Raw genomic sequence first — 144179 nt, 5'->3', positions numbered from 1 at the left:
TGGAAGGGGGAAAGGGACCCACGTGTACAAAAATATTTATAGCTGCTCTTTACGTGGTGGCAAAGAATTGGAAGTTGAGGGGGTGCCCATCAATTGGGGAATGGCTGGACAAGTTGTGGTATATGAATACAATGGAATACTATTGTGCTATAAGAAACGATGAGCAGGAGGAGTTCAGAGAAACCTGGAGGGTCTTGCGTGGGCTGATGATGAGTGAGATGAGCAGAACTAGAAGAACATTGTACACAGTAACATCAACATTGAGTGTTGATCTACTGTGATGGACTATATTCTTCTCACCAATGCAATGGCACAGAAGAGTTCCAGGGAATTCGTGATGGAAGAGGATCTCCAAATCCAGGAAAAAAAAAAAAAAAGAACTGCGGAGTATAGATGCTAAATGAACCATACTATTTCTTTTGTTTTTGATGCTGTTGTTTTTTTTTTCTATTTTGAGGTTTTCCATCATTGCTCTGATTTTTTTCTCTTATAACATGACTAATGCAGAAATAGGATTAATGTTATTATGTGTATATATATATAACCTATATCAGATTGCCTGCTGTCTAGGGGAGGGGGGAGGGAGGGGAGGGAGGGAGAAAAATCTGAAATTGCAAAGCTTGTATAAACAAAGGTTGAGAACTATCTTTACATGTAATGGGAAAAAAAATACTTTATTAATTAAAAAAAACAATAAACAGTTCAACAGTTACATTCATCTTATAATAGAGGTAACAATCCAACCAGAAGTCTTTTAGCAGACATCTTTTTTTGAGCTCTGGACCTATATCATTTGCCCATACTTAACCCAAACTAGACTACTTACCCTCCTTTCTACATGCCTTGTACTTGTGCTAGTCAGGTCCTAGATTTCAAGAAACAGAAAACCTTACCTCACTAAATAACCTAACCATAGGGTTTATTGAATGATATACAAACCAAATAGACTGACTCACTTTACACGAGTAAAGTACATGAATGGAACAAAGGAACATACGCATTCTGCCTCACTACTATGTTCTAGATGTTGGCCTTTGTTTTTTTTTTCAGTTCCCAAGAAATTGGTTTTATCCAGCATGGCCTGATCACTGGATGGACCAGAGATGTTAGTGGTTCTAAAATTTTATACCAATGTAGATAAAGGGATATGGTTCTTCTTACAAATGCACCAATCAAAAATTAAATTAAATTGTTAAAAACAAAAAACAAATGCACCAATCATGAGCAAGTCAGATAAGGCTAAACAGAGGGTTGGAGACAAATCTACACTATTCGATATTTATCACTATCTGCATTTGTCACTATCTGCAATTTGGCCTTTATCTTCTAGAAGAAGGGGCCTAGCATAACTCTCCTTCACCAATGTCTTTGCTCATATTATTTCCCCTGCCTGAAATGACCTTCTTCCTGACTGCCGAATTCCTAATAATTCTTTAAATACCAACTCAAATACCAACACCTCTATAAAACCTTCACTGACCCTTTCCCCAGTCAGTAATGAAATTTTCTTCCATCAGATTTCACATAGTTTTGTGCTTTCACCTTTTATATGCACTTATCATATATTATTTGTATTACACTTATTATCATATTTCTCAGCTAGACAAACTCCATAGGGACAAGGACTATCATTTATTTAATCTTTTATCTTTCCCAGGGCCAAACACAGAACTCTGTACACAGTAAGTATGTTCTTAATATGTATTTTTTGAATTATAAACAAATCACTCTGAATTGAAATGATAAAAAGTCTCTCAGTACCTTATATTGCTTCAGTATTGATGACTTAGTTTGGCAATTTACTTTAAATCCTAGTTTCTTTTCCATATCTTTGTACTTGACATTTGCTCTTATCTCTACCCCAAAAGTATTTCCTCAAGTTTTCCAACATCTTGTGATTATTGAAAGACCATGTAGGGGCTGTGGTTTTTGCTTGGTAATGTGGTGTATCTACTTCCTATCCTGGCTGAGCAGGAGAGGGAATTCAAAGCAGTATGTGAAACATCCAAAGGCAAACAAACAAACAAACAATTTTACTGAACCCTCAAGAAACTTGGAAAAGCATTTTGGTTCAGTTCAAGGTTTGAACAAAGTCTCTGCCAGCTTTTAATGTAGTGGAACGGGCTTCCTCCACCCTTATCCAGCTATTCTCATGGGTACAAAGAAAATGGCTGAGGTTAGAAGAATGAAATCTCATCTCCCCAAAAGAAGAGCCAGGTTTGGGGCTAACCTCCACTGACAAGAAGTAGAAAGTCTTCCTGCTGACTTGAGACTTCTGTTTTTTCTTCATTGAAAGCATCTTGACTTTGATAGAATGCCTCAACCTTAAAATATTGCCAATGTATAATTATTTATGACATAAGGGAATTTACAGAATATTATATGAAAGGGGTATGTGTATATGTGTATGTAAATGATAGGCATGTATATAAAGCATATGTGTGTATAGAGATAATATTTACATGCACATATTCAGAGGGGTAGTGTGATCCTGTACTGGGTAGAGAGACAGAGAGAGGATCCTGGAGTCAGAGCTGGGTACAGGTCTTATTTCTGACACATACATATGTTAGTCATGAGGAAGTCATTTAACTCTTCAATGCCCTCAGGTAATTATCTAAGACTTTGAATGATAAAGATGGAGATCTACTTTAGTGGAGAGAGTTTTCAACTTTAGGAGCTCCCTTAATTAATGAAATCAAATTGGAGGTCTGGACTAATGATACTAACTATGGATGATACTACCATTAATGCTACTACTAATAAAAAATAATGATAACCATAATAATAACAAAATCCATCTAAATCCTCCCGAAATGCTAAGCATTAATTATGCTTAGCACTAGAAATACAAATGCAAAAAAGGAAGACAGATTCTACCCTCATAGAGCTTATATTCCAATAGAGGAAGAAACACATATAGGGAGTGGTGGCCAGGAAGGCTAGGGATGGTGAATGGAATCAAATGGAATCATAGGGCAATAGACTGGCATATAGTTTCTAGGAACCATAGTGTTGGTTTGATTACTGGTTTTGGAGCTAGAGGTGGGAAGGGAAGAGGGTAAAGGGTACAAACTCAGAGGTATGGCATAAAGATGGTTAATTAGCAGCATTTTGATAGGTGTAGGTAAGGTCTATATATGGGGAGCAATCAGAAGCCTAGGCTTCTGGGAGCAGAGATAGAGTACCAGGTGGGGGGTTGGAAGTGGAGAATAAAAGCATGGTGACATGAAAACAATGATAGAGAATGAAAAATTTCAGATGGGGCAGATTAAGAAAGGTTTATCTCCTTGCCTTCCAGCAGGACCACAATTGTGATTAAAGGCAGTTGACCAGTGAGAGGAAAAGAATAATTGAACCACGAGAGTGCATCAATATAAAAAATCCAGGAAGCTAAATAGGAATTGTACATTTGAGATCAGAGCAGTAACTGAAGGTCAGCAGTGTGGAGGAATCAGCTTGAAGCTTGTTGGGTTACACTACAAAGGGAATAGTATCAGGTAGTAGTGAATACGTTTGCCTTTAAGAAGTCTCCATTTGAGACAACTTCCCCTTATTTGGAGAGTGCTAACCATACCCCACCCCTTTCTCAGATATATCAATGACACTATGGACATGGACACCAAGCACCTAAACCAGACATGACTTAGGGTCACATATTTGTCATGCCTTTAATGGAAATAATCCCTATTGACCTACAAATGTGTGTGGCCAATTCCTGGCTAAAGTCAACGCATCACTCAGGAGTAATAGAGTTCTCCTGGCAGGTTCATGAGCTTGAAAAAATGTGTTTGCCACTCTTAAAACTCGGGTTTGGCATTCATGGGCAGGCAACAGACTTTGTGTATATAACTGATTTGTTACAGATTACTCCAAAGTTATTCTATTGTGCAAGTGTTGTGGAATGACATAAGTAAAACCATCCCTCTGGATGCTCTACTCTCACGAATTTGAAAAGCCCAAATCCTGAAAACCTCCATTCTGGCTGGGAGAGGATGAAGGAAATCAATTCTCCTTTCCAAATGAACTACTCTTGCATCTAAAGGTCAGAATGTCTCCATCTGACACGGACCTGGCACCATCCTATTCTAGATGGCTGTATCTCTTTTAATGGAGTGTCAGGGAAAGAGACTTCAGTTCTGTTCTTCACCCTGAGGGTTGGAGTTCAGGCTATTGAAGATCTTTGTCCTAAACTCCATGGGTTTGTTGTTAGAAAGCTTGTTTGTTTTTTTCCAATTTGTTTTTCAATTTCCCAAACTCAACTGAAGCAGAATCTTATTGCTAAGTGAGCCAGTTCTTGCCCAGTGGATTAACCATTGTTCTATTGAACTACTTTGTGAAAATCACTTTCTCTTCTTTGAACCTTGGTTTATTCATCTGTAAAATGAGGGGGGTGATCTAGACTCTAGATGCTTACATAGACCTTGCTCACTATAAAATCCCATGATATTTTGTATATCTGATGTATTATGGAGACAATAGCCATCACCCTAAATATGAACATTCATATTTTCTTATTTAGCTAATATAAAGTGCTATGCATGCTGAACTCCTTTCTTCATCAACAAGTGTATAATAATCAAAAAAGAAAAACAAGTGTTTTTTAAAATTTAAAGTATTATTGTTACAAATGAAAAATATATCAAAGGTTGCCATTCTTAGTAAACTCTTTTAGCCAAGTCAATGCAAAATATTTAAATTAGGAGTTAAAATTAATCCTTTTTATTAATAATCTAGAAAGGAAAGGGAGGGAAGGAAGGAAGGAAAGAGGAGGTGGCTAGGAGTAAGGAAAACTAATTTCTAGATGTCAGTTCCACTGCCAACTAACTCATAGAATGACCTTGAGCAAGACATTTCCCTTCCCTGGACCTCAGTTTGCTCATCTGGATTGATGTTTTCAGGAGAATAAGCCTTTCCTCCCCCTCACTCCCCACCTCTACCAAAGTAAAATGTAAGCTTCTTGAGGGCAGGGAATGGTTTTGTTTTGCTTTGTTTTGTTTTGCTTTGTTTTGTTTTGCTTTGTTTTGTTTTGTAAACTTCCCCCACCCATAATACCTAACATGGTGTCTAATATAGAATATATGTTTAATAAGTGCTTTTTAAAATTGAATCAAATGAAATTGAGTGATTAGACAATAATATCTCTATGTTACCTTCCAACTGGATATCCTACAACTCTGCATACATGCATCTTTTTTCAACAATAATTATTGAATGAGATATTGAGTTCTGAGATCTAGATCTAGCTCTGGATATAGATATAGATATAGATATAGATATAGATATAGATATAGATATAGATATAGATATAGATATCTATATATAGATATCTATCTATCTATCTATCTATCTATCTATCTATCTATATAGCCCATCCCCAGAGACCTTAGAAATAGTGGTTATTCCATTAGTTTTTTCATACTGTAAAATAATTTGGCATCATCTATGTCTATTTACAAATTTTCAGATGGTTCTTCCCAACATTCAGGAATTTCAGTTAAAAAAGAAACCCCAACTAATTTCCCAGCAGTTGTTTGTAAGGGCTTAGGAAAGTCAGCACATGTTCTGTATTTCTCTTTGGTCCAACACTGAGGAGCCTGGCTGTGTTGGTCCTTTCTCTTTGGTCACCATTTTGTTTGCACATCACAATTGGATCAGCCCATGTCTCCCTGCAGCCTTCAAACGCATCCCACTCCCGCGTTCCATTGACCATCTCAAGGGAGAATTAGTTTGTTTCTTCCTGCTTTTCTTAGAACAGCTGTTACAAAGTGGGTGTTATGGAATTTTTTCTTTTGCGATTTCTTTCTGGGGCCCTGAAGCCTGTGGCACCAGGTGCACAAAATGAAGCCAGCAACTGTGTGTTCTTTAGGGCCTTCTCCTATATTTCTTCTCACGCATTGATTCATTGAGTTGTTTATTCACTCAAAATTTGAATTCAACAAACATTTACCAAGCACATTTTTTGAGAGATGCTGTATCAGGCACAGGGAGAAGGATGAATTTTAGATTAGACATAACACCTGCCCCATGGAGCTTACATTTTAATAAAATACAGACTGACACAAATACAGATAATCATAATGTGCTATTCCTTAGAGTGTAGAAAAAACAAAATGCCAGGTAAAATGTTAACAGTTGTTTACTTAACAAATATTTGCTCAATTCCTATTATTCAATCCAATCAACATTTATTAAGCCCCTACTGGTGCCAGGTACTGTGCTAAGTACTAAGAATACAATAAAAATAAATAAATAAATAAATAAATAAATAAATAAATAAATAAACAAATAAACAAATAAACAAATAAACAAATAAATAAATAAATAAATAAATAAATAAATAAATAAATAAATAAATAAATAAATAAATAAATAAATAAATAAATAAGAGCACTCCCTGTCCTCAAGGAGCTTATAACCTAAAGGGGGAGATAAATAAAAGGAGACAGGAAAAGGGGGAAGGGGTAGTGGGGCAGGGATATCTTGTTCTATGGATTTGGAACCAGGCAGAGAGCAGATGCAAAGTGGAGTGAATGTGCCTTACTTATGTGTAGATGATTTCTTTGCTGATTTTGGTTCTAACCTCTGAATTCATTGGTGTGAGGGAAATCCTGGTATGAAAACTCTTTTCACCAAAGAAAGTCAGTATTTTGTCTGGATATTAGTCTTAGAGAATTGTCTAGGGACACTGAGAGGTCATAAGCTCATAAATTTTGAGCTGGACAGAAATGTAGGAGTAATTTCATCCAATATCCTCACTTCACAGATGAGGAAATTGAGGCCCAGCAAAGTGAAGTGATTTGAAGCCACTCAGATAATAGGTGACAGAGCAGGGATTTGAACCTAGGTATTCTGACTGTCCAGTAAGTTTTCTACTACAAAAGAGAGTAAGACCCAACCTCTGCCTGCCTGGATTTATAACTGCCCAAGGCACAGTTAGATTTTGAAATTGAATAGTTGTTCAAATTAAAATTTGAATTTTTCACATTTTTTTAACCTTTTATTACTGCCTTTTATTAATTGCACATTTTGATGGATGCTCAGTCCAGAACTCACTTCCCTCTTATGTTCTCAGCAAGCACAATGTTTACCTCTGGGCTTATTACACTCTGTTTTTAAGTTCTTTTCCATTCACTTTATTGTGCAATTCACCTATGATAAGCTGCTTTGCTCGATGAACAGTGTCCTGGCTATCCCAAAGAATAATGGCTCCCATTTATATAGAGAATACTTTCTGCCATGACAACCTTATTGGGCGATTAGTGCACATATTATTTATCCCTGTTCTATAAATGAGGAAGCTAAGACTCAGAAAAGTTAAATGTGTGACCTCTTCACATAGGGGTCATGCCAGACTGACTTCATTTCCTTTTTTTGACAGGCTGGCAAATCAGGAAGAAGTTTTAGACATAGTATACTTGGATTTCAGCAAAGTATTTGACAAAGCCTCTTATGTAGGAAAGAGAGAGAGATGGAGACTAATGGCTACTAGAGTTCTTTTGCATTTGGAACTGAAGGAATGCCCAAATGGAAACATGGTAGAGGTGACTAGACACAATGCCATATGAAGAAATTGTGGATGTTCAATCTGTAGATTGTTTAGGGGACATATGATGGTTCTCTTCAAATACTGGGAGGTCCATGGTATAGAAGAGATATTGACCTTATTCTGCTTGGTGCCAGAGGAATTTGTACCAGAAAAGGAAATTGAGACTGGTGTAAGGAAAAACTTTTTAACTATTAGAATTCTTTTAAAGTAGAATAGTGTGCCTCGAGTCTTAAGAGGTCCCATTGGTGGAAGTCTTCAAGTACAGGCTGGATGACCTCATTATTTATTTCTTTTTATCATTATTAATTTATGGAATAAAATGAGCATTTCCTTAACATGGTATAATAACAAGAAAAAGATGATTGCACATGAAACTGAACTTCTATTGTATACAATTTGCTATTCATTTACCTCATTATTTATTATTCATTTTTCCCTTCCATGCACTCAATGGTCCAATCCAATGGATCTTCTTGATGTTCCTAACACAAAACAATCCATCTCTCATCTCTGTGTCTCTGTATTAGCTGTCCCCCATGCCAGGAATGTATTCCCTCCTCATCTTTGCCTCTTAGAATCCCTGGTTTTCTGCAGGACTAAGCTCAAGCATCAACTTCTACAGAAGACTTAAGGATTCTCCTAGCTTCCAGTAAACCCTATGTATGTACTATGTACTATGTACTATGTATGTATGTATGTATGTATGTAGATATAGAAATATGTGCACATACACATGAGTACATGCATGTATGTATACGCGTGTTTGTTTCTGCATGTTGTTTCCACCTTATCTATTTTCTATATTTTCTATATACTTATATGTATGTGTTATCTTAACCTTTAGAATATAACCTCCTTGGTGGCCCAGCATCTAGCACAGTGCCTAGCATAAAATAATTACTTACAAAATGTTAATGGAGTGTTTCCTACAGAGGAGATTCCTCTTGAACTAGACAACCTCTGACAACCCTTCCAAATCTGAGATTCTGTGGAGGTTTTTTGTGACTAGTCATGGTCATGTGGCTAATAAGTGTCATAGCCTTTGGATCCCTGGATCCTGATTCTAAATCTAGTGCTTTCTCCAATATCCAATGTCACTTTTCATAATGAATTAACTTTGTCAATGAAGTGCATGTTCTCAAACATGTGGAAAGAATTTGTTTCATCATCAAATGTCATTTTTGTATTGTGGGTTTTTAATCATTTTCTTCTTACTGCAATCCTCTAATTAGTATTACAAACCTATCAGGGGCCTTTTCTAGAAGATAGTGTCCTTTTATTCCAGGATATTATAACTGACACATGTTGCCCTCCACTGAGGGCTCCCAAACCTCATAATATGATGGGAGTGACCCTGAAGACCCAGAAGGCTATGCCAACAGAACATCAGCTCTGGCCAGTCCTACCAAAGGATGGGTCAGGTGATGACTGGTGCATGTGTTAGCTTAAAATTAGCATGGTAGGGACAGCTAGGTGGCACAGTGGATAGAGCACTGGCCCTGGATTCAAGAGGACCTGAGTTCAAATCCAGCCTCAGACACTTAACACTTATATCTGTGTGACCCTGGGAAAGTCACTTAACCCCAATTGCCTCACCAAAAAAAAAAATAGCATGGTTAAGTTTGGAGAGTTTCACTTACAGGTTGGTCCCAAAATAGTACCATTGTGCAAACATAACTGCTCTCAAAGACCAACTACTGAAGTTGTAGAGGAGCTGTGTTGGGGGAAGGAGCCTCTAGTTAGAAAAAAAGTAAACTCATATACAATTATAGCTTTTATATAAATTAATGCAGATTCATTAGTCAATGATGGGAATAGAAAATTAGAATCCAGTTTGTTGAAGCTAATTCCTCCTGGACAACAGAAGTAAATACAGGTAGCAGCCCTGTTCATTTGACATCTCTTGTTATATGTAGTTAGGCAGTTCTGAAGCTTCAGAACTATCTTCATTCTGCCTCTTTTAAATAGGATATTCTTATGTCAAGAAACAAAAATGGCATGTGTGTGATGGGGATGAGGGGGGCAGGAACAATGAACCAAATAAATGTCAGAAACTCTGAGCAAGAGTCCCACATCTACCACATATTACCCACATGACATTGGGTAAGTCACTTAATCTCTCTCTGGGCCTCAGTTTTCTAAGGCTTAGCTTCACATTGGTCTACTTGCTATTCCTCACATAATAACCTCCATCTCCCACCTCCATGCCTTTGTACTAGCTTTCTGTCTCTCATACCTGGAATACTCTGATCCCTTACCTTCACATCTTAAAAGCCTTGGATTCCTTTAAGACAGCTCAAAAGCTACTTTCTGCAGGCATCCTTTTCCCAACACCCCAGATACTAGCTGGTTAGTCAGTCAGTCAACAAGCATTTATTTAGCACTTACTATATGCCAGGCACAGTTCTAAGCCCTGGGGATACAAATACTAGCAGAAAGGTAGACAGTCCCTATCCTCAAGGAGCTTATATTCTAGTGTAGGAAGACACATAAAAAACATCTGAAAAGAGGTACAGTACAGGGAGCATGGAGTCAGAAGTGCATTGAATGAAGATGTAGTTAGCCTAGGCCTCCTCCTTAAAATGAAGGTTTGTTCAGGAACCAGTCAATCAGAAGAAGAGTCCATGGGAGCAAAAGGCACTTGCAATGTTCAATGTTGAATTCCCAGGATGAAGAGATTTCTATGGCATGGTTAAAAAAAAAAAAAAGTTCAGCTAGTACCTCCTCTTCAAGAATTGTTGTTTTTGGTGAGTTGTGTCTGACGGTTTGTGACCCCATTTGGGGTTTTCTTGGCAAAGATACTGTGGTAGTTTGTCATTTCCTTCTTCAGTTCATTTTACAGATGAGGAAACTGAGGCAAACAGGGTTAAGTGACTTGCCCAGGGTCACACAGCTAGTAAGTGTCAAGTGTCTGAGGCTGGATTTGAACTCAGGTCCTCCTGAATCCAGGGCCTTTGCTTTATCCACTGTGCCACCTAGCTGCCCCCTAACTGTTTTTTTTTTTTTGTTTTTAGTGAGGCAATTGGGATTAAGTGACTTGCCCAGGGCCACACAGCTAGTAAGTGTGTGTTAAGTGTCTGAGGCCGGATTTGAACTCAGGTACTCCTGACTCCAGGGCTGGTGCTCTATCCACTGCGCCACCTAGCTGCCCCCCCTAACTGTTTTTAATATAACTTCAATATATATTTTAATCTAAGTACCTTGATCGCATTCAAAGCGTGGTAGGAGGCCCACAAATAGATATGACACAGATCCTGCTTTTATAAGCTTATAATCTAATGAAGGAGCAGACAACTAGCAATACTAGAGATAATAAATTATCTCTCCCCTGCCTATCTCACAGGAATATTGGAAGGATCTTAAGACTTAATGCATGTGAAAGTGCCTTGTAACTGAGTTCAATCCGGCCTCAAACACTTGACATTTAATAGTTGTGTGACCCTGGGCAAGTCATTGCCCTGCATAAAAATAAATAAACACACACACACACACACACACACACACACATATATATATATATATAATTTTTAAAAAATTTAAAAGTGCCTTGTAAACTGTGAAGTACTGTGCATGTATAAGGTCATAATAGCACTCAGCCTGGATCATACATCATAGATGCACTTGGGCCACGGTGTAGCCCCTATATATTTTTTTCCTGCCCAGACATTTTAATGAGAGTTTAAACCCTCACAGAAATCCCTTCCAAAAGTTACAGTGGGAAAAGCTAAGCTAACATTCCGGAGGAGGTCGAAAATTAGAAAGTTTGGTGAGCTAGAGATCCTGCCCATTCAGACATGCTCCATTCATCATCTTCAAAGCAGCGTCCTCCTGAGCAGAAGCACTTCCCATGCTGGTGTTTCATTTGAGCAGTCAGGCCTTCCATTTGCGTTGCTTTGATGTAGTGTTTGCATTTTGCACATGACCACCTGTCTTACCCTCAGGTAGTTGAACTTCATTAAAATATTCCTCAACAGGAGCTCTTTAATGGAGATTTCCTTCTCCCAGACCATTCCCTCCTCATTAGGAGTGAGGACTTTGGGAATGCAAACTTTTCTTTTTCCTCTATCTTTAGAGCTATCTCCTCCTGTATTTTCCTCACCCAGGCCTACAGTACTCTGTTCTCAGAATCACAGTATTGGAATTGACCTTAGGAGTCATTTAATTCAACCCACCTGGACAAAACAACAAACCAACTAATCAGCATACATTTATTAAGAGCCTACTATATACCAAACACTGTGCTAGGGGTTCGGGATACAAAAAGAGACAAAAGACTGTCCCTTGAGCTTTACAATCTGATGACACTCTAATCAAACAGCCATCCAGACACATGGTCAGACAGCCCATAATATTTTGAGATAGCACCAGTTAGAATGTTTCCTTCTATTTACCCATTAGATTGTAAACTCCTTGAGGGCAGGGACTGACTATCTTTTGCCTCTTTTTGTATCCCTAACCCTTAGCTCAGTGCCTGGCATATAGTAGGTGTTTAATAATGTTTCTTAATTGATTGATCCTTGAAAATGTGTAATTTTATAGAAAGGTTAAAAGCTCATCTCAGGATTACAATCCATAGGCTAGAGCAGGAATTCTTAACCTCTCTCTTGTGTGTGCTGGACCTTTTTGGTAGTGTTTTGAAAACTATGGACCATTTCTCAAAATAATGCCTTTAAATGACTAAGACTAAATGCATAGGATTATAAAAGAAACCAATTATATTGTAATATGCTTTCCAAATTATTAAATACATAAATTCAGGAGCCCCAAGTTAGCCTCAAGACAAGAAGGCCTGATAACGACCATTATTTTTTCTTTACATATATTGTTGGCAAGCATATAATCTTTGAAGTAAAAAGCTTACAGTACGAGCACTGGAAATAGCTACAAAGTCTTTTGGATGCTTAGTGGTATCTTCTAGATTGACTGAACACTAATTCTTTTTTTTTTTTAAGTGAGGCGATTGGGGTTAAGTGACTTGCCCAGGGTCACACAGCTAGTAAGTGTTGTCTGAGGCCGGATTTGAACTCAGGTACTCCTGATTCCAGGGCCGGTGCTCTATCCACTGCATCACCTAGCTGCCCCTAGATTGACTGAACACTAATTCTTAATGAGTGGATGATGAATTTGTAATATTATTGAAACATCTTTGGATTCAGGTGACTTGAGCTTGACTCCTGGCTCTCTACTGCCTTACCTATGCAATCTTAAGCAATTGACTTAACCTCTCTGAGCCTCAGTCTCCTCATCTTTAAAATAAATGGGTTGGACTATATGACTTTGAAGTTCCCTTCAGATCTGAATCTATAAGCCAATGGTCAGTAAGGAAAGTCTCTGAAGGTAGATACCATGTTACTGAGGCCCTGGAATATGCTGTCAGAGAACTGGATTGAGTATTGTTTACATTGTTTTGTATAAGCTGATTCAGGAATATGCTAAACATTAAATTTTGTTTCCTAAGCTGATTTTTTTTAGACTTGGTCCCCCTATTTTGCCCAGGCTGGAAGTGTAGTGGCCAAATCTTACTAAAACACAGAAACTTTGGCCGACTCCATTTCCAAAATGGACTAGTTCTCTCCTCCTTAGGCAGCATGGTACATGCCCCTCCCCACCCACTCCCAGAAGAAGCTCACCAAAGTGGTGCCAGAGCTAATGTAGATACTCAATTAACTTTAGCCCTACTATAGTTCACAACTTTCAAATCTAATCCATCTACCAGCTTCAGTCGCCCCTGGGAACATAGTCACAGATCACCACACTGGCCCTAACCTGATGCTGTCATCTAACCTTCAGAGATATAATGAAACAACATATCTAAAGAGGACCTCATCTACCTCTCTCAGAATCCGTATCTTCCTCAAAGGCTCAGTTCAGGTGTAGTTTCCTCCATGAAACCTTCCCTAAGCCCCTACCTAATAATGCTTTCTCCCTCCTCAAATCACCTAACTTATCTGCACACGCAAGTATTCACTGCTATTCAGGATCAATTCAGGTGCCACCTGAATTTCTTGATGTTTAAGTTGTCAATGGCATCCTATTCCACAAATTTAGGGATAGGAACAAGATTTGTGACTTCACTGATACAAGGAACTCCCAGATGAGTAAACTCCCTCTATTAATATACCTTCTCTGCCACTTATAATCTTAGAGAATTGCTAAGAGCCCTGAGAGGTTAAGAGACTAGCCCAGAGTCACACAGTCAGCATGTGTCAGGGACAGGATTTAAATGCAGAGTCACATAATATAGTGGCAAGAATAGTCTCTGGAGTCAGAGGAGCTAGGCTCAACTCCATGCCTGAGTCTTACTTACTACCTGTGTGACCTTGGAAAAACTCAATTAACTTCCTCAGACCTCAGTTTCCTCATCTATAAAATGAAGAGGGTCTCCATCATCCCTTCCAGCTCTAAATCTGTGATTCTAATATCTTCCTGTCCTCAAAGCTAGCTATCTACTAATCCGTGCTGCCTCTCCAAATTTACTTATCTTTTTTACAGCTGTGTCCTCCCAGCCTCTTGAGGGAAAGGGTGTCTTTCATTTTGTCTTTGTATCCTGGGGGCCTAGAATGGTAGGCCATGGGACTGAATACAGCCCGATTGTTTCAACCATTGCTTAAGCTCTCATTTCTCTGGGTTGCCAGACGGGTTGGACCTTGTTTGATGGATGGGCATTTTGTGGTTTACTTGAAGCAGACTGGCTTTTCTGTTCTAGGTTTCTTTGGTGATGTTTCTGAAGCATCTGTGCTTATCTCCCTTCTCTGGGTTTTTTTGTTGGAGAGCTAAAACTCCCCATCAATGTGGTGGGTTTGAAAGAACCAGTGAACCATTTCCTCAAGTTGATCCCTTCATTTGTTATTGTGCCAGCAAGCTCCAAACAATGGACTCAATGTTTATGGTTTGATTGCATAAGAAGCATTTCTCAAAGTCTTTAAATCCTTTTGGAGGGTAGCCACCTTATACTTAGTGCTTAGGAAGGCTGGAATCTGTCTGAGGCCAAAAAAGAAGAAAAAAAAAACAACCCCAAAAACAAAAAACTCACCAGCACACGAATTTGCCATGAGAGAGTGGGAGGTAGGCTTTGGAGGGAGTAGAAGTTCTTATATAAATACACATGAAAGAAACTAGGAGGGAAGGAGTGGCAGAGGGAGTATGAGTGTGAAGGAGGAAAAAGGAATAGGAGTGTGACTGAAGAAGTAGGAGGAGCAGTTGGATAAGGTTTATGAGTGAGAAGGGAGCCTGAGTGTGATAGAAAGGGTGTGAGTGAAGAAGGGAGAAGACTAAAACTAGAAGGGGAGGAGAGGAATGTAAAAGAGTGAGTGTAATGGGAAGGAGGGAGGGATAGAAGTACCAAGAGGTACCAAGATGGGTGCAAAGAGAAGATGGGGTTCAGCTCTTTCTTATGTGAAATGGATAATATTTTTAAAAAGCAGAGTCAGAGGATAGCAAGAGGATTTACATTAGGGTAGGGCATAATTTGCCATTAATCCCTTCACACATACAGCTTCCCCCCAACCCCTACCCCATGAAGATCTGCATGTCCTGTTCTGAAGGGTTAGTCCAAATCTGCTGTTTTAAAATACTAGAAATTATCCATAAAGGAAGAGTTTCATTTTGATTTCAGGCTGGGCAAATATTTCAAAGAGCTATGGAAAGGATCACATACTTAACAAGGTTATTGGCAGCAAAGGGATCATGAAATAGTAGAGCTGTAATAGGCCTTTGGGATCATCCAGTCCAATCCCCTCATTTTACAGGTGATGAGAATGGGGCCCAGAAAGGTTAAGTGCCTTGGACCAAGGTCATACAGCTAGTTAGTAAAACATCTGGCCCTAAGAGTAAGCTCAGTTCTCTTTACTGTCCAATGATAAAGCAACCTAGAGATGTTTGCTATAATGTACTCATGCCAATGGTCTTTCTCTACTGTACTCCCATGCTTTCTCCCATGATGGCTCTTAAATGAAGAAGGTAAGATTTTAGGGAATAAAAGGATCGTGTGTGTGTGTGTGTGTGAACACATACAAAAAACATACCATAATTTTCAACCATGAAACAAACCAATGGGAGGCTGAGAAGCCAGAAACAACTGAGTGAGGAAGTAAACTTATCCAAGTGTTGAAAAGATAATTTGTCTAAAAATAGAACCCTGGTAGAGCTTCATTTTATTATTTATTAGCTAAGAGTATTAACATGTAGAAAGGAAAAGTTGCTGGGATCTTTAGTATGAGGTTTTGAGGCCATTACTGACTAAAATATAAAAAATGAGGTGTTTTTTTCAACTTTCTAAAGAATTTCCAGCTCTTTAGGGGTAGGTTTTCCCATGTATAAATTAGCCAAACATGACAGAAAGTTCCTGCATCAACTCTGTCTGCATTTTTACTATAAGATGCTACAAAGGACTCTAAGGGGAAATGAAATGAGGTGACACAGGTGGCAAAAGATATCTCCACCAAGGGACTGAAAAAACCATAGCATACCCCCTCTTACAACCCCATCCCAACATTCTAGGGATATTTGAAATCGTTCATTAATTCATTCAGTCAAGAATTCCAACAATTATGTGGGTTTTTTGAATGAATGAATAAATGTATGATTTCAACATACATGTATATATAGAGAGACTATACATAATGTGTATATATGGACATTATATAATATATGTGATATAAATGCAAAATCTATCAATAAAGCATACACATATATGTTTTACACACATATTTTATGTTTGTTTATATTGCCCACATGTATGTTTATATATACATGTACAAGTATATATTTTATATAACCATAGATATATTTTATCTACAGATTTTGCATTTATATCACAGTCATTTCCAAATATACCCCTCTTTGCCTCGCCTATTCAGCAAGGAATAAGAGATTAGAACACTAGGGTTTTTTTAAGCATAAAAATATTTTATTATTTTCCAGTTACCTGTAAAGATAGTTTTCAACATTTGTTTTCAAAAGATTTGTAGTTTCAAATTTTTTTCTCCCTCCCCCCTGCCCAAGAAGAAAGCAATCTGACATAGGTTACATATGTAAAATCACATTAAACATATTTCTGCATTAGTCGTGTTGTGAAAGAAGAATCAGAACAAAAGGGAAAAACCTCATAAAAGAAAAAAAGAGTAGAAACAGTATGTTTCAATCTGCATTCAGAATCCACAGTTCTTTTTTCTGGATGTGGAGAACATTTTCCATCATGAGTTCTTTGGAATTGTCTTGGATCATTGTATTGCTGAGAAGAACTAAGACTCACAGTTGATCATCCACAATGTTGTTACTATGCAAAAAGTTCTTCTGGTGCTGCTCACTTCACTCAGCATCAGTCCACTTAAATCTTTTCAGGTTTTTCTGAAATCTGCCTTCTCATCATTTCTTATATCACAATAGTATTCCATTACATTCATATACCACAACTTGTTCAGCCATTCCCCAATTGATGGGCATTTCCTCGATTTCCAATTCTTTGCCACCACAAACAGAGCTGGTTGTTGTACATGTGGGTCCTTTTCCCTTTTTTATTATCTCTTTGGGATACAGACCTAATAGTGGTATTACTGGGTCAAAGGGTATGCACAGTCCCATAGGCCTTTGGATCAGAATGGTTGGATCAGTTCAAAATTCCATCAAGAATGAACTAGTGTTGGGGGGCAGCTAGGTTACGCAGTGGATAAAGCACTGGCCCTGCGTTCAGGAGTACCTGAGTTCAAATCCAGCCTCAGACACTTGACACTTACTAGCTGTGTGACCCTGGGCAAGTTACTTAACCCAAATTGTCCCCCCCCCCCCACAAAAAAAAGAATGTACTAGTGTTCCAATTTTCCACAGCTCCTCCAACATTTATTATTTTCCTTTTTTGTCATATTAGCCAATGTGATAGGTGTGAGGTGATACCTCAGAGTTGTTTTAATTTGCATTTCTCTAATCAATAGTGATTTAGAACATTTTTTCATATAGCAATGGATAGCTTTGATTTTTCATCTGAAAACTGCCTGTTCATATCCTTTGACCATTTCTTGATTGGGGAATGACTTGCAATCTTATCAATTTGATTTGGTTCTGTATAAATATTAGAAATGAGGCCTTTATCAGAAACACTGGCTGTAAAAATTGTTTCCCAGGGGGGCAGCTAGGTGGCACACTGGATAGAGTACTGGCCCTGGATTCAGGAGTTCCTGAGTTCAAATCCGGCCTTAGACACTTGACACTTACTAGCTGTGTGACTTTGGGCAAGTCACTTAACCCTCATTGCCCTCCCCCCCAAAAAATTGTTTCCCAGCTTTCTGCTTCCCTTATAATTTTGGCTGCATTGTTTCTGTTTGTACAAAATCTTTTTAATTTAATGTAATCAAAATCATCCATTTTGCTTTTCATAATATTCTCTATCTCTCTTTTTGTCATAAGTTGTAGAATGCTAGTTTAAATCACAACCTGTATACTTTGGACAAATCACCCAATTCTTCTAGACCCATGCTTTCTCATCTGTAAAATGAGGGGGTTGGAATTGATTACCAGTAAGACTCCCTTTCTAAGTCTAGGATCCAGTGATTTTTATGGCCACTCTGCTTTTCCAAGGAAAACACTACAATGCTCTGTATAAAACTTCTATTAAGTATCCTATTTATATCATACTCTTAAATTATGTGATCTTGAGCTGGTATGAAGCCTTTTTTGAAAACACTTTCTAATATCACCTCAGATTTTTGTCACTCCAAAATCTTAATGAGAAGTAAGCCTGAATTGAATCCTTAACTAGACTGATAGATTAAGAGAACTATTGGATGGGAATTTCAATATACCATAGACCTAGGTAATTAGATTGGAGAAGGTTAGTTTGAAGCCATTTGAAAAGGGAAACAAAAAATAAAGATGAAGAGGGAGCCAGGTGGGGAGGGGGAATCTAGGATCAAAGAGAGTAATTATAGAAAGCTGGACTTCAACACAGAGATGCCCTACATGGCATGGTTATAATCTTACTTTCTTCCTTCCTGTTTTTGCCATTAAAAAAAATGGCATAGTGGAAGGAGGACTTACTATCACAAGGAAGGAAGGAATACCCATTTGTATAGGATCTGCTCCTTTCCAGGCTGTGCTAAGCACTTTTAAAATAGTATCTCTTTTGAGCCTCACAACAACCCTGCAAGGTAGGTGCTGTGATTAACCCTATTTTACAGCTGAGAAAACTGAGGAAGCAAACAGAAGTTAAGTGGCTTCGTCAGGACCACACATAAGTGTCGGAGGCCAAATTTGAACTCAGGTCTAGCACTCTATCTACTGTACCACCAGCTGCCTAAATTACAAGACTGGAAAGAAATGCTGGTTCTGGACTCAGAGGATTCAAATCTCACCTCTAACACTACCTGTGTGAACTTAGAAAGACACTTTCTCTCCTCTGACCTCGGTTTCATCATCTGTAAAATGAGGGGGTTGCATTCCATGACCTCTAAGGATCATAAGAGCTCTCAATCACTGATCCTCTGAACTAATATGTTTCCCCTTACTAGTTAGCTGCAAGATCTTGGGAAGCCCATTTAAACTTTCTGAGCCTCAGTTCCCTCATCTGTAACATGACTATGTTAATACAGTTCATTATCTCACAGGGTTTTTATAAAGACAATGCTTTATTTACTGGAAAGCACAATGTCAGTTATGATTAAATAAAAGAAAGGCAGGATACATATATGCTATTTGTACCAGGCTGCAGAATTCTTGGAATTAGTCATTAAAATCTCCATGGTTCTAAATTTTTCCTAGGAAAATATGAATAATTTCCCTTATCCTGGGCTTTCAAAGGACTATTCCAATTCTCAGAAGCCAGGGCCAAATATCAGGTTCCTGTACATTAAATAATAAGCATTTTGATAAAGAACATTAAGCTTAAGCCAGTGAGACCTTTAAAGAACAGCAGAGCTAGAAAATACCCTTTCAGGGGCTTCTTAATCCCATTCAACATATGTTACCTGGAGCTACTACTTTCTAACAGGCCCCACTATTTTATCTGTTAAGAAAGAGAATCTCCAATTCTCTCCAATCCTATTTCTATTTAGGATTGAATTTGGGAATCTGTCTGATCAGAATGGATTATGAATAGATTTCAGTCAGTCAGTATTCAGAATCATTATAGTGTCTGGTTCCAGGCACTGACAAGGGGCTATTGAGGAGACTATAGACACCAGGTTTCTGTCCTCATGGAGTTCTCAATCTAACATTCCATTTGATGAGAGAGACCAGACACACAAACACCCAGATTATGTATTATTTTTTCAGGCCCTTCTGAAAAAGATGTTGAGACAGACATATAAATTCTGGGTAGTTGTAGTATGTATGTACATATGCATACATTGTATTTTATGGATGTGTGTATATGGATGTAGATGTGTATGAGTAAAAGCTCCTTGAGATCAGGGACAGGATCTGTCACTATTTCAATGACTTGTCAGTCTAATGTAGTGCCTTGCACACTATAGGAGTATGGCGATTATTTGTGGAGTGCCTTTGGTTATGATCATATAAACTTAAAAGTAAGTTAATAGGGGCAGCTAGGTGGAGAAGTGGATAGAGCACTGGCCCTGGAGTCAGGAGGACCTGAGTTCAAATCCAGCCTCAAACACTTAACACTTATTAGCTGTGTGACCCTGGGCAAGTCACTTAACCCCAATTGCCTCACCAAAAAAAAAAAAAAACAACCAAATAAGTTAATACCCAGTTTTATAAAAAAAATAGAAAACATAAATTACCTAGGGGAAAATTCTCTGATAAAAACAGCCGGGAAAACTGGAAATCAGTCTGGCAGAAATTAGATTTAAACCAACATTTCATACCATACTCCACAATAAATTCTAAATGGATACATAATCTTAATATTAGCGAGCATACTATTTAAAAAATAGAAGAGAAACAGATCATATACCCCTCACAGCTATAGACAAGAGATGTATTCTTAATCAAACAAGAATTAGAGGCAATAACAAAAGATAAAATAGATAATTTTGATTACTTAAAACTAAAAAAACTTCTTCACAGCCCAAATTAATACATCTTGGATAAGAAGGCCAAATGGGGAAAAAAATTTTCATATCAAATTTCTCTGATAAGGGTTGGATATCTAAGATATATCATTGTAAAAGCCCATGGTGTTGGGAAAGATCAAAGGCAAAAGGAAAAGGGGATAGCAAAGGATGAGATGGGTAGATAGTGTCATGGAAACAATGAACATAAATTTGGACAGACTTTGAGAGATGGTGAAGGACAGAAGGGCCTGTCATGCTATGATCAGTGGGGTCACAAAGAGTCAACATGATTGAAAGACTGAAAAACATCTAATATGTATAACAATTAACATATACATATTCAGATGTATAAATGTGTACATACATATGTATATACATATGACTATAAGCATTCTCCAATAGATAATGGTCAAAGGATATAAACAGTCCTCAAAAAACCTGCAAAGTATTTACAACCACATGAAAAAAATGTTTTATATCACGAATAATAAAAGAAATGTACATCAAAACAACCTTGTGGTTTTACCTCATACCTGCAAAGTGGCAAAAATGACCAAAAAATGGCAACAATCAATATTGGAAGGGTTGTAGTAAGATAGGCACACAAATCCATTGTTGGTAGAGCTGTGACATAGTACAACCATTTTGAAATTGTGTAAATAAAGTTACTAAAATGTTCATACCCAAAAAAAAAAAAAAAAAAAAAAAAATGTTCATACCCTTTGGACCAGAGACTCCATTACTGGACTTAGCCCCCAAGGAAACTATTAATTTTTTTGAGTCCCCATTTACTCCAAAATAATTATAGCAGAACTTTTTGTGTTAAGAATTGTAAACATTAATTGGGGAATGACTAAAAAAATGTGGTATGTGAATGTAATGGAATACTACTATGTTGTAAGAAATATTGTGTGTAATATAGATAGAAAAGTATGGAATGATCTATATGAACTGATACAAAGTGAAGAAAGCAAGTTAAGAAAACAATATACAAGGTAACCACAATAATCCAAGTGGAAAGAACAACACACCAAAAAATTAAAGTAAATATAACAAAATCACAAAAATCAAGTGGGTTTCAGATGGAGAGATATGAGAGAACACCCCCAACCTACCCCTTCATGGAAATGGGAGGTTCACAGGTGTCAAACACTGCACTTTTTCCCCAGACTTTTTCAATATATCCATAAGTTGTGCTGACTTTTTTGTTCCTCTCTAAAAAAAAAAATCATCATTTGGAATGGATCTTAGAAAGGGAGAGGGAGAAGGATACATGGGATACTATGGCAATGTAAGAAATAGAAAATATCGATCAAAAAAAAATTTTTAATGTTAAAGGAAATTGACATCACTGAATATCTGTGTACACTGTGAAATAGGAAGATTTATAGCTTATCATTTAATCCTTAGAATAACCCTGGGAGGTAGGTGCTATTATTATTCTCACTTTATAATTGAGGAAACTGAGGTCAACAGAGGTAAAGCGACTTTCCAAGGGTCACAGAACTAGTAATTGTCTGATGCCAGATTTGAACTCTGGTCTTCCCTATTCTAGGCCCAGCTCTCTAGCCACTGTAAAACCTGGCTGCCTCTAGAAAAGAAAAGACATGGCTCCCTACTCATGAGGAATTTAAATAAAATGAAAATGATATTATGCCGGGAGTAAGTTCATAGGGCAGGGTTGGTCTTCTGTGAAGGATGAATACAAGGGCATGAATAAAAATTGGAAAGAATGGGCTGTGAAATGATGCAGTAAAGCAAGCACCAACATGTGTGTGATTCTGAATGCATCCATTAAAGTGGACCTGGGTTCTACTACTTTTCAACTGTGTAACCATGTGTCCTTCCCCTTTCTGGACCTCAATTTTCTCATCTGTAAAATGAGCAGGTAGGATTAAATGATCTTTAAGGTCCCATCCAGTTCTAAATCTAAGATGATCCTATGAAATGGAGAAACCCAGAAATAAGTGTCGTAAGTGAATGTGTTGTAGAAATTGGGCAGTGACAACTCTCTATTATGACCCTGTGGCTCCTCTTCTCTAGGGAGAAGCCCACTCACTCTAGAAAATAGTACTGTATACTTACTGTAAAAGCCCCTTGACTTTTTCTTGAATCAAGTTAGGAATCCGGGTGAATTCCCTTAGTCCTTTGGCTGAAGTACCCTCTCTAATATAACACAGAAAAGAGATGGCTTCTCCCCAGAAGTAGGTGATATTTTTCACTGTGATCAGTAGTTGGGCACTCAGAGTAGATAGTGAACCAAGGTCTTGATTGTTGTTTCAGAATTTCTCCCTGTCCTCTGGAAGGCAGGGAACCATTTCCAGAGAAAGGAGACCTGATCATGTATTAACTGTTGCATCGGTTGAGAGTATACTTGGGAAGAAAGCTGAGAATCACACGGGAAAAACCATTAGACCTCTCTAGGCCTCACTTTTCTCATTTGTTAAATGAAGAGGCAGAATTATACCATCTCTAAAGTCCCCTCTAATTCTAAATCCATAGAACTGAAGAAAGATGAGAACAGGTCTAGAGGAAGTGTGGAGAAGAGACTGTTATTCCTCTCCCCTATGGATGTCCCTGTACTAGCAGAGACCGAAAGAGATTTAGGAGTTATTTTGAAAGTGATGACCACTATTGGCTCATTAAGATGGACCATGAGAGTCAGAGGACTCTTACAAGGGTAATCACAGTTAATACTTCAAAAGTTACAATGATTAAAACAAGCTGTGGTAACTGATGTGATAGAATATTATTGTGCTATAAGAAATGACAAGCAGGATGATTTCAGAAAGTCCTGGAAAGACTCATATGAACTGATGTATAGTGAAGTGAGCAGAACCAAGAGAACATTGTGTACAAAGACAGAAATATTGTTTGATAAAGAATTGTGAATGGCTTAACTATTCTCAACAAGAATTGACAATCCAAGACAATCCCAAAGTACTAATGATGAAACATACTATCCACCTCCAAAGAAAGAACTGACATTGATGGAACACAGACTGAAGCATGCTATTTTTCACTTTCTTTCATTTTTTTCCCTTTGATTCAAGTTTTCTTATACAAAATGACTAATATGGTAAAGTTTTACATAATCGTACATGTATAATGTATATCTGATTGGTACTGCCTCAGGGATGAAGGGAAGGAGGGATGATAATTGGAACTCAAAACTATAAATAAAAATGTTTATTACTTTATAAAAATCAACAGACCTGGAGACTGCAAGACCAAGTAGAATTTATGAGTAAATATAAGAAAAATTATTATAACCAAGTCTGATGAGAAAACTAGAGTTATAATTAAACAACAATTGATAATAGTTAAAAAACAAAGATGGGGGCAGCTAGATGGTGCAGTGGTAAAGCACCGGCCCTGGATTCAGGAGTACCTGAGTTCAAATCCGGCCTCAGACACTTGATACTTACTAGCTATGTGACCCTGGGCAAGTCACTTAACCCTCATTGCCCTGAAAAACAAAACAAAAAAACAAAACAAAACAAAACAAAATAAAGATGTTAAATTTTACCTATGTGTACATTTCTAGGTGTTGTCAAAAGCTATTGGTGTAGTTGACATTTAGTGTGTAAGCACAGTTGTGTCATTTAAACTTTTTGAACTTCAGTTTGCTTATAAGTAAAGTAGATACATATAATAATAGCATCTTCTTCCCAAGGTTGTTGTGAAGAACAAATGAGATCATAATTGTTAAGTACTTCGCACATTGCCTGACTCATGGTAAATGCTGTAGAAATGTTAGCTATTATTATCATATTATTACAGAATATAATTATTGTTATAAAATTACATTTATTATATAAATTACATAATTGTATAAATTATTTTCTATATAAATTATATTTATTATCTAAATTATCTAATTATATAGTTATAGAAAACAGAATTATATAAACTATGTATTATATAAGTTCTATAAATTATAATTATTAATAATTATTAATAATATTATTATTACACAGTTCTCATGAGGTATGGGTATATGGATACAATGCTATACAGGTGTACTCAGAGACAACTATACCAGTCCCTACCTCTCTCTACTACTGGCTTATCTCCTTATTAATTATCTCTCTCTGGGTTTAAAAGCCATCTAGTGGGTATGCCACAGAATATGAACAGAAATTATTAAAATTGCAGAAACTTTCTCTAATAAGCTCAGCCTTAACCCTAAAATAATCCAGGGAAATCTCTTCTCCCATGAGCCTACTTCCCCTCTTCAATTTCAAACCACAAACTTATAGGCTTAGACAAAATCATGGCTAATGGCCACAAAATTTATTAGCAGTATCAAGTAACAAAAACAAAGATAAATATTCAAAGAAGATATAAAGGCTGTGATGGGGTTCACAGCCAGGGTCATTCATTTTCCCCTCCTCCATGCTTTTCCCAGTGGATCTGAGTTGGGTAGTGGAAGAAAGGGAATGTGATTTAAACTTTCAGTGGAAGTTTTCTCAGAACTGTGCTGTGGAGAAAGGAAGGGGTGGAAGAAGAAGCAATTGACTGGACTTCACTCTCACTAATTACCATAACTATTCATTTGGCCTAATCTTAGCTGTGGTCCACAACTGCCATAACTACTAATGCTGTCTACTCTTGGCTACAGGCCACTTCTACCACACATTTGTCTTCTCTCCTCCTTCCTTCCCATCTGTCCACTCATCTGTTCAGGTCTCATTCTTGTTTTTCCTTTATTAGTACCTGAAACTTAGGCACAAGACCTTTTCTCAAGGCTGCTTGAACCCCAAACAAAATAAGCTCTCTTGAATACCCACAGTCTAGTTCCAAGCAGCATAGGGTTACATAGGTATAATCATACTCTAAGTAGCTACCAAATTATTGTGAGGCTCACATGGATACATCAGGCATTGTATCAACTATTCTATTATTAAAAATATATCATTTGAAAATGAATGCTATTTAGTGTTGTTCTGTTTAGCTATTTTAGTTGGCATATCTATATCTATCTATATATGACATATATACACATATAAACACAAATATTAGTGAGGAAGCGTGCAAATATCACTTTCCTACTGCTGAAGTCTAAGAGTTCAGAAGTAATAATTCACGTTATAATTATGGTACACCAGCTTGTTGACAATAAACCCTAATTGCAAGTGAAGTCACTAAGAGGAAACGATCACTTGAGAGCTGAGCTGAAATATATATATTTATTTAAATGATAGAGTTGAAGAATAATTACAGATTTATGTTTAAGTCCAACTTTCCTCATTCTATTTTTCCTTCTCTGGCTACCCTCCTGTCCCCATTAGCAACTCAGGCACCTGTTTCCTAAGAACATTCTTGCCTCTCCTATTCTCCTCTCCTCAGTGCTAATTTGGTGAGTAGCAACTTATTAGTATTTTTTTTTAAAAGATACATTCTGTGACTATTGGCTGATACATGGAATTTGTAAAATTAGAAATTCATTCTTCTGGTACAAACTTTTCCCTTATTTAAATAAACATTCATTATCAATCTTTTATCTCTCAGTATGAATAAATTTATCAAATTCCTTCCCCTAACATAGGTTCAGATAAGAAAGACATGGTCAGAGATGGGAGATGTGGGCCAAATAAACTTTCCAATTTCCTGATTTTTTTTTTCTGTTATGATGCCAAGTTCCCACCCCAGAATCTCTAATTCTAACATAAAAGCTATTAGTTCCATTCAGCTAAGCCCTGTCTACTGATGAGCTAGTCATTGATGGTTCCATAATGAGCAGTCAATGGTTACCATGGTTGTATATTATAGCTAAATATATATATATATATATGTATACGTATACATATGTACATAAACATATACATGCATATACATGTGTATATAGCTTATATGTGTATATCTATCTATCTATTTAGATAGGTAGATACATAGATATCCTTCCTTTACTATATCATAAGTTCCATGAAGGCAAGGACTTTGTGTTCTCTAAATTTTATAACTGCCCTAAACAAAAAACAATGTTATTCACACAGTAGGCATTTAATAAATGTTTGTCTAATAGAATTTAGTTTAGGGGCAGCTAGGTGGCGCAGTGGATAAAGCACTAGCCCTGGATTCAGGAGAATCTGAGTTCAAATCCGTCCTCAGACACTTGACACTTACCAGCTGTGTGACCGTAGGCAAGTCACTTAACCCACATTGTCCCACCTCCCAAAAATTGAGTTTAAAAAATATCTTACCCAATTAGAATTATGCTAAGACAGTGACTAAAAAAATGTCAACCCCGGTGACAAAAGTTTCTTTGATGCAGAGTTCCTACCTTTCACTCTATGTCCTAAAGAAGTCAACAAAGGAAAGAAAGGACCCATATACATCAAGCCACTGATAGTGACAATTTTCACAGTAGCAAAAAATGGAAGCAAAGTAGATATCCATCTATTGGAAACATCTAAACATACTATGCAGTATGAAAATAAAAGTGATATCTTGCCATCAGAAACAATTAATTATGCACAACTTATCTGAGTGAATACAAAGTAAAGAGAACCAAGAAAACATAGACATGGTGATTATAACAATGTAAATAGAGAGAACAATAACCAAACCAAAACTGAATGCTACCATGGTAGGAGTGGCACCTATATTATGTCAATTGGGCTGGTTTAACTTTAAGGGAATGTGAGGTCATTCTCATGATCATGTCTGGTTTGGCTTTCTTGCTTCCTAAAGTGTAAAAGGTACCCTTTGGGTGATACGATTTTTGCTGTCGTTTGCAACTCTTTGTGATCCCATTTGGGGTTTTCTTGGCAAAGATACTGAAGTGGTTTGCCATGTCCTTCTCCAGCTCATTTGACGGACAAGAAAACTGAGGCAGAGTTGTGACTTGCCCAGGGTCACACAGCTAGTAAGTGTCTGAGACCATATTTGAACACAGGAAGATGAGTCTTTCTGACTCCAAGTCCAGCACTCTGTCCTCACTGCAAGTCATGACATCACCCTGATGTCATGGTCCTCTTCAAGAATGAAGGACAAACAACAAAAACTCTCAGGCTTCATTACTGTGGTAATTAGTTTTGTTGAACTGCTTCCCTTCCCACTTAATGTCTCTTTTTATTTTTTATTATAAAGGATATAAAGGATGGCTTCAGATATAGAAAAAGGAGGAGAGAAATATTTGGAAATGAAGGTGATATAAAAACAAAATATATTAATAATTTAAAAAAAATACACTTTAGGGGCAGCTAGGTGGCACCGGCCCTGGATTCAGGAGTACCTGAGTTCAAATCCGGCCTTAGACACTTGACACTTACTAGCTGTGTGACCCTGGGCAAGTCACTTAACCCCCATTGCCCCACAAAAAAAAATACACTTTATCCTTTGTGTTGCTAACTCTGATTTTCTTTCAAAAGAAAGTCCCTTCAGAGATCAGCAGAACAGAGCCCAACAGAGCAGAGCCCAGACCAATTTCTGTCAGTTTGTTTCTGAGATTTCAGTGTAGAAAAGACCTTAGGGATTGTCTAGTTCAACTCCATCATTTTAAAGATGAGGAAACTGAAGCCCAGTGGAGGTGAAGTGACTTACCCAAGGTCACACAACTAGTAAATATCTAAGTCAGAATCTGAACTCAGGTCATCCTGACTCTAAGCCTTCCTTCTTGGCTTTTATGATCCCTCTATTCTTCCAAGTCCCAGATCAAATGTCACTTTTTAAATGGAAGTATTTTTTAATGCCCCCAGTTGTTACCACTGACCCCCCCCAAATTACCTTATATTCATTTGTATTTTCACATTTTGTATTTTTCTAGTAGAGTGTAAGCTCTTTGGGGAAGCTAGGTGGGTGGCTCAGTGGATAAAGCACCAGCCCTGGATTCAGGAGGATTTGAGTTCAAACCCAGCCTCCCTGGGCAAGTCACTTAACCCTCATTGCCTTACCAAAAACCAAAACCAAAACCAAAAACAAGAATGCAAATTCTTTGAGGGAAGACACTAATTCATTGCCTTTGTCTTCGTATCTTTGGTGCCTAGCACCATGCTAATGCATAAAGGAACTTAGTAAATAAACACTGGAATGGACTTCAATTTGTTTCTCCCCTAGAACCTACCAAGCCCTCTGCTTTGCACATAGCCAGTTCTTCCTTATTGTGGCATTTCTATTTCCTGAATTACTGTACCTCCCTTCCCAGCAGGGGGCCTAGTCCTATGATTCAAACCCACGTAAACTAATCTATCTTCCAAAGCCTTAATGACCTTCCAAATAGGAAAGAACTGAATTGGGTATGGGAATCTCTCCTTTGGACAGGCTTTTTAAAGGTTACCAAAACATTTCTGAACAATGTGTTGAATATAGAGGACCAAAATCATGGCTTAGTTTCCTGAAAAGAATTCCTGACATGTTTATTTGTTACAGAGCCCTTGATATCAACTAGGACCAGTGGAAAATATGACAGGGATTTCCAATATGCTGCTTTGTGAATTCATTTATTTGTTATCTTTAAAAAAAAAAAAGAGTTGAATCAGAATCTAGGGTCATTCATTGCTCACTCAAGCTGAGCCCTCAGGACTGAAAAGATCCATTACGGCTGTTTATTTTTCTGGACTTCTTAAAGTGATCAAATCATTGTGTGGACCAACTTACCAACTTTAGTTTTCAAATAAAACAGGTTCTACTAAAAGGAAACTGAACTCTGAGTAATTGTAAAAGTCAATACTTGTCCCAGATAACAGATAATGAAATATTCTCCCTTTCTTATACAGCTGAGGTAGGGACTACAGAGAAAGAATATCTCATATTTTGTCAAATATGGACACCTTGTTGTGCAGTCCTTTCAGTCATGTTCGACTATCTGTGACTTCATTTGGAGTTTTCTTGGCAGAGATATTGGAGTGGTTTGCTATTTCCTTCTCCAGCTCAAACAGGGTTGCATGACTTGCCTAGGGTCACACAGCTAGTAAGTGTCTGATGTCTGATTTGAACTCATGAAGATGAGTCTTTCTGATTCTCACCAAAACCCCCTGGGCTTTCGATAAACCTATTGCCCCATCCACTGTACCACCTAGCTGCCCATTGATCTCACCAATTGTTTTTCCTTAACTGTTTTTTCTTGTGAAAAGGAGCATTCAATTCTAATGCATGAGAGTCACTGTAGAACAGAGTATATCCAGAAATAATGTGATATAAACCAAAAGGTATCAATAAAATTTCTTTTAAAAAACAAATGAAGATAAGCTTCCATGGGAAGTTAATAAAGAGGGAAATTAAATAAAATGTTAGAGTAGCTACCTTTTTTTTTTTAGTCTCACTATCTAAAGTATTTCAGTTCTAAATCCTATGATTCCATAATACCCTTTACATCGAGCTTTATTTTTCTTTAGGTTCATCTTGTGAGAATATAAACATACTTTTAGCCATCAAATTCATACTGCTATTACATGTTCCACTTTATAACTCTTGGTAAAATAAATGTCTTTTGAGCATTTAACTTTGTCAAGCACATTCCCTGGAACCTTCCATAGGATGATAGTCTTTATTAATTTCTATTTATTCTCTTAAAAATTTAATTTCATTCTATTTTCAGATCCACCTTCTCTCCTTCTCACTTGATCCCCCTGAATCTCCCACAAATTGAGAAAGCAAGAAAAATAAAACCCTTTTTATATATGTGTATAATCAAGAAAACAAATTCCTACATTGGTCTTGTAAAAAAAAAAAGTCTCAGTCTGGACCCTGAGTCTAATACCTCTCTATCAGGAAGTGAATAACGATGTTTGTTTTTTTTTTAAACTTGAGTCTTCTGGAATTGGAGCTGGTCATGGGGTTGATCAGAGTTCCTAAGTCTTTCAAAATTGTGTAAATTGTTCTCCTGGTTCAACTCACTTCCCTCTGTATCAGTTCATACAAGTCTTCCTAAATTTCTCTAAAACCATACCCTGCACCATTTGTTACAGCACAATAGTATTCTCTCACATATTGTATACTACACTTCTAATCAAAGGGAAGATACCACCATATTAAGAAAAAAAATGCTATCCTCAGAACATACTTAGATGTAATTTTACTTAGAAATAAAAATGTTCATCCTACTATTTTTATTTTCTTTGCCTAATGGATATATATCTGTACATATACATATGTGTATATATACACATATATGTAGTACATGTGTGTGTGTGTGTGTGTGTACTGCATCAATTGATACATCTTGGTCCATTGAGGTATTTTAAAATTCTGGTCCTTCTATTGTTATAGGAGCTTTCTTTCTATCTTAAAAAATGGTAATAAATGAGTAAAATAGATTTTAAACATTTTTAAATTTTATTTAATAATTTATTGGCTTAGAGAGTTGCCATTGAGGAATTTCCTTTACCAGTGCTGATGGATACCTGTACTGTACCTCTGATCTTATAAATTTGCCTGGGAGTACTGAGAAGTTAAATGATATTTTTGGAATCACACAATCAGTAAATGTCAGGGGTGAGATTTGAAGCCAATCTTCCCGACTCCTTATGGAATACAGACTCTGGACAGATAAAGACAGAAATAAACAAATAAATAAGGTGTCCTCGAAGTCTTTCTTAAATTGGAGTTTTAGGGTCTGAACTGAGGGTTTCATCCAGAAGACCTTAGAACTCAGGGGGGTAGATCCTGGCACCTCTTGCTTGGCAGTCCTGAGCCCCTCCTTCCCCCACCCTCAGGCTCAGGATGTAATAGAGCACACAGAGTCCAGGGTGGACATGGCCCTGGGCTCCTGGGAGAGTTGGTAAGCATTACACCTACCCCAGGGCCACCAGGGAGAATGAGCTAATTGTGTTTAACAAGTGGCATCTGGATTTTATTCAACTTTACACGAATGCAGTGTTGTTTATGAACAAACCTGAGTTGTCAATGGGAGAAAGGAACCTCGACTGTTTAACAAATAGACCTTCCCCTTGCCCCAGCAGCACTCTTGGCAAGATCAGGACTTGCTGAGGGCTCTCAAGCAGAGTTCAGAAAGAAAAAGGTCCTCCTATTGTCCCAGGGTTGGTGTGTGTGTGTGTGTGTGTGTGTGTGTGTGTGTGTGTGTATGTGAGATGGGGTTGGGATAGTTGGAGAGTGGTCTATGTTCTGTCTCTCCCCCCATTCCCATACTCTCCCCAAAGACCTTTTGGGTCTCTATGTTTTCCATGCTACTCATAAGCAAGTTTCTATTTTGATGTGGGTATGAAATAAGAAACTTGCTGTATATCTTTGCAAACCAACCGAGGAAACCTTGTAAAAAATGAGTTGACATAAGCCCACTTGATAAATAACCCCTCATTCCCTGAGAAAGGAGGAGGACAGTGACTAAACTTTGCCCTTGAAAAAAAAATCACAAGGCCAGGCCACAAGTCCCAGCTAAGACCTTGAATGCATTAAGAAGGGTTCACTCTTTCATATGAGAAAGCTAGGCTGCCCTGGTTTTAGGTTCCTTCTTGCTACATAGATAAATGGCCAAAGGAAACATTATCCATGCAGTTTCACTTCAAAGGCCAAATGGCAACCTTGCGTGCCTTTCAATCTGGCCAATAACCAAGTGAAAAGTCTAAAATGTACGTGTTTAGGAAGGAGGCTTCACGCCGTTCCAGGCAGGCCTTTCCCAGGATCTCATACCAGCCCTGTTCCATTTGATGTGCAAATGTTGTGTATATGGGAGCCTGCGTGGCACAGACTGCCTGCCAGCAGCCTGCAATTTTCTCATACAATCCCCCCAGAGGGTCTCTAGGGAGGGCCTGGGCAAAGTCTGGATACTGAACCCAGGGAAGGGGGGAGTCAAGGCCTTTGAAGATGAACATCAATTCACTAACTTGGGACCCTGGGATGGTATGGCTAGCTGAGAAGATACACAGTCCCAAGACAATGGCAGCAGGGAACTTGGGGAACCCAGGGGTAGGATGGACAAGCATAGGTTCATATGATTTAAGAAATGGAAGCGACCTGAGAGATCACTTTGCCCAACTTACTCACAAGGAAAAGAAGATCCAGAGAGACCCCTTAACCAATCACACCCATTCAGTCATTCTGAGGCCTTATCCCTTTGGTTGTTTTCTCATGATGAACTATTATATACATCTTCCCTTTGACTTTTATTGGTTACCTCAACTTGAAAATGTCACAGGAAGGAAACAGATTAGCTACAAAACAGTGTTTTTTGAGAGAACACAGCAGCAGGGTACTCAGAGGGACCTAACAACATCCTTTTGTACCTAATACACATATGTAATGTGCACAGATATCTGGCTATGTCATATATATCTCACCTTCCTATGGGACTATAAGTTCTATGGGGATTGGAATTATTTCTTATCTAAATTTTGTATTTCCCTCTACTTAACACAGTCTTCTGCACAAAACAGGTGCCATTAACATGTTTATTGAATGAATGGTTAAAGTCTCCCTGGGCATCTTCAAGAGGATTTTAAATGCTTTCTGTCACTGAAGGACTTCAAATGAAGACTGCATGACCATTTATTAGGGTGCCATAGTTGGTATTCCTGTTCTGCTTTGGGTTGGACTACATGTCCTCTGGGGAATCCTTCAGTTTAGAGAGTCTGTAGCTGACATCTGTGTCTATAGTTGATTGGAAAGTAAACATTTCAGGCAATATCATCAATGCAACATCAAACCATCAGCTTATTGGTATTGGGTAGCATCACCACCTAGCTCATTCCCTTTTGTCTCTAATGTCTATGATGGGAAAGGGGATGTTGTCTGGGAACCAGAGTAATGCTTTCTTGACTCTTCTACTCCACGAGTAAGACATAAATAGAACAAAAGAATTACAGAATCTCATAGAAAGAAGAGATGTCCAAGGCCATTGAATGCAATCCATACCTGGACAGGAGGCCCCTCTATGGCCTCCCTGACAAGTGGTCATCCAGTCTTCACCTCCACAGTAAGGAAATCACTGTTTTCCAAGTTAGCCCCTGCTACTTTTGGACTACTTTTTAATCATCAGTGCATTTCTCCCCCCACCCCCATTTTTTATACAAAAGAAATGTACCTCACTGTAACTTGTATCCATTGGTTGCAATTTTGTAACCTGAGAACAAGAAGACCAAGTGTAACCCTTTTATCCAGCCAGCCCTTCAAGTACTTTAAGGCTATTATTATGTAATCTCTAAATTTCCTCTTCTCTAAGGTAAACAGCCCTAATACCTTCCATTGATCCTTATATGGCATACTCTTTGGTTAACTCACTAACCTGTTCATTTTTTTCCAGACACATTCCAGCTTGTCAATGTCCTTACAAAGGGGCATCCAGAACTGGACACAATGCTCCAGTTATGGCCTGACAAAAGCAGGGTACAACAGGACTTTCTCTCCCTCCTTTAATGAGATAGAGTCACAAAATGAGAACAGCCAGTTCTTTTGCTCTGTTTTGGCACTTCCTAGCATACTTGAACCAGCAGAGTCGAGCAATGCTTTGATTCTCAGCTCACTCAATAGCACTGTCCCACTGAGGACAGATTGATAAATTAGTAGTTAGAGGTACAAAGACATCACCATTTTCAATTGGTATGTCTGACCTAGGATGGCATAGGTGACTACAGATAGAGCCCAAACAAACTGCTCCCTGGAAACTCTCCCCTTCCCCTCAACCCTGCAGGAATGGCCTGGTCCTTGTTTTCCATTTATTCAGATTTCAATCATCATTCAAGGTTTTAGTTAAAGTCCTACTTCCTTCATGAAATCTTCCCTGATCATGCCAGCTCCTACTGATCTCTCATTTTCTGCTCACCTATCTGAAGTATTGTTGTTCAGTTGATCAGTTGTGTCTGACTCTTCATGACCCCATAGACCATACTTTCCATGGAAATTTCTTGGCAGAGATATTGAAATAGTTTTCCATTTCCTTCTCCAGTGGATTAAGGCAAACTGAGGTTAAGCAACTTGCCCAGGGCTACACAGCTAGTGTCTGAGGTCAGGTTTGAACTCAGGTCTTTCTGACTCTAGGCCAAGCCCTCTATCCACTGAGCCATTTAACTGTCATATGAAGCATTTTGTTGTTAATTCAGTCATTTCAGTCATGTCTGACTCTTCATGATCCCATGTTGGATTTTGTTGGCAAAGATCCTAGAGTGGTTTGACATTTCCTTCTCCAGTTTATCTTATAGATGAGGAAACTGAAGCAAATGGAGTTAAGTGATTTGACCAGGGTCACACAACTAGGAATTGTCTGAGGTCAGATTTGAACTCATATCTTCCTGACTCTAGACCCAGAGCTGTCTCCATTGCATACATCTCAACTGTTTGATGTGTGTCAGTCTACACTCCAAATTAAATTGAAGCCCTCTGAAGGCAAGGACCATGTCTTCTGTTTTTCTTTATTTCTCTGAGTGTTTTCACAGCACTAAGCACAGACTAGGAGCTCAGTAAATGTTTGTCACTTGAGTCTTTGATGTCTTTGTGTTTATTCCCTTGAGGTAACCTTCCTAATCCCAGGGGTACCCTGGTAGCTAGAGCAGCAGTTAAGAAAGATTCATTAAAGAGCATATTACAAATATGTGCAGTATAGGAGAAATTGATATCGCTGATATTGGGAAGCATGGTTACTGCAGCTTGCCCTCATTAGCCAGGGGTCTAGATTTAAATTCTGAGCCCTCAAAATTTAATTTCAGAATACAACAAACATCTCGAAAGAATGATCTTTTCTGCTTATAGCCCCTTACAATGAGGTGTGTAGACTGTGGCACAATGGATAGAATGCTCAAATTGGAGCCAGGAAGGCCTGGGCTCACATGCTACTCCTGATACTTACAAGCTGAGCAAGTCACTTAAGCATTCTGAGCCTGAATTGGCTCATCTATAAAATGATGGTGGTTGACTATATGATCTGTGTCTGAGAACAGATTTGAACTCAGGGGGATGTCTTCCTGCCTCTAGGCCTGGCACTCTATCCACTGCTAATTCTAATATAGCTCTACATTTTCCTAACATAACACTGAGTCACGTTCTATTTTTTAAAAGATAAGCAACAGAAAATTAAACATTCAATGAACAGTTTAACTCCTTTTTGATAACACTAAACTTTGTATTTTTTTGCTTGGTTTTCTACTGTTCAGAATGCATGACATAGCTGTCTGTTTGTGACTTTAAAAATATTAAAAAGAACGTTTGTGACAACACCTGCTCCTAACCCCCTCCTCCCATTCCCCACCATCCTGGGACTGAGTATCATTTACAAGTGGTCTTTGCAGCTGACCAGTTTGGACTCTGACTAGCTGTAGGATCTGATAATGTGCTTTCATTCCCTTCAATTGCCCTGGAGTTTGTCCATGAAAGAATAACTAGTATTTGCTCTCCTCCTTCCCAAGGGAAACCAAGCCCACACTCACTAATCACAAAGATCAGAGGCTGGGGAATATGGAGTGCCAACTTTAAATTCAAAGAACTTAGACTCAAAGACAGTATTGCCTGATGGTTAGAACATTGGGAGAGTATTAATTCGAATCTTGGTTCTGTCACCACCTTGCAATATCATTTCTGATCAGTGAACTTCCCTGTTCTATTCTTTCTACGAGGCTAAAGTTTGGGGGATAATTATCTCTTTCTCCCACAACTTTCCAGAGAGGTGTGAATACTATGTGAATAGAAGTGAAGCACCTTCAACATGACAACATGCTGGGACTCTCAGAGAAGAGATGCAGGTATAGATATTTTGGGGGTAAAGAGCAAGTCTGAGATGGTAGGATGTAGTGATGATAGCAGACATGTGTTAGCCATTAGTGACTTCTGCAATGTTTCCATCATTAGTTTTATGTCAAGTGACAGCCCAGTATCTCAGATCTGATGTGTATCTTGGGTGGGCTCAAGGAAAAAAAGATACATCTTTGATTGATTTGAAGAACTAAGAGGGTCTGGTGGAATATTTTTAAAAAGGAATCAGCAAACTCCATTTTCTCTTCATATATCCCATTGTCTAGATGGTACCTATGAAACATTTTTAATTTGCTATTTTCCAAAGAGCTTCAAAATAGCAGCTATCTGTCCCCTCTTTTGGAAGGCTTAGTGTTCTGAATACAGGCAGACTGAAGGGTAACCCCAATTTGTGTAGGCCCTGACTTGCCTTTCTTTGGGATATAGTTTATTCATCTTAGTACTGTCTCAAGTCTTATACTCACGCACAAACAACTTAGCCCCTTACTGCCTCAAGGACAGAAATCAGGCAGAAGAATCCCAATAGAAAGCCCTGAGAGTCTATCCTATGGTGTCATTCACTGAGAGGGCAAGTCATCAGACGTTTTTATCACTTGACCAGAACTTGAAGTGGGATGGAGCAGGTTGAAAGGACATGCCTTGCAGGACCAAAAGGCAGGAATGCCTCCCTAACAACTAGACCACAGAGTGAGAAGATGGGTTCTGACTGAGAAGCCCGGTCACATTTCTTCATACAGCTGCAATAATATTACAACACATCTCTGGCCGTTTTCTCCATTCACTTTTTTTTTTAAATCAAACTACTGCAAAAGATCCCATAGGTACGACTGTGCTCTTTCTGTATAGCCCATATTTACTGGATCTTGGCAGTGCTGGAGCTTGACCCACTGACTATTTTGTTGCCATTTACAGCTCTTTTGAGTTGAGGCTGAGTTTTGATAGAAAATTTCATAGGAAATATGTCACACACTGCTATATTGGTTTGCCACATATAGCCATGCACACAGGAACATTTACACATACATACAAACACATAGAGGTAATACCCATATGCACATATGCAAATATACATAAACCACACACAAACATACAAAAGTATATACACAAAAGTGTATATACATATACACACAAACACACAAGTTCATATGTACAAACATACAAAGATATGTACACCCAAGGTACACACACACATATACACACATACATATCTCTAATAGATATATGTATTGTATAGATATACAAAGTTATATACATATAATACATATGTATTGTACAGATATATATCTATGTATAATCTATGTGTATTATACAGATACACACACATAGATGTATATATACACATATACATGCATAACTTTAAATGAAGTCAGGAAAGAAAGGATCTTGGCAACACTCATACAGTTCTGTAAAAAACAATATATTCCCAAACTTAGGTAATGTTGATTGCAAAGACAGCTGCTGAGCTGAGAAACCAAGCACTGACCCAAACCAACTCGGAACAACACACAGGCACACGAACACAGCCAAATAATCCCGAGGAGTACACAATATAAATGTTTTATTGCTAGCACAGAAGTTTTCTTTTTAAGTAAATTAAAAGAAATAAATCTCCCTTTTCACATTCTCTATTGCAGTTCAAAGACAAGAAGTCGGCTAGTGGACGTTTTTGCTCAGACATACGCTACAGTAGTAGGAGAGCATGACATTCAATTGAAGAATTCAGAAATAGGGTGTTTTGTCTTGGGACCAGGGTCTGTGAATGCACTGTCACCTGCAAATAACAGCAAATGCAGATGGCTTGAAAACATCCACGAAGAGATGATAGTTATAAATAGAAGACTGGTATGGTTAGGAAGCAGAAAACTGTTACATAGAAGGCTATATATATTCTGCCCATTATTCCACATACTCTAGGCTAGGCTTGGCACTTTTAAATAAATGTTGTTCTTCATCAAGATGAAAGATGGGAATGGATGTTGCAGCTGGTAATGAAGAAGGGGAAAAGAAGGGGGCGGGGGGAAAGGCAGCTAACACTGTCCACCTAGAACCTGCTGTTCCGTTGGGAAGCAGGAGGGTAATGGGTGTTTAGGAGGGGACAGGAGCAGGGCCTTTTTCATGCTTTCCACATTGCAGACCCAGCCTTACTGGAAAGCAAGGTCAAGGGGAGAATGTCAGGGCACAAACCCATTGGGAGTGGTGTTGGCAACAACAAACTGCTGAGGGTGGTCACTATGGCATGCTGGAGTGTTCAGAAATGAAACTTCAGGGCTTAGCCATAAAACTTGCCAGGTTTGTCTGCCTCCAGGGAATCCGGATCATGGCAGGCTTCAATGGACCAAAGTCATACTTGTTACACATAAGGGCAGCAGGTTGGACGGGCACAGGAGCTGAGGAGCCCATAGACTCCAAATTTATAGATCATTTGTTTTTAAAAACCATTGACACAAAGTGAGAACTGAATCCTTTCTGCTAAGGATTTGATAACATCTTTTTCTTGTCCCCCCAAACCTGCTCTTTATTATTATTTTTTGGCCTGGCTTTAAAAAAAAGGGGAAACATCTCAGCCATCTATGGAAAATAATGTCCCTCTCCTCTCCTCTTTCTAGAAGGTAACATAGAAGGCATTTTGAAAAGCAAACAAATTCAACAACAGCAAAAACAAAAAACAAAACAAAACAAAAAAGAAGAAAAAGAAGACCAGAAGCTCAGAAGCTTGTGAACTACCCATACTGCCTGCCCGATTGGCATCTCCCTGATTTCTATCTCCTATTGCATGATGGTTAGGAAGAAAACCAGGAAAAGTCAGGAATATCATGATTTCTGGCTTCTTAATACATCTGCAGTGTACCAGCTCTTGGCATTTCTAGTCTGGTCTGGCTCTAACTAAAACCATTTCATGTTTCGCTTTGAAGAAATGGATAACATGAAACGGTAATTTGGCTGCAAAACCTTGGAAAATTGTTCCCGGCCCAAACATCTGCCCCAAATGAGCTCAGCTAAGGAGCTCTTCTTGGGGGAGGGGAAGAGACTGGGGGGGGGAGAGGGGGAAGAGAAGAAAAAAGAATGAAGGAAATGAAAAAGGTCACCATTCCTCAAGAAGAAAGCCCTTTGGACATCAAATGAAATAGCTCCCCTACTTGACCCCAGGTTCTAGGAAGGGAAGCTGAATGTGTTCAATGGCCTCAGGTCTTAACCCTTGTTCTATTTCCCCTCATTATTTGGTAATACTAAAGTGGTTTCTCACAGAGTGCCAGTCAACCTGGCACAGTTGGTTTGCTTTACGTATGCAATGAATTGCCTGGCATATAGGTTATCATTTAAATTCTTAAATAAAGACTGTGTAACACTTTGTATTCCTGAGTGCTGGGCCCCACAGAGAACATTGAGGGGGCTTGACACAAGCTGGTCTGCCCCCCTTTCTTCCTTGCCCTTCTTAGGAGTTCTTTTGGGGAATCTTTATTGTCACTGTCTTGATTTCCGAGTACTCTCGCAAACCGCATTCTCCCCTGGGAAAGAGAAAAGAAAAGAGAGAAGTCAGAGACTGATGGTCTAGCCATTCCAGCAGATCTGGCTCCCTGCAAGTCAAGGCCTTAATCCTCCCTAGAACCCTTATGTCATTAACCTTGATGTTTCTATATGATGGTTCCTTAGATATCACCATCACCCCCTTCCTTTCAGTCAACCATTCTTTTTTTTGTTTTCTTTTCTTTTTTGTTTTGTTTTTTGGTGAGGCAGTTGGGGTTAAGTGACTTGCCCAGGGTCACACAGCTAGTCAGTCAACCATTCTTAATCCGAGGTCCATGAACTCCGCCAGGGGTGCTTGTGAACTCAGACAGGGAGAAAAAGTACATCTTTATTTTCACTAACCTCTAATTAGAATTTAGCATTTCCTTCCATTATGGGTTAAAAAAATATTATCCTGAAAAGGGGTCAGTAAGTTTCATTAGATTCCCAAAGGTACCTATGACATCAAAAAAATGTTAAACCTCCACCCCAAGGCAACTACAAAGATATGATTTCATTGATCTTCACAGGTTTTCAGTTTATGTTTCTGTCCTTAATTTTTTTTAAGGGGGAGAGGCAGCTAGGTGGCACAGTGGAAAGAGCACTGGTCTTGGATTCAGGAGAACCAGAGTTCAAATCTTGCCTCAGACACTTAACACTAGCTGTGTGACCCTGGGAAAGTCACTTAACCCCGATTGCCTCACCCCCAAAAAAAGGGAGGGGGGAAACTTTACAGAATCATTTATAGCTTAGCATTTCACTAAAGTAACGAGGGACAGGACTCCTCTGACCTAGAAACTAAAGCCCAGGGAAATGACATAGATGACATGAATAGCTGAATGTCACATCAGTCAGCACAAGACCTCCAGATGCCCAGTTCAGTGTTCTAACCAATACTTCTTTGTACTTTTTACATCTAAGACACAGTTCTTCTTACCACACTCTATTGCTCTGTCCCCTGAGAAACATATCTTTGACGGTGAATTGCTTTATTGCTTGTCAAGTATTATATAAAGCGGTTTTGATAAATAGGGATGAGGTTCCCAAGGCAAGATTGACAAAGCAGAAGCAGTTCTCCATTCCTTTTCTTGTTTTTTGTTTTGTTTTTGTTTTTGTTTTTTTTAGTGAGGCAATTGGGGTTAAGTGACTTGCCCAGGGTCACACAGCTAGTAAGTGTTAAGTGTCTGAGGCCGGATTTGAACTCAGGTACTCCTGACTCCAGGGCCGGTGCTCTATCCACTGCACCACCTAGCTGCCCCCATTCCTTTTCTTGATACATAGTAAGCACTTCATAAATGCCTGTTAATTGTTTGATCAATGCGATGCTTGGAGAAATCTGACTTCATCACTGTATGTGCTTCTACCAACTGAAGAAGAGGAGGACTCCACTGCATTTTGTTAGTTGGTGGGCTCAAACAAACTGAAAAAAAAAAATAATCAATGGATGGCTCACTTGAGGAGGAGTCTTTCTGCCCTGTGCTCTCTTGGTTCTTGCATGAGTGATCCACTGGATCTCACCAGGCTGGAACCTCTCCATCTTGGTATGACCAAGAAAAGCTTGTGCTTTATTGGCATAGCCCTCAAGGACCCAGGAATAACCTCCATATCACAACAAGGCACGTGAGCAGGACTTCAGTTGTTACCCAGATTGAATGAAGAGGAATGAATACTGGAAGGCACAGCTTGCAAGAGTACAAACTTGGGGCCCATGTCATCTGAAAGATGGGTCTATTGGGCAGTAGATAGTGACCTTTAATTAATTCCTGAATCTACACTACCCATGAGAAGGACAAATACTGAAGCTGAAGCTTAAATACTTGGCTGCATAATGAAAAGACAGGACTCGTTTGAAAAAACAAACAAACAAGCAAAACCCTGATGTTGGGAAAGTCTGAAGGCAAAAGGAGAAGGGCATGGCAGAGGATGAAATAGATAATGTTGTGGAAGCAATAATCATAAGCTTAGACAGACCTCGAGAGATAGTGGAGGACAGCAGGGCCTGGTGTGCTATGGTGTCCATGGGGTCACAAAGACTTGGACATGACTGAACGGATGAACAACAACAAAGCCTCACGAAGCTCTTGAAGAGTCAAAGAAAAGAGTGAGCAAATAAAAGAAGGTAACATTTTAACCCTCCCTCAGAGAGCATGTGGATTTCCTTTTCTTTCTCTCTGCTGTCCAATTCATATAGATCTCTAATCTCAATCAACAAGTGTTTATTAAGTTCCTACTATGTGCCAGCTAGGTGGTACACTGAAGAGTGCTGGGCCTGGAGCCAGGAAGACTTATCTTCATTGAGTTCAAATCAGGAAGACCCATCTTCAGGGAGTTCAAATCTAGCCTCAGATACTTACTAGCTATGTGACCCTGGGCAAGTCATTTAACCCTGTTTGCCTCAGTTTCCTCATCTGTAAAACGAGCTGGAGAAGGAAATGGAAAACCACTCCAAGATCTTTGCCAAAAAAAACTCCAAAAGGGGTCACAAAGAGTTGGACATGATTGAAATAACTGAACAGCAACAACATATGCCAGGAACCATGCTAGATGCTGGGAATACAAATACAAAGAATGAAACAATCTCTACTCACAAATTAGATAGATAGATAGATAAATGGGGCATTTACTTTAAGTAACTTATGCTGAATGAGCAGCCATGCTACCTACACCCTTTCTAGTGGAAACCATTGCCTATCCAAAATCAAGTGTCTGGTGCTCTGGATTCTTTGCCAAGAACAACTTGGACACTGAGAATAACCAAGTCGAGTGAACCTCCTTGGGGCATTAGACCATGAGCAGCTACCTGGGCCTCTGTTTCCTTAATGGAAAATGAGGGTCTTGAGCGGGATGATTTCCAAGGTCTCCTCAACTTCATTTGCTTATATGTATCTCTAGTCCTTAGAAAAATAAGTGCTTAATAAATGCTTTTTAATTGATTGGCATTCTAGGATTCTATGAATTGTTCTGAAGAAAGCAGCAGGAAGAGACTTGAGTCAGAATGGTATTGCTTATCCAAGACATTGTCTATTGTCCTAGAAGTGGACAGTGAAAATTTAGGGCAAACTTATTCATTTAAAACGCTCACTCATTAGTGCTGTCCAGGCTTTGAGACAGATTATTATGAGCTCTGCTCTGGCTCCCTTTGGACTTTTTCCTGCCCTCGGGCCATTGTGAATATGCCTCACCATCATGGACATCATGTGCCTGTTTAGAGCTAGGTCACTCCCTTCTTATTTCCTGACTTTTGCACGCACTTGGGGCAGATCCCTGCCCTGTGCACTCCTCATCCTGTAAGCATCCTAACCCAGTCGCCATCAAGCATAAGGGAGGCTAATAAGGTCCTCTGTCCTGCTAGAAATTTGGTTTTGAGTTTGGCCATTACATTCCCATCACATGTGAATTATATCAAAACAAACCCAACCAAACAAAAACATTCACCTCAGAGAACAGCCCTGTCGTTCTTCAAAGATCCTAGGGCTATTATCTCTGGCATGGTTTAGATACAGTCTTGTTTAGAGAAAGGGGGATGAAGTAACCCGTAACATTAAAATAATCACTGGCCCAAGTATTTGGATATAAGAGGAATCACACAGTGGGTCTAAATCAGGGTTTCTTGACCTAGGGTCTGTGAACTCTTTAAAATGTATTTTGGGGACTGTATTTCAATAGAATTGGTTTCCTTTTTATTTATGTATTTAAAAACCAACATTCTAAGACTTTGCCAGACTATTAAAAAGATCTATGTCACAAAGAAATTCAAGCATCCCTGACCCACATACATTAACAACAATTATAATAGCATATTATTATTGTAGCTAGAGAGCTAGAATTTATGTAATGTTTTAAGTTTTGCAAAGCTTAAAGCTTTACATAGGTTAATTTCATTTGCTCTTTTTTGAAATAAAAAAACCTGATTAGCATAGTGGAAAGAGCACTGGGTTAAGAATCAGGAGACCTAATGGATAAAGCACCAGCCCTGGATTCAGGAGGACCTGAGTTCAAATCTAGGCCCAGACACTTGACACTTACTAGCTGTGTGACCCTGGGCAAACCACTTAACCCTAATTGCTTCACCAAAAAAAAAAAAAAAAGAATCAGGAGACCTGGGTGAAATGTAGTTCTTTCTCTAACTGTGTGACTTTACTCAAGTTACTAAACTTTTCTGGGCATGTGTTTCATTATCCTTAAAATGCAGGGATTGGAACAGAGCTTCTCTGAGGTCCCTTACAGTTCTAGGATTCGATGATTATTTGGACCAATTTATGATGTGGTTTCCTCATTTTGTTCTAAGCTTTGCATCTTCCAAATCCACTTCAATATTCTAATATTTCAAGAATCTGTGACTTCAGTAGGGTGGGTGCTCCCTCCAGCATCACACATTGCAACTCTCCCAAACCTCAACAGACGGTTTTCAAGATTTATTGGGAAGGGGAAATAAAATCATCTCTTTGTGGCCAGCTTTCTGTTAATTTACTAGGCAGGTCTTTGACTATCAGACACAGAGTCTGTCAACAGACAAGTCAATACTCAGAGCCTTTCCAACTGAGGAGAAATGGATTCCTGTTAGACTTGTATTGCCACAAAATTTAACCAGACAATGGATTTCTCCAGAGGAATTCTGATTTTCTTTTAAGAACAAAGTTTTGGCCAGGAGTGGTGGCCTGTGCCTATAGTTCCCGCAACTGGGATTAACCGTGAAAGGCTGCAGCACTTGTGTACCATAAGCATAACTTTTTAGAACCTAGGGTCATCTTCACAACATGAATGAAACACTGGAAGAAGACTTCAGAGGAGTAACTCCCTGATCCAAGGAAGGTAGGGGGAGTAAAGGAAAAAGTTCAAAGTGACCAGTGGGTTGACACTGAGGCTTTGATATCATGGTACAATAATATAAAAACTCACATTTCTATAGTGTTTTATGGTTTACAAAACATTGTCCTTTCAAGAAAAGTTATTAAAGTAAGAAGTATATTACTTTATTATATTTTGCACATGAGGAAATTAAGGCAAAGAGAGGTTATATGACTTGCCCAGGGTCACAAAACCAGCAAGTGTCTGTGGCCATATTTGAACTCAGATTTTCCTGACTTCAGGTACAGTGCTCTATACAGTGTGCCACCTGGCTACCTCCTAGAATGTAGGTAGTACTAATTTTATTGTTTTATTTCATAGAAGAGAAAACAGAATTTTAGCAAAGTTAAGTCACCTGACCAAGGTCACATAGCTATAATGTGATAGAGCCAGGATTCAAACTCAGTTCTCTTGACTCCAAGCCGGCACTTGTTCCACTATAGTCTAGGGATTCTTAGCCTGGAGTCTGTGATCTTTTATTAAAAAATTGATAATTGTATTTCAATATAATTGGCTTCCTTTTCAACTCTACATTTTATTTTTTTAATAAAAGTATTTTATTCTTTTCTAGTTGCATGTAGAGATAGTTCTCAACATTTGTTTATATAAGATTTCCAATTTCAAATTTTTCTCCCTCCCTTCCCCCCTACCCTAGACAGCAGGTAATATGATATAGGTTTATATATATATAACATTAAACATATTTCTGCATTAGTTCTACATTTTATTTTATACATTTAAAAACATCATTTTGAGGAGTCCACAGGTTTCATTAGACTGTCAAAGGGTTCCAGGACGCAAAAAGTTAAGAACTCTTAGACTATGAGTCCACAATAGCCAAATGAAGTGGAGGGCTGAGGCAGTTAATCAGATTATCCAATTTTAAAATCCCCAAATACATACACACATTCTCTCCTGTGTTTCTCTCTGTCTGTTTCTTTCTTTCTGTCCCTCTGTCTCTGTCTGTCTGTCTCTCAGTCTGTCTGTCTATCTGTCTCTCTGTCTCCTTGTCTTTGTTTCTTGGTCTCTCTTTCTCTGTGTCTGCCAGCCTGTCTCTCTTCCCCCGACCCCCTTTCTCTCCTGACTCTATCTCACCCAGGCTGGAAATGCAATGGCTACTCATGGCCAATCCCAATACTAATCAGCAGAGAAGCTTTAACATGCTCTGTCTTTCCAACCTGGGCTGGTTTGGACCTCCTTAGTCAACCTGGTGGCCCTCAGGTCCTGGAGGCTCACCATATTGGTACCAAATTTAATGTAGACACCCTATCAACTTTAGCCTTATTATGACTAAAAATTCCTACTTTCAAGTAGTCCCTCAGTTCCGCTCCCCAGTATTAGGTACTACAGGCATGAGCTACCCTTCCTGGCAAAAATCTTGCTCTTAAGGGAAAGTTTTCTTAGGGAAAAATTCACTCTCTGACTAGATACTGTGACAATACAAGTCTAGCAAGAGTCCATCACTATAAGAAGGCAGATATATGGCTAGTGACCTTCCCCCAAAGGGAATCCTTCATCGGGAGGCCTTCATGGTTACTCAAAGGACGAATCTATACTTAGAGCTCAAGTGTCCTGCTTCTCACCCCAGACTTGATTGCACTCGTTATGATGAGTGAATCTTGGCATTAGTTACCAGAGACTTAGGTAGATAAAGCCCCTTAAATCTGTGATGTGCTGTGCTTTAGAAGCTCTTCAGAAACCAGTTCAGGCTTTTGTCAGACAAAGCCATTTTCACAACCATAGACTTGACACAAATGTCCAATTCACTTCTGTGTATATTTGCACTCTATTTTATCTCCATTAAATACACTTTTGTAACACATCTCAATTTCAAACTGTGCCTCATCAGTGTTTAAAATGTCAAGACATACTTCCAGCATGGCATGGAGGGTTTAAAAAAAACATCAGAGCTGGAATCACAAAATATTATTTTAAAGCCTGATCCTGTTACTTATGTGACTTTCCTCAAGTTACTCTACCCCAGTGGGCCTCAGTTTCCTCATCTGTAAAATAAGGGGTTTAGACTAGATCAGAGGGGTCAAACATGCAGCCTGTAGCCCATGTGACCTGAATCAGATTAAAATGTGAACCATATTGGGAAATACTTTTTAAAATACAATGAAACAGGGGCAGCTAGGTGGCGCAGTGGATAGAGCACTGGCCCTGGATTCAGGAGGACCTGAGTTCAAATTTGACCTCAGACACTTGACACTTACTAGCTGTGTGACCCTGGGCAAGTCACTTAACCCTCATTACCCTGCCAAAAAAAGAAAGAAAGAAAAGAAGGAAGGAAGGAAGGAAGGAAGGAAGGAAGGAAGGAAGGAAGGAAGGAAGAAAGAAAGAAAGAAAGAAAGAAAGAAAGAAAGAAAGAAAGAAAGAAAGAAAGAAAGAAAGAAAGAAAGAAAGAAAGAAAGAAAGAAAGAAAGAAAGAATACATATTATAAATAAATAAATAAACAAACAAATAAATAAATGAAGATTTAGGAAAAAAATACAATGAAACATTTTTAAATTAAGTCAAAATGAAGCACACTGGGATCCTTATATATGGGTAAGTGGCCCCTGTTTCTATAAGTTTGACACCACTGAATTATATGACCTATGAGGCCCCTTCCAATACTAGATTCTATGCTTTTAGGATAGAATGTTCTTTCCCCCTTAATCTGTGGCAAAAATTCTGTCATATTTTTTTTTCCTCTAGCATGTACCCAAGACTTTACAGAAGTAAAGGAAGGTTGACAGCTGAGCACCAGGCAATCATTCGGCAGGTTGGCAACTCTGTGGGAAACTAAATCTAATTTAGACCTCAAAAGCTGGGGGCCAAATAGTCAGAAATGTCAGAAATCAATAAAGGGTAACTCTCAATAGATTTATACAGGGTTGGGGGAATTCATTGTTTCTCAACCTCCAATTCCACATAGGAATAAAATAGTTCTTAAAAGCAAGAGAACCAAGGGTGGTGGAAACACATTAGATTTGGCATCAGAGGGACTGGGTTTGAATCCCAGCACATCTACTCACTCCCTGTGTGATCTTGGACAATTTCTGTGAATCAGTTTTCTTTTCTATCAAATAAGGGGGTTGGTTTGGATGACTTCTAAGGTCCTTTCCAGCTCTAAATCCTATAACTCCCTTCTATATTACATCTTATAAATAGGTGGAGATGTGTTATGGTGGTTGCTAGAAATGGGACAGCAGTTCTATCCTGGAGATGAGGCAGTAGGCTCAGTTCTGGAGCTGCATCTAAGAGAGATGGCTATATGGGATCCTTTATCGAATGCGATTCCTACCACTTTGGGTAGAACCAGGGTCATTTTTCCACTATGGAATGGGTCGGGTGAGATGGGCAGAATCACAATAAAATATGTAACAATCTAAGCTATAGCAGCTAAAAATTCTTACTAAGTTCCCTCTAAGAACAAGGTTTTGATTTTTTTTAAGTTGAATTATCTGGATAATTGCCTCAACCTTCCCCTCCATTTGGCTTGTGTAAACATAGTCTTGGATTGTTTCTACATTATGTCAAAACAAAAATTTTCATCAATTAACTGGTTGTTTTGTTGACATGGTACCAAAAAACTGAGCCAACTGGTTTATTTATTTATTTATGTTACTGAATCAACTGATTTCAACTGTAAGATGTGATACAATAACAACCCCTGGCTGCTATGACTTCATAAGAAGGCTACTTAGAGTCTGTGTCTTGTTTTTTTTGTTTGTTTGTTTTTTAATATTTTGATAACCATATTCAATACAATTGGTTTCATTTGTAATCCTACATATCGTGTTTTAGGCATTTAGAAATATTATTCCTGGGTCCATTAGCTTCACCAGAAATGGTCTCAGGGATGCTCATTCATCTTCGGTCCACACTGACAATCACTGATATGACAGTGTGTGTTTTGAGTGCTAGTGTTGGAGTTAGGAAGAAGGTGAATTTGGCCTCAGACACTCTATGTGACCCTGAACAAGCCACTGAACCCTGTCTGCCTCAGTTTTCTCATCTGTAAAAGGAGCTGGAGAAGGAAATGGCAAATCACTTCAATATCTTTTCCAAAAAAAACTTTAAATAGGGTCATAATCAGACACTACTGAATGATTGAACAACAAAAACAACATCACACATCTATATCTATATCCATAGATAGATATCTGTATAGATATAGTTAAAGCTATATTTATTTATTTTTCAGATATGATTTTAGAAGTTAGGGTAGTGTATTCCTAGTAAGTGACTATCTCTACTAACACAGATCATACCTCTGATTTATATTCCTGGAGGAAACATGGTAGAGTGGATAGAGTGCTCAACTTGGAGGTAGAAAGACTTGATTTCAACTCCTACTTCAAACATTTACTAGCTGTGTGCCCTGAGCAAGTCACTTAAACCTCTCTGGGCCTCAGTTTCCCCATATGTAAAATGAGGACATTGGACTAAATGACTTCTACAATCCTTTGCAGCTCTAAACCTATGAGTTCAAGATCTCTCCCATTCTTGAACTCCTGTATGATCCATATATCTGATATAAGAATTCAGTGTTTAATTATATTCTTCTGTTGTTCAACAGTAGCTTCCTAGATACATATCTTGTTTCCTCAGCTGAAGCTGTTTATGTCCTCTGTGTTTTGTTCCTTTTTAAACTAATTTTCCATGGCACCTATACAGTGTGAGTCACAGAGTGGATACTCAATCAGTATATTAATTGGTTGAGACCTAAGGACCAGCCCAGGAGAAGTATGATATAGCTCTATTCTCTATTGGAAGAATAAAATGGCCATGGGTGGCTTCCATTTATGACTCACAAGTTATGGGTCTCAACTTTTTTCAGAATTAAGGAATATTTGCTCTGGGATAGCTCATGAGTGCCTTGGGTAATACATGCTTCATGGTCATTCAATAAATGTTCACTATAGATAGTGAAAGAGGTGGCCAGGTGGCTCAGTGGATAGAGTGCTAGGCCTGGAGTCAGGAAGACCAGATCTCAAATCCAACATCAGAAATTTAGTAACTCTGTGACTCTGGGCAATTCACTTAACCTCTATTTGCCTTTAATACACTAGAGAAGGAAATGGTAAACCCTTCCAATATCTTTGCCAAGAAAACCCCACGGATAGGGTCAGGAAGAGTAGACTAGACTGAAGAACAACAACTGGCGATGAAAATGACACTAGAATGATAATTAAATTATTATATGAATAGCTGAGACTTTCTTGGTACCAATAGTCATAAAACTTCTTGTCCTGTAAATTCTGAAAGTGAATAGCAAAATACTTACATTTCCCGCCCGTTTCCAGACATCTTGAATCCCCCAAAGGGACTCTGGGCATTTAAGGCATTGTAACAATTGATCCTGATTGAAAAAAAAAGGTGTAAATTGTCAGTGGAATATACTAAATGGGAAAAAAGGCAATGGGTTAGTTACTCTTATCAAAAGAAAATACATTTTAATAAGTAAAGAAAAATTATATAATTTAAATTTAATTAGATTTCCAGATTTAATCCAATTTAATTTAATTTAATTTAGCAAATACTTGCTAAGTGCCTATTATTAGGCACTTAGCACTGGAGATAAAAACAAGGGCAACTAGGTGGCCAGGCCTGGGATCAGGAAGACTCATTTCTCTGAGTTCAAATCTGGCTTCAGACACTTACAAACTGTGTAACCCTGGGCAAGTCACTTAACCCTGTTTGTCTCAGTTCCCTCATCTGTAAAATGAACTGGAAAAGGAAATGGCAAACTACTCCAGTACCTCTACCAAGAAAACCCCAAACGGGCTCACAGAGTTGGACATGGCTGAACAACAGTGGGGATAAAAAGACAAAAGTTTAAAAACTCCTGCCTCCAGGGAGCTTATATTCTACTAAAGGTATACAACTTGTACATAGACGAGTATATAGGAAGTACTTTTAAGAGAGCAAAAAGTACTAACAACTGGAGGAATTAAGGAAGGCCTTGTGTAAAGAGGTGCACTTGAGTTATGAAATGAAATTACAAACACAGGGTACAGGTAGGAGGGGACATTTTGACTGAAATGGAAAGTTCATGAAAGGGTAGTATTATGAAATAGGACTGGAAATGTGGGTGGGAACCAGATTGTGGAATGATTGAAATGCCAAGTTGAGAATGTTATTTTATCCTCGAAGCAACAGGGAGCTACTGAAGATTTTTGAGTAAGGGAGTTGATCATTGACACAGAGGAACCACCTATATAAAAAAAGAAGAAGAAGAAAAGAAAATGGAGTGTTCCAATTGGAGGCTGGATTGCCTTTCTTCCTTTCCATCTTATCTGAAGGGTTGACAAGTTTACTTCTGTTCTGCCCACCAAAGCAGTGACTTTGAGCCAGAAAAAAGGGAAAGACTCACCAAACGGTCCCAGCCTGCATTGCTGCTGACACTGTAAGTGCTTTGTTAATATCATTTGTAAAAACAGCAGCTACGAGTCCAAGGTCAGAATTGTTGGCTCGCTCTATAACTTCGTCCACAGTCTTAAACCTCAGGATTTCCTGAACTGGCCCAAAAATCTGCAATAAGGATGAAGTGTTCTGCATTAAGCCACATGAAAGTGATTTGGCGATTGCTTTGCCACAATTTTGCCTGTTGTCTCCCTATTTATTGATATTATATACATATAAACACGTGTCTATGTTTGTATGTATGCATATATATAATCAATAACATAAAGTAGAATCAATAACCTTTATTGATTCACTTAATCAAACTGAATTTCAGCAATACCATAACACAAAGTGTTCCAAACTTTCCAAGAACAAAATCAAATAGACACTGACTCTGAAGTTTGTATAATCAGAGTTTGGTTCTCTCGGGCACTGGAGAGCATGTGTACCTTATTGCGCACATGTGCACGCACATACATACACACGTGTATTTATGTGTATATATGCTTGTGTTCTTCATGTACATAGAAGACATACTTTCATGTTGTACCAAGGATCTTTCCAAACTGGGAAAACTCTATGTTACATATCTGAAGTAGGAGCAGAGGACCAAAGTGAAGAGGTGGTTGAATCACTCCTGATCTGGGAGATGCATTCTTTGTTTCCCCTCCATATACAAATTTTATTTTTTAAACCATTAATGATGGCTTGGTTCTTGACATATGGACTGGAAAATTAAGCCTTTAGTGCAACGTCAGGGCAGAATGCTATAGGAGACAGAATGCCGGTCTTAGAACCAAGAGTCCCCATCTAAACTTAGAATCACTGTGACTATGAACGTACGACCTCTATAAATCTGTCTCCTCATCTGTAATATGGAGATTTATAATAACTGTAGTAAGGCACAAATGAGGTAATGTATGCAGAGTATTTTGCAACATTAAAACTTTTTATTTATGTCTATTATTATGAAAATGGGTTTAATGACATTTGCATTATAAATCATTGCAGCCTTGTTGTGGGAAAAGTGGTAAGCCTTAAAGTGTTTCTGTAAATAGGAGTTGTTATTAAAAGTTAACTACCATCTGAAGATTATTATGTATAACGAAGACCATAATTATTTGGTTTGCTCCATGGGATTCTATCTCATCTACCCATCTCATTGGTAATTCCTTTTCTTTGGTTTCCAAACTTCTTATATTTGGAATGGCAGGGCATTTATATTTGTATTGCATAAGCTATTAAAAAAATAAATCCAGGGCGGCTAGGTGGCGCACTGGATAAAGCACCAGCCCTGGAGTCAGGAGTACCTGAGTTCAAATCCAGCCTCAGACACTTAACATTTACTAGCTGTGTGACCCTGGGCAAGTCACTTAACCCCAATTGCCTCACTAAAAAACAAAAACAAAAACAAAAATAAATCCAGGAAATACAACTTCTCAGACTTTCTGCTAAAGTACTCTAGAATGCAACCCGAGGGAAATCTCCAAGTCTCTTAACTGAGATATTTGGTACCTCTTCCTTGGCAATCCTCATGTCATCGGTAACGTTGGAAAACACGGTGGGCTCAATGAAAAAGCCCTTTCGGCCTAGTCCTTTGCCGCCACATTCCAGCTTCGCCCCCTCTGCCACACCACTCTGGATGAGCTCAAGGATCTTGTTGTACTGTTTCTTGTCGATCTACGGAAAGAAATCATCTTGTCAACATAAGACAGGAAGTCTGCTATGAAAATGAAGATGAATAAATGAATGCAGTATCAATCAAGCAACTGACAATTATGTATTGACCACCTTCTATGTGCTAAACACTCTGCTGGAGTCTAGAGATACAAAGACAGAAGTGAAACGGTCCCCACCCTGAAATAGCTCAGATTCTATTAAGGAAGTATGGGTGTGCACATGTATGTATATACACAGGTGTGTACATATATGTCTATCTCTATACACATCAATATACCCACACACGTATACATATTTGGGTATATGCACATGTGTGTTGATATAAATACGCATGTCTGTCTCTATACACACATGTCTATATACCTACACATGTATATATGTGTGTGCGTGCCTATGTGTATCTATATACATATATGTGTGTGTACAGTGAGGATTATCACTCCGAGGGGCAATATAGAACTGAAGAACTCCTCAGTTCCACAAGTTTCCCCAGAGTCTTCATCTTCTGGGAAAGTGTAATAGAAGTGATAAGCTATTATTTATACTTAAATACATCTTAATGAGTTCTTGTAAGTCCCATTGTTTTAAGTGTTTCTTTTTTGGGGAAGGAATAAATTTGGAAAGAATAAATAACTGCCTTGTACCTGATATTTATTACTTTGTACACTGAATATGTTCTCTAGAAAGGACCCTGTTTACCCCTTTTTGGGGAGACCCTTCACAAGTCAAGGCTGTGTTTTATTTAAGAACTCATCCTTGGGGGCAGCTAGATAGCACAGAGGTAAAGCACCGGCCCTGGATTCAGGAGTACCTGAGTTCAAATCCGGCCTCAGACACTTGATACTTACTAGCTGTGTGACCCTGGGCAAGTCACTTAACCCTCATTGCCCTACAAAAAACAAAAAACAAAAAACAAAAAAAACAAAAAAAGAACTCATCCTTAATTCCCAGGTGGAAGAATGATGACAGAGAAAAAAAAGCATAAATCTCCCTATTTGGGGCTAGGGTCCCCCAGAAATGGATCTGGGTCCATTTGTGCCTAAAGGCAGGACCCCTTTGAGGAAGGGGGGGATCAGGGATGGAATAACAACAACACAATTATAACCAAAATAAATACAAAGGGTTTATTTAAGCAGGGAATGAGGGGGTGCTGGTGGCTGGAGGATCAGGAAAGTCATCCTGTGGAAAGTTCTTTCATTGGTACTTTTTTATATTCCTGGATTTATGTCTAGGAATTGAGGGAATGTATGGCTCTGAAAATAATGACCACCAGAAATACCCCTTATAATCATAGGTAATGTCCCTAAATGGGAGGCACACTGCCAGACTGAAATATGGCTAACCCCCTCCCTCACTTAGTATTTACATGAAGAGTAAGAAATCAAAATGAAATCAATCATACAGAAAGCACACTGCTTATGAAAGTGGCCAAAGACTTCTACTTTGTAAATTAGAAAGTGCAATTTAACTATGTGCAATTGTTGTTGTAGTTATCAAGTTATGCTTATTTTGTGTGTATGAATAGGGTTTTTGGAAGGGGTGGTATGCTTTTAAATTGTCATTTTTTTTTCTAATTGCAAAACAAATATACAACTTGGAAAGGACATTGGTTCTATAAGTCCCCACAATACCTAGAGAGGAAAGTATTAAATACTCACTTTTAAAGGCTAGTTACTAATCAACATAGCTGAAGCTGGTTCTTATGATGACTGAATTGTTACCCTAACAATTCAGATAAAAGCCTTCTTTCACTTGGGGGTATTTTTTTTTCTTTTTTGTTTTTGTTTGAATTGCCCTGATAAATGCCTCTCTCCATTCCCTTTGGCAATAGACGGAGTTTAGGCAAATTATGTCTTCCCAGACCTAAAGAGGCATTAGTCCTCATCAGTTTTCATGGGAGAACTGGTCAGCATGTTATCAAAGGTATTTCTTGGTCTTCTATAAAACCAGATCTCCATTTGGCAAAACTTATCAGAGCATCACAAAAGAACTCACAGTCAAAGGATGTGACTCTACTCCCTAAAAGGGACATTTCCTCTTTTCTCCACCTTTTACTTCTTCTCACTACCCGCCCCCCCCCCCACCTTACATGAATCATTTTAGATGGGAGATATCAGATATGAATACTGAGGAGCTCAATGGAAGACCCAGTCTTAAGTCTCACCTCTGATATCTGCTGGCTATATGACTCTGGGCAGATCTCTATAAGTTGCAGAGAAGGTACTGACCTTTACTAGTAGAGAGAGTTCTCCATATTAGCAAAATCTCAGGTATAGTACCTTTACCTGTCCCTTGCTATGAAATGTTATCATTATTCTCTGCACTGGAACAGACCTGGCTGACATGCCTACCAACACATACCCACCATGACTGATTTGATATTTCCCTTCAGTAGGACTACACAGAACCTCAGCACTCAGACAATGTTTAGAGATAACCATTCTATTCCTACATGGGAAGGAATGAATTCTCCCAATCCAATATAAATCTGTTAAGAGTTGCCCCCTACAGATCAAGGATTTGAACGCCTAGCAAGTCACTCCTCTTTGCCAGACACTGGGCCAGGCACTCTTGTGGGCCCAAGCAATACTTCAATTCCTAACAAATCCTCAGGGCTCTTAAGCAATTTCTAACCTTTGCTTAAATGGTGGAAGGAGACAAACAGAAGGAATAATGCCCTTGGTTTTTTTTTTCTTCCAGAAATAAAAACAGTGTTGAAGAAATTGCCAAAAATGAAAGACAATGTGTAAAAAAAAAAAAAAAAAAAAAAGCTAATTTGGAAGGGAAAGACTACTCCATGACTGAATTTCTAGTTGTATTCATGAAAACAAGCAAGGTTCTTTACGTTTCTAAGGAGAGAGGAAGTAACAAAAAAAGAGACTTAAAATTGAAGGCCCCATTAGAGTCTAGAAGCTCTATGTAAGTGCCTAAGTCAGAAAATGAAAGATTTCTTATTACTAACCTGAGGGCCTTGTTCAGTAGTTGGATCAAAAGGACTCCCAACTATTCGCCTCTTGGCACGCTCCACACTTCTTCGAACAAACTCCTCATAGATGGATTCTTCCACAAAAATGCGGGACCCCGCTGTACAGCACTGACCTTGATTGAAGAACACACCCTGGTGGGCTTGCTCCACAGCGTAGTCCACTGCAAGATGAAAACCACCATTTTTTCTCTATTGCTCTCGTCCACTAAGGTCCCCACTAGTGAAGCTAATGCCTGTGCCATATCCCCAGTGTGATACTTTACATGAGAGAAATGGGCAGGAAAGGCAATTGAAGTGAATTGTTGATGAAATTAGTGTTTGGTGCCCAGCTGGTATTTGGGTAGTTTTAAAAATTTTTAATAGGAAAAGGAAAGAGACTATCCCCTCCCTTCACTCTTCAGATAAACATTTATCGGGGCAGCTAGGTGGTGCAGTGGATAAAGCACTGGCCCTGGATTCAGGAGGACCTGAGTTCAAATCTAGCCTCAGACACTTGACACTTACTAGCTGTGTGACCCTGGGCAAGTCACTTAACCCCCATTGCCCCATAAAAAAAAACAACCAAACAAAAAAAAACCCAGATAAACATGTATCAGAACAATACTCATCATAAGGATACCTTTGTCCTTTTTTTCATTCTTTATGTCTTAGCTGCTAAAAGAATAATGTTATCAAGGTTTCTATTGAATGGATGATTTGTGTGTGTGTGTGTGTGTGTGTGTGTGTGTGTGTGTGTGTGTGTGTGTGTGTGTATCATCCATTCAATAGACTGTAAACCCTTTGAAGTCTTATCCATTGTACTATGGTACCCTAGCCCCATCTACTCCACAACCTCTCTTCGATTCTATCCGCAACATCATAGGATCTCAAGGGTTTATCAATGTACCCCAAAGATTAAAGGAGAAGAAAGGAGACTAGAGGAGATGAGAGAAGGGACGAAGGAAGAGGGGAGAAGAGAGAGCAGAGAAGAGGAGAGGACAGGAGAGGACAGGGGAGGAGAGGAGAGGAGAGAGGAGAGGAGGAAGGAAAGAAAAAAGAAAGGAGAGAAGAGAGAGCCTATGTGTAACTGTGTCCTGGGAAATGTATAAGATCTGCAGATGACTTACAATCAGCATCTGCAAAAATAATATTGGGACTCTTCCCTCCAAGCTCCAGAGTTACTCTCTTCAAATTACTCCTTCCAGCTGCTTCTTGGATCAGTTTTCCAACCTAAAAGGAAAGGAAACGGAGAAAGGTTTTACACACACTTACCATCAGAGTTAGCAGCCACAGCCTGATGTGGCACTAAATAATTGTGTATTGAAGACTTATTGGTGGAATAACACAGAGAGAGCTCACAGGGCTTTGCTCTGAAGAGGACAGTGGACAAGATCCTAACTTGTTAATGAAGGATATGCTTTAATGTCTGCAGAAATATCTTAGGGGGTTGTTTTACTATCGTAGCTAGAAAGAACAGGAAAAAGAGGAGGGGAGGGGGTTCTAATCTGGTAGCTTGAACACTGAGTGATCTTCTTTCCAAGTAACTGGCCTGCATGCTATAGCCCCAATTAGCACGGAGAGATTTTCAAACCTGGATCATGGCCTCAGTATTCAGATTCTGGTCTTTAAAGAAAGCCAACTGCCATCTATTTTATATCAAAAGCAGCCACATGTACAACTATGGACAGATGTGAAGCACACTATTTCAATGTTCTTTTTTAAAGGCCAGGTGTGACAATGAACTCATGAAAAAAGACAGCAAAATGCTGTGCAATTAAAATAGGCCATCCTAGGCCTAGAGAAGAAATGAAGAAATAAACAGGAATACTCTGGTGTGTGTCACATAAACAGTCAGAAGGTCTTCAAGAAAGTTGGTCTTGGCCAACAGTGAGATGGTCCTCTCGTAAGACACTCCATCTCCCCACTTCATGAATTTTTATTTGCTGTCTCCATGTTTGAAATGTTCTCCCTCTTCATCTCTGCCTCCTGGCTTTCTTTATCTCACAGCTAAAATCCTACCTTTCTCAATCTCCCTTAATACTAATGCTTTCCCTCTGAATTTATCACCAATATAGATAGAAAGATATCTTGTTTGTACATAGTTACTTGCATGTGGTCTCTCCCATTAGACCATAAGCTTCCAGAGCAAAAACTGGTTTTTGTTTGTTTTTACTTTTCTTTTTATCCTTAACATTTAGCATGATGTCTGGCATATAGTAGGTGATTAATAAGTGCTTATTGACTGACCCTTACAAGGGATTCCTTGCTGGTTGGGAGTAAAGTGGAAAAGGAGGTATAATTAGAAATGACTGGATGAAAAATTAAAGATAACAAAATTTATTGGTTTTTTTAATGTCAAGTTTTAGGATGTGATTCTTTTAATATTATCTTAGGACTGGGAAATGGTCACCAAATATAGCTCTGCTATATAGGACTGGATGTGTGCACATGACTGCATAAATACACATGCATATGTGCCACAATATGCCATGCATACATACACATACACGTGCATACATACACAAGATAAATACACACATGTGCATGCATACATATATGAAACTGCTTACAAGCACTCCAGACAAGGGTGGGGATACTTTTAATATTAAACTATAGTCCTAGGGGGCAGCTAGGTGGCGCAGTAGATAAAGCACTGGCCCTGCATTCAGGAGGACCTGAGTTCAAATCCAGTCTCAGACACTTGACACTTACTAGCTGTGTGACCCTGGGCAAGTCACTTAACCCTCATTGCCCTGCAAAAAAAACAAAAAAACCCCAACTATAGTCCTATGTTACTTATCAAAAATCTTACCTAAGTAACTGGAATTGTATTTGAAGGACAGAGCTTGGGAAAGAAGAGTAGCCATAAATGAAGCCTGAATGAGTGCTGTGCTTGGTCAGGTTGGTGACCAAAAGTCTAGAAGACTAGACTGTAGAAGACTAGGTACTGGGGAGCAGAAGCTGGGAGAATCAAGAAATAATGAAAGTGTCAAAGAGTTGGTGGTGGTGGAGACTCAGGGAAAGGAAGGCAAATGGACAGGCAACCAAGAGAAATGGGGTAGGGGTAAATTAAGACAAACAGATAGCATGTCAGAAAACCAACATTTATTAAGCACCTAGTATATGTCTTCTCATAGCATACTAAAACTAAGAGTTCAAAGACAGGCAAAAAAGAAGTCCCTGTTCTCAAGGAGCACCCCTCTTATGGGGAAGGAGGAGAGACAACATGCAAACAACTATGTACAAACAATGTATATAAAGGATAAATTAGAAGTGTCTAAAGGGAAAGAACCACTAGGATTTCATTCAGAGGATCTGGGTTCTACTGCTTACTTGGCTATTTGCTATCTCAAGCGAAATAATTCATGTAAAGTGTTTTACAAACTTGAATACTCTATGTAAAAGACCTCTATTGTTATTACTTATGTGACCTTCAATAAGTTGCTTTGCCTCTCTGGACCTCAGTTTCATTATCTATAAAATGATGAGGTTAGAAATAATCTCTTTTCAGCTCCAAATCCTATGGTGGTGTGTGCGAATGAAAGCAGAGAAGAAAAGGCAGTAACATATTGTCAAGCATGCATGCTATATAAAGTGTACTCCCTTAGAAATTATGATATCATGTCAATTAGTAAGCAAGTATTTAGATATCTATCGCTGTTATAACAGGGCTTCCAAAATAGTAGTAGTTGAAAGGGGGGAGGGGGAAAAAGAGAAGAAGGGGGAGGGGGAAGCAAGGGGAGGGGGAGGAGGAGAAAGAGGAGGAGGAGAAGGAAGAGAAGGAAACTGTACTAAAATTAAAAGACAAAGAGATTACAGCACGTTCTGAAGAGGGAAAGAAGAAAAAAATTTGCTGCTATAAGTATCATGTTGGCTTGTCTACATTATATATCATTAAGGCCCAGAATCTTTATAAATTCTGATACAAATAAAGCTGTCAAATTATAACTATTCTGCATATGCCTAAATCAAAACTTTTTAAAATGAATAAATCTATCAACAAGAATTGAATAAAAGTCACTACAATCCAGTCATTGTCTCGGCCCTAGGGACACAAAGTCAAAAATGAGCAGTTTCTGTTTCCAAGGCAGAAAGCAGAATATTCTGTTGGGGGAGACAAGCAGTACCTACAGAATATATACAAAGTACTTAGCACTGTGCTAGATGCTATGAGAAGACAAGAAGTAGTCTTGTTGAGGAAACAATATTTATAAATGTAAAAGAGTTGGAAAAGAAAACAAGAGCATATATAAACAGGCGTGTGGTAAAGCTCAAGAATACTATGGGAGGCTGGGAAGGGATGTTGTGGTTGAGCTGTTCTCAGAGGGGACCCCCATCTCTAGCCCAGGGAAGACTTCATGGAGAAAGTGGCAACAGCAGCATCCTCCTTCATGGAAGTGGGGAAGTCTACAGGTGTTAGACATCGCCATGTTGTTTTGTTTTGTTGTGTTTTCCAGTGTAGTGATCAATTGAACTTTTTCCCCTTTTAAAAATTTCTTGATCAGTTGTTTCCAACTCTTTGTGACCCCAATTTGGGGTTTTCTTGGCAAAGATACCAAAGTGGTTTGCCATTTCCTTCTCCAGCTCATTTTATAGATGAGGAAACTGAGGCAAACAGGGTTAAGTGACTTGCCCCGGGTGATGCAGCTAGTAAATGTCTTAGGCTGGATTTGAACTCAAGAAGATGAGTCTTATCTACTCTATCCATTGTGCTACGTACCTGCCCGCAAAAAAAAAAGCCAAACCCACAAACAAACAAAACCCCTAAAAATACTATTTGTCAGATGGGATGGCTCTCTGGAAGGGGAAAGATACTTGAGATAATTATAGGGGTGCAAGAAAGGGAAAGGGCATCCCTCTGCCTTAAAAGAAGGCACTTCTAAAGAAAGAGATTAAGGGTGGCTGGAGTCAATCTCAACACAGCTGTAAATAAAGGTCTGTTGAAAGAATAACAGAAAATCCTCACACCTGGAAATCAGAGGTTAATGAGGACGCTCTAGTCCACTCCTCAGATGTTTTTTTTCCCCTAAATAGTACTCCCCTTATCTCTTCTGCCTCACTGCAAACTCCTTTGAAAGTCAATCCTGCTGCCTAGGAGGGGGCCTTCTGACAAAGAAGATATCAATGGGCATGTGTGCCAAGAGAAAGAAAGATATGCATAAATGGGAAAGAAGGGGAAGCTAGCCCTTCTGCTTTTCAGCTACAGAACAATCCAGCAAGAGATTAGACTGGATGAAGGTTATAACATTCTCTAAAAGGGGAAAAGACATCAAAAGGCGATCAGGAGGACATCAAGGGCCCAAATTCGTGCCAGCTGGAAGTGGGAGACAGTGATAGCCCTACCAGGTGTGAGGGCTACTTCTTCCGAGGAGCTTCAGTCTCCTGGGCTCTCTGTGTGTGCTGAGGAAGGCCAGTGGTCAGAGCTAGCAAGTGACTTTACAATTCAGGTAGAGAGAACAGCCAAGCCTATTATTCTCAGACACATTTCTTTGGCCTTCCTACAGTGATCTGATCATGCTTCACATCTTGCCCAGTCATTTACCCCAGATGCTATCTTGCCATTATTCAATCAATCAACAAGTATTATTAGGCACTATATACTTGACACTGGGGTAGTTGATGGGGATACAAGATCAAAAAATAAAACTAAGCCTACTCACATGAAGTTTTCATTCTAATTTGGAGATAAATACAATGTGTATGTGTTTGTATACATACACATATAAAAATATATACAGCTATATATACATATATGTGTATGGTGTATATGTATATGTATTTGTTGCAAAAGAAACATATATTTGCATTTATCCACTTTATATTTTTGCCATATATACCCATAGATAACAAAAATATAAAGTGAATAAATACAAATATATACCTGGGAAAATCTATATGAGCTGACAATGAAGTAAGCAGAGCCAAAAATTAAAAAAAAAAAAACAATAAACACAGTAACTACAACAATGTAAACAGAAAGAACAACTACACACCAAAAAAAACCAAAAGTAAATGTAACAAAATTATAAAGATAAAACAGGATTCAGAATGAAGAGACGTGAGAAGACACCCCAAATAGGGTCAAGAAGAGTCAGACTCAGGGGCAGCTAGGTGGCGCAGTGGATAGAGTACTGGCCCTGGAGTCAGGAGTACCTGAGTTCAAATCCGGCCTCAGACACTTGACACTTACTGACTGTGTAACCCTGGGCAAGTCACTTAACCCCAATTGCCTCACAACAAAAACAAAAAACAAAAAAAAAAGAAGAGTCGGACTCAGCTGAAACGACTGGACAATAAAAACAAGTCAGGAACTGTGCTAAGTGCTTTGCAAATATTATCTCATTTGATCCTCACAGGACAAGAGCCCTTGGAAGTAGGTGCTATTTTTGTCTTCATCTTACATGTGGAAACTGAGGTAGAGTTTACATAGAGAAACTGATTTGTCCAAGATCACATAGCTAATAAGTGTCTAAGGCGATATTTGAACTCAGTTCTTTCCAACTCCAGGACCTGTGACCCAGCCACTGTAGCACCTAGCTGCTATATGGGAATGAATGAGGGGGAAAAAAAAGTAAGCCTTGTAGGTAGGTTATAACATTCAGGCATGTTTAAAATTTTGTTTTATTATTTTAAAATATATATAATTTATTATACACAATGTATAATTTTTTTTTGTCTTCAGTCCTAAGAAAGCCAGATGCTAGGGAAAAGTAAGAGTCTCTCACAGTGCCTTGTATACAGTAGGTACTTAAGAAATGTTTGCTGTTGGTTATGTTCGTTTTAAATTTCTTTTTCAGTTGTTGCCTGGCATTCATTTAGGCCACTGTTTGATTTCCATTATAAACTGATTTATTTTAGGCTTTAGGAATGTAGGCCAAGACTTATTTGTGGCTGTAATAGCTATGCAAAGAGCTTGCTCAGCTCCTGTTAATCAGAGAATTGAGAACAATACCAAAGAACAATTTTTCCTGGCTCAGTGTTCTGCCAGACTTTCTTTGGAAGCTGACTTTTTAGTAAACATTGTGGGGGTAAATTTCTAGGTGAATGTGCAATTGTTTTTAGAAAGCCTTATGACAATATAAAACCAGGGCCACAAATCTATTTACATCATGGGACCCAGTGATCCTACTACCATAAATATAACTTGAGGATGATATTAAAAGGGGTCTGGGGGAGGGAAAACCTATCAGTACAAAAGTGTTCCTAGCTACTAAACTCTTAACCCCAAGAAAAGCAGGAAAGAACCCATATGCCCAATGATTGGTGAATTATTGAGCAAATAACAAATATTTTGGAGTTATTGGTTTAAAATCTATTTAAAAAATAAAATGTATTTAAAAGTTTGTCTTTGTTGATGGTTGATAAATATAGACTAAATATATATATATATAACATGTGTGTATATATATACATATATATATATACATATACTCTTTTTTAAAACAATAGCTCATGTATCCAACTTTGTAAGGCAAATTCTAGTACTGACCTAGGAGATATTGTGGATGGGGCAGGTCATTATAGTCTGAAGTGGTCCCAGAAAGCCTTGACCAGTTCAGGTCATCCTCAATCTGGATGATGCTTTGTAGACTTGTCTAGTTCCAGGGAAACTTTAAGATTCAAGTTTATTAGTAAGTAATTGGTGCAGTCTGACTGGCCTTAATGTCCTACGTGGGAACCAACCTAGGACCCAGGATCAGGCCAAGTCCCAGATTGCCCTGTGCTTCTTAACCCCAGCTATGGATTAGAACTGAACCAACTTTCATGGATTAAGGGATAAGGTACCATGAGCATAACCATGGGTTTCCAAGTTTCCGAACTGAAGGTCAAGACTTCCTTGGGAAAATATATATCATCTTCCATAAATGTTTGCTGCTGGGGGTAAGGAAGAGAGGTGAATGGTCCAAGACTCAACTGACCCCAGAGTTTCCTGTCATCTATCATACCAGGAGGGGGGAAAGAGATGTTCAAAGGGTCTTAATTGAAATCCCAAAGCTTATGATTCTTTCCAGCTAAAAGCCATCTTTCAAAAAATGGAAAAACAGCTCAACTGAGAACAGAAAAGGAAAAAAAAAAAGGATGGCAGATCAGATGTAAACTAGAAAACGCTTTAAAATTTTGCCAAAAAACAAGTTGAGGGATACTTTGCAAAGGACTCCAAAACTAATAAGAGATTATTTAAAAACACAAAAGTGAGGAAGCTATCTAGAAAATAAGCATGATCTCTTGATGATCCTGGTGCCAAAAAAGATGATCTGAGGTGAAAGCAAGGGAGAAATAAAGTGGGAGGCATCCCAGTGCCATGGAAAGTGTGTTGGATTTAAAATCAGGGCACCTGGGTTTGAATCCCACCTCCACTATTTATTAGCTAAGTAGCCTTAGGCAAGTCCCATAATCTCTCCTGTCTTCATCTATAAAATGAGAGGACTGGGTTAGATGACATCTAAAGTCCCCTCTTAGCTGCAAACCTAGAATCCTCTGAATGGAATGTTTGCCTTGTTTTGTCAATCAATTTACATTTATTAAATGCCTCCTATTTGCCAAGCACAGTGCTAAGTGCTGGGGACACAAAGACAAAAAACAGTCCCTGTTCTCAAGGTGCTCGTCATCCAATAACTACCTGCCAACAAGATGTAGAGAAGACCAATTCTCAGAGAGAATACAATGAGTTAAGGAGGACTAAAGAAGACCCTTTCTCGTGGAAGATGGGGCTTTTGCTGAGAGTTGAAGGAAGCTAAGAGGTAGAGATGAAGAGGGACAGGGCTCTGTCAGGGACAACCAGTGAACCTTGGCTGAGTGATGGAGTGGCTTAGGTGAGGAACAGGAAGAAGGCCTGTGTCACTGGATCCTTGAATACAGGGTACTGTGGAAAGTCTAACCAAAATTGGAAAGGTGGGTAGAGAGCAAGCTCATGGAGGACTTCAAAAGTCAAATAAAGGATTGAACATTTGATCTTGGAGGTATAAGGGAGTGATGTGGTCAAAATTGTGCTTTGGGAAGATCAATTTGACAGCTGAGCAGAAAATGAACTAGATTTGGGAGAAACTTGGGGAAAGCAGAACCACCAGCTGGCTATTGCAATAGTCTGGGCATAAGGTGATAAGGGCCTGCACCAAGATGGTGGTAGTATTAAAAGAAGTGAGGGAGGAGGGCAGCTAGGTGGCACAGTAGATAAAGTACTGGCCCTGGATTCAGGAGGACCTGAGTTCAAAGCTGACCTCAGACACTTGACACTTACTAGCTGTGTAACCCTGGGCAAGTCACTTAACCCTCATTGCCCTGCCCCCCCACAAAAATAATAAGGAGGGGGGCAGCTAGGTGGCACAGTGGATAGAGCACTGGCCCTGGAGTCAGGAGTACCTGTGTTCAAATCCAGCCTCAGATACTTAACACTTACTAGCTGTGTGACCCTGGGCAAGTCATTTAACCCCAATTGCCTCACCAAAAAAATAATAATAATAATAATAAGGAGGAGGAGGAGGAGGAGAAGGAGAAGAAGGAGGAGGAGGAGAAGAGAAGAAGAAGAAGAAGAAGAAGAAGAAGAAGAAGAAGAAGAAGAAGAAGAAGAAGAAGAAGAAGAAGAAGAAGAAGAAGAAGAAGAAGAAGTGAGGGGGCATATGTGAGAAAAGTTATGGAAGTAGAAACAAGAGGATTTGTCCACTTAGATATTAAGTAAGATAGAGTAGGTAGTCAAGGATGATGTCTAAGTTGCAAGCCTAGGAAGATGCTGCTAACTTTTTTTACATCAGGAATGGTGTTAGGAATATTCTGATGCCCAACTGCCCCTCAAATGACAAACTGGTGGTACTTGATCAAGCAGTGGTCAGTGGAATCATAGGTGTGGTCCCCAATCCTCAAATTATAGTAGTAGGGAAAGTCATTGTCCAGATGTTAGGGTATATCACCTGAAAGAATTATCAAAGAGAACCTGGAGCAGCAGGCATAACTGGCACCCTAACCTGGAAAATGGTAGAATGGAAAGCTGGAAGGTACCTTAGAGAACTTTATATTCACCCCAACTCGATTTTCTGATGAGGAAATAGAGGCTGAGAGAAGTTACTTGTCCAAGTCCACAGAGATAGTAAGTACCAGAGATGGAATTGTGGCTACCAATCCTTTACACTATGCCAGAATATCATTATTCAAGAAACTCAGGCCATGTCCATCAACTACATCAATACTGTTAATGAGATGACAACTAGAAGGTTCTATAGACTAGAGCCAAGAATTAAGTAGGAGGATTAACAGAAAGCTCAGGTTTTGAAGTTGGAAAAAGAGAAAGTTTGTTCCTGGCCTTGAAAGGCAATAATGTAATTTTCCAGGGATGTCCATATCTCTTGTTGAGATCACATGGCTGCCTAGCCCAGGAACAAGAGTAAATCTAAACAAGGTCTAAGTCTACAAAATCATAAATGATGTGGATAAAGTAAATGGGCTTATTCAATGAATTTAGTAGTAGAATGAGCATTTATCCTTCAGCTCAATTGCATTTACTTTATTTTACCTAATGCCTACTAGGTGTCTAGTATTGTGTAAAAACTTGAGCAAGGAGGTTTTGGAGTAAATAAAAACTACTGATAACACAGCACGTAGTAAACACATTACTGCAAGAGAAGTATTCAGTCATTTTTTAGTTTTGTCCAACTCTTCGTGACCCCACTTGGGGTTTTCTTAGCAAAGATATTGGAGTGTCTTGTCATTTCCTTCTCCAGCTCATTTTTCAGATGAGGGAACTGAGGCAAACAGGATTAAATGATTTGCCCATAGTCACACAGTGTCTGAGGCCAAATTTGAACTCAGGAAGATGAGTCTTCCTGACTCCAGGCCTGGTACTCTACTCATTGTGCCACCTAACTGCCTTAAGAGAGCCCCCAAAAAATAGAGCCTCAAGAGAGGTTTCATATAAATTCACAGATGAAAGGGTGTAATGGTTGGACTTTTTAAGAAAAGGAAGTTATTTGAAGGTACATTCTGACTCGTTGAGGGAATTCTTCTAGAAGATTCTAGGAAATTCATCAAGGAGAACACCTGTTCCTTTCCTCAACTTGTCACTTCATCTCTGCATGATACTGTGCCTGATGGACAAAGTCTCACCCAATATGGAGTTATCTCCTTCCAAGTGCTTATATTCTCCCTACTCTTGCAGAGCAGAATGGCCTCTGGCAATGGCCCCACAGCTGCAATGAATTGTGAAAGAAACTGACCTTTTCTAGACTCCCCCAGTCCCCACACAGAGCTCATTATGAAGGAATAAGTGATAGCATTCCTATCATGTGGCCTCTTTGCTTTGCACTCCCTGCAGAGTCTCTCAACAGTATCTGTGCACCCCTAGCAGGCGAAGGAGATGAGCTGGGGGCACCCCCACACATAATGGAACTGGGCTGATTCTCAGCAGGAATGTTGGCACCGGCTAACTCTGACTCCCATCCTTGTTTTGAATAGGCAGTAAGATTGATATCAGGAGTATCCCTGGATAAGCCCTGATGTACCCTTACCCTGTACAGTGCAACAGAGAAAACTGGAGAGATGTAATTTGGGCCTTCTCAAAGAAAATAATTTGTTATGTTGAACAATAAAGACTCAGAAAAGCTTTTCATGATTCTTCTATTCAAAGCATCTGCTCACGGAGCAGCATTCCCAAAACTGATTGCAATTTTCTGTTTTATTAATTAGTTAATTGCCCAGGTTTGGGGAAGGTTCCTTTTCAGGACTATCCAGCTTTCTTAGAGAAAAGGAAATCGCCAGTAGGGATCTAAACGGGAGAGGTCATACTAGCTGAAATACAGAACAGATTCACTGGTTGGCCCACGCATTGCGACATACCTTCATTTCTGAGACTCAAACAAAAAGAGACTGATTAATTCTCCCCCTCTATTCTTCTTCTCTGTCTCCCTCCTTATCTCTCTCTCTCTCTCTCTCTCTCTCTCTCTCTCTCTCTCTCTCTCTCTCTCTCTCTCTCTCTCTCTCTGTGTGTGTGTGTGTGTGTGTGTGTGTGTGTGTGTGTGTGTTTCTTGGCTTTAGCTGTGCCTGGAGAGGAGAGGTCAAGAAATCTCATAATGGATGGTTCTTGTCATACTGAAATGATCAGAAATAAGCTGTAGACCAACTCAACACACTTCATTCAGTTTTTTAGGGGATACCTGACATCTCAAACCTTTTTTTGGATAACAGGAGACATTCAGACAAATTGGTTGCATAACAAAGCTTGAGATATACTTTTTCAAAGAATCATAGACTACTATATCTGAAGAACTGTTTAGATTAGCCTCTGGGATGTAGGTAATAGCCTGGACCATCTTTATACTATAGGAACTTATCTTCAATTATAGCTTTACAGGGTTGGAGATTCTATGATTTCCCTCAGTATCCTTACATCATTACCATTGGGAAGTTCTCTATATCTAATCTTTTGCTGGCATTCCAGTCCATTCCCTCAGGTCCTTTCTTGTATAGAGAAAGAAAATAATTAATCAGTAAATAGTCTCTTTAAAAATAACCCTCTGGATAATAGTTATTAAGTTGTCCTTCAGCCTTTTCTCTTTTTTTTCCTGGCCCGAATAACCCTGACTGCTTTAACCATTCCTTATGTGTTTTATTTTTTAAAGTACTTACTGATTTTGGCTTCTTTTCATTTAGACTTTCTCCTAGATACTAAGCCACTCTCCTATGGCTTTGCTTTTATCATTATAATGCATGATCCATAGACTCTTTACAGAACAACTGGACTCAATGATATAGCAATTCAGAATCCTGCTTCATATATTTAGTTACACCTGGGTTGCAGGATACTATTCTAATAGCATGGCCAGCTAAGTGGCTCAGTGGATAGTGCACTGGGCTTGAAATGAGGAAGACTCATCTCTGTGAGTTCAAATCCAGCCTCAGATACTTACTAACTGTGTGACTCTGGACAAGTCAGTTTCCTCATCTGTAAAATGAGCTGGAAAAGGAAATGGCAAACCACTCCAGTATCCTTGCCAAGAAAACCTCAGATGGGGTCATGAAGAGTTGGACATGGGGCAGCTGGGTGGTGCAGTGGATAGAGCACCGGCCCTGAATTCAGGAGGACCTGAGTTCAAATCCGGCCTCAGACATTTGATACTTACTGGCTGTGTGACCCTGGGCAAGTCACTTAACCCCAATTGCCTCACCAAAAAAAAAAAAAAAAAGAGTTGGACATGACTGAATGGCAACAAGTTCTAATAGGAACTTGAAAGCAGGTACTATCTCATTTTTGTATACTGGAATATAATAGACACTTAATAAACATTGTTAACTGATTATTCTTCCTTCCTATTCCAGACCCAGATGCAAAATTGCAGTTTCCTGATACCAGAAACAAGTATAATCACTCAAACCAAGAAAACTAAATACCCACAAATGTGATCATGTGATTCACTGTTGGTAGCAGACAGCCAGTGCATCCCGAATCTGACTGCTAAGGATAGCTTGCAGCCTTTTCTCTCAGTCAGCACATAACAGAGGGATCTAACCCAAAGAGCAAGGGCTAGGCCTTCCACTTCTTTTGAATGCTTTTCAATACTTAGCATAAAGTTGATAAAGAAATATCTAAACATAATTTGTTGAATGTGAATGTAAGTAACCCGACAGTTCAAAGTCCTTGCCTCCAAAAGCCTTGCCAATGCCAAAGTGGCTATTTTATATTCAAACTCTATGGCACTCACAAATATGCTGAGAAGACATCTAACATAACATACCAGAGAGCAATACACTTTCCAGGAATAAAAGGAAAATAGAAGCCCAAAACTTCCCTCATCTATAAGGAAAAGAGGCTAACCACACAAGAGTGATGACACAAGTCATTACTCAGGCAGTGGACATATTGTCTATATCATGCAATGTGACGTTTGTCTCACTTAGAAAATAAAAGGAGGACCCCGGCTGAGTAAATTAGAATCAGTGGTAATACAGCTGTTAGGTACAAACATTTGTTTGGCACCAGTCAATCTGGACTCTCCTGTCGTGTACTTTGATGGTCTCCCTGCTATCTTGTTGACCAATGATGAGATCATGGTTTGTTAATCTAACTGAATAAAGAAAACACTCCACCAAGCAAAATGCCGGCCACCTCCTTGAAGTTGTTTGTTGACTTTGTGTTTATAGCCGGCCTTTCATAACCATTTATTAAATATTTATTTTCATTGCTTGCACATTTAACTGCATGAAGAGGGAAATTAATCCTATCTTTCATCAGAGGGACTTTGCTTACTTTTTTTTTAATGGGGTGAGGGCTTTAAGATGGAAACTAGCCACCACAAATAATGCTTCATCTTGGTGAGTGTTCCAGATACTGGATGTGATATAAAAAATTCTCATCTCCTCATTTCAGCCATAGATTGGAGATGTACAAAATTCAGAATCTAAAGGTCAAGATTCATTTTGGAAAACTCTATTGGCTACATTTCCACAAACACACACACACACACACACACACACACACACAAATGTAAAATGGTAAAGGGCAAGTAGGTGGTTCAGTGGATAGAGCGAAGGACCTTGAGTCAGGAAGACCTGAGTTCAAATCCAGCCCCAGACATTTAGTAGTTGTGTGACCCTGGACAAGTCACTTAACCTGGTTTCCCTTGGTTTAATCATCTATAAAATGAACTAGAGAAAGAAGTGGCAAACTGCTCCAGTATCTTTGCCAAGAAAACCCCAAATGGGGTCATGAAGAATTAGATGTGACTAAAATGAATAAACAAGAAAAATGGTAAAAAAAAAAATTATTTTCTGATAGTGCAAAGGATAATAAACTCTTCCTAGTTTGAATGCAACTCTATAACAGGCAGGTGTGAAAAATGGGCAGCACAATTGATAAATATAAAGTTCAGGTGAAGTTGTGGCCCTTTCTTTGATCCATATTCATTGTCTCCTTGGCACGGATAACTGGGAATTGGCTCTTCTGCTCATCTTCCACCTGTAAACTTGGTATCCTATTCTCTGCTACTGGTACCAATCCAAAGCTGGGGTAAACCACAGAAGCCAAGGGATCTGTGAGCCGTCAAGTTAATTTACATATTCTAGGTGGAGGAAGACAATTGATTTGGAATCCAACATTAGAAAGACTTAGCCAAAGACTCTCCCTCTGTCCTAAATAAACTGTTTCAGTGTCAGGAGCTTCTTCAATAAAACAGAGCTCATTACCTTATAGGGAACAAGAGGGGAAAATCATAATTTAAGGAAAACTTTAATGAATAAAAATATATGTATTCAAATTCAGGTGCTTCCTATAAAGGTCAACACTGTTGATCTACTAAAGCTTTTTGCCATTCAAAATTTTCCAGTTGTCTTTATATTTCCCTCGGGGGAAAAGGTGTTTTATTTTCTTTTGTTTTTGGAGAAGAGAGCTGACATCAGTATAGAATAGAGTAATAGATAGAGAGCTGGCCTTAGAACCCAGAAAATCCAGGTCTGAGTTCTACCTCTGACACGCACTGGCTATGTCACCCTGAGCAAATTAACCTCTCATTATTCTCTCCAGAGGCAGCAAACTCATGCTGTAGGCATTTCTGGACAGCAAAACTCATGACTATAGCCAGAACCAGATTAAAATGTAATTAGGAAATGTTTAACAAAATAAATAAAAATATAATACAACATAGATAATGTTAATCTGTGGTTTTCTAAGTCATCATGCTGCCTTCAGGGACCCATTTAGCATCACTACTCTAGGCCAGAGATATTAAAAACAGAATGTAGCATCCAGCACTCCCAAGTACAGCTGGAACCAGATTGAAATGACCATACCTCCAACTATTTGTTATTCTTTATTTCTTTAAGAATCACTTTGTGGGGGGCAGCTAGATGGCGCAGTGGTTAAAGCACCGGCCCTGGATTCAGGAGTACCTGAGTTCAAATCCTGGCTGAGACACTTGACACTTACTAGCTGTGTGACCCTGAGCAAGTCACTTAACCCCCATTGCCTGCAAAAAAAAAAAAAAAAAAAAAAAAGAATCACTTTGTGGGGTCAGCTAGGTCGTACAGTGCATAAAGCACCGGCCCTGGATTCAGGAGGACCTGAGTTCAAATCCGGCCTCAGACACTTGACACTTACTAGCCGTGTGACCCTGGGCAAGTCACTTAACCCTCATTGCCCCACCCCACCCCCAAAAAAGGAAAATGAATCAATAGACATTTATTAAGCACCTACTATGTGCCATGCACTATGCTAAATGCTGGGGATGTGAAAAAAGGCAAAAGATAGTATCTGCCCTCAAGGAGTTTACCATCTAGCTGATGATAGGCAGTAGAGAACCACTGAAATGTTTTGAGTAGAGTGCTACAACTAAATCTGTGTAAAAAGATGATTCAATCTGGCATCAGTGTGAAGGCAGGATGGAGGAGAGAGAAACAGGATAAGAAGCACAAGTTAGGCAAAAATCATGATAGTCCAAATCACTGGTAATTGATGCCTATTCACAGATGGGAATGGTGAGAATAGAAATTATTCAAAGGATATTATGGTGGTGGAATTATTAGTACTTGTTACATAATTGGGTACAGAAGGTGAGTGCAAAGTCAAAGATAACACTTAGGTTTCAAAGATGAGTGAATGGGTAAATAGAGGTATCATGGACAAAAAGAAAAATGTAGAAGGAGGAACCATGGGGGGAGGGAGATGGAGAAGATAAAATTTTGCTCTGGACACGTCCAGCTAATGAACTTTTGAGACATCCAAGTGAACAAAAGAAGATTGTCAACAGGCCCAGATAAGGCGAAAGAATAAAAGGATTAAAAGGGAGCGGGAACAAACTACATAGAAAGGGAGAAACAAAAATTTAGAAAATCTTTTGATATAGAAGTTCATATTCATCTCCACTGAAGACAAAACCAAAAGAATTAAATTTCAGCCAAAGGATTGGGGGAGTTGGGTTATACATAAAGAAGCTATCCTACCCAGGAAATGCTCTGTTCATGGAATCACAGAATCTCAAACTTGGAAAGCACCCCCCCCCCCGGACCTAACCCTAACCTGTTCTGACCTATATCTGAACAAGTATCCCCACTCTGCTTCATACAAGGAGTCTTCTAGACTCTGATTGAAGACCTCCAATGAGAAGGACACAGAAGACTCAAGTACTTGACAATGACTTTCCTACTGATAATAAGAAGTAATCAAATAGATCACTGGACACCTTACTATAAGTGAAAAAAATAATTACCATAATCCCGAGAGAGAAGCCCAATATTTGTAAAAACAAACAGACCCAACACAAAACCGACAGAGGCAGCAGGGACTAGTTATCAGTTGGCATCTGATTGGCAAATGGACACTTTTTCCCAAAACAGGCCCAAGGTACCTATAGGCACACACGCAAGCGCGCGCACACACACACAGAGCACATCCTAGGAAGGTGATTTATATGCCACTGCCATGTCTGGGCTTTAATTCCTGATTGTGTGAAGTTGGATTTGCTTTGGTTACAGGTTTTTGGGAGAGGACAAAGTGGGGAAAGGACTTTTGCTAATTCTTTTCACCCTCACTCCCATGCTGGCAAAGATTTCTGCTTCGGAAAAAAGACAAGACACCTGTTGGGCCACTACTCTTCTAAGTGAGCTTAAGTGGCTCTTTTTCTAAAGGTGTGGCATATGTTGTAGTGTTGGTTTTGTTTTTTATTCTGAAGACTGAAGTCAAAAATGGAAAAAGATTAACTCAAACTGAACCAATGTCTCTTAAGCCCAAAGACTCTAAAACTTCTTTAACTTGTCCTTTCTTCTAATCAGATCTTATGATTAATTTGTTCAGTTCAGGAATTAGCCCTCCATATGACAAGTCACTGGCAAGATTGAATGGAAGGAAATTAACTTGGTCTGGATAAAGTTGAGTGAAATCTGGTCTGAGAAGGAGAAAGGTGACATGGGAAATAACCATAGAGGAAAACCAAGTTATTTCCCTGTTGTTTGGGGACATGTTTATGTTCTTCAAATACAAAACACTTTTACTGCAAGGTTGAAATTACATGTTGACCAGTCACTGTTAAAAGTCCTGCATGTTTTTACAGTGTTGACTCGCTCTAACAAGCATTCAGTGTAATAGGAAATCAAAAACAGTATGGAACAGTTTACACTAACACTGCATTAAAATAGCCCATCTGCTCTTGGTTTAAGTTCTCAGAGCTAGTTTTTCATCTCTGTAGGGTTTTTTCACTTCCTATTACAGAGGCCTTTAAAGATAGACACTGAGTTGGTATAAAGTCTACAGCTCTGGAGTATGAATGCCTATTTAAAGTAAAGCTGTCTAGAATTCTCATTCCCTCTTTTCCCCCAAATGACCCTCTTTATTTGACTAGGAGAGACAATTGTGAAACCTAACACTTTGTGTCATATTATAGGGTTGAGAACTAGAAAGGACCTCAGAGACCATCTAGACTTACCCCTTCATTTTACAGGTGAGGAAACTGAGGCCCAGAGAGGTTAAAGGACTTGGCTAAAGTCATACAGGTAATAAGAAGGTCAGGTGGAATTTAGATCCAGATCCTGCAAGTCTAGATCCAGTACTTTCCCCTACTAAGGTGCCTCACATTCAAATAGTTTGGTCAAACTTTCTGAATCTCAACATCAGCTATGAAAATAATACAGAAAAATGAATAATACTGGGAAACTAATAAATAGACAAGTACAAGCTGGAGTCATTATTGCCATTTCTCCCATCCTTTAGCTCCCCAAGAACTACCATGTCAACTCCTCCAAAGCAGATGTATGACACTGATGATGGAAAATGAAGTTTGCCCTTGTTTCTCCCAGATCCAACTATAAAATGGATAGAATCAGGTTGTGGAACTATTATTTTTTCCCTATGATGATCACAAGCTGTAAGGTATTATAATGAGGTGGAAGGAGTGCTAGATTTTGTAAGACCTGGGTTCAACCCTATCTTTGCCACTTGCCATCAATGTGACCCTGGGTCACTTTATCTCTGTGTCTCAATATCCTTATCTACAAAGAAGAGGGTGTTGGGTTAGACATCCTTCAAATCCATGATCCTATGAATAAACTTTCTTAAAATTATAAATCTTATAAATGTAATCTCTTCCTAGGGCCTGGTAACAGTTTCTGGAAGGGATGACAACATGGAAGGAGCCTGAGTCCAACCCTTTCAATTTTACAAATGAGGAAACAGTTGAGAAACATAACTTGATTTGTACAGCATCATACAGATAGTAGAAAGCAGATCCAGGATTCTGAATGCAGGTCTTCAGACATAAAATTCAATGTTTATAAACACATCTGGAACTAGCTAGCTATTAATGGCATTTTAGTCTTATATTCCCCATTCCTTAAGCTATCTTACTAGCATTTAACCCTTTCAGACTTATCTCAAAGAGTGTTACTTGGGGACTATGCAATTAAGTGAGATGTAAACAAGTGTTGAAAATGCTAAGGAAAACAACTAAGATGATTAAAAGGTTAGAAAATGGTACTTAAGCCTTTTCTGAACCATTTGGCATTTGAGACTATTAATCACCCCCTCCTTGAAATTCTCTATACTTTTTTTAGCTTCTGTGAATTAACACTGGACTGGTTCTCATCCTACTGCTCCAACCATTTCTTCTCTGTCATATTTGTTGGATTCCCTTCCCCCTTTCCTCCTCTAAAGATGACCATACAAAGGCTCAGACCTCAGCCCCATTTTTTCTAGCATTACAATCATCCTTGGAAATGCTATTTACTCTCAGGGCTCCAATTTTCTCCTACCTTTACATGATTTTTAAATCTACAACTCTAAACCTTATTATGCAGCAGTTACAAATCTGAAACTCCTTACTTGATAACTTCACTTGATTGTCTCCCTATCATCTCAAGCAAAATAAGCCAAAAACCAAACTCATCTTTTTCCAAGATCCAAATATCCATCAATACTTCCCTATGCTTGTCAATGCTTATCATTCTTTTAGTTTCCCAGGCTCAAAACTTTGGAGTAATTGACGACCTTCCACTCAATCCCCATTAATCCAATCCTTATAACACCAAGTTAGTCACTAAGTGTTACTAATTCTTCCATCAAAATGTCCTTCACATCATCTCTTCCTTTACATTTTCATTGCCACCACACTCCTAACTCACTCTCATTCCACCTATCCAATAAGTCGTTAAATACCTCGATTTTTTTTTTCTCTGTAGTATGTCTCATACAAGTCACCTTCTCTTCATTCACACAGTCACTGCCCTGGTTCAGCCCATCATCACTTCTTATCTCCACAACTGTAATAGCCTCCTATTTAATTTTCCTGACTCCAATCTCTTCCCACTACAATTCATCCTCCACATGGCTGTGAGTCATTTGAGGCAGCATAGTGAATAGGATGCTAAGCCTGGAGTCAGGAAGACCTGAGTTCAAATCCAGTCTCAGACACTTATTAACTATGTGACCCTAGGCAAATTGCTTAACCTCTGTCTATCTCAATTTCCTTGACTATAAAATAAGGATTATAATAACACTTACTGGGGCAGCTAGGTGGCGCGGTGGATAGAGCACCGGCCCTGGATTCAGGAGGACCTGAGTTCAAATCTGGCCTCAGACACTTGACACTTACTAGCTGTATGACCCTGAGCAAGTCACTTAACCCCAATTGCCTCACCAAAATAATAATAATAATAATAATAATAGCACTTACCACACAGGGTTTTTGTGAGGATCAAATGAAATATTTATAAAATACTTAGCACAGTGCTTGGCACATAGCAGGCACTATATAACTGCTTATTCCCTCTTCCCTTCCTAAAGCACAGCTCTGCCTATGTCACCCCCCCGCCAAAACACACACACACACACACACACACACACACACACACACATTCAATAAACTGAGACTTTTCCATCTTATTTGCAGCTGAAACCTTCAATATGTATTGTCTCCAGGAACATACCAGAACCAGTTTGGATGGGCTCTTGAGAGTCATTTCTAAATTTTCTTCATGAGTATGTATATTCCAGATATAAGCAATTGCTACACATAAGAGCTTGATTTATTATATTGTTGATTTCTAGACTTAGGAAAGTATTCATAATGCAGATTAAACTTAAAAGTTTGTGCACATATAAGAAATGACAAGCAGGATGGTTTTGGAAAAACCTGAAAAGATTTACATAAACTGATGCAAAGCGAAGTGAACAGAACCAGGAATATATTGTACACAGCAATATTGTACAATGATTAACTGTGAATCATTTAGCTATTCTCAGCGGTTCAAAACAATTCCGAAGGATATACCACAAAAAATGCCATCTGCATTCAGAGAAAGAATTAATGGAGTCTGAATGCAGATGGAAGTGTACTGGTGGGTTTTTTTTAACTTTCTTTACTTTTCGTGTGTGTGTGTGTGTGTGTGTGTGTGTGTGTGTGTGGTCTGTTTTTTCTTTTACAACATAGTTAATATGGTAATATGTTTTCATGCCTACATGTGTATAATATATCAAATTGCTTGCCCCTTTGCGGGGCCAGGGGCAGGGAAGGAAGGAGAGAGAGAGAGAGAGAGAGAGAGAGAGAGAGAGAGAGAGAGAGAGAGAGAGAGAGAGAGAGAGAGAGAGAATGAATTTGAAACTCAGAATTTAAAAAAAAAGAATGCTAAAAATTGTTTTACATGTAATTAAAAAAATAAAATAAAATATGAAATTTTAATTTTAAAAAGTTTGTGTATATACACCCCCCACAGACAGTCCAGTTATTAAATATTTACCAGCATACCCCTGTATTGCTCTATATCCTGCTTGACCTCAGTAGGACTATAGTAGAAGTCTCAGGAAATGAAGTAATCACCCAATGACTTCCTAACAACCTTTCAAAGATTTGAAGGTAGCTATTCCCATTCTCCTCCCCATCCCTAACCCCCCGTTTTCTCTCTCAAGAACTCTCAAGAACTAAGCATCTTGTTCACCCAATCAATTATGCCATGGATTTGAGGTCCTAATTGCCCTCACTTGGATGTTCTCCAACTTATCAATTTCTACCTTAAACTGTGGTCCCCAGAACTGAAGACAATATTCCAGATTTTGTCTAATCAGGGCAAAGTACAGAAGAACCATAGCTTCCTTATTCCCAGACCAATTTTGCATTAAGTTTCTTGGCTGCCATTTCACACTATTGACTCATATTGAGCTTCTAGCCCACTAATATTCTCAAAGCTTTTTCTCCCATTTTATTTATTTATTTGTTTGTTTGTTCATTTTTTTTTTTGCGGGGCAATGGGGGTTAAGTGACTTGCCCAGGGTCACACAGCTAGTAAGTGTTAAGTGTCTGAGGCTGGATTTGAACTCAGGTACTACTGAATCCAGGGCCAGCACTTTAATCACTGCGCCATCTAGCTGCCCCTGTTTGTTCATTTTTATCACTCATTTTTAAAAAATTGAGTTCTAAATGCTCTTTACAGTTGTTTTAATTTTCATGCTCTTATTATCACTGATTTGGCACAATCTTTTATGTGGCTGTTAATAGTTTGTAATTATTATTTTGAGAACTGTTCATATCTTTTGACCATTTTTCCTTTTGGGTAGTGGCTCTGATAGCTTTCTCCAATTTAGTTTTCCCTCCTCAGATCTTTTTCATACAAACTACTATATATGTCTTTCCCATCAGATTAAACTGATTTTAAAAACACCATTATGTTACCCCTCTCTCTATTAAATTCCACTTTCTTATATTTATTCCCATTTTCTGGGTGGGATTGATAACATCTATTACAAAGATCATCTCCAAAGCTTCACTTCTTTTAAATTGGACCTAATCTATTCTAGGCCTTAAACATAATAGTTGGTACCTATTTGAAGGCCTGTATTCTGGCTGATGTTTACTATGGTACTCACCTCAGTAGACCCTGTGAAAGCAATCTTGTCTATGCCAACATGAGAAGCTATTGCTGCCCCTGCTGTTGGCCCATATCCTGGCAAGATATTGATGACTCCTGGTGGAAAGCCAGCCTGACAAAATACAATTGGAGGAAACATGCTTTGTGAAAGTTGATCAAAGACACACAATGGAGGCTCTAGTAGCCCCTTGGCAGAGTCAGTTTCTCTTACCTCCTTGATGAGGGCTCCCATGTAGAGCGCGCTGAGAGGTGTCTGTTCTGCAGGCTTAATCACTACTGTATTGCCACAGCACAGAGCAGGAGCAATTTTCCAGGCAAACATCAGCAGGGGGAAGTTCCACTGAGAGGGAGAAAAAAAAACCTTCAAGATTGATAGATGGAAAAACCACTTTGTTTTCAAATCGTGACTTCTCAGATTTCTCATCATAAATCTTGTCCAGTACAGAGTATGGGTATTTGGGTTTTTAATCACCCCTATTAAATATGGAGTAGTGCTGACCTTGAAATTCTTCCCCTTCTCCTTTCTATTCATGGATTCACCACTCTTAACTACCACCACCAACCCCACTACCCAAAGCAAAGATGTGATGCAAGATTTGTTTGTTGAGAAACCTCAGGCTTTTGGCTTTAGCGAACATTTGATTCAGAGGGTACCTTTTTTCCCCTTAGTATTTGGCATTTTGGTACTATTAGTGCCTTTTTATTTTCCCCTTTAGATTTTTTTAATTCCCTGAGGGCAGGTACTGTCTTTGCCTTTCTTTGTATCAGTGCCTGGAAAGTAGTAGGTACTTAATAAATGCTTGTTGACTTGAGAAAACTGCAAAGTCTCCCAGCTTGTAAGGACCAGACCCACGGGCTCCTGGGGAGAATCATAGTTGAGTCAACATTTGTTTCAATGTCATACCTTTTTTTACTGCCTCTGTGCCCAGATGTTATTATAGACATTACTATGTTTATTAGCAAATGCATATCAAAGCTACTTATTTCAACTTTGTTATAAACTCAGGTCCTGCTCCCCACCTCCATGCATTGGAGGCAGAAAATGGAAATCCATGAGTAAGCACACAGATGCATACACGGGGAAACTGGTTTAAGTTGTTTTAAGAAGACCATTAAGATTATACTGTCATCAGCTCAGGCATGTATCCTGGTGGTATCAGATGTCATTGATAATTTCATTAAGAAAGAAAACAGAAATCTTGGTCACCTAGACTTCAGCCCCTGACTGTCTGAAGCTTCTCAGCTGCCATCATTGGAGTCCTCTTCCTAGCCCTAGCAAGCTTGCAAAAATATACAAGTGTCTTACCTTCATCAAACACTCAATTTCTTTTCCCCACAGTTGTTTATAAACTTGGGAGCCCACAGTGATGTTTTAATTCCATCCACAGTATATAAATCTTGGAGCCCAGCACTTGAGCTAGAGTGGGATGGTGAGCAGTACTTGGTCTGTCAAGGACAGCTACAGTTAGGGGGAGGATTAAAGGGCAGAAGGAGTAGGTTTGGCCTCTGTGGTTCAGATGACAGATTCTATATCATTGTGTACTTGTCTAGGAAGATTTCACTAAGTGCCTTAAAACCAGAAGAACCTTATTCTGTTTTTCCTTGTTTTTTCAACAGGTAGCAAATTTAATAGCAGTTAGAAACTTGGGGGAGAGGGGCCTGAGTCAACACTGAACACAAATAATTATATCCAAAGAAAGGAGACTCCCAGTGTGGGAACTCCTTCCACCAACACTGATTACAACCACAAGTCATAAGGAGTTACCTTAAATAAGCAAAGATTAAGTAACATGCCATGGGTCACTGGCCACTAAGTATCAGAGGTAGGATTTAAATTAAGATCTTCCTTATTTCAAGTCTAACATTCTAATTTGCTTCTACACAGGGATTCACTAGAGAGGTGGTATGGTTTAGTGGAAAGAACACTAGATTTGACTTCAGAGAAACTGCCACTAACTTAACTGCATGACCTCAGCTAAATCACTTACCTTCCAGAGCCTCGATTTCCTCAGCTGTAAAATTTGGGAATTAGATTAAGTGGTCTTTAATGCCCCTTTCTACTTCTAATATCCCAAGTGATTTTGAAAATTGAAACGATTTCCTTCTGCCCCCCTCAAAAAATCAGTGAACATTTCAATCTGTTCCCCTATGGTTTGTAAAGGAAAACTTCTTACACCATAGTGTAATCATTTCATTTGAGCCTCCCCTTGAAATCATTGCCAGAAACTATTAGCCAGTACTTTTAAAAGATAGATTATTCAGTGATGTCCTAGGCTGTGCCAAGGGTGTGTATGGGAGAAAGAGAGAGAGAGAGAGAGAAAAAAAAGGGACAATGTTTAATGGGCCAACCCAAACACTAAAGCGCTACACTGATTTCCCTTTAAAAGACACACAACAGCCCGGCATGGTTTCAATTATGTCCATGACGTTAATTGCGCTGCTGTGTCTTGTGGGGTGTCTTCTAGCTAAATTCCTGTGAAAAGAAACAGTGGGAAAGAATGGGATTAAAATTCCATATAAAATAATATAATCTGCCTGGAAAGACAGTGAGTCAGAGTTCTAAAAAATAAATAAGCAAACATTACAAAGCACTCATTTTCCATAAGCTGCCTGGGCATCCATAACCAGGGGCAGGTTATTAATACTCTGTGTCTTGCTTTGCTTATTTTAATCATGAGAATTCCATGACTTGAGAACTCACCTCCTGGTAACAGAGCTGAAACCCTATTAACCTGTTCAAATAAGCATTTGCAGGGAGGCTGTTAAAGATATGTCAACAACATGATCTCAGTCCCCCCCTTTTTTTCCCCTCTGTAATGGAAAACACACATTGCTAAGGTCCATGTTTTATGTATCTTTAAAGAGAACTCAGTTCAAATGAAAATAAATAGGAGGCGTGAGGAGGAGATACACTTACCGGGATGATCTGTCCACACACTCCAATGGGTTCATGTCTTGTAAATGTGAAATAATCTCCATCTAAAACAGATAAACATGGTCACTCTTTAGGAGAGTTTGAACTTAACGAATTAAGCTCACAGTGCAGAAGGAGAGTTGGGGAGGGATAGAATTGGGTAGCAGTCAGAAAAGGAAAGAGATGAAATGTTCACACCAAACCATTCCTTGAATTTCTTGCAAGAGCAATGGTTATAAGACAATCAAATCCAAGCATCAGAACAGAAGGGAGATGGCATAAGTAGAAATAGAGAACATGAGTGACCACATCTTATGACAATCAAAAGAAGTTACTAGGTTGAACACAATTCTTTTTTTTACACTAGACACTAGGGAAGAGGGAAGGGGAATGGGGTAAAATTGGAGTGTCATATAATTTAAAATAATTAAATATGAAACCAATTCCTAGAAGGAAAGTAGCATGGCACAGTGGAAAGCATAATGGGTTTGGAGTCAGAGGACATGGGTTCAAATTCTAGCTCTCCCCTATATCTACCTATGTGTACAGATGCTGGACCTGTGATTTCATTGGGAAAGGTCACCTCAGGTGAGAGGAAACGCCTTCTTCCAAGGCAAATACTATGACTATTTATCTGCATCTTAGTCTTAAAGAATTGCCAACAGTATTAAGTGTATGAGTTACCCAGAATCACACAGCCAATGTGACAGAGGCAGTACCTGAGACTAGGTCTTCCTAGTGGCAAGGTTAGCTCTTTAATCACTGACCCACCTTTCCTCCATATGTGACAGATGCAAATCTACCTAGCTGTGTGACCTTGGACAAATCGCTTCTCTTTTCTGGGTCTCAATTTCCTCATCTGTAAAATGAGCAGGTTAGGGGCGGCTAGGTGGCGCAGTGGATAGAGCACCGGCCCTGGATTCAGGAGGACCTGAGTTCAAATCCGGCCTCAGACACTTAACACTTACTAGCTGTGTGACCCTGGGCAAGTCACTTAACCCCAATTGCCTCACAAAAAAAAAAAATGAGCAGGTTAGACTGGATGATTTCTGAGGTACTTTACAACTTGAAATCTGTTATCCTATGACAAAATCCACAATAAAAGAGTACCTAATTAACCTAATGTAGGGCAGCTAGGTGATACAATGGATAGAGTGCTGGGATTGGAATCAGTAAAACTCATATTCCTGAGTTCGAATCTGATGTTGGACACTTACTATCTGTATGACCCTGGGCAAGTCACTTAACCTTGTTTGCAGCAGTTTTCTCATCTGTAAAATGAGGTGGAGTAGGAAATAGCAATCCACTTCAGTATCTTTGTTAAGAAAACCCCAAATGAGATCACAGAGTCAAAGATAACTGAAAATTACCGAACAACAAATAATCTAATATACTTAAAATGCCAGCCACTGGAAAGATTTGAGGACAAAAATAAAAACACATTCTTCATACTGCTACCAATAACCCAATTCAAGGAAAGTCTGAAAATAAGTTCCCTGGGTCTGAAAAAAAGGAGACAGCCACTTTGAGGGCTTCACAGAATTGGGATCAAGACTGCATGATAACAGTGGAAATACTGCTGTCTTTGAAATCTGGGGATTTGAGAGGCAGCTAGTTAGAACAGTGGATAAAGCACTGGCCTTGGAGTGAGGAAGAGCAGAATTCAAATGCTGCCTCAGACACTCAATAGCTGGACGACCTTGGCCAAGTCACTTAATCCCAATTGCCTTGATAAAGAAGAAAGAAATGAGGGGATGAGTTCAAATTCTGATTCTGTCACTTGTTACCTTTGGGACAATGGACATCATTTAACCTGAGTCTCAGTCTCCTCACCCTTAACATTACTTCTAAGGTCTCTTTAAGTTCTAAATCTATGTATTATGTCAAAGAACTCAGTGCTTGTCTTTCTACAGTAGATCAACCAAGTAAATAAACTACTGCTATTGCTCCTCCTTCTTCTCTCTTTGTTTTCCTGGGAATAAGTAGGTATAAAGGATGTCTCCTCTGGATGGTTTTGCTAGAAGGAGATAATTATGTAGAAAGAAGAAAGGAAGGAAGGAGAGGGGGAAAGAAAGAAAGAAAGAAAGAAAGAAAGAAAGAAAGAAAGAAAGAAAGAAAGAAAGAAAGAAAGAAAGAAAGAAAGAAAGAAGGAAGGAAGGAAGGAAGGAAGGAAGGAAGGAAGGAAGGAAGGAAGGAAGGAAGGAAGGAAGGAAGGAAGGAAGGAAGGAAGGAAGGAAGGAAGGAAGGAAGGAAGGAAGGAAGGAAGGAAGGAAGGAAGGAAAGAAAGAAAGAAAGAAAGAAAGAAAGAAAGAAAGAAAGAAAGAAAGAAAGAAAGAAAGAAAGAAAGAAAGAAAGAAAGAAAGAAAGAAGGAAAGAAGGAAGGAAAGAAGGAAGGAAGGAAGGAAAGAAAGTGTTTAGCAAAAGTAAAACAAGAAATTTATATAATTATCCATATTATGTAGCCTCCAAAAGTCCAAACCACACTAAAACAAAAAACCCTTGCAACATCTTTCTACTGAGAAAAAGGAAATTTATTTGATCCAAGTTATTCAAATAGACTGCCTACAGTATTCACACTGATGGTCAAAAATAATGGAAATAATGAGGAGAAAGTTACTTTTGGGATGCTTTATATGTCAAAACAAATTGAAAAATAAATTTAAAAATTCAATCAACCAGTTACCAAAGTAAACAAACAAATCCAGATGAAAAAATGACTGTTTTTAAAAATTGAATTGACTGATTATTTTGGTTTGGTTTAGACATAGCCAAACATCTTAGGGATGACTAGTCTCCTAGAGAAAATAAAAGAATAATCAAACAATTTTTTCATATTATCAAGAAATATAGAAGCAACCATGGATAGGGAGTTGGGCTAAAAGCCAGGAAGACCTAGGTTCAAATCTCACCTCTGATTTACAATGGCTTTGGGACCCTGGGCAAATCACTTAAACCTCTCAAAATCCCAGGCAAATTTCTAAGACTGAAGGTTGCAGCATAGTTGTCAATGTACATGGGTAAAGGTAGTTTTCTCAATGAAACTTCCCTATACCAATAAAATCACAGGTCCCATTGAAAAAAGAAAACAAAAACAAAACGAGTAGTCAGCTTTCCTTAATGTCTCTTACAAACAGTTAAATAGAAAAATAAAAACTTGCCCTTTGCCATTTTTAGAAAGGAGCCCAAATTCTTAGAGAATTGGAATTACTGTTGGGATTTCCCAGGAAATCCCAAATCTTTAACTACAGAATCATCAGAAATAAAAGACATTGGTGAGCAACCAATGAGGTTAGCATACAAATACAAGAAATGTTGTAATCTCCATCTGTGTGCAGTCCTCATTCCTAATGAAACCCCAAAGAACCAAGTGTCTCATTTAGTCTAAGTAGTGGATGAGAACTGATGATCAGGAAGGAAGGAACTAGCATAGCATAGCCTGCAGAGGAACAGGATGGTCCAAGGAGAAAGAAGTGAGGCTAATGAGTTGTAAGAGGGCAAAGAAAAATTTAGAACATTTAAAAAGCTAAGCTCTCGAGAAGGAGTTAGCTTGAAGAATGGTTTCTCAGGGGATGCCTTGGTATTGGAAACATTCAAAACTTTCCTGGATCTACTGTTTGCATTTCTGACAAACAGGCAAAGATATTCATCAGCAATATACTATGACATGGTCCTTCCAGTGTCTCAGCTTTTCCTAGATAGTAAATAGAAAGTACCTTATTTCTTTTAAAACCAAATGAGACTGTTTACTGCCCATTTACAGCCAGGAAGACCTATAGGTAAACTGCAAGTCAGGACTGCCAAATAATTGAATTTTAGAGTTGTAATGGATCTAGAGACCACTGGTAGTGTTGACCTGAGAAACTAAGAAAAGTGGAGAGTTATTCTCCTAGGAATGCAGGTGACCCAGAAAGCTCCTAAAAGAATTAGTGTCCTATTCAAATTCTCACAAATTTGTCAGCTAGGAGAAACAGGAAAACTAAGGGACTTAAGAATATTTGTTAAATGCGTAATGTGTACAAATCATTGCTGGGGGTGAGACCGGTAAGATACAAAATGTAGATAAGACCAAGTTTGTGCCCTCAAGGAGGTTATAATCTAGTAGGGGGCTAAAACAATAATAACACAATGGAGCACATCTTGAGCATGGACAGACTTCAAGAGATGGTGGAAAACAGAAGGGCCTGGCATGGGATCACAAAGAGTCAGACTGAATGTCTCTTCAACAACTGAACAACAAAGAGCATAGCATAGCATTTTAGAACAGTGTTATGTGAGATATGTAGTGAGGACCATGGAAAGATAAGAAGATCATAGATTTAGAACTAGAAGGGACCTTAGAGGTCATCTGATCCATTCTCTTTATTTAAAGATGAAGAAATTAAGGCCTAAAAGGATTAAGTGATTTGCCTGCCATCACACAGACAGTAAATTAGATTTTAATTCAAAGAACAAGTTGGAAAGCAACTTAGATGGAAAGCTTGGATGGAAAGCTTAAGTGAAAATTTTCTGGGTACAGGGATTAGACTAATAATGGGACTTTTGCCTCTGCTTTCATAATGGTAGTACTTTTATTAAAGTACATTTATACTTAAATACTTTTTCTAGTCAGCCTACCGCCTAAAACATAGAAGAAACAAATGAGAAACTCACCAAAATCAGTAAGTTCCATCAGAAGATGAGAGTGAAATTTTAACATTGAGCACACATGGAAAGTTATTAGTGAATTTTCATGAACCTGGTAATAATAAATGGATTGATCTTGAAAGTTTATTGATGGTGTTAAATAGCAGTAAAGTTAAATTTGGTTGGTTTTGGTCCTTACCCCATGAATAAAGAAGACAAGCTATCATTCAAGCACACTAAAATCACCTTTTATAAAAGGGGGTTCATTTCACCACTGATGCTGAGCAAGATCACAGCCACAGCCCCATGAAAACCCAAGTCTCTCAGCTTCAGTCATTGCAAATGTTATACTGGCTATTGCTCTTCTGGCAACCATGAATTCATCTCCCCACAATCCAACACATGGGTTCTTATCCATATTTTGCCATAGACTCCTTTGACAATCCAATGAAGCCTAATAGATAAGACAAAGTTTTTGCACTCAAGGAACTTATAATCTAGTAGGGGTCTAAAGTAATAATAACACAGGTAGAGCACACCAGAACATTTTAGAACAGAATGCTATATGAGATGCGTAATGACAATCAGGGAAAGACAATCAGAATAATGTTTTTAAATACATAAAATAAATTTATAGATTACAAAGGAAAATAAATTATATTAAAATAGTTATCAATTTTTTAAAAGTCAGGTTAAAAACCCCTGATCTAAGCTAAATGCTCTCTGCTATGTGACACAGGGCATTCTGTTTCTCCTTGCTCCAAAGGATTCCCATGTCTGAGAAGGCAAAATAATGATTAGTGGTTTCCTTCCAACTTTTATTTAAAATATTTGATAACTATCTCTATACTACAAGAGAAGTGGAAAAGACTGTTACTTTTGCTCTAAGCTCATCCACTTGGCATAGATAAAACTCTCCCATTAAGTTCAGAGTCATAGTTTTAGGCCTAAATTTTTATTTCCCACTTTTAAAAAGAGTAAATACAAACAATTTTTAAATCAGGTAAACTGGAAAGATAGCTATAGGCATGTACAGGACTTTCCAAAAGTCTTAGTGCATTTTTAAGCTATTAAAGCTTAATTAAAGTTTTGAGGACCTCTCCCTCCCTCTCCCTTGAGAGCTCTCTCTCTCTCTCTCTCTCTCGCTCTCGCTCTCGCTCTCGCTCTCGCTCTCGCTCTCTCTCTCTCTCTCTCTCTCTCTCTCTCTCTCCCTCCCTCCCTCCCTCCCTCTCAATTATTAAAGAAACTTGTTTTTTCATTTCTTTTTGTTACAATGGGGTAGAGATTGAGAGGGAAAGAAAATAGATTTTTAAAAATTTAAATAGAGAGGTAAAGGGTTGTGACAGATGTGAAAGGTCGCATGCCCTTTCAGATGAAATCACTTTATTATCAGTTTTACTTAACTGTTGCACTTGGTTACAAGAGCCCTCTAAAGAAGTGAGACTAATCTGTAAATGTTTATAATGTAAAAACAAAACATATCCATAAAACTTGTTTAAAAAGGCAAGAAAACAATCTGGAAATGGCTGAAGACAGAGCTAGAATAGAGAAGGTATGATGGAAAGAAAAGAGGAGAATCAAAGTGTTTTAAAAGCCCATTTTCCCTGGATTTCACATAAGTATTTCTCATAAACTATGCCTGGGGGCCAAATCCATCTCATTATCTGCTATGGTACTCCCTGGGAGCTAAGATTAAGTTTAATATTTTAAAAATAAAGTCGGACAATTTTTGCCAACTCCCAGATTAAAAGATGAGGTGGATCAAAAGTAGGGATCTTCATGATGATTTGTCATGATTCAGTTATTTTTGGAATAACCAGGGCAGCTAGATGGCACAGTGGATAGAACACTGGCCCTGGAGTCAGGAGGATCTAAGTTCAAATCCAGCCCCAGACACTTAACACTTACTGGCTGTGTGACCCTGGGCAAGTCACTTAACCCCAATTGCCTCATGCACATACACAAAAAAAATTATGGAATAACCGAGGAAATGGAAAAATTCAAAGATTCTAGAAATTATGTAATATTAATATCATCACAATATATTAAATAATTTTATTAAATAAATTATAGTAATAAATACATATTATTATGTTATATGAATGTAACATAACACACTGTTATGTTGTCTCCCATGAACCTTCAGGCTCCAACGCTCTGACAGTATCAAAAAGGGGAGAATTCACCACCCTATCAGGATTTTTACCAATGCCAGCAGAATCACTTTAAAACACAAAAGTTGATGTCACTATTGAAACTCATAGTCTCCTAATCAGACAATTAACAATAATTGATATTTACTTATTTAGCCCATTGTAAGCTCAACAAATCGCAGGATTTATGAATACTCTGCTTCCTTCTCAGGACATGAGCTGTCTTTCTAAGGGTAAGGAGAAAGGCCCAGTTCTTCCATATGAGAAAAGAACCATCTGCCTGGGACTGGAGGCCTTGTTTTGATGAACCCAACACTGTCCATTTAGATACCCTATATTGCTAAGTAAAAACTATGAAATATCCCCTCTGTCTCTTCCTACCCCCGCCCCCCCACTTCGGGAAGGTCTTAGGACTTCTGATACTAAACAGACTGCAGTGAGAACTTTACAGCTGCACTGACAAACATTAAAAATGCCAATACAAACACAATAACTTTAAGTTGGCATTAAAAAAGTGCTGATACTTTTGACGCTACTTGTTGGAATTCTCACTTCTTCTTCCCAGGGGTTTGCTGGCAACTGCCTAAAAGGAAGCTTTACATTCTGACATTTGCCTTAAAGCACGGGACTCAAAAAAATTTCTATCTAAACCCTACTCCAAAACCCTTTTCAAACACAGGGTCCTCAGACCCCCTACTCTCAGATGGATAGAACTGGCCGTTCCCATCAAAGGACTAGAGTCCCACTGTAATCTTCCACTGGCAACTGTTTCTAAATCATGCTGGTTCTGGTAAAAACTCAGGATTTAGGTCAAAAGGCAGTATGATACAATATAAAGAACATCAAATTTGGGTAAGAAAAGACCTTGGTTCAAGTCTTTTTCCTGATACTAGTTGCGTGATTATGGGTAAATCACTTAGTTTCTCTGATTCTAGGCTTCTTCATCTGCATGTAAAATGGGGATTGTCATAATGGTTACCACACAAGACCGAAAAAAGGGATTTACATAAAGTGCCTTCTCTGTAAATGTCCATAATTATTATTGTGAATTTGGAGCAAAAGAGGGTGACAATTCTTTTTAGAGCAAACTGTGAATCTCAACCATGTAATCCTGATCAGTTTTTAAGATTTTTTTCTTTGCTATTTATCTATGGTCTTCCTAAATCATGGCATCCTGAACTGAACATAATCCCCTACATGTGGGCACCTCCATACTCCTGAGTACACCATACCTCTCTTAGTGTGGTCTCAGATCTTAGAAATCACCAAATCTAACTCATTTAACAGATGAGGGAAATGATGTGCAGAATCTTACCTGACTTTCCTGAGTCACACTGATGATAGTAACTGGTTGAACAGGGATTTGAACCAAGGTCCCAATTGCAAATCTAACAGACTTTCTACTGTGTCATGCTTTCTTCTGAATTTTAAAAAAATTTGTGTGTTTTCTTTAAATTACTCTGTTGACAAAAATTTTCTTTCTACATAGCTCCTTTTAGCTTATTTTAGGTACTTATATTGGGGCAGCTAAATAGCATAATAGATAGAGTGCCAGGCCTAAAGTTCAAATCTGACCTCAGACACTTACTAGCTGAGTGACCCTATGCAAATCACTTAACCCTGTTTGCCTCAGTTTCCTCAACTGTAAAATGAGCTAGAGAAAGAAATGGCAAACCACTCCAGTATCTCTGCTAAGAAAACCTCAAATAGGGTCACAGAGAGTCAGACATGACTAAAACAACTGAACAACAATAACAATGTACTTATATAGTAGGCAGCATAGTATACTGGACGAAAAGCTGGCCTCAAAACCAAGAAGACCTGAGTTCAAGTCTCACATCTGACATATACTAACTGCTTGATCATCAGGCAAGTCACTGAACCTCTCAGTGCTCTAGTCCAGTGGTGTCAAACTCAAATAGAAATGGGGGCCACTAATCAATCCATAAGGATCCCTTTAAGATTGTTTATTGACTTAGTTTTAAATATCGTCTATATTTTATTGTATTTATTATAATATATAATGTTTATATCTTATAATATCTTATATCATGCAATAGTACTATAATAGTTTCTATTGTATGTTATATATCATATAGTATAAATAATATATAATTTTATGCGTATTTATTATATTTCCCATTTACATTGTAACCTGGTTTGGTAGACTGTGGTACCGGACCTATGTGTTTGACACGTCTGCTCCAGCCAACTCAGACCATCAATTTCAGAGAAGATGCTGACCTGCCTAGATCTAGCCTCTATCCCTATGCTGAAGTATCAGTAGTATCAAAATCAGGTATCAGAAGCACATTAGATTAGCAATTCATCCTTAACAAGGATTAAATTTTCTTTGCATTCATTGTAAATGCAATTTCAAAAAGATATTTATGACAAGAAAAAACTCATGACTAATACAGCAGCAGATTGATTCTCAGAAGGAAGAAAAGTGAATTCTACAGGAAAGAATTACAGACTGGATGCCTGGTGACCTGGATGCCAGAGCAGTCTCTGTCAGTCATGTGACTGACCCTTTTTCTCCCCACTTGTAAAATGAGAATACTTCTTTTTTCCCTTTCCTAGGTCTTAAGGATATTGGGTAAGTTGAGTGAGATCACATCTATGAACCTGCTTTAGTGGAAGTCGGCCCCAATTTCCAAGTCAGTGTATTTTCCTATCAGCCAAGAACAGCTAGGTTGTTAATGTCTGAGTTACTAGCAATTTCATCTTTTTTGTTTGTTTTGGTTTTGTTTTTTATTTCATCTTAATATGAAACAAACACAGTACATTGGAGAGTTTCTAAAATCTCATTCTCATATCTCTAGATACCAGCTTCTGGATGGATAGTCATTGCCTTTGATTGATTACCTTTAGCTATGGTACTTTGCATAAATAATCTTAACTAAAGAAATTACCAAAATAAGGGGATATTTTGGTTCATATGTCTAAAGTATTCCTAATGAGGTGCACTCCTCCAAGGGTCAGCTCAAATGTTGGCACGCATTTGGCTTAGGGAGAGAAGATGTGCCCTGCTCCTCCATGCCAGGGCAATGCCTCAGTACCAATGCAGAGTCAGACGTGGGCAGAAATGGTGGGTGAGGCACAGGGTGTGTCAGCAAATTAAATCAGAGAGCCTGCTCTTCCTGGATTGTCTGTCTTCCAGACATCCCTAATAGAGCCTCTGCTGTACAGCTGTTTCTAAAATAGGGCAGAACTCATCTGTTGACAGGATCTATGTTCACTAGTAGCTAGGCAGTGATTCTACCCCTTTCAAGGGAGGATGAACTAGAAAGTCTGCATGGTACATTGCTAAAGCCCTCTCAAATACGAAGGGGGAGAATCAGGCAAATCATAAGCATATAACATAAGACCCAAAATCTAGAGGGGAAGGAAACTCAGAGGCCATCTGGTTGAAGCTCTCCTCATTTAACATATGAAGAAGAGACCTAGAGAGATTAAGTGTCAGAGGTGAGATCTGAACCCTGTACTCCAACTAAAGAGGTTCTTTCCCCTGTAGCAACCTCTGTGTATTTTCCCTAATCTGCGTGTGATCCTTATCCCTTGGTGCCAATGTGAGAGAAATAATATTGGTTGGGGGAACTATGGGTAGAATTTGATGATTCTTCTCTAAGAGATTTTTCCTGATTTCCTCCCTTGTGAGTTTTCCTCTCCAAATCACTGTTAATTTGTTTTGTAGAGCCTAGACTAGTATAGCTATCTATAAATATATTGTATCCTCTTAGTAGAATATATGTTCCAGGAGATCAGGGATTATCTCATTTTTTATATTTTCTCCTCAGTGCTTAATATTGAGGTGGGTAGATAGTAAACAGTAAATGCTTATTAATTGACATTTTTATGCTTTTTAAAATTTAAAAATGTTAAAACTACCTTTACCCAGGCCTCATGGAAGCTTAACTGGGCCTTGACTAATTATGTACCTGATACTTTCACCTGTGGCTCCAAAAAGCTGTGGCTTACACATTGGTTGCTTCCTGGTAACCCATCTCAGCAAATGGGCTAAACTAGATCGAGGGTAATCTGACAGGCCTCAATCCCGTTGGAGAGTTAGGGAGGTGTCTACCCTAAGTATGTAAAGATGTCCCCCGGTGGAATGGGGGCAAAAGCAGATTCAGACATCGAAGACCCCAAGGCCATCCACTGCATCCCAGGTCATCACCAGTCATCTTGATTTTTGTCCTGCCACTGGACTTTGATGACTCAGTAAAAGAAAGTGAAGCCGACTTTGTGCAACTGCCTCACTTAAATCCCATTCACATGCAAATCAAGACATCACCCCATGATGTCATTGGTCCTCTTTGAAATGAAGGACAAACAATGATATTGATACGGGCTCTCAAAGGTTTATTTACATAGTCTAGGCTGAGAGGCTGGCAAAGATACCCCAGAACAGAATAACAATCTTCTAGGAGATCAATCAACCAATGAACAAGAATTTTAAACACCAGTGTACCAGGCATTGTGCTAGGCAGTGGATATAAAGACAAAAATGAAATGTCCTTGCCATGAAGGATCTTCCAATCTAACAGATTATAAGAATGTGGGAGATGGGGAAGCCAGGTGGCGCAGTGGATAGAGCACCAGCTGTGGATTCAGGAGGACCTGAGTTCAAATCTGGCCTCAGACACTTAACACTTACTAGCTGTGCAAGTCACTTAACCCCAATTGCCTCACAAAAACAAAAAAAGAAAATGTGGGAGATGTAGGGAGACCAGGGTACAATCCTGAGGAGCACACATTCTCTAGAATGACCCATAGGTTTTAATCTCTTATGCTCAGGAGATTAATGCTTTGCAGTTGTGACTGGCTTGCCTCTCCTTTTTGTTTCAGCTCACACCATAACCCTTTCAAGACATAATCAGAAATAACTAAATTAATATTGTATTTCAGAATGGGCTCTATGAGAGGACATGAATACTTCATGGCTCAGCTCCCCTGGCTTTCTTCAGTCTTTCCTAATACGCTACACTTCTGCTAAGGAAAATAAAAGATATATAGGTGTAAAATCAGGTGTATCCAGGAGGATCATAACAGAATGATCCTGAATGAACGGATAAATGCATAAAATGAATGAATGGATGAATGGATGGATGAAGTGACTAAATTACCACTCTCCTACATCTTTGGTTTCTGACTTGACTAGACTCCAAGGATAATTTTGATAATTTTTTAGAGTAGGAAAAGTGAAGAAATCATTATTTGTCTGTGTCCATGTCTTGTCTCTGCCTCTGTCCCTAACCTCAGCATTGTACTATAATCACTATCTAGAAGCTTTAGAAACCTTAGGCTCTGCCCAGTGACCTGGCACCATTGAAATATGCTCAATTTCTTTTTCGAAACTGCTCTGACTCTAGATGTCTCTTTGATAGACTTTCAGAAGGAAAATTGTTTTTTTAATAAAATTATCCTATTTTTACTTTATAGGTTGTAAGATGTGTGGGAGGACAGGGTAGGGAGGGGAAGGGGAGCAGCGAAAGGTTATTAGCAGTGATTCCCTCTAAGTGGAGGAATTTCCCAAAGATATGCCTCTAACTCTGATTCCCAGGAACAATAATCCCAAACAACATGTAGGGATAAAATTCACAGTAATGCTTATGAAATAACCAGCTCCTTTTGTAGATAAAATGATCTTGAAAAGGATGCAGCTCCTCCAAATATCTCCTTTTTTAGAACTTCAGAAAGATCAAGCTTTCTGAGATTCTTAGCACAACCTTATCTAATCAGGGTCCCCCAGGTTGAATTTCCTGAGGAGTGAGAGGGGGAGTCTTTTCCATGACAGAAACCAAGCTGGTGATTACAAGGTTCTCTCTCTCAGACAGCTTTCCCTGTGGTTCCAAAGATTTTAAAATGTAAATCACCTGTAAAGAAAGGTAAGAATTTGTGATGTCTCAAGCCTACTACGGGCTGTCCCAGGAGTGTCTGGGGATTGGAGGACCCAGTTCCTTTGATCTCTTCACTGTGAAGGCCTGTGGAGTTTGGAATCAAATCACAGCATGAATCAGGATAACAAACTTCCCCAAACTGAAGTGGGAGCTGCCAACCCAATATATATGCAAAAGCTTTGTCTCCCCATAGTGCTATCCTCTCCTAGAACCTCCATGAGGTAGAGCCACACAAAATAAAAGCTCTGGTTCACTAAGCAAGTCCCCATGGGCCTACTGTCCCTTTGGGATCCCCAGAGATGAAGTCAGAAAATAAGACTTGACATTGCTTAGGCCAAGTCTTTTTATGTTTGGGAATGTGCCTCATGCAGGAGTCTTATCGCTACAAAGGGTAGGAATTAGCCTATAGTCTGAAATTTCACATTCAGTGTGTCTCCATTCACTAAAATTAGTAAAAAAAAAAAAAAGTTTGTAGAAATGTCTTATTTATTCATCCCTTCCTCTCCATTCCCATCTCTCTTCATGCTTGGATTGAGCCATCAGTCTCTTATTTACAGCTAAATATATTTTGTATGAACCACATAATTATAAATTAGCTTCTATTGTTTTCTAATTGTTTAATGCCTATTAATTGTGTCTCCTTCACTAGATTACAAATTCCCTGAGGGCAGAGACCTCTATCCCCATGCCCCTTAATACCATGCTGTGCACACAAAAAAAATATTTATTAAATGCTAGCTGATGGATTCAATAATTAAGGTGGACTGTTGTGTTGTTGTTTTAGTCATTTTTTAAGCCATGTCAGACTCTTCATGACCCCTTTGGGGATTTTCTTGACAAAGATATTGTAGTGGTTTGTCATTTCCCTCTCCAGCTTTTTCTTTTTTTAACAGCTGAGGAAATGGAGGCAAACAGGGTTAAGTGACTTGCCCAGGGTCACCCAACTAGTCAGTATTTGAGGCTGGATTTGAACTAAGGTCTTTCTGTTCCAGGCCTGATGCTCTATCCACTGTGCCACCTAGCTGCCTTCAAGATAATAACATAAAAGTATGTTGCCTTCTCTGAGGATTGAGCTCAGGACCTTCAGATCATGAGACTGATACACTGTCTGCAGCATTAAGAAGGTTTTTGTTATTGTTGTTCAGTCATGTCTGACTCTTCATGATCCCATTTGGGGTTTTCTAGGAAAAGACACTGGAGTGGTTTGCCATTTCCTCCTCCAGCTCATTTTACAGATGAGGAACCTAAGGTAAACAGAGTTAAATGATTCATCCAGGGTCACACAGCTAGTATCTGAGGCCAGATTTGAATGGAGGAAGATGAGTCTTCCTGACTCTGGGCCTGGTGTTCTGTCCAGGGCCACCCAGCTGCTCACCCTACAGTGTACTGTACTAGCATTAATGATTATTACTGACATTTAGAGAATGCTTTAGAGTTTGGAAAGCACTTTACATACATTTCTTCACTGGTACCTCACAAGAAGACTGTGAAGTCCAGATTACAGGTTATCATTATCCCTATTTTGCAAATGAAGAAACTGAGGTAGACAGCAATTAAGAGCTTTCTCCATGACCACACAGCTAATAACAGAGGAAGCTTATGGATCCAAATCATCCTTTCTTTAAGTCCAACTTTCTGCATTTTACCATGCTGCTATGTGTCAAGCCAACACCTGGTCAATGTTCATGAAGGAATTATGTGAGTTTCTTCTTTGGACCACCAAATTGCTTCTGAAACTGTGTGTATTAAATAAATGAGTGTGTCCTTGTGTGTCTTGTACAAGTGCTGTTTTATTTAGGGATAGAAGCCTGGGGTGTATATGGCATATGTAAAGTATTTTGAAGTGTCATAAAATCATGGAGAAATGACATCACTTTAATCCTTAAGATAATGAAATTCCACCTACCTACAGGAATGGTCATCCCATGAATCTTATCTGCCCAGCCTGCATAATACCGAAGGGTTTTGATGACACCCTGCAAATCCACATAGAAGGCTTGAAGGAATGGTTTACCACCATTTAATGATTCCATGGTCTGTAGGAAAAGGAAAAAAGAGATGAAAGAAAAATCAGAATCCTATACTCAGTATTCCTACATTATATATGCACCATCCAGAGTCACATAGAAGTAAACAAGATTTCTTCTAGGGAAACACGTATATTAACAACCAAAGGGTTTAAGTTTCCCTCTGTCCATCATCATATTACACAACAATCTTTTTAGTAATTCTAATCCTTGGTCTGCTTAATGAAAATAGTCTTATAAAACAACTTCAAGTGATCATCCCATTATCTAATGTAAATGGCTGCAGGCCATTTACACCAAAAATACACCAAAAGACAGAATTTTTAAAATGGAGACTTTCAGATGAAAAAGATAAGGCAAATAGGATAAGTAAAAATGTATCTGCACATACACTCAATTCCTTCTTAAGAATATTTTTATAGCACACATTATTAGGAAAATTATTTTAGTTTTGACCAAGATGTAATGAACATGTGCTCTGTCTTCACATTCTCTCATTAGAATAAAAAATATTATTACTGACACAGTAATTTATCCATTTACGATGTGGACAAGATGGTATTCGTTTTAAATATCACATTACTTAGTTCTGCATGTGTTAGTTCACAAGAATTACAAGGATCAGGAGAAACCATATCCCATTGCTTATTAGTGCTTCTTTATGTAGCCCTTGGGATGGGTTTAACATTCTCTAAGAATTAGCATGCTAATAACTAAGATCCACATAGTAAAGTGTAGAGCCAGCAATTACACAGAACTTGTGAAGTCTCTGTTGACTATTGACACCATCCAAACTCACTGTATAATTGCTAAGTTTGCATCATACTTTACACTGTGTCGACCTGGCTAGAGTCTTGGACCTTGCCATGGCTCAAGGTCAGAGAAGTCAATAGCATCCTGTTGGACTTCAAGGACTGTGGGATCTGCTTTGGCAGAAAATTGATCAAAGACATTGTAGCTCTATCGCATTCATTCCAAATCTTCTAATCCACAAGCAGGGATAACATAGGTAAGGTATGAAAAGGGATTTGAAACAGGGAAAGACGTGAGTTAGGAGGGAAATGACATTCAGTTCTATACTAAAATCTAACTTCAGTAATCGAGTATAATCTTGGCTATAAATTTACCACGTGTCATTAACCTAAAGCCAATTAGCCAATCTACAAAAGATCTACTTTTTACTTTTATGGAGTGAGAAGATCCCAGAGGGATTGTTGAAGTTTGAGGCATGAGTAGTGCCAATAATGTGAGTATGAGAAGCCGGGGCAATATGTGAATAGTACTGAAAGAATGGGGGTCCTGATATTGAGCAGATAATTCAGACTCACAACCTTCCTCTCACCCTTATTGTTGTTCAGGCATTTTCAGTCATGTCTGATTCTCCATGACCCCATTCAGGGTTTTAGCAGTAAAGATACTGGAGCATTTTGCCAAGTCCTTCTCCAGATCATTTTACATTATTTATTTTTGACTATACCAAAATAAGATCTGAAATGACCTTGACAAGCTGCACTTGTAGGCTGAGGCTAACCAGGTGAACATTAATGTAGATAAATAAAAATTTGCACTTAGGTTCAAAGAATCTACTGTACAAATACAGTGTAGGGAAGACATGCCTAGTAAGCAATTTGCATGGAAAAGGACCTAGAGAATGAAATGGAAGAAATAATGTTCTTGTGTGTGTGTGCGTGTGTGTGTGTGCGCGTGTGCACACACATGTATATTTTAGTCAGACCATATTTAGAGTATGTCCTAAACTGGGGACATTGATAGGCTGGAATGTATCCAGATGATGGTTACCTAGATGGAAAAGGGACTTTAGATCATGTCCTATGAGGACTGGTTGAACTGGGGACATATGACATAGAGAAAAAAGTCTTAGGGAGATCACAATGGTAGTTTTTAAATATATGAAGGAGACTGTTATTTGAAATTAGGGATTACACTTATTCTGATAGCTTCACCAGGGAAAATTTAGAGTAATTGCTGGAAATCTTTGTATAGTATAATATAGTATAATATAATTAATATAATATATTATAATATAATGAAAAAACTACTTAATAATCAGGGCTCTACAAATAACTGGAGACAAAGTCAATGCCTTATAACTGGGGAGCAGCAAAACAAATTGTGATACGTGAGTATAATAGAATATCACTGTGCTGTAAGAAATGATGAGTATGAAGAACAAAGAGAAGCATGAGAAGACTTATATGAACTGATTAGCAGTCAAGAAAGCAGAATGAGGAAGATAATGTACACTTCAGGAATTTAGATAATTTCAGTATCAAAGGAAAGTATGGACTGATCCCATAAATTTGCTTTTGCTCCATGAAGAATCCCCAGTTGGTTGATTATGATTGATTATCCATCTTCAAAACCATTCCAGCCAATCACAGATCAAAGTGGTTCCTTTCTTGTGACTCAAAAGTAGTATCAGAAATATAGACTCTTAGAATACATCTAATCTAACCCCTTCCCAAGTCATGAATCTCAGCTACAGCATATCTGACAAGGATCCATCCAAACTCTACTTGATTTCCCTAGTAATGGGAAGCTCACTACCTTCTAAGGCAGTCCATTCCATTTTTTTTTTTTTTGTATAGCACTGATTAGAATTTTTTATTGTCTTCAAATGGGATATGCCTGTCAAAACTCTCTCAATACTTCTTGAGGGTCTGAAATTGTAACTTGGTAACTAATAACTAAGTGATAAGAGAATTGCTAATCTGATCCCTACTTCATCACCTGATTGCACACAGCCTCATTCATTTCAGCGGGGTATCTATCTTTCCTCATGATCACCCAACACTCATTGCTTTGGTCCCAGGCCTCCAGTTCCTTATCAGATTTTTGAAAAGACAGAAAAACTTTCAGGGAAATGTGAGAATTGAAATCTCCCTAGTGGTTTTCAATATAAAAGGGCATAGGATATTCTTAGGCTGCTTACTGAAAGAACTGCCCTGTCTCTTTCCACCAAGTCGGCTAGCTTGTCCAAGAGACGCCCTCTCTCTGAAGCATCCATTCGTCTCCACACGGAGCCAAGAGAAAAAGCCAGGCGTGCTGCTCTCACGGCTTTGTCTATGTCAGCCTGTCAGAGAAAAAGAGACACAATTGCATTGAAATTCCCCTTTGTGATATTATGATTATATTTATGATATGATGATATGCCCACATTAAGGAAGAATAAACTAGTTTATTGACTGCTAGTAAGGGTACTACCCAGAGGGCCTAGACCAGTGTTTATAAACTGCTAGTACATAAACCAGCATTGTTTCATATTTTTAATTCCAGAACCCTTCAATTCCATAAACTTTAATTAATTAATTAATTAATTAATTAATTTTTTGTGAGACAATTGGGATTAAGTGACTTGCCCAGGGTCACACAGATAGTAAGTGTTAAGTGTCTGAGGTCGGATTTGAACTCAGGTACTCCTGACTCCAGGGCTGGTGCTCTATCCACTGAGCCACCTAGCTGCCCTTCCATAAACTTTAACTGTTGACTCTTTCTCCCTACACAATGTACACACCCAGCTCCCTCCTTCTCTCTAGCTTCCTAGCCCTGGCCCTTGGAATGATAAAAGCTAGGATTTAGAGGGTGAATTGGTCTGTAGTAGAGATAACTTTAGCTTACCAATTCACAGTGTAGTCTAAGCTGGCAAACACTATTCTTGGGAACATGCTTAGTCCTCTTTTTTTTTTTAGGGGTAGTTATCTCACAGGGAGTATTCTTTCAGCAAAGTCATTACCTTATCTGCTTCTTGAACTTCACACAACTGCTCCCCTGTGGCTGGATTGTAGACTGGAAATACACGCCCACTTTCTGAGTTCTGCCATTCATTGTTAATGAAGATCTAGGAGGACAAAATTTGAAAAAATATTTATGAAACTGCTATTAAGATAATCGATTAGTGTACAATGGTAAATATTAAGTCATAGAACCATAGCATCTATGAGTTAGAAAGCACAGATATGGCAGCTAAAAAAAATCCAGAAACAAAACAGGGAGGGAAAGAAGGAAAGAAAGAAGGAAAGGAGGGAGGGAGAGAGGGAAGGAAGGAAGGAAGGAAGTGAGGGAGGGAGGGAGGGAGGAAGGAAGGAAGGAAGAAAGGAGTATTAAGCATTTTCTATCTTTCAAACACTGCAAAGCACAGGAATACAAATTTTAAATCAAGACAGTCTATGTTCTCAAGGAACTCACACTATAATTGGGGAGACAATACATAAAAACAAGTTCAGTTAAAGGCAGGGGTGTGCTGATAAATATTTATCAATCTGGCTACGATGGGGGGTGGGGGAGTTGGGGAAATGTAAGTAGACACACACTTTTAAATTGAATCTGCATTATTTACACTCTCTTAAGTCTAGACAATCAACAAAACAGTAAATCAATTCCTGATTTGTAGCATGATTTCTGAGGTGTAAATGCTGACAGTAAAAATTTAACAACCAGCTCTCACCAGTCCATTAGAGTGGGCTCCAGCACACACCCCTTCCCCAGATACAGGGTGGATGGAGAGGCACAAAAGTCCTGAGTGTATAGTAATGGTGAAGAAGGCAAGGTGACTATATTATTTGTCAACAGTCCCACTATATTCTTTTCTGTTCATAGAGCATCTCCAGTATTGTGTTCATTTCTGTAGTCATATTTTAGGAAGACATCGACAAGCTGAATGAACTTGAAGATGATTTAACCCTTTTGGTTGATGCTTCTATTAGAAGCAAATATGGATTTCTTTCTAGATCAAATGGAGTCAAATAATAAATTGGGGTGGAGAAAGAAGTGCAACGGGAGAACAGATGATCAAATTGTTTAATGTCTCCGTGTCAAACTCTTCTTCCTTTTTTTCAGAATTGTACTGGTGCAGTGAAGAAAGCACTGGGCTTGGAACCAAGAAGACTCATCTTCATGAGCTCAAATCCAACCTCAGACACTTGCTAGCTGTGTGACCCTGGGCAAGTCACTTAACCCTGTTGGCCTTAGTTCTTCATATATAGAGAATGGCAAACTATTCTGGTAACTTTGCCAAGAAAATCCCAAATGGGGTCATGAAGATTTGGACACAATTTAAAACAACTGAACAACAACAACTCAAATCAAGCCAAAGGACTGGTAATTGGATTCCAAAGAATGGTGATGAAGGGATCACTTTCACTCTGGAGAGAGGGTTAGATTTCTGAGGATTTCTGAATGGGTCTTGTCCAGACCCCATATATTCAGAGAGCAATAAGCCAGACCAATATTTTTGGTCTGTGAAATGATTTCTAGATGTCAGAAGACTTGTTTTCAAATTCTGACTCTGACACACCCAGGTCATGTGATCCTACCCATCACCTGTACCTCTCTGTGCCTCAGACAACTCTGTACACTACAGAAGAATCCAGCTGCTGCTTTTTATATCAGTGGATGAAGCTTCCACACTGGAATTCTCTCCACACCAATCTAATCATATGTCTAGACTAAAAAACAAACAAGTTTTAAATCATGGGGAACCCCCTTTAATTCTTAGTAAGAAGAATACTCAACCAAATCTTTATTCTAGTCACTGGCAATCTAAAGCCTTCTGAAAATATTTTGATATTTTTGGCTGTGCCATTGACTAGCTCCCTTAAAGATAACATTTCCTAAATCTGTACTGACATCTAATTTTTTTGGCATGCTGGTGAGCAAATATTTCCACAACACTTGAAACATCTCAGCTTCTCTGAACAATCTCAAAAGTATCCAAGTTCTGTGCAAAAAAAAAAAAAAGTTTCCTATCATATTTCAACAGACCATCTTACTCTCAAAAAAGAGAATTCTCAACTTGGCTTTCCTCAAAAACTAGATGAAACAGGTAAAAAAAAAATACAGCTGTTGAATTTTGAATAACAGGCACTAATCTACTAACTTTGTTGCCAGTTGAAATAGTTCAAAGAATCTGAACTTTTAATTCAAACTCAACAAACATTTCTTAGTTGGTACCTGCCTCCCAGGGTTGTTGTGAGGATCAAATGAGATGATAATTACCAAGAGCTTAGCACAATGCCTGGCACACAGTAAGCATTATAAAAATGTTATCTATTATTATTATTGGGCAGTAAGGTGGTGCAGTGGGTAGAATGCTGGGCCTGAAGTAAGGAAAACTCATCTTCCTGAGTTCAACTCTGGCCTCAGACACTTACTAGCTGTGTGACCTTGAGCAAGGCACTTCACCCTATTTGCCTCAGTTTCCTCATCTGTAAAATGAGTTGGAGAAAAAAAAGGCAAACCACTCCAGTATCTTTGCCAATGTCACTGGGGAAAAGGTGGGAGTCCTTAGGTATTACTCAGTAAAGAATTACACTCTTGCACATAGTCTAATCAGAATTAAAATGGTTTTTTATTTGGCACTAGAGTAGGTTACAGAGAGGGAAGTGGAGAATTTTGCCTGAAGGGGAGGAAAGTTTAGAAATATTCTCCTCCCAGAACAAAAGGAAGGCAAAAGCTTTTATAAAGGATAGATGGGGTATCCACCTCAAAGTGGAAAGTTCCTTTTCAGGGTGGGGTGGGGAAAGCCAGGATGCTTGTCATATTCCTGAGAGTCAAGGGGGATTTTTTTTTTTTTTTGAAATAATGGTCCTGGCCTTTGGGGTTATCTCTGTCTCCTATCTCTGGTCAGGTAGTAGCCATGCCTAATTGACTTTTCTGCTATAGAATTTTATCTCCCCTTACATCTTAGGTATGTCCATCCTGATATCTAGTTGTTCAATCTAAAAACTTTAATAGTCCCTTGATTGCTCCATATATCTGTCCTGTTATCTGGTCGTCTTTGGTTTTGCTTCTCACAGGAGAAACTTCTTCTGATTTATCCTAATTCCCATGTCACCAAAAAAACCCTAAATGGAGTCATGAACCGCAAAAAAAAAAAAAAAAAAAAAAAAAAAAAGGCAGCTAGGTGGCACAGTAGATAAAGCACCAGTCCTGGATTCAGGAGGACCTGAGTTCAAATCTGAACTCAGATACTTGACACTCACTAGCTGTGTGACTTTGGGCAAGTCACTTAATCCTCATTCCCCCCCCCCCAAAAAAAAGGAGTTATGAATAGTTGGACATGACTGAAATGATCAAACAACAATAAAAATCACTATTATCATTATTTGTACTGGGCTAGTTACTGGGGATACACAGTAAAAGAGTGAAACTATCTCTCAGGGAGCCTACAAGGATAGGTTAGGTGTGAATGTTTCTTTTTAAATCTTATGTTTTAAATATTGCTAAACTATATGAAGAACCAAGACAGGGGCTCAGACAATGCTTTCCCTGCTTTGCAAGTGAGTCAATAACTATTGCATAGGGAAGTAGAATTATTTAAGACCCTTCACAATCCAGCTCTTCTCTACCTTCCCCATTGTATTTTGTGTTATTTTTTTAACACACTATCTTATAGACAAACTGGGCTACTTCCTTCTTCTGGAAGAGTTAGAGAAAATTTCATAGAGAACATAACCCGAACTGAACCCTTAAGGAAGAAGTGGAGCCTGAGAAGGGGAGGTGAGAAGCCAACACCTGCATGGGAGATAACGTGCATGAATCATATAGTTGAGAGAGAAGGCTAGCCTTTTTGTAGACCAAAGGATGGAATGCCAGATCCCCTCAGCCAATAGTCAGAAGTTTCCTGTGCCCCATCAGTTACCTTCACCCAAAAGCCAATACACATAATCCTGTCAGGTTGCTTGGGGTAGTTTTCAATTTAGTCAGCAACTGGCAATAGCCAACGCTCTATTGTTTAATAAACTTTCTTCACCCAACTCCCTAATTTGAACAGGGACTTTGTCACATCCACTTCATTTACCTTAAAAAAAAAAAATGCATCTCCTATTCGTCTGGGGTGATTTGTTTCCTCTTGCCTAAAGTCTGAACAATTGAACATTTGAGGTTCCTCTCTGCCCTAGGGTCCTAAAGGTCCACAATTCTGTTATAAGTAAATTCTAGCACAGTTAGCCCATAAGCCAAGCCCTGTGGCCGTGGGATGTTTGTGGATATTTTCACAGTTCTTTCCGAGTCACCAGGTTAGATAGAAAAGAACCTCTGTTAAGAAGGAAGGAAGGAATGGATGATGACTGAGTAGCGTGCTTCCTGAGAGGATAGAAACACAAGAACTTCCTCGATTATGGCAGGCTATGACAGACAAATGGAAGGAAGGCAGAGAATGGGCACGGATATGTGGCCAAAGTACTGTCATCATGACATGTCCTTTTCATAAAATACAAAATAGCCATGGCCTGAAGTGGAAGAGTAGCCCCACCCCCAACCCCCTAGTATCTTGATACTTGCCTCATAATTTGTCTTGAGAGAAGGCTGGTTGTACTTTAGAACACAAATTCACAGCAAAATCCCATGAAAACAAAGAATCAGGAAATTTCTAAATCAGGATTTTCTACAACAGGAAAATTTTTAAAAAATAATTGAGGAGAAGGGGAAGAAAGAAAATAGAAAGTGGAGGGGAAAGGAGTCAGGGAGCTACAGGAAGAAAGAAATTGAATTAAAAAGGTAAGAAATTAAAAAGGAAAAAAATGGACTTCAGATCAATCATAGATTTGAGAGGTAGAAACAAAGAAGTCTGGACCAAAGAAGATGCTGAGGATAAAGTAAGATAAGAATAAATTAGAAAAGATAAAGGATGATGTAGAAAGGGAAAATTATGTTAGGACTATTATCAAAATAATCTTAATGTATTAAAATAAATTTCCCCCATAAAATAGATTTGAGACTGAAAAAGCCAGGCTATATATAGACTAAGTGATATAACAAAGTTAAGACAATGACCTCCCCAAAATTGGGGCTGGGGGAGAAAGAAAGAGGAAGAAGTAAGAGAAAAGTCTGGGGTTATTATGCACACACACACATTGAAAAGTGAAAAATTCAATCAATTAGATGTTTGTCTATACAACACTAAACAGCCAGATAAAATTTTCACCCCCCTCTAAAAAACATTACTTACTTTAATATGACGTAAACACTGCCAAACCAGAGAATGAGTGAAAGATAACAAAGAAGAGGGGGAGTGAAGAGAGGAAGAACAGACAAAAAGAATGTGAAATATGAGTGTAGACTCACACTATTATTTAATGGGAAAATGGAGAGAATCATACTACAATTATATTTTTCATTTAATCTGGTTGTGATCAGTTCCTGCATTCTGTTGTATCCCCAAACAACAGGAAATGGCACAAAAGGGAGAATGTGATTGATTCTGTGCCTTCCTGAAAGAGGCAGTCAACCTTAATGGGGAAAAAGGACTCTCCAAACCCAAAGATGTCCAGGGCAAATGGTAGCTTTATCTTGCCCTTTCCCATCATCTTGCTTTAAAAAAATTAAGAGAGAAAGAATCCAAAAATTGGAAATCAATGCATTTAAAGAGCCACATGTTTGTCATTTATAAGGTGTCTATCTCTATCTCCCTCTTTTTGTCTACTTCTGCTCCTGTCTCTCTCTGTCTCTTTTGTTCCTCAAGAGTCTATTTCGGGGGGGCAACTAGGTGGCGCAGTGGATAAAGCACCGGCCCTGGATTCAGGAGTACCTGAGTTCAAATCCGGCCTTGACACTTGACACTTACTAGCTGTGTGACCCTGGGCAAGTCACTTAAACCCCATTGCCCCGCAAAAAAAACAAACAAACAAACAAACAAACAAAAAAGTCTATTTCTGTTTCTGCCTCCTGAGGCCCTTTATGCATTTGTATCTTTTCTGAAGCATAGCATGTATCTTTTCCAGGCATGTGCTGGTCCTTGGACCTGGGAAAATCTGTCTTCTGCTCCCTATGTCCTTGAGTCTGCACCAATCAACCACAAGTACAGTGGTGCTACAGTCCTGCACAGAGCTGACCCAACTGAGCAGATAGAGGAGTTCTGAAGTCCGTTTGCAAATGTAAATCCTAGGAAACTCCTGTGAGACAAATGGATCATAGTTTACTGCTTGCATCTGCAGCAGTGAAACATCCAAAAAGCGTATAAAAAAATTATATTTAGCAAATGGTCCACTGCCAAAATGCCTTACTTTGCTAAAATGTTCTCCAAAGTGTCTGGTGTACTCAGTTCCCATCATTGTCTCTTCTGTTCCTCCCCTCTCCTCCACCCCCAAGGTCCCATCTCACTACTGGTCCCAACATTTCCCCTGAATGCGCAGAATTTGGGTCTATCTATTACCTTGTCCTTGAACAGCCAAACCAAAGGCAGAGATGCTGCCTGTGTCTGTGGTGGCATTTGAGCCAGGCACGCCCCCTTGCAGCTTAGGCCAAAGGCCCCTAAACTGAAGGAACATTGCTTGGCATCATGTTGGGGTAGAAGGTAAGGGGAACTTGCTACTGGTAATGGTTAATGTCCGTTTCTTCCTGTTCCACTTTCTATAAACAAGGTAATGCCTATACAAGCTCATTACTGTAAACTGAGCACATTTAAATCGGCAGTAAAACCTGAGTATTTACTCTCGTGCACATATAAAGTGCCTCATCCAATGTTTTGGAAACGTTTCAACTCTTGAATCCAAGCAGCTGGCAGCTTTACAAGCCAAACCTTACACTTTAAATAACTCACTTTGGAAAGTTTTTTGGTGTCCCGTGTCAGGTAGTACCACTCAACAGACATTCACTCCACCACCGCTCGGATTCTTTGGCAATAAATGTGCATTCACAGGGTCTTTTATTACTCCTCCAGCACTACAGACTCCAATGGCTGTTGATTAAATGTATATATCCTGTGCATTTAATCTGACTTTCTTTATGGCCACTTCGTAAAAATGCCACAGGTTGGACAAGCGATGACGCATCACGAGGACCTGGAATCCCTGCAAAGCCTCAAATTAGGTTTTTTTTTTCCTCCTCCTTTATTAATAGTGACCACTGCGTGGCCTTGCTCTAAATCAGCTAAACTATTTGACAGCAAATGCTCCTATCTATGGATTATATATAACCAGCCCTGAACACCAGATGAAAAAAGGGATAACCCCAGGAAAGGAAGGGCTTGCTTCCATGTAAATCATGTTACAAATTGGACAACACCCAGAGAGTTCATTGTTCAACCTCAATTGTGAAGGCCATTCCCATTTACTATTCCCCTGGAATCAATGTTAATTAAGGCAGACTGAGACCATAAATCAGCCCTGGGTTTTTACAACTTAATTCAGCATATATACATATATATATAATATTATATATATATATATATATTTTAAAGGTTACTGATTATCCAGTGGAGTTTTCCAGAAGGTGTTTAAGCTGTTTCTTTAGAATAGGATCATGTTACCTTCCATTTTGTGATTGAAAAGAGAGGGGGGAAAAAAGGAGGCATCTTATATAAAGGATGTATCAAAATCAGTAAGCTACCTACCAGCACTGATAGGGTGGGGAGAGAAAAAAGCTAAATAAAAAGAAAGAGAATGGGGGAAGAGAAAAAAGGAGTCATTCAGCCTTTTCTCAAAGTGACACAACTTCCCAATTCCCTTGAAGCCATTACTGTGATTCTCAACCTGAAGGAAACAAGGCGTCACACATCCTCATTTTATAAAGGACATGACAGGCAGCTTGTGCAAAGCAGCAGAACTCCAACCAAAGCATGGCACCCATTAACCTGACCCAGAGAAGTCAATGGACTAGGTCTCTGAGGATAATACTCAAGCATAGAGGAGTCAGAGTCTAATCAATCAAAGCTCTAATCCCCTCCCTCCCCATCCTGGACCCCAAATGAAATATCAGGAGCTTCCAAAAAGTAAACTGAGCCAAAAGTGGTATCTACACAGGCAAACTGAAGTAGGAAGATGTACAAAAGGAAAAATGGGGAATGGTGACAGTGTGGACAGCTTATCTAATAATGGATTTTTTTAACCTTAATTACATAGACCCAGCCTGCTTTCTTCTTCGCATTCAATTCTGTACTCGGCTCACAATGTGTCTGCTATACCTGTCCAAGATGGATATGGATGGACTGGCTCAGTTGGCTACTCATCCAACTGCACATCAGTCTCCACAAAAGGGATTCTGTATCAATCTGGATTGTTCTGTATTGATTGTTGTAATGATCCCTTTTAAGTGGCTGCGGATCTCACTGAAGAATCTCTGTAATATTCTAAGGGTTGATGCAGTCAGCACAATGTCATCTGCAAACAAAGAACTAGCAGGACCTCCCTATCTGTAGGGAAATCCCTTTTTCACTTTAATGTGTTCTGAACATCCTCCATGACCTTGGCGAATACCTTTGGAATGCATACACTTGCCACTGGACTCCAATGACTCTGGAAGAGAGAGCAAGACTGATGACTTTGTGCAGCTCAACATCACCCTCGGGATGTCGTTGGTCCTCTTCGAGAATGAAGGAAAAACAACAACTATGTTTTATGCCTTGCTTTATGTTAATAGCCAAAAGTTGTTGCCATTATCATATGTCTGTGCTTGCATATACTAAGGGATGTTGTATAATTCTAACATATACGTAGGAGCTACCTAGGTTGAAGAGAGAATTTGAGGCTGAATTTCACTCTACCGAGTTAAATGTAGGTTAGGTTAAATTTCTACAGAACTTTCAACAATCCCAGGCTGTACACACACACACACACACATGCCTTAACACCAAAAATTTCCTGTTAATGCTCTATAGCTATAAATGGTAGAGAGCTGTCATTTACAAGAATCAAAATTATACATGACCCAAAGGGCAATGGGGAAATGTAAAGTAGACATAATTAAACTATACCATAATACCAATGATAATTTATATCTAAGAAGTACTGAAAAAGTTATCAGCTAGGATATATATGAATGGAGCTGGTTAGGTACCAAGAGCACTGATACCCACAAAAGTAAACTTGGTAGTTTTAAAAAATATTTTGATAAGGGTATTTCATCATAATTGGCTTCCTTTGTAACTTATTCCCATGTAGTTTATTTTTTTTACATTAAATAATTATTCTGAGAAAGGGGTCCATAGGCTTCACAAAACTGCCCTAAAAACGGTTAAGAACGCCACATGACCTAGAAAGAGACCTCTAAATCTCCCGGGTAGAATTCAAGGGAAGACACAGAGAAGAAATAGACAAGGTAAGGTGCGGATAAGACACGATCTACACCACTGGAAGGTGAGCCCACATGGATGAGGTCATGGATCCATTGAAGTATGGATACATAGGTACTCAGGTGATCTATTTTCATTTAATAGTTATTTTTTTTTTTGCCTTCTTTGCAGAGGCTATACACACTTTAGGTTATGGGTGTGACTGCTGGTCAAACTGCTTTGACCAGTATGACTACTGGGCAGATTGCTATGGGCTTGATCTATTGGAACAAATGTGATGGGAGAATGTAATCTTAATGGCTTTGGAAGGTGGAGAGTTTTAAGCAAAAATCACAAACTGAGTCTATAATCAGGCAAGAGAAAAGTTCTATAATAGCATATATACTGTAGGGGAGCAGCTGGGTGGCGCAGTGGATAAAGCACCAGTCCTGGATTCAGGAGGACCTGAGTTCAAATCTGACCTCAGACACTTGACACTCACTAACCGTGTGACCCTGGGCAAGTCACTTAACCCTCATTGCCCAGCAAAAAAAAAAAATCAATGTGAATAACATATATACTGTGTGCAAATTTGACCTCAGACACTTGACACTCACTAACCGTGTGACCCTGGGCAAGTCACTTAACCCTCATTGCCCAGCAAAAAAAAAAAAATCAATGTGAATAACATATATACTGTGTGCAAATTTGACCATAGCCCCTCATTCAGCTACCTGCCTACTCTATAAGTTTGGGATATAAACTATTAAAGAAAAATGAGCGCTATTTTCCCCTATTTTCCTTACCACCTAGGAGAGATTGTCATTTCAACCCAATCAGAAACAGAAGGTATTTGGATCCCCAAGACTTTGAGGAGCCTACCATCACACACTGATGAATGCAAGAGGATGTCCATGTCTATATTACAAAATGTTATCCTTTTAATAGAGCAGCTAAATGGTACAGTAGATAGAATGCCAGGCCTGGAGTCAGGAAGACTCATCTTCCTGAGTTCAAATCCTGCCTCAGATATTTCCTAGCTATGTGACCCTGGGTAAGTCACTTAACCCTCTTTGCTTCAGTTTATTCCTCTGTAAAATGAGCTAGAGAAGGAAATGGCAAACCACTCTAGTAACTTTGCCAAGAAAACCCCAAATGTAGTCACAAAGAATCAGACACAACTGAAAAACACAATAACAACATCAATGTCCAGTTTTTCTTTCTCTTCCCTGAGAGAAGAATCATTACCTTTTCTTATATGGATTAAGGACAATAAGCATCCTCCAAGACAGAAGTTCAGACTGACGCTGATCACAGCAGAAATAGCACTGACTTTGTACTCAGAAGACCTGGGTTCAAATTCTGCCTTTGATTCTTGCTACTTATGTGACTTTGGAGAAATCACTTTACCTCCCTGGGCCTCAGTTTCCTCAGCTTTAAAATTAATGAGTTGTATTGCATGGCCCCTGAGGTCCCCTTGAGCTCTAGCTCTCTGATTTCTGGTTCCAGTGTCTATTACAGAAGTGTTATTTCAATGGTCTAAAGGCTTTGAGCATTGTTGGTTTCCTCCAAAAACATTCTTGAATGTTTTGGATTAGGAATTATGTACAAAAAAATTAGAGAAGACCTCTTTACTCTAGGGCTACTTCTTATTTCTCAAATATGGCAGCTAGTTGGAGTGGAGAGAACACTGGATCTGGAGTCAGGAAGTCTTGAGTACAAATACAGCTTTAGAAACTTATGGGCTATGAGATCCTATGAGATTCTGCATCTTAAAAATGGTGACAACACAATTTTATGTCTATCTGGGATATCAGAGATATTTGCTGCAAAGTTTTCTCTCCTTCCCCTCCCTGCAGTTAATTTTAGCTTGTTTATTGTGTTTAAACTCTTTTAAAAATATATTCATCCATTTGATTCATTTTCCAGTTTGTTGGTATATAACTAAAGGTTAGAGTTTCTTTTATTTCCTCTTCAGCCATTGTCACTTCCCCTTTTTATTTTTCCTGTTGGTAATTAGGTTTTCCCATCTAATAAAAATAAATCAAATTTCTAATGGTAAAAAAATAAAATAAATAAGATGGTCCTAATAATGTCTACCTCCAAAAGTTGTTGTAAGGATAAAATGAGATTATAGTTATAAAGTACTTTGCAGACCTTAAAAAATTATATAAATGTTAGCTATTATTATATTACATCATCATACTCAATTTCAGATTATTTGTTCATATGCTTATTTCCACATTAGATTATAAACTCCTGAAGAGCAGGGAGGGACACCTGGGCAAATAGCTTGTTGCTTAAGAAGATGCTTTGTTGTTGTTCATCTCCAACTCTTCATTGAGTCCATTTGGTGCTTTCTTGGCAAAGAGACTGGAGTGCTTTGACATTTCCTTCTCCAACTCGTTTTACAGATGATGAACTGAGGCAAACCAGGTTGAGTGATTTGCCTGGAGCCACATAGCTAGTAAGCATCTGAGGCTGGATTAGAATGAACTCAGGTCTTGACTCCAGGCCCAGTGCTCTTCTATCCACTGTGCCACTGAGCTGCCCCAGTTTTTTGGGTTTTTTTTTTTTTTTTTTTTTTTTTTTGGCTAGGCAATGAGGGTTAAGTGACTTGCCCAGGGTCACACAGCTAGTGTCAAGTGTCTGAGGCCAGATTTGAACTCAGGTCCTCCTGAATCCAGGGCAATGCTTTATCCACTGTACCACCTAGCTGCCCCACTGCCCCAATTTTTTAAGAAGATACTAATCTGACTTGATTCAATAAACATCAATTTAGTGATCTGTGGGCTGGTGGAAAGAAAAATAAAACTATATTTTCTTCACCTGACTCCCAATAATCATGTAACTTTATATAGTTTTGAAGAATCCATCTAAAGAAATTGCTCTATTTGGGAGGAACATCCTTCTGGGAACCAAATTTTGTTCTAAAGATCAAGGAATCACTAAAGGACTTCCTCCCATACCCCACCATTAATGGCCACTCAATAAACTAATGTCAACATAATAGGAATGCTCCTAGGCTGTGGAATTTGTTCACATAAGAGGCTGTTCTCTCCTTCTGGCCATGACTGATGATTGCCATAGAATTCATTCTGGATTCAAAAGTGCCTGGCCTCTTCCCTAATGTTTCACACTCACTGCAACTAGCAATTTTTGAATAATATTTCCCTTTATGCATTCACTATTCCATTCAAATCTGCCTGATGGCTATTACCCAAACACAAAGTTTGATCTCTCACTTCTGGGCCTTTGCATAAATAGTCCCACATGCCTGGAAAGTATTCTCTCCTCATCTCTGCTCCATAGGATCCTTCAAAGCACAACTCAGGTAACCACCTTCTGCATGAAGCCTTTCCTAATTACTGCAGTCATTAGCATTCTCTCCCCTTTGAAATTATATAGTACAATGCACTGGGAATCCACAGATAAAGATGAAATAGTCCTTCCTACCTCTAGAAGAGCTTTATTGGGGGAATGCATGTTTGCAAGCAAGCCAATATAAATTATATCTGTAGGAAAGTAAGGATTCTACTAGTGATTTATCGTGCCTGGGAGGGCAATGGGCCACATGGGGCCCCCACAAAAGAAGCTGACTTTCCAGTCCTTTCCCATGTATTTATCTAAACAAATCACTAAAACACCGGGGAGTAAACTACTTCTACCAATGCAGGTCTCCTCTGCAACTTCTGATCTCAGAGAGCTGCCCAGAGCATTGAGAGTTTAAATACATTTGCAAGGTCACACAAGTAATACATGTCAAGGACGGAACCTGAACCCATGTTTTCCTAACTTTGAGGCCAACACTTTCCTTTTGGTTACCATATAGATACCCCATATTCCAACACCCCCCCAGTATAATGTACATGCCTTCAGGGTAAGTAAAACTCTCATTTTGGTCTGTGCCCCAGTGTGTCTTGCACTTAGTAGGTGCTCAAAAATGTTTATGCTATTGAGAATTTTTTCAGTGAAGAAAAACCAGGTGGAAAAGTGGTGACTCCAACTGCAAACATTTTATAATCTATATTCAGGTCATCACCAGAAACAGCTGGCCGCCTCCCCCACCCCCACGCACACCCGCACACCCTCGCATACGTATACACACACACACACACACACACACACACACACCCTTAACAACTGTTTTTAGTTTCCTGTTGTGGCAGCATGTTGTAAGCCAAGACCAAATTTAACAGCCAAGAACTATTAGAGCAGTATTTTAAAACACATTATTGAATGAATATATTTTTGCTTGGTCCAAATAAAAGGAAGGTTGTTTTGGTTTGACATAGCATTGGAAGGGACCCTAGAGATGGTCTGTAGTCTATCTTTCCAGATAACTATAGTCCAGAGACCGATCTCTGGGTACACATCTAGTTAGTAGGAAAAGCAAAGCTAGAATTCATGTTCTCCAGGTTTGTAAGTCCAGGCTCTTCCCATAATTAAGCCTTCTTGCTGTTCTTTACCCAGAGACTAAACTTGGACCAGGAGTATAGTCTTGACTTGGGGTTGGTGGGGGAGGGAAGTTCAGCAGAAAACATGACTAATGCTCCCTGAATCTACTTCTTATTGTCTTCCCCCACTCCCAGCTATGCAGCAAGAGGAATTTGACCAGTCGTTTTCTTTCTGTAAAGCAATCAATGCAGGTGACAACAATGTAACTTTTCATTTCCTTTCTTGAAGCCATGATGTGTTAGTGAAACAGTGGTGATTTACATTCCTAATGTGATATTGCTTAGTGATGGGGTCCCTTGGACATTTCTGCAGCCTCCCCAGGTGCAGAAGCAAAATTCTGCCAGAGGACAGACAGCAGCCAGGCTGTTGCAATCCTTAGAGATGGAATTCTTTTCCCTAGGACTTAATAAAGAATGGTTTTGTGCTCTTGTGACACCAGAAATATATGTCTAGTCCAGGAAGAGGATTTAAAAAATCTATCCAAATCATAATGGCTTCCCACAGGAGGACTGGTTCTGGGTGAAGGGAGAAGGGGATGGTAATTTCCAAACAGCTGATTTAGTAGCTGGTTACAGTTTCATTCTATCAAAGTGATCTTTTTTTCATATGTGGCTTTAAAGTCTTGGGATGGGAAAGAAGGGAAGGAGAGGGGAAGGAAGAGGGAGGGCATCCAGTGCCAAAGTCTTTTTTCATGAAGCAGCCACAGCTGTTTGGCTCTGAGCATCTTCTCCTGGCTGAAGGAATGAAGAAACATGTAATGGCACTTTGCTGGGGACACTCTACAGAGGCATCTGAAAAATCTGGCAGCGTAATTTCCTTTTGTAAATATTTCATAACGTCCCAGATTCTGGGCACCTGGGCCTGCTCAGGAAATGTCATATCCTTTCCTATCTCAGGAACTTAATTTCCTTTCCTCTGGAACGTTCTCAAGGGCCCTAATGATTATGCTAACTTAATGGAACTAAAGGAGTTAGTTTACCAATTCCCACTTCTGCTACTTCCTAGCTGGGTGTCCTTGAGCAAGTCATAGAAACTCTCTGGGTCTCAGTTTCCTTCTCTATAAGAAGAGGCATTACGCCAAACGGCCCCTGAGGTCCTTTCCCGCTCTAGCTCCATGATCCCATGATTCCCAAGCCTTGATGGAGGAGGATCTCCTGATCTCCACAGAAAGAGGCCTGGAATGTGAAGTGGATAGTTTAATACATAGCTGCTTAAGATAGACATTCTAAAAAATGATTTAAGTGGGCTTACTTTGAAAGCCAATCAAAATCGAACCAACTGACCAGCATGTGCAAGCTTTGAACTTCATAAAAGCCTACTAGAATGAAAAGATAATATCTGGACCACTTTCCCTAAGGAAAGAGTAAGGAATGTGTGACATTTTTATTAATAAGGGCCAGGTATTGATGATTTTCTATCCTAACTGATTCTTTGACATGAGTTGGCCACATTTTATTTCTTTGTGTGTGTGTGTGTGTGTGTGTTGTTTTTTTTTTTTTTTTTTTAGTGAGGCAATTGGGGTTAAGTGACTTGCCCAGGGTCACATAGCTAGTAAGTGTTAAGTGTCTGATGCCGGATTTGAACTCAGGTACTCCTGACTCTGGGGCCGGTGCTCTATCCACTGCGCCACCTAGCTTCCCCACATTTTATTTCAATAATAAAATGTATTTTTAGAGTGGGAAACATTTTCATTGATTGACATGAAGACCTGCAGTGGATTGTGCTCAAAAAAGCTGAATCGTGTCAAGATTGCCCCCAAATTACCTTGGGGTCCTTAGGAAATGATCATTTGGCAAGCCAGAAGCCTATATGATTTAATTGTGCTACAAATTAATTATTTCTTTTTTAAGTCAAAGAAAGGAACAGTTATCAAAGAAGATGGCCATGGCCTAGTAATAATCTAAACTATCCGATGTATGATGGATGGAATGACTTCATTGATCTTCCCACTAAAGGGGAATGACTTTCATATCCCAAACAGAACTAACAACAATAACAACAACAAAAAGATTTTATGATGCTCCTGAGAGTGATACAGCTCCAAATTGCTACTCACTTGGAAGTTTGCAATCCATGGTATAATGGATAGAACACTGGATTTAGGCTTTGAAAACCTCAGTCACTTATTATCCTTTCTATACCTCAGTTTTCTCATCTGTAAAATGAGGAGGTTGGACTAGATGAACTCCAAGGATCCAATTGAACCCCAAAGCTATTATTCTTTTTTTTTTTTTGCAAGGCAATGAGGGTTAAGTGACTTGCCCAGGGTCACACAGCTAGTAAGTGTCAAGTGTCTGAGGCTGGATTTGAACTCAGGTCCTCATGAATCCAGGGCTGGTGCTTTATCCACTGTGCCACCTAGTTGTCCCCCCAAGCTATTATTCTAATATTATTAATTCTAATATTATAATATTATCCTAATAATAAGATGGGCTTTTGTGAAGGTAATAAAAACTACCTTCTATATGTTCCATGAAATTCAATTCAACAAATATTTATAAAGTGTCTCCTGTGGAGAAAGTTCCATGCTAGGTACTGGTAAAGATTTTTTTAATTACATAAAAGAATAGTATGATTTCAAAGAATGTATGGTCTTTGTTTCTTCTCTGTAAGCCTCTATGCTTCTGCGTGCTCCTAATACCTAGTAAAGTGTGTCTTACATATAGTAGACATTTAATAAATGCTTGCTGAATGAATGAAAATGAAATGAAGGTACACTTTGACCCAGAGATTCCACTGCCAGGCCCATACCCTAAGAAAGCCACTGACCAAAAAAAGAAAAGAAAAGAACAAACAAACAAACAAACAAATGGTTCCATATACACCAAAGTATTTATAGCAGCACTTTTGGTGGGAGCAAAGAAGTGGACACAAAGTAGATGCCCATTGACTGGTAAATAACTAAAGGGTGATACATGGATATAACAGACTATTACTGTGCTATATGAAATGATGTACATGATGAATACAGAGAAGCTTGAGAAAACCTATATAAACCAATACAAAGTCAAATAACCAGGGTCAAGAAAACAATATGCGCAATGACCCCCACAATGCCAATGGATAGAACAATGGTCACAAAAACAAATTTAAATGAACGGTTTGAAATCATAAAGAAAAAGAAGAGATAGAACAAGATAGCCCCCACACACTTCTTTGCAGAGAGTGTGGAACATTGTCATTTTTTTTTTTTACTGCATTGATGAGTTTTGATGAAATTTTTTTCTTTTTCCTCTTTTTTATTTAAAAAATTATTTTAGGGGGCAGCTAGGTGGCGCAGTGGATAAAGCACTGGCCCTGAATTGAGGAGGACCTGCGTTCAAATCCAGCCTCAGACACTAGCTGTGTGACCCTGGGCAAGTTATTGCCCTGCAAAATAATAATAATAATTAATAATTCTTTTAGGTATGTATGTAATGGGAAAGAGGAAGGATGTACCTGAAACTTGTACCTGAAACATTCAAGTAATGAAGTGTGTCAAATGTGCTTGATTATCTGTTTGTTTCTTTATTGCCTAAATTAATACATTCACAGAATTTGATAGTAAAGTTCTCCCTTTTATTCTGACTAACATTTATGACTAAAAGCCATAAGAAACAAATAAATAGAAGATAGACTGAATTTTTTGTTTGTCACATAGTTGTTTAGGCATTATGTAAAAACTCTTTTTGTATACATAGCCACGACCTTACCTATGATAAGCAGAAATCATAATTCTATAGACTTTATGATGAAGAATTTTTAAAATAAAATTTAATTGATTGACATTTTAAAATTTCACAATCCAGTGCTATGTGGCCCAAACCCCACTTCACCCTGGGCTACTACAATTGAAAAACAGGACAAAACTTTCCTCTATGAGACTGCAAATGCACTGGTTTCAAAGTACAGAGTTAGCAAAAATGTCCAGGGAAATCTAAGCATCTTATATCACATGCAAACAAAACAAAACAAAACAAAACAAAACAAAACAAAACAAAACAAAACAAAAAAACACACCCCAAATCCTCAAATTTTGAATTTAAAAAGCAGAAAGAAATCTAAAGATGTTAGATCATTTCTGGTGGAGGAAAGCCTTGAAATTTGAATCTAAGGTGTTTGAGATAGAGGCTGATTTGGGGGATTGTTTCAATTTTAACATTTTTTAAACCTCTGCCTTTCTTTAACAAAGAAAAAAGTAGCAGCTTCCTGGGTTTTGCTAATGTTGTTTGTTTACTTGCTTCTAGAAAGTACCTTCTCTATACAGATTCCATAAGGAAATAGCTCTGAGGTGTTAAAAGACCCACCTACCTCTGGAGCATATCCACTGAAGCCCAAGGTTTCTCAGAGTGTCACAGTACTAAAGAAACAAATGACAATAAGCCAATTTTCCATCCTTCTCTCTCACTAGTCTGATTTGGGCATACCTAGTGGTACAGGGTGAGAGACTGGCTGCACAGTGGGGAAGAATTTAATTCTGGTCCTTAGAGACCTTGAGATAGACAACTTAGTCTTGAGTCATATGGTAGAAATAGAAACTGTTCCTGTGATTCCATTGGAATCACAACAATGTAGATTGGCACTTTCTATGGGGCTTGTTGCCTAGCTTAGAGTACTTTGATTAAGAAACTTGCTCAAGGAAGGCCAGACAGTATGGCCCTTTGGTAAAGCCTGAACCCAGGTTTTCCTGGATGCGAGGCCAGCTATCTGCATTAATCTAGATTGCCTTTCTAGAGTCATGCCTAATTTAAAGAGGCCAGGAGAGAGAGAATAAATTGGACACCTGCTTTATCTATGCACATAGCCAAGGGTTCCATAAAATACATTACAGCATAGTAAATTTTCCAAGAGTTTACCTACTCTCCCAAACTGATTCTAAATGTGCTCAGTCCTCCCAGACTCCCCTTGATCTTAAGCTAAGACTTCCTTGGGGTTGGCTCAGACATTTTAGAGGTCTGTTTGTCAAGTAAGAAAGGATAGAGGCATTTTTAGATCTAGTCTTCCCTCTTTAGTTCCTGCTAGCATTTTTTTGTGGATAAAAAAAAATATGAAATATTACTTATGTGATACAGGAGTTGTGTATTTCTTTTCTTTTTTTCTTTTAAATGAGGCAATTGGGGCTAAGTGACTTGCCCAGGGTCACACAGCTAGTGAGTGTTAAGTGTCTGAGGCCAGATTTGAACTCAGGTACTCCTGACTCCAGGGCCTGTGCTTTATCCACTGCGCCACCTAGCTGCCCCCTTGTGTATTTCTTTACTTACTTGAAAGGTATGAAATAGTAGGGTGACAAAGATGCCAAATTTACAATTTGCACACAACAATAAATGCCTTCACTACTCCTCTGAAAGCTGTCTGTCATCTTTGGATTTTTCTCTCTCAATTCTTTCAACCTTGTGTATGTGTATGTGTGTGTATAAACACGTAGGATGTATTTACCTGTGTAGAGGTTGTTCTCCCAGTAAAATGTAATCTCCCTGCAAGTAGGGACTGTTTTCATTTTTATCTTTTTATCTCTAGTACTTAGCACAGTGCCTTACCCATAGAAGACACTAAATAAAAATTAACTCTCTTCTTACCCTAAATTTAGTCCTATTCCTCTCCTGGTACTCTAGGATCCCGCTCCACTCACTCCATCTCCCATCTCTGCCTTCGTACTAACTGTCCCTCATGCCTGGAATCCTCTCTGCTCTCTCACCTCTATCTCTTAACTTCAATGGCTTCAGTCAAGACTCAAGCCTTAGCTGCTAAGGCCTTTCCCTCTCAGATTATTTTCATTACATTCTTTTTAAAATGATTGTTTTTTTTCAATGATCAAGTAAAAATTTTCCTTCCCCCCTTCTTCTATCCTATTGACAAGAAAAGGAAAGAGACAAGAAAACAATTACAAAACCCTTGAATAACGTAAGTCATTACAGAGATGATGGACTAATATGAAGAATTAGAAATGCATTTTGGGATGTGACCAATGTAAGAATATGTATTGCTTGACTGTCTAACTCTTTGTGTCTCTTGTATGTACCTAATTATTTACATGTTGTGTTCCCCAGGAGAATGTAAAGAAAGTCCTTGAAGTCAGAGGCTTTTGTATCTTCAACACTCACACAATGCCCGGCACATAAGTGCTTAATAAATACTACTGACTGCCGTCAGCTTACTGACGGAAGACAGAGGAAACCCATTTTTAAAAAAAATGAGAGGAGGAGTAGCTAATGAAGACAGTGAAGGTTACCTAAAATCTGAACCAGGCTACTAGGGTCTCTAGGTCACAGTTTGGGAAAACAGTTGTAGCTATAAGACGGAAGTAACTGCAGCTAAGGCTTGTTCAAACATCCCATCAGACCTCCAGGATCTGAAAGAGAGAGAGTGGTATGTGGGAAATCCAACTGCTGTTAGAAAGAAAAAACCCCGGGAAAGGGCTTTGACTCCCTCCTGTCAGTCTTTTGAGAAAGTGGGATCTAACATGATTTCTTTTTGTCTTCTGCTCTGAAACAAATGTTCCTTTGCCTATCTTCTCTGGCTTTAATTAGTCCTGGGTCTTTTCTAGGACCTGGGTCTGTTCATTTGCAAATGGGGAGGCATCAGAAAGCCTAGTGGGTGGGGGAGCAAGGGGGAGACTAGAGGTGTTTATTTTCTAAACCACAGGGGTCCCCATTTGAAAAAGCAACCAGCTTATCTCAATGTTTTTGTTTGTATGATTTCAAATTAGGAGGTTTGGGCAATTCCTTTAGGAGATTAGGGGAGTCTTTACAATGGGCCTGTAGCATACTTACTTCACCAGCAAGGCTGGGACAAGACTCAATCTTTCTGTTGCATTTCTTGGCACAGTTACCAGGAGCTGTATTCCTTACTATCAAGGTTCAGTGATTTTAAAGGGTCCTCTGGCCTTCGTTTTTATTAAGCAATCAATTCCTTTTTTAATTAAAAGCTCTTCTGCGTACTTGTTGCAGATAAAAAAAAAATTTTAAACAGGTCATGTATCTCATAGGGAGAACCAGTATACATTTGACTTGGTGTGCTTCACTCTTTCAGTGTGACCCCTAGAGATAATGACTAAGACTTTTATGGACTTACATAATGATTCCCATGTTATAGACAAAGAAACTGAGGCAACAAGAATTTAAACGACTGGCTGATTGGACCTGACACTACAAGATAAGACAGTTGGTTATGCTGCTAAACCCCAGCTCTAACTAACCACTACAACAGGTTTTTTTAACCATTTTTGTGTCACAAACCCCTTTGGCAATCTGCTGAAGTCTGTGAACCCCTTTTCAAAAAGTTTTTAAATGCATAAAATAAATAAGATTACAGGGGAAACCAATTACATTGAAATTGTCAAAATATTTTTTAAAACAAATTCACAGGCCCTAGTGAAGAATCCCTATATCTAAACAATATTCCTTTTCGCCTGTGAAGAGAGTTCTAATATCCAAGAAAGAAAGAGAACAGAAACTGGAGTCCGAAGACCAGAGTATGCATCTTGGCCTTGCAGCTATCTGTGTGACATTGGGCAAGTCCATCAAACTTTTTATGCTTGTTTGATCATCTGGAAAACGGAACTGAGTGAGACTGTTTTAAAGGTTCCTTCCAGATCTTATCATTTTATGATCTCAAAAACAATGCAGAGGCAATTTATTGCCTCAGATCTTGAGTTAAATTAGGAAATAATGTACCACTCATTTTCATTTATAGTTTAGAATCATTTCTCATTTCTATACAAAGCAAATCTGTCCTCTATCGGTCAGAAACACCACAGTGCATGGCATATGATTGAGGAGGTCACTAACTTTGTCTTTGAAATAAAACATAAATGTTTTCTCTATAGGGGGCTGAACATTTGTTTGGTGACAGTAAATGTAATACAAACTGAACCATAAGTAGGGTAACCATCTCTAGGGTCAGTGTAGCTCTCAAGAGGCTGGGAAATAATGAGGGATTACTGAAAACCATAATATGTGAATACATTGGGTTTTGCTTTGTTGCGGTTAGAAAATCAATTACTAGACAATACCAGATACTTGACTTTAAAGTTCATCCTCTTTATCTATACCTAAGAAAGCAAAATGTTTTCCTTCACTGCCCTCTTCCTATCCTTAAAACCTAGCACAGTGTTCAGTACATAGCAGTTGTGCAATAAATGGTAGCTCATTGATCTATTTTTAAAGCTATAAAAATGTTAAATATTTATATTAGCAAAATGAAGGCATTTTACCCCCACTCAGATTTAGGAAGGGACCCTGCTTTGCAGGTCTTAAGGCACTCAAAAACTGAAATACATAGTGAACAGAAGAATTAGAGTGGAAGAATTGGAAATAGTATGAAGTGACATATATTTTTTTTTCCTTCCCCCTTTTAATCTTACTGGTATAAACCTTCTGTTATAGGCAGTCCTGCAATGAAACAGGAGCTGCTACTTGAATTCTTCCATGAGAAAAATCTGATTAAAACTACATGAGGAGCCTATATGAGAAACTGCTGGAATGTCAGCTTCATTTGCAATGGCCCCATATGGCCTGATCACTCTCCCTGGCATGATAAATCACTGGTAGAATCCTTACCTTCCTACGTTTGATCTCTGCTCAGCAAGATGTGGTTTTGATGTGAAGAACTCCAGATCTCTTAGGTCAGAGACAAATAGCAGCAGCGCTGACCTGACAAGTGCTAAAGCCTCTATTAGACTGGAGCAAATGAACAGTCATAAGCTTCTGGAAGGTTCACTCACCATAGCGTTTTTCTAGACCGTTATAGTATTCATAAGCTCAGTCTAGTGCAGGAACTTCTTAAACAGTTTAGGGCAAAGTGGTAGGAAGTCTTTTCTTCCCACAAAATCTCTCTACCAAGTGGAGATTAAAAGAGGAATTGTCTCGGCTTCATTGTTCATTCATCTCCAGCCTTCAAGGAACACTGTCTTTAGTTAGAAGAGAGGCAGAAGTGGACTTTACAATGAAACTTTTATGAAGCTTTAATCAGTCCTAGAAAATTAAGGAGTGTCAATATAGTTGAAATGAGGAAATGTATGGAAAATACTTTGCTATGTAAAAGCTGTATCAATGTGTTATTTTTCTTATGGAAGATTTGATCATTGATACACTCAAATTTCAGGGCAATTTCACAAATGTAAAAAACGAATCATGCACTATATAGGAAGGATTATAATGTTTTACCCATGTAAGAGTGCTATTAATCAATTAAGTATTTATTAAGTCCCTATTAATCCATTAATAAACATTTATTAAGTGACGAATAACAACCACTAGCATTTATATAATACTTATACAGCTTTACAGATACTATCTTATTTTATCCTCACAGTAATCTTGATAGGTGTGTGCTATTATTATCCCCAGGTGGCACAGTTCAGAGAGTGCCAGGTCTGGAGTCAGGAAGACTTATCTTTCTGAGTTCAAATCTGGCCTCAAAGACTTACTAGCTGTGTGACCCTGGACAAGTCACTTAACCCTGTTTGCCTCAGTTTCCTCACATGTAAAATGAGCTGGAGAAGGAAATGGCAAGTCATCCCAGCATTCTTGCCAAGAAAACCCCAAATGGGATAGTGAAGTATTGGACACGGCTGAAAAATGACAACACCTCAACAATTATCATCCCCATTTTACATATGAGAAAACTGAGATAGAAAACAGTGAACTTACTTGCCCAGGGTCACAAAGCTAGTAAGTTGCTGAGTCAGGATTTGAACTCAGTTCTTCCTGACTCCAGCTAGCTGCCTTACTATTTGTACACTACTGTGCTATCCTCTTAGTATTCAAAGACGAAAACAAAACTGCCCCTGCCTTTAGGGAGCTTACATGTTATCAGTAGAAACAACAAACATACCTTGTATTTGTCTATAATTTGTGGGATAGCTGAAAATCATATGTTCCCAATTGGCTTCAAGTAACAGGATGGCTCCATTTGATCTACATTGGGAGACTGTCACTGATGACTTCACTGACAAGGCAGGAATGTTTGCCTGTGGCACTTATGAAAGGTTTTTTGGTGAATATGTGGAAACCTTTGGAGAACACATTTTTAATAAGGTTGCTTTGATTATAGAAATCTGGTGCCAAGAAAGAATTGGACAAGATATGCGAGATATCCCCTTTCTTTCAGACTCTAAATCATCACACTTTCTGGTTGGAAGTTAATATGGGAGACAGAGAATTCGAAAGCAAGAAGGAACCACAAAGATGATATAGTCTGATCCCTCCCCTTTTCATTTGACAGATGAGGAAAAGGAAGCCCAAAGAGAAAATTATTTGTCTGAGAGCATACAGTTTGTTTGGTAGGGCTAGGACTAGAATCACATCTTCTAGTACCTATTTCTCTGAAGGGATTCTTTTTTGTTTGGGTTTTTGTTGTTGTTTTTTGTTTTGTTTTTGCAGTGCCATGAGGGTTAAGTGACTTGCCCAGGGTCACACAGCTAGTAAGTGTCAAGTGTCTGAGGCCAGATTTGAATGCGGGTCCTCCTGAATCCAGGGCTGGTGCTTTATCCACTGTGCCAACCACCTGCCCCTTGAAGGGATTCTCATGAGAGACAGAGAGACAGAAAGAGAAACAAGGAGACAGAGACAGAGACAGAAAGACAGAGACAGAGACAGAGAGAAGGAGGGAAGGGAAAGGGGGGACAGTATTTATTAAGCATCTATTTACTGCATGCAGAGCAATGTTCTAGACTCCAGAGGAGCCACAAGGTTTAGATAAATATGAAAAATAGGGGCAGATCCTTCAACTTGCAGCCCCCTGAGGGTGGAGGAGGTTAATAACAATTTCCAAAATACTTTATCCTTGAGATTACAGTCTTCTCTTATTTCTAAGGCTGGTTCTGACTCTACTAACAGTATTTTTAAAAAAATTAACCCTCTTATATTCTTATGATACATTAAAGCCTTAGATATTTAACAAAATCAGGAAAAGTATTTCAAGTATTTGGATATACAACCATTAAACACATTAGGAATGTTCTGGAGGAAAAAGTTAAAAGTCTTCATAAAAAAGTCGGATAAGGAGCCTCAAAATTTGGAGCCAAGCCAAACACTACCACTATCATAACTGCCTCCACTAATTTTTCAAAAGTTATCCCTTGCTCTTCATCCTACCTTCCTTTTATAAGGGCATGTATAAAAATAAACTCTTTGTAACTCCCTCGAGCAAGCCAGTTAAGTCATCAAGTATTTATTAAAAGTATAACATTTGTCTCTCCCCCCCCACCCCGTTTTGGCCAAACAAACAGCGTAATTCCACAAAGGACGTATGTGTGTGGATACATATAGGCCTTTCCCCAGCACTGATCCCTCCTCAATAGGATTGATCCTTGAATTCTCATACTCATCCTCTCTTTGTATCTTATTCTCCTCTCTCAGATGGTCTCCTCTTTTTCTCTGCTGGAACTCCAAGTAATGACACCAGAATGTGGGCAAATCTCCTTAGTCTCCCTGCTGTTTACAAGACAGGATTTATGCTCAATGTGCTTCACACAATGGCACACACCACTAAATGGCTCAAACTACCACCCAGGCTTTAATCTGAGAAATTTTTCACTCAGACAGTGCAAATACCCATCAGCATGGAGAAGCATGGAAGAGCAATTATGGCCAACACATGTAGTCTTTTAAGAGTACACCAATAAATACCCATTTGTGAAGGTTAATTTAATGTAACCCAAGCTGTTATCTGGAATAGTATATGTCGCCAATTCAATCCATTAAGTAATTACTAAATTCTCAAGAGGGCTCCCTGAAGTCAAATGTGGTTATTCCAGGTTCATTGCTTTTAGCCTCCCTAAGGAGCATTTTAGGCAAACAGCTGGAAGAGCTGATGGCCACAAAGGTTCCCAGGCGCCGCCTGCTCTGTGAAAACAGGTAAAGATTCGCTTCTAGCCTAGAAATGAGATGTCAAAGGCTCGTCTTAAGAGACATGCACTGAGGCAGAGGGAGAAGGAAGAGGAAACCGAGTGGGGAAAAGAGAGAAAATGTTTGTATTGGAGAAGTGAAAGGACAAAGGGATGGAGTAATCTTTTCTTTCTGAAGGTATAAGTGGTGAAAAATCTGGAGACTATGTGGTCAGATTTCTAGGGAAAGCAACTTCTGGAAGATTCATTAGAAAAAGAGAGAGTCCATTGTGAATTTCCCCCCAGGAAAATATTAATTTTTACATACCACCACCTCCCAAAAGTAATTGAAAAGATATTAGAGGATCGATATAGCCAAGAAATTCAGGCCATTCTTCTTATCCCATTCAGTCACTTCTCTCTGATACAGCAATTTCCACAGAGGAACAAAGGTGGCACCTTTCATAGTTAAGCCTCAGTAAAGAGACCTAGTCAGAAAAAACAAGATGATCCACCCTTTCTATGTAACTCTAGAATAGTGTCTATCTCTTACTTTGGGAAATTGCATCTCTCAAATAAATCTGATTACATATTGGAAAAGACTAGGTAAAAGACAACATGGGGGAAAGATGAAAAGAAAGAGTCTATGCAAAATGTGCCAGCTCCCAACAACTTTTTTTTTCCCAGGGCAACGAGGGTTAAGTGATTTGCCCAGGGTCACACAACTAGTAAGTGTCCGGTGTCTGAGGCCAGATTTAAACTCAGGTCCTCCTGAATCCAGGGCTGGTGCTTTATCCACTGTGCCACCTAGCTGCTCTCATATCTTTGAAGTGAAATTGCACAGATGGCAGCTTAGTGGTATCATGAATGGATAGAATCCTGGACTTAGATTCAAGAAGACCTGAGTTCAAATCCTGCCTCAGGCATTTACTAGCTATTTGACTCTTGGCGAGTGACTCAAATATTTCCTCATCTTTAAAACGATGGGGGTGGATTTGATGACCTCCAAGGTCCATTTCAACTCCAGATCTCTGGCCCTATAATCCTACATGCAAAATTGCTACTTAAAATAATTACAACCGGGGGCAGCTAGGTGGTGCAGTGGATAGAGCACCGGCCCTGGAGTCAGGAGTACCTGAGTTCAAATCCGGCCACAGACACTTAACACTTACTAGCTGTGTGACCCTGGGCAAGTCACTTAACCCCAATTGCCTCACTAAAAAAAATAAATAAATAAAAATAATTACAACCAAGACCAATAATTGTAATAACTCACATTTAGACATCACTTGAAGGTTTCCAATAGAGCTTTCCTCATAATATCCCTGAGAATATGTGGTACAAATATTGTTATTCTCATTTTGCAGATAAGAAGGGAAAAAGGCATGGAGGAAAAAAAAACCCTGGCTTAGAAGTAAGAGGACTAGGTTCAAATCCTGACTCTGACACTTACAGGTTGTGTGACCTGGAACAAGACACTAAACTTCTCCAGCCTTCTGTTTCCTCATCTGTAAGATGGGGAGGTTGGACAAAATGGTACCTGATAATGCTCTCAGTGGTCTATGACCCTTCTGAAACTGTTACTCAGAGAAGAAAAGGTAACTTGCCTGAGGTCACAGCTGGACAGGATTACACAGCTAGTAAGTGACAGGGAGGAACTCAAATCTAGATCTATTAAATGACACTTACCAGGGGTCTTTAGTGGAAGGTGGAACACTGGATGTTGAAGTCAGGGGACTAGGGCTAGTTCAATTTAATTATTTATTAAGAACCTATTATTTTCACAGCACAGTGCTAAGTGCTGGGGAAAATGAAATCCTGATTGAATTCTGGTTCTTCATACAGCTACCAAAATCATTTTTCTTAGGCATACATTTGGCTATATAGCAACTCTGCTCAAAAATCTTCAGTAGCTCCCTACTGCCTTCTAAAAAAATTTCACATTCCTCTTCCTGATATTCAAAGAACTTCATATTCTTGTCATGCTCTAGAATTACAGCTTTATTTCATATTATTTTCCTCTGTGATCTCTATGTTTCAGTCAAACTAGATTATTCTTTGATCCCTTGGGATCCCCCTCACTGAGTCTACAAGCAAAGGCTTTATAATGACTTGTTGGAGATGTCTGCTGTTGAGAGAATTCCTCTTCTGTTCCAAGCTGAACTAGATGACTCCTAAGGTCACTTGCTGGAGCTCTGTGATATGAAGTGTGTGCAAGCCTATGTACTCTTACTCAGCACATTGTCCATCCACTAACAGGTTACCTTCTCTAGAAAGCTTCCCATCCTCTCCAAGGTTTAGAAGCCCTTTCCTCCTCATACTTCACATAGTCCTTATTTTGTACATTTCCCACAGACATCTGCATACAGTAGGTAATTAATATGTTTGTGATATTGCTTTGCATTGATATATAACAGAGGGCATTTTCCATTCACTTACATCAAGTCATAAAAACACTACAACGAAGCAGTCAAAAAAGGTCTGAAATGGGCAGCTAGGTGGTGCAGTGGATAAAGCACTGGCCCTGGATTCAGGAGGACCTGAGTTCAAATCCCGCCTCAGACACTTGACACTTACTAGCTGTGTGACCCTGAGCAAGTCACTTAACCCTCATTGCCCTGCTCCCCCCAAAAAAGGTCTGAAATAATAGCAATATTCAAATGTACCTGCAAGAATATTCTAATCCAGAAGACAAAACAGTCTTATTAATAATACTACTATCTATGTAGTGCTTGAATGTTTACAAAGAGATATATCAATCAATCAATTGATTGAGTGTGTTTCTGTGTATATGTGTATATGTGTGTGTGTGTGTGTGTGTGTGTGTGTGTGTGTGTGTGTGTTCTCTTTTGATCCTTTCTTACTGCATGGTGGTAAAGTAGAAGAAACACTGGACCTATAGTTGGAATACCCAGGTTCAAGAAATGGCTTTACTACTTATTCTCTGTGTGACCTTGAGCAAGAGTCATTTGATTTTTCTAAGTTTCAGTCTCCTATAAAAAGGAGATGTGGATAAGATGATTTAAATGCCCCCTTGCAGTTTCAATACAGCATGACTCTGTCAAAGTGCATCCTTCTTGTTGTTCAGTCATTTTTTTGTTTGTTTTTTAGCGGCATCTGACTCTCTATGACCCCATTTGGGGTTTTCTTGGCAAAGATACTGATGTAGTTTGCCATTTCCTTCTTCAGTTCATTTTACAGATGAGGAAACTGAGGCAAACAAGGTAAATTGACTTATCAAGGGTTATACAGCTAGTATCTGAAGCCAGATTTGAACTATCTTCCTGACTCCATGCTCGGCACTTTATTCATTGTGCCATCTATCTGGCTAAAAGCGGGGTAAGAGGTTGGAGGTTGGAATTGTTTGTAATTGTTCCTAATTTCATTATCAAAATGCAATTATTAAATGCCTAATTATGTAATATATTGTATTAGATTCTGGAAAAGTAATGCAAAAAAGTAGCTTAGGATTTCTAGGTCAGACTAACAGAAGTAGAATGTAAACTCCTCGAGAAAAGGGGTGAGTTGTCTTTTTGTCGCTTCATATGATGCCTTGTACATAGTAAGCAATTAATAAATACTTGTTGAGTTGAACTGAACAGTAATGAGTTACAATCTCAGCACACAGAGGGAAGCCAGCTCTGTTTTCTGGCATCATGATAAGCAATAATCTGATTGACATTTCACCTGACTGGACACAATATTCCACTAATAGTTTTAAGAACCAATTTTGTTGAATCATTTTCAGTCATGTCTGATTCTCCATGATTTCATTTGGGGTTTTCTTGGCAAAGATACTGGAATAGTTTGCTATTGCCTTCTCCAGCTCATTTTACAGATGAGGGAACTGGGGCAAATAGGGTTAAGAGACTTGCCCAGGGGTCATACAGCTAGTAAATGCCTGAGGACAAATTTGAACTTCTGACTCCAGGGCCAATGCTCTATTCACTGAGCCACCTAGCTGCCCCAATTATCTGAAGACTAATGATCATACAATCATAGCTTCAGAAAGAGAACAAACTTGGGGAATTCATTTAGCCCCTAAACCCTCTCATTTTAAAGCTGAGGAAACTGAGGCCCCAAAATCACATGGGTAGTAGCAGAGAATGGATTTGGGTCAAGATATCTAAATCAAAATCCAGTACAATTTCCATGATAGCAGCCTGGTGATGTGATGGAAAGAGTCAAATGATCTTGATTTCTTTCTGATTCAATATAATCTGTGTTCAAAGATATTGAAAGTAGCAATAAGAACTCTTCCCTCTATCCAATCATTCTGAAAACTTCTGCCTTAAAGTCAACAAGTTCAACTCTGAACGTTTTACAGATGAGAAAATGGAGACCAAGATAAGTGATTTGTCCAAAATAATGCAGCTAGCTTGTTGTAAAGCCAGGACTAAAATCCAGACCTCCAGACTTCTCGTCTAATTCTCTTTTCATTATCATCAACTGCCTCTATGAAACAGAGGAAACAGAGTAGACGACCACTTCTGAAAGTAATGCAGCTGAAGCAAGGAAGGAGAACAGGGGATTCCCTAAGTTGTTAAAAAAAAAAAGAAAAAAGAAGAAGAATGTTGAGTCACAAACATTCATTTTTACCATATCCTAGAAAAACCCATAAATTTCCATGTCCAGCTCCAGGGAAAAGCTACTGAGAGCAAAGCAAGCTTGCATAGGGAGGAAAGAATACTGGAACTTTCCAATTATCTTTCAAACTAGAATTTCCTCATGGCTGGTAGCCTTTCTAAATCATGTAAACCAAGAGAATCTGCCCAGCAGTGAAACTAACTCAGAAGGACTAGGGTTTTGAAAAGAAACAAGTTAATATCTACCTGAACATAACCAAGAATTTGCCTCATTGGGCTTTTCCCCCCCATTTTTTAAAACAATGAACAAGAAGAATAGTTTTATCAAGTGAAGATGTCAATTAATGAATGGCAATATAGTTTGCTGAACAAGGAGTCAGGGCCCAGGACAGACAGGTTCCAGATCCCTAATGGTATTAAGTAGACAAGAAAGCTCTCTGGTTCAGTAGTAGAGACCTCTCGATTTAGAAGTTAGAGGATCCAAGTTGAAATTCTGGCTCTGGCATTTATGACCTTATAGGGACAACTCAGTGGTGCAGTGGATGGAGTGCCAGGAGTCGGGAAAACCTGAATTAAAATCTGACCTCAGGGGCAGCTAGGTGGTGCAGTGGATAGAGCACAGGCCCTGGAGTCAGGAGTACCTGAGTTCAAATCCAGCCTCAGACACTTAACACTTATTAGCTGTGTGACCCTGGGCAAGTCACTTAACCCCAATTGCCTCACTAAAAAAAAAAATCTGACCTCAGAGGCTGACTACCCGTGTGACCCCGAGCAAGTCATCTAACCTCTTTGCCTCAGTTTTCTCATCTGTAAAATAGGCATCATGATAGTACCTATCTCAAAGGGTTGTTGTGAGGACCAAATGAGATAACTGTAAAAGCACTTGGCCTAGTATCTGGCACATAATAGGCACTATATAAATGTTAGATATTATTATTATTGTTGCTATTATTGTTGTTTTTATTACCTGTTTCATCCTCCCCTTAAGTAATTTCACCTCTTTGGGCCTCAGTTTCCCTAACTGTAAAATGAAGACGTTAAACTAGATGATGTCCAAGGTACCTTCCAGCCCTAAATCTATGCCTCTGTGATTGTGTCTGAACATTTTAAAACCTCAGGAAGACAGATTACCTACTTTCTTTTATTTTGAAGACGTAATAGAAAAATAGTTACCTGAACCTTTTATATATTTTTTTTGTTTTGTGGGCAGAGCAATGAGGGTTAAGTGATTTGCCCAGGGTCACACAGCTAGTAAGTGTCAAGTGTCTGAGGCCGCATTCGAATTCAGGTCCTCCTGAATCCAGGGCTGGTGTTTTATCCACTGTACCACCTAGTTGCCCCCATACTGCGTTTTGAACCATAATCACCCTAATAAGATTGTAAACTCCTTGAAAAGATATACAATGTCTTTGGGGGGGGCGGGGCAATGAGGGTTAAGTGACTTACCCAGGGTCACACAGCTATTTTTGTTTTTTTGTTTGTTTTTTAGAGGTACAATGTCTTAAATTTATTCTATTTTCCTTCTAATGTGGGACAAAGCATCCTTTTTATTTTTACCCATGTTAACACAGTTCAATGAGCACATAACTCAAAATGAAATTGGTTGAAATGAAATAAAAGAAATCACTCTTTATTGTAACACTCCTAGTAAAATGTCTATGGAAAAATTCCACCTGTAGCTTAAACATTTCCAAGTCCCAGGTTAAACCCAGGGGCTATATTCATGTATGCTGAACATACCGGTATGCTGACATTTATATAGGCTTTAAAGGTTTACAGAGCACTTTACATGCAAGATCTCATTTGATCCTCACAACCACCCTGTGTGGTGGGTCCTAAGGTAAACTCAGATGTCTACCAGCAGAGACCAAACAAGGGCCCTGCTAAGTTATTTTGGGATCCTTAGATCAAGCCCTTAGAACAAGTTTTCCCTCCTTCCTGTTCCTTTTCCCTCCCTCTTCCAATTGCTTCCACTTTTATCTTTTTCTCTTTCCTCTTCTATTCAGTTCAACAAAACACTTAGGAAGCTCATTGGGCTAGCACAAGATAAAAGCAACCCAGGAGGGGCAGCTAGGTGGTGCAGTGGATAAAGGACCGGCCCTGGATTCAGGAGGGCCTCACACCCTTGATACTTACTAGCTGTGTGACCCTGGGCAAGTCACTTAAACCCAATTCACACACACACACACACACACACACACACACACACACACACACACACACACACACACACACACACCAACCTAGGGCCTTCCCTCAAGGAACTTTGGTAGGAAAATCTGACCACCATATACAAATAAATAAGACTCAAGGTAGAAAGTGACAAAGGGGTGAAGGAAAGAGCAAGACAAAGTGATGAATGGTCTAAGAACATTTGAAGAGGACAGATCCCTTTTAGCTAGGACAAGCAGGGAAGGCTTCATAGAGGAGGTGCCACCTGAATTAGGCCTGGTAGAAAGAGAGAGATTTTAAAAGGTGAGATATGGAGAAAGTGCATCTGAGTCAAGAGAATGACCTGTGGAAAATGTATGGAGATAGGAGAGCACAAGTATGGTGAGGGAACAGATGACATGACGTGACATGACGTGACGTGGCATGATAGGACGTGCCATTACATGACATGTATGTGATATGATGTGGTATGATATAATAAAACATAGCATAACATATAACACAATATAAGAAGGTGTGATATGATATAGTAGAGGGCTTTAAAATGCTAGACAAAAGAGTTTACATTTTTTCTTCAAGGCCATAGGAAGCCACTTAGGGTTTCTGATCAAGGAATGGCCTAGTCAAGCCTATTCATTCTCTTCCTGATTCTATAACCCATTGAACCTGAAGGTGAAATTCAATTCAATTCAACAAAGTTTCCACTGTATATGGACAATGGGCCCTATGATGGTTGATGATAATAAAAGTACTTCACACAATGCAACAGCAACTCTTTCCTTAATCCTTTGCATTTATTTTTTTAAAAGATTAATTATTTTATGGGACTTTAAATCGTTTAATCAGGATCTCTAAGAAGGATGCAGAGAATAGTGGGTTTTTTTCCCTAGAGTTCCAATAAATGTAGCATTAATTTTGGCTTGCTGGACCTTTTTAGGAGGGCCTAATTAATCTAAATAATACAACAGCAAATTAAACTTATCACATGTATGTATTAAATAATAATAGGCTCTGAATTCATGTGCTTTTAGGAGAAAGGTGATATATAGGTTACTACTCTAATGAGGAAGCTATTAATACTCAGCAGTGGTCACAGTGAAAGAGAAAGTGTAAGGAGGATAAGGACAGGTTTCCCAAAAAGCACCTACTGGAATCTGAAAGAAATTGTCTTAGTGGCACAAATAAATCAGGCAAGCACTGATCAACGATCATTCAGTATTTGTCCACCTAGAATAGGAATTGTTAATATGGAGTCTCCAGACCCCAGAGGGGTCCAGGGATAGATTACAGAGGGCCTGTGAATTTGGATAGGAAGAAAAAAAAACTTCGATCTTTACTTTCACTGATCTCTAACTGAAATTTAGTGTTTCTTTCTATATCAGTGGTCCATGACACAAAAAAGGTTAAGAACCCATCCTTTAGCAATGAGTGTTCAACCTTTTTTTAGTCCCCATATCCCTTGATCATCAGTAAACCTCCTATTACCCCCTCCCTATTCATTAGGAAAGGAAATAAATTCTAGAATTTACCAGACATATACATACACGAAATAAAATGAAGAAATTAATTTTATTTAAAAAAAAAAACTTTATTGGGTATATAACATATTTCCATCTAACACTACTACTTTTGAAATATTTCAATTTATTATTTACCAAATATTTATCATACCCTCTTGAAAGGCTTCTGGTAATCCAATGACAGGGGGACCAAGGTATATGTACTCTTAAGTAGGGTACCACTGCCCTATGATATACTTAGCCATACAACCTTCTATAATCAAGCCAATTAACTATATGCTTTTAATATTAATGACAACGAGCATGGTGCAGTACAAAAGAATATGGATTCAAATTGAGAGGTCCTGAGTTCAAAGCCCCACTGTCATAAAGCAGCTGTGTGATATTGGATAAATGACAACTTCTCTGGATGACAATTTCTTCAACTGCAAAATGAAGGGGTTGTGCTAGAAAATCTGTAAGGTCTCTTCCCGCTTTAAATCTTGAGTTTAGCAAGCTTTAGTTAAAGGTGACAGATGACTTTTTTCCTCAAGCCAGTTCCTTACTATTGTATTTGGGGACCATCTTCCTTCTCTAGAGGCTCCTGTCTCTTCTGTGTAGTCCCCTCTGTTTAGAATAATTTTACACACACACACCACACACACCCCTCAAACAAAATCAACCCAAACCTTTAGACTCTAAGTGATTATATTATGGAACTAAGACTAGACATTAGGTAGGAATAGATATCCCCCTCAAAAAGAGGTAATGTCATTGGATATCATTCTTATTAGAGATAACGGAGCTTTCTGTGACATCTGATTTCAGGTTTGGTCACCTTCTTAAGGTCACTGAAAAGCTTTAGAGGTTTTTTCTGAAGCAACCTAAGTAATGATAGTTTGATTTGGGGGCAAAAAATTCACTGAACCCTGTTTCTCTTAAGTATCACAAAGCTGTAATGTGAATGTCTGTTGAAATAGAGATTAGAAAGTTAGGGAGACAGAGACAGAGAGAGAGACAGAGAGACACACAGAGAGACAGAGACAGAGACAGATTGATTCTTAGCTCTGTTTTAAAGTAGAATTGCCCTAGCCAAGTCATCTTAACTGTCCCTGGATGAGAATTTAAATAAAAGGCTACTAACAGGATAAAAATTAAAATCTTATTTTAGAAAGCAAAATGAATGCTTTTGGATAAATGAAAAACACTCTAAATGTATGCTGAAATTTCCAATTACCCTTACTAACCATTTAGTTGCATGCAGTTGACATATGACAGTCCCAAAGGGTATAGAAATTTGTGGGTAATATCACTCACAAAAGATCCATCCACAAGAAATGGCAAAATGATTCTTTATGGGACTTTTTCCTTTCATGTCACATACTCTCTCGAAATAATACAAATATAAGGCCTGCTTTATATTTAATTTTATTTAATGAACCCCCAAAATGTGATACTTCAAATTAGTACCTTTATTTTAGAGACTGCTAAGAAGGTCATTTTCCTAATTATCCACTTTATATTGGATCGTTTTTGAAACTAATATTTGCAAATTGATTGTATTTATTTTTTAGAATTCAAGACATCACTGAAATGTTCATTTTGTTTTTCTTTTCCTTGTTTTACCCTGGGTTAAGGAACCACAATCCTAAATTATCAGGAAAGAAGAAAAAAACAAGTTTCCCTGTGATTTGTGCTCAGGATTTTAAGAAGTGCTTTGCCCACTGCTTGGAATATATGCAAGCATAGGGATCCAGGCTAAGGACCAGAGGAGTAAAATTGCTGGGAATGTTCACAGATATCTGATTTTACAAGTTTGGGGGAAAGTGCTTTCCTTTGGATTAGTGTTAGTGTTTATGGGGGCTGTTTGTCACACAAGAAATGAAGTGCCTCCTCCCCACAAATTAAAGAATCAGGTTGCAATCCATTCTTTCATTTCTAATTGTTTTTCTTTGTAATAAGTGGGAAAGTGAATACCAGATAAAAGTCTTCTCCAGCCAAGACTTCACATTAAAGGCTCCAATTAGCTATAAATCAGTTGTCTTTCCTACAGAAGCGGGCAGGGGAGAGGAAAAAGGAGGAGGGAGAAGGGGGAAGGGGGTAGAGTCCAACTGAACAAGGGAAGCCCAGGAGTCTCAAAATTAAAACCTGAGACAGATACCTGCTCCAGCCCTAACTTTAGTTCTCTGAGGAGGCTGTACAGAAAACGTGGCCAAAGGTAGAACAGTAAAGCCAAACTCCAAAAGGCCGATAAGGGATCTTTTCTTTTTCTTCATGTGCCAGTAAAACCATCGGTATTTTTTTTTCTCTAGTCTACAGCCACTGAAAATTGTTAGATCTTAATTCTTATTTTTAATTAAAATGTTATTTTAATATTGAGAAAGCTAGGGACCTGCTATTCATTGCAGCTTTTGTGTTTGGAAATCTTTCTCCCTCCCTTCCCCACCCCCTATCTTGTTCCCTATTTGCAAAATTTGAGAAAAGGTTGGCATGATTGTTATGCAAAGACGGCTAAATAGCTGTAACCATTAATAATTTTTCATTCCAACTCCCTTCCCTGATTTGTCACACCCCCATAAACCTAACAGGTAGACAAAATCCATTTGTCATTCATAATATAAATTATCCTCATTTAGTTCCTAAAACTAAATAAAAGTGAAAGCACTTTTTTTGACACTTCAATTCAGTAACTTTTGTTTACCAGAAACCGTAATGTACAATACAACAACAGATTTTCCTGCTAAACCGACCTTCATCGTCAAAAGCTTGCCAGAAAATACCTTTCAGTACTGGCCTCTTAAAAAATGAAAAAGTGAAACTTTTTAAAGAAAATCATTCAACAAAATAGACTTAAGCAGGAAGACAAGAGTATTTTTTAAATCAACCACAATAAATCTGTCATAGTATTTCTTCCCTTTATTTTATTTTTTTTAAATACCAGTTACAAATATCCCAGGAAGTATGGCTTAATTTTTAGCTAACAATTTTCGATAGAGAAAAAAGACAGAAATAAATTCTAAGGACTATTGATAGTTAAAAGGAGAAAGTATCTTCTTTTAGTGTTACGAATGAAAAATCCTTCTAGATTTTGGTTCCCAAGACGTCAAAGTTGGTTATTAAAAGCTTGAACTCCAAAGTGAACCTGCTTATATACACACTTAAACGTCTAGTTTCTAAGGTTTCTAGGAGAAAAGTCACTTTCTGCAAGATTCAAATGAAATGCTGGTAGGTATCAGAACTACGTTAAAATATTATTAGTTTTCTTACAGTTCTTGAAATAAACACTAATATTTTTCGTCTTGACAATTTTCTACCGGGAAAAAAAAAGACACCCACAACAATGTCAATTCAAGGGCAAAATTAGTTCAGAGACTCCGTCCAATGTATAACAACCTGGCAACAGAAAAGAGCGCCCTAGGAAATTTTTAAACTGTGAAGAACCAAGAAGCCCCCTGGGGCAAAGGAGTTAGGTTGGGAAAGAAGACCCTCTCCTTTGCTCTCTGAAAAGTTGAAGTTGATCATATAACTTTCTCAGAGCAGCCAGAAGCAAGAGAAACAAATGTATGAGGGTCAGTCTAGACCAGCAGAAAACAGAGAAGGGTTGAGGCAAGCTCCTAGACTGTAACCACCGTTTGGAGCTTTCCAAGATCTCTGCGGATCTGCTGAGAGTCCTTGGGGTGCAAAGCTGCTTCTTTGGGATTTCAGTAGCAAGATGTGGGGAGGTCAGACTAGAATGGACCTCTAGACTCCTTCAGCTCATTGCTCCCTCCCACCCCCTCCAAATTAATCAATAAAAACAAAACAAAACAAAACCGCACCTCTCCTCCAGAAAGGAACCCGTGCTGAAGAGGACAATGGTCTCTACTTACCTTGGTATATTTGATCTCAAGGTTGAGTGTGGGCGAAGGTAAAAGGTGCAGTGATGCCATCAGAGCTGTGGGATCTGCCTTCACCTCTCCAGGCATCTCAATTTTACTAGAAGTCATGGTCTTAGGGTTTCCTAGCACACACCCCTTTTTTCCTTGCCTTGGAGTTCCTCTAGCTTCTCATATATAGAGAGAGGCAAGCGTGTAAATGTGTGTATATATGTATATATATAATATATATGTCCGGGGGATCAGTGTGGAAGATTTAGCTCTCGCTCTGTATATAGGCAGGTGTCAAGCTGGGTCTCTTCTTATTGGACATGAGGGCAGAGGCAAGGGGGGCTGGTCCATCCTACCTAGGACGATAGAATTAAAATCCTCTATTTACATAAACCACTCAGCTCCGATCAGGGAGAAAGGCTTAAGTCAATCAGCACGCAACAGGTCACGGGCGCTCTCTTGGTCAAGTCTACCCCGCCCCTCCTCCACCACCACCACTGCCCCCACTCCCGCATCCCTCACTTCTCCCAGTTACGACTCCCCAAATTCTTAGTACCCCCTCCCGGGATCCCCAGATCCCAATCCCGCCTGGAAGGTGGGGTGGGTGGGGAGAAGAGGAGGAGTTGAACACAGGGGTCCTAGGTACTAGGGAGGGAGGGAGGCGGGATAGGGGCGGGCCGAGTGGAGAGGTTTCTCTCCTCTAGCTTTCAAGCGGACTTAGCACCTCGGGACTAGGCGCACCTGGGAAGAAATCATAGGGGTTGCCTAAACAGGGACCTGGGTCTTCACTTAAGAGGGTAGAGTTGGCTAGTTTGGGAGAAGTGAATTAGCAGCCAAGTGCTAAACTGGGGGGTGGGGTGGAGGCGAACACAGGGGACGGTGGGGGTGACCCAACTTTCTTCCCTGGCCGCTGGAGCCTGTAAGAGCTCTCTCAGCAGGCTGCTTCTCCGATGCTCGCGGGAGACCCGGAGGAGAGAGACGCAGTTTGTGCTCCCCCTGGTCCCCGCAGCTGTCCAGGACCTGGCTATAACTTTTCCTTAGCGTGCGAAGAGCGGCCAGAACGCGATGCCCGAGCGCGATGCCCGAGCCGATGGCCCGGGCTGGTGGCACTTCCCTGCGCGTCCTCAGCTCAAGGTGCTTGGAGTGCGCGTCCCCAACTCGGGCTTTGGATAAGGGCACAGGCGGGGTGTTCAGGGCTCAGCGAGCAGAATTCTGAGCTGAATGGGTTTCTCCCTAGAGGGAGAGGAGTGGGGAGGGCATTACCCAATTTCTTCACTATCCGAGGACCACCCCCACCCCACCCCACCCCCGACACACATCCCAGCTTCAGTCGCGCAACTCCACTGCCTCTCCTAATGTGGCTTGCGGGCGGGAGGGGAGCGGTCCTCGCTGCCCCACGCCTGGACTAGGAGTAAGACCGCACATGGCGCTAGGGGGGCGGGGTGAGATCTTCCCCAAGGGGATCTCTCCTCCCAAAAATGCCTAGTGCTGCTGAAGCCCCCAACATCATGTGGTTGGAGCCCCGCAAGTTTCAGTGCCGGATGAAAACTTTCTCTTCCCTCTTCCACCCTCCCCCAAAGTGCACACGCCCTCTGTCCACCCCGCCCCCCAGCTCTGTCCCGGGGCCCCGGGCAGTTCTAAGCATCTTCTCCTGTTGAGCTGCTGCCCTCTGCCGGGCCCAGAGCTCATTGAAAGGAAGACCAGCGCAGGATGCAGGGCTGGGACTGGGGCAGCCCGTCTGGAAAAGGTCCCCTCGTCACTCTATTCCAGCTTCCCTACCTTTCTCCTCAATCCTGCTGATCTTTTCATTTTTCCTCCTCTGCCCTCCTTTCAATTCGCTTTCCTTTTCTTAAGTATAGAGATGTTCTATTTTCTCAATCTCAAAGGCCCCTCTTCATGCTTTTTATTAGTTATCTCCATCACCAGGACAGAGTGTGGCATACAGTAGGCCCTTAATAAATGCTTGTTGGTTGATTTTAACCCTGAATCCTATGATTTCCACACCCAGGCTTCTTTGCTTTGTGTTTCCTTTCCCTCTTCTTCCCTCCATTACTTTCTCTTTTCATTTACTTTTACAGTCCCTACCCTTTTCCCTGCCTGCAATAAAAAATCAGTCCACCTCATCAGATCTAGAGAATACAACAACCTACCTCTCTTGGAATAGAGCTCTGGGCCCAGTCTTTAAATGTGGAGCAGAAAGTAATGGGAGAGATAAAGCACCGGCCCTGGATTCAGAAGAACCTGAGTTCAAATCCATCCTCAGACACTTGACACATACTAGCTGTGTGACCCTGAGCAAGTCACTTAACCCTCATTGTCCCGCCAAAAAAAAAAAAAAAAAGGAAAGAAAGAAAGAAATAGGAGAAAGTTTTTTCTTCCACCTTTAAACCACGGCTCCTAATCCAAACCTGATTAGCACCCAGATCTTCAATGAAGAGGGGTAAAAATGAAAGAGAAAACTTGAGTTTTTTGTAGCCCACCGGTTATAAGTTCCAGTGTCACAAAGTCTAGATTATTTTACTTACTCAAGAGAGTATTTCTAGTTTGTAAAGAGATGGAAAAGTCTTTAGGTTTTACCAAAAGGTGGGGCCATGGGCACGGAATAGGTACTTAATATCAAGTGGATGAGTGAGTGAGGATGTAGAGGAAGAGAGGATTTTTTAAGTGGGGAAAAAGCAGGGTCTGGTTGTTTGGGGGAAGAAGGGGATAATGAGGAGGTAGGGACATTAATGAGAAAAAAAGAACATTGACTGTGGAGTAATTTGAAAACATTTATTAAGTACTTAATGTGTACAGAGCACTTCATTCGGTATAGAGGATCATACAATGGAATTTAGAGTCTAGAATTACTTCCCTTTTACAAGGGATTATTGGAATAATTGAAAATGAGCCCATTATTTATCAGATTGTTATATATCATATATTAACATCATAAAATCTTTCCGAGGACTAGCTAGTGTACTTTTAAAGCTATAGCACATCAAAGACTAGCACCATGAAGAGGAGAAAGATACATTTTTGTCTCAGGATAGTGCTAAGATTAAAAAAAAAAAAAGAGGAGGAATATGGCTTAGTAGTTTGAACACTAAACTAGCCTTGCACTTTCTAATTATTTCATAGTAATAACACCACACAATTACACAGTATGTTAACATTTGCAAAGAACTTTACATACATTTCCCTTTTAAGCCTCACAACATTATGAGATATATTGTGCTTTTTTTATCCCCATTTTTGTTATGGTTTAGTCGTTTTGCAGTCCTGTTCTACTCCTCATGACTCCATTTGGGGTTTTCTTGGCAAAGATACTGGAGTGGTTTGACATTTCCTTTTCCAGCTCATTTGACAGATAAAGAAACCTATGCAAATGGGGTTATATGACTTGTCCAGGGCAACACACCTAGTAAGTGTCTGAGGCCAGATTTGAACTCATGAAGATGAGTCTTCCTTATTTCAGGCCTGGCACACTGAAACAGATTTAGAGACGGTAAATGATTTGTCCATAGCTAGTACTATGTTATGGCAGGATTTGTAGGTTTCCTATTAGGCTATAAAAACTGTATTTCTTTTATATTCTATTTCTCCTAATATTGTTCAGGGCATATACTATAATAACTACTTAATCACTGTTAATCAATTCAAGCAAAATATTTAATATAGTTACCATTTAATTTAATTCAACATTCATTAAGTGCTTACTATATTCAACAAAGGGCAGCTAGATAGTGGAGTAGATAGAGTGCAGGGCCTGAGATTCTGAGTTAAAAATGGCTTACTAGCTATGTGACTATGGGCAAGTCACTTAACCCTTTTTGCCTCAGTTTCTTCATCTGCCAAATGAAGTGGGGAAGAAAATGGCAAAGTACACCAGTATCCTTGTCAAGAAAACCCCAAATAGGGCCACGAAGAGTCAGACAGAACTAAAAAACGACTGAACAATAATATATTCAACAAAATCCTCAGTGTATGTGAAAGCTTCAGTGTCCCATCACTTTATCTGTAACCTTATCCATGGTATTGCTCATTCATCTATGATGTGCTTATCCTAGTTTAGAGACATTTAGTTTTGTTTTTCTTTTCCTTTCCCTTTCTTTTGTTTTCTTTTAGTGGTGGGTCAGTGGTCAGAAATCCCTATGTGTGTGGGCTACATGTAATTATTCTTTTCCAGTGTTCTTTCTACTATCCCAGACATATAAAGTTCCAAAAAATAGAAAGAGTAGCCTTTCCATCCTTTGTTTCTTCTTCAGCACCCCATCCAGAGCTTTGTATTCTATAAGCACTTAATAAATGTTTATAGATTTAAATAAGATGGATCAAATGTAAGTAAATTGGATGACCACAGAAAAGTGATATGGCAGCCTCCCCCAAGCCATTACCAAAAACAAAAAACTGACAGCCTAACCCAGGCTATGTCAAGAGAGGATCATAGCTATTGGGGCTTGAACAGCTACTATCCCACTGTACTCTACCATGGTTCAACTGTATTATTTTCAGCTCTTGGTACCACATTTTAGGAAAGACCTTGAAAAACTGAAGAGTGTCTGGAGGAGGACAACTAGAATGGTGAAGGGCCTCAGGATCCTGCCACATGGGGATCAGTTGGAGGAATTAGGGGTGCTTAGTTTGGAAAGGGAAAAACCATAAAAGAGTGGGCATAATAACTATTTAGTTTAAGAGGCTGAAATGAAGAAGAGGTGTTAGAACTGCTCTGTTTGACCCCAGAGGGCACAACTTGGAACTATAATGGGTGCAAATTGCAGAGATACATATTTAGGCCTGAAGTAAGGAAGAGCTAATAATTAGAGCTATCCCAAAGTGGGGTAGACTGCTTGATAAGGGAAGAACCGGTTGACTTACATGTTATAGAAAAGATCTTTTTCATATATGAGTTGGACAAAATTGCTTCTGAAATTCTTTCTAGCCCCAAGATTTTGTGTTTTAAGATTGCTAGCATGACACCTAGTGGTCATCTAATGGATCAGGGAAGAGAGTGTGGTTAGGTCCTATTGGCCTAAATATAAGCCAAGAACTAATTGGATAAAATGAGTAACTGAGTAAAAACATTTTTTCTTTTTTTGCTAAAAATCTGAGGCATGCATATTCTAGAGGTCAAGCGTGCTACACTTGGTTTGTGGGTTGCATATTAAATCCTATTGATTTTATTTTCTTTCTTTCTAGCAAATAGAGAATAGCTTTTGGCCAAACCACTAATGTTTAAATGTTCAAAAACATGTGAAAATAATTCTAACCCATCTATTTTTCTCTTACTCAAATTTATTTTATTTTCAATTAGTTAATTCAATTTTATCTTTGTCCTACTTCCTCCCATTGGGGAAAAAAGTCAAATATATGCAGTTAGGCAATGATCCAATGTAACTCTGAGGGACTTATGAAAATTGCCATCCATCTACAGAGAAAGAACTGATGGTATCTGAAAAGAGAATGAAACACATTTTTTTTTTACAATTCCTTAATCTGAAGTTTTGTTTTTATCTGTTTTCTCTCACAACCTAGCTAATGTAGAGATGTTTTCCATGACAATTCATGTATAACTTATATTGAATTGCTTGAGTTCTTGGGGTGGGGGGTGGAAAGGGAGGGAAGAAAAGAAGTTGGAACACAAAGTTTTTAAAAATTGGTGTCAAAATTTGTTTTAACATGTAGTTTGGAAAATAAAATTCTAAACATAATAAAAAAAGAAAAAAGAAAAAATATATGCAGTTAAGCAAAACAAATTCCTATAATAGTCATGTCCAAAAAAAGTCTTATTCTGCATCTTGAGTTCATCTCTTCACACCAATAACTAACATTCCCTTCATCATCATCCTCTTTTTCTGATCTCATCTCTGACCTTGGATTTTCCCATTTCTCACATCTGTAAGCTTGTCCAGAAATACCCACCCACCCTGGAATACTAAACATTTCTTCTTCAGCTTCTCCTCTTCAAAAAACCCGTGCTCCCTATTCCCTATTCCCTAATCTATAACCCATAATGATTAGCCACTTTTTGTAAGATGTCCCTGCTCCACTTAAACTCTGATTTCCAGTGTGAGATCAGTGTTCCTTGGTAAGTCTACTCTTAGGTGATCAATGAATCATAGCCACATCCTCTCTTACCATCTCCTTGTTTTCTGTGCATTTCAGGATTTAAGGGATAGCTTCATATATTTAGAGCCTGAAAGGACCTCAGAGGCCATCTTGCACAATCTCCTTATTTTACAGATGAGGAAACAAAAGCCTGGAGAGATTAAGTAATTTACTAAAGTTCACCCAGATTGTAAAGCAGGAGACTCAGGATTTAAATCCATGCCCTCTACCTCCAAATTCAGTGGATTTTTTACCCCCACTGAATTATTCTACCTCTAATTTAATGTCTTTTTTTTTCTTTTTTGAAGGACAATGAGGGTTAAGTGACTTGCCCAGGATCACACAGCTAGTAAGTGTCAAGTGTCTGAGGCTGGATTTGAATTCAGGTCCTCCTGAATCCAGGGCTGGTGTTTTATCCACTACGCCACCTAGCTGTCCCCTAATTAAGTGTCTTAATGGGCACCTTCACCTTCTGTTTCTATCCCTCCTTTCTACATTCTCTCTCCCCTCTTCCTTATCATACATATATACCTTATACATTCCCAATATCTTGAGGCCATATGGTGCTAGTGGAAAGAGCCCTGGATTTAGTCTGAACACCTGGGATCAAATCCCAGCTCTGCCACTTACTTTTTGTGTTATTTTGCTTCTCTGAGTTGCAATTTT

General features: G+C 39.0%; 1 protein-coding gene across 1 annotated transcript; it reads right to left on the bottom strand.

Moving 5' to 3' along the window:
• Nucleotides 1–37765: 37765 nt before the first annotated feature.
• ALDH1A2 (aldehyde dehydrogenase 1 family member A2) lies at nt 37766–137913 on the bottom strand. The gene is made up of 13 exons (XM_043985054.1): nt 137430–137913; nt 99788–99892; nt 98987–99127; nt 95913–96042; nt 81331–81392; nt 78625–78753; nt 78412–78525; nt 56717–56819; nt 55587–55771; nt 52460–52624; nt 50913–51070; nt 49824–49898; nt 37766–39701 (listed from the first exon to the last, which is right to left on the bottom strand). Exons 1-13 carry the CDS (start codon nt 137544–137546, stop codon nt 39629–39631), a joined length of 1557 nt encoding a protein of 518 aa, XP_043840989.1. The 5' UTR covers nt 137547–137913; the 3' UTR covers nt 37766–39628.
• Between the last annotated feature and the right edge of the window lie 6266 nt (nt 137914–144179).

The sequence above is a fragment of the Dromiciops gliroides genome, chromosome 2, assembly GCF_019393635.1.
Source record: "Dromiciops gliroides isolate mDroGli1 chromosome 2, mDroGli1.pri, whole genome shotgun sequence".
Lineage (NCBI taxonomy): Eukaryota > Metazoa > Chordata > Mammalia > Microbiotheria > Microbiotheriidae > Dromiciops > Dromiciops gliroides.
The sequence above is the reverse complement of the archived record's forward strand: the minus strand, read 5'-3'. Positions and strand labels throughout refer to the sequence as shown.

Bases quoted from the DNA above. Each gene is read 5' to 3' on its own strand.
- ALDH1A2 (XM_043985054.1), bottom strand. From the start codon at position 137,546: ATGACTTCTAGTAAAATTGAGATGCCTGGAGAGGTGAAGGCAGATCCC. The intron at 78,754-81,330 runs GTAAGTGTATCT...TCTCCCTCTCAG, and splicing joins TGTGTGGACAGATCATCCCG to TGGAACTTCCCCCTGCTGAT. The intron at 56,820-78,411 runs GTGAGTACCATA...CTTTCCTTTTAG, and splicing joins CTTTCACAGGGTCTACTGAG to GTTGGAAAACTGATCCAAGA.